The sequence below is a fragment of the Rattus rattus genome, chromosome 15 (assembly GCF_011064425.1).
Source record: "Rattus rattus isolate New Zealand chromosome 15, Rrattus_CSIRO_v1, whole genome shotgun sequence".
Classification (NCBI taxonomy): Eukaryota; Metazoa; Chordata; class Mammalia; order Rodentia; family Muridae; genus Rattus; species Rattus rattus.
Genome location: NC_046168.1, coordinates 65,758,531 through 65,893,897, shown reverse-complemented (window position 1 = coordinate 65,893,897; position 135,367 = coordinate 65,758,531). Strand labels below are relative to the sequence as shown.

The 135,367-nt window shown below is 42.6% G+C and overlaps 1 protein-coding gene across 1 annotated transcript; it reads left to right on the top strand.

The window, feature by feature from the left end:
- The first annotated feature begins 53,322 nt into the window (after window positions 1-53,322).
- Window positions 53,323-105,025, top strand: Malt1 (MALT1 paracaspase). The gene is made up of 17 exons (XM_032885609.1): window positions 53,323-53,734; window positions 60,186-60,352; window positions 66,397-66,518; window positions 71,591-71,750; window positions 72,356-72,534; window positions 72,918-73,014; window positions 73,600-73,632; window positions 76,344-76,370; window positions 78,330-78,359; window positions 83,488-83,691; window positions 87,536-87,713; window positions 88,733-88,807; window positions 89,370-89,497; window positions 98,435-98,584; window positions 101,151-101,308; window positions 103,353-103,478; window positions 104,190-105,025. The coding sequence occupies exons 1-17, from the start codon at window positions 53,508-53,510 to the stop codon at window positions 104,625-104,627; spliced, it is 2,499 nt and encodes an 832-aa protein (XP_032741500.1). The 5' UTR covers window positions 53,323-53,507; the 3' UTR covers window positions 104,628-105,025.
- Window positions 105,026-135,367: the final 30,342 nt, after the last annotated feature.

Sequence of the window (135,367 nt, the reverse complement as noted above, 5' to 3'; positions counted from 1 at the left end):
CCTACAAGGTGGTTCAGTGGGTAAAGACATTTGCCACTAAGCCTGGTGATCTGAGTTCCATCCGTGGGACACACATGATAGAAGGAGGGAATTAACTCCCCAAAATCATCATCCTCTGACCTTACATGTGAGCTGTGGCATGCAAGTGTAAGGATGCACACACACACACACACACACACACACACACACACACACACACGGACAGATGGATGGACATATAAAATGTAATGAAAAGCCGTTATCTATGGTCTATGGGCATTTTCTATAGTGTCTGTGGTCATGCCACCCCAAACATGTTCCGTCTCCTTGGATCTCAGAAGCTAAGTAGAGTTGAGCTCCTTGAATGGGACAAAACCAAAAATGCCATTTTCTTGCTAAATCAGAAGTCTGGAGTATCAATCTTCTAGGCAAGTCTTACGTACGTGTGAATGATATTATCACAAAAACTGACCCACCCACACTTCTTCCCTTAGAAGGGTTCATTCCTCTCTGGTGATCTATTAACAACTGGGTGTGCTCCTCAGGGTCAATGGAGGAATTTAACCCACACAATAGGGATTTTTTCCTTTCCTGCTACTAGGCAAGGAAGCTTCCAGAGTGTCCTGATGAGCTTTCTCGGCATGTCATCAAGAATTATCAAATGAGCTGAGAGAACTGGAACCAAAGCTCAGAATTGGACAACCACACACCGTTCTGAATTTATACAGGAATGGTCTTGGGGTTCATTTCCACCAGAAGAAGAGGCTGTCAGGTTTCATTTCTTTCTGCTCTTCCCTGTCTCATAGCCCCACACTCAGCCAGCTTTCTCCAGCCCCTGCTTAGGAAGCACTGAGTTCCTCCTTTTGTATGTTGGTGGGGCTTTTCCTGGAGAGAGTTCATAAAGTATGTGAGAGCTGGCCCCTGCAACATTTTTGCCTCATGTTCATTCAGCCTAATTAGGGCTGGTTGCTTCCTTTCTGTTTCCAGGTTGCTGCCAGGGTTTCCCCCTGTGCATAGTCTGAGCCTGAACTATCAGCCCAGAATGAGACATGCATAGGGAAGTGGTATCTTGTACCTTGTGGAAGGTTCTCCTTTCTTCTGGAAACCTCACCGAAAACTTTTCCTTCCTCTCTGTTTTCCAATGCTAAGAATGGAACGGGGGGGCGGGGCTTGCTAGGCAAGCAGACCACCACTGAGCCATTCCCCACACACCAGCCTTCCTCCCACTTTGTTTCTGAGACCCTCTGTAAGCCGCTGCCTGATCCATTCAGAATGATCTAAGTACTGTGTGTGACACCAGTGACCAAGTCTTGGATCTGTCTAAACACACCGGGTTCTTTCATAAGACTAAAGATCAGCTTGGGTTTCTAGGAATATCAAAGATCACTGAGAGTGTGGATGGGTACCCCAAACTCCAGATCAAAGGCACACTTTCTCTTGACCTCTGCTCACTAAGGACAGTCATTTCTCTAGCCACCACTCCTCCTTTGAGTTATGAACAGAAGATGGTGGCTGGTGCCTTCATGTTTTCAAGGGTGGATACAATCTAAGGAAGAAGAGAATTGTCTGCATACATAAAATACCACTTCTCTGTCAAATTACTGTTTTTTCTTCTTTATTCCTTCTCTCTCTTCTCTCTCTCTCTCTCTCTCTCTCTCTCTCTCTCTCTCTCTGTGTGTGTGTGTGTGTGTGTGTGTGTGTGTGTGTGTTGAGAATGCCACAGTATGTTTGTGGAAGTCAGAGGACAGCTTTCTTGAGTCAGTTCTCACCTTCAGCTATGGGATTCAGGGATTAAACTCTGTCAGGTTTATACTACAAGTACTTCTACATCTGAGCCATCTCTTCCCCCTTAACTTTTTTTTTTTTTTTTCGGAGCTGGGGACCGAACCCAGGGCCTTGCGCTTGCTAGGCAAGCGCTCTACCGCTGAGCTAAATCCCCAACCCCCTTAACTTTCTTTTAATGAGATCCTTTTACCATTGGATCATTAATGCTCGGTCATCAATTCTGTGTGATCTGTCCTCCAATCCACGGATAGTTCCCACTTTTGACCTTTCCTCCTCTGGATACCTGCTTTAGTTTTAAGCTGTTCATTTGCTAGCATGCTTGAGGATGGTGGCAGTGGGAGACAAATTTAGCCAGCCTGGGAACATACGTTAAAAGCAGACAGAAGAGCTCAATTTTATGAAGTGAAATTATTCAAGCCATTCCAAGAGACCACAGCACATAAAGAGTTAAAGTATCTGAAAATTGACCAGTGGGAGGGTTGCCTAGCAAAGGGCCAGAAGGTGAGGAAAACCATTCAGTATCCAGAACGTCACTTGAAAAACATCACAGAGGATTTGGTTGCTTAATCAATTACTCAGAATGAGTTTCCAAGATAAATTTCCAGAATGTTGCTTTTATTGTCTTTGAGCCAAGAAACTTGGTCTGCAGAGAGGCATGAAGGTGTGTGTAGCTAGTCTAGGCCGGATAGCAGATAGGCTGGGATGAGCTGCAGGTAGTCTGAGTGGACGCTAGTCTAGAGTACGTAGTCTAGGGTTCATTACCGGCTATCATGCATCGAAGCACGACATCAGACTTCTCCGGAACCTTCTGGGAAAGTAACGTTGATAAAAAACATAGTGTGCGCCTCTGGGGGCAGCCTGGATCTGTCATCCTCTCATGCCACGTGATCTGAAACACAAACAAGGCCACCGTCACTGTATGTTCTGTGATTACTCTGACCTCCTTTGGAATCCCAGAAGCTGTGGTGTGCCTCTGCTGCTTAGCCATAGTTGGACCAGGAGGCCATTGGAGGGTACTCAGCAACCTTCCTAGAATAAGAGCTATTGGGATAGTGTATCAAGGGGCCACCTTACCCCTCCTAACACAGTTTGCAGTCTCCCTCATCTTCCCCCATTAGAAGTCTAGCATTCCACATCCTCCTGGGGCAATGTCAAGTGTCCTTCCAGGTACAGTTGGGCATAAGTGCCTGAGAGCCACCAATTGAAGAGTGTTGAGACTATCCCAGAGCTGTGAGAGCATACACTGAGGGAGAATGAGCCCACGAGTCTGCAGTTACAGCTCTCTCTTCTTGCTATGCAGGCTGGTCATGAGGCTCGGTTGAGAGAATGCTCTCCTGGCATGCACAAAGTCCCAAGTTCCATCCCCAGTCTCACATAACCAGTCTGTAATCCCAAAACTCTGGAGGTGTAGACAGGAAAGTCAAGAATTCATGGTTATCCTCGGCTTGCATAGCAAGTTTGAAGCCAGCCTAGGCTAGATAAGACCTTGTCTCAAAAATACAAAATAAACAAACAAACAAAATATTTATATATTATTTATATCAAAATGAATCTTTAGAAGGGAAAGATGTTGAAATTTGGAAACTACTGACCCTTCTGAACACCAATCAGGTACTCAGGGGAGGGCATGGACTTGTGTTTTTGAACACATGTGCCTTCTTTGGTAGTTACACACTTCTTAGCCATCAGATGATGCCAGTTCACTTAATGGATCTCAAATTGGCTAAGCGTAGCTTTGATGCCTCTTATAGTGCATTCATGAGGAATATGAGGCTCAGGGAATTTCCTCAACAAACTGACGATAGCACAGCAAGTGGCTGCTACCCTGAGGCTGCCTGCCTTCAGGACTGTGCAGGCTAACACTGGAATGACGGTGGTCACGGCTTGTATAGATCTGAGGTAGCCCTGAGAATGCAGGTGGGTCTGAACGTAAAGGACTTGTTTTTCCTACTCTACTGACAGACATATGTCAACATCTCCCACCAAAGTCGTCCTTCACAAGGTCCCGAGCTTTGAAATCACAACTAAGTCTATCCAAACAGCAGGAAGCCGCTTCTGCTTTCCACCCTCAAACACCACGGAGCTCAGAAAGGGGGCAAGAACCACAGTAGTGTGGTGAGCAAGAATGGAGAAGAGGGGACCAGAAAATGTAAATGGTCAGTCTAGGGGGCGGTGGGTACCATATGTCAGCCATTAACACCCAGTCCCCGCCAACCCTTATGTGGTCTGGATGCCAGTCCTTTATCCACTAACACCCAGTTCCCACACTTTCCTCTTAGTTTTCCAGAGTGTCTAATACCCAGAAAGATGGCTGCCAAGGAGAGGTTCCCTAGCATTAGTTGAAGATCTTACTGGCATCTACGCAGTCACTGAGGAGCAGGAGTGAGGAAGGAAAGCAAGTACAGAGAGAGAAACCACAGTGTGGAAGGATGCAGGACCCAGCTCTGGAGGACTGAGGGGCTCCCTGTTCAAGTTGAACCAGGACTTAAGATGGCAGCCGAATCTCAAACTAACAAAAAGCCACTTTATTACAAAGAGCTAGATCTATGCTCCTGTGTGGCCCTACCAAGTAGGCACTCCTCCTGGAAAATTCCACTAGCAAGGGCTGGACTTTTCACTACTAGAGAAGGCTATCTAAGGACTCTCTGGCTATCGCTAAGGTCTGAAACATCTCCTTCACTTCACGATGTTCTGTTCAGTTTAGAGTAAGGTGAGTCCTTGACCAAACTGTATCTGCACGGTCGTCACATCCAGAGAAAGGCACTCATTTCAGAGAACTTGCTGCCGCCTTCCCTCCATCGCAGAAAGCAAGACTGTGCGTAAGCCTGGGGCTCCACTGACTCATTGGAGGGGTAGAAAGTTCTGCAGAGCTGCAGGGTGGTACATATTAGCATCAAAAGGCAAGACAAGTCATAAACACTTCGTCTGCAAAAGAGGTTTCACAGGCCCAGTGACTGCTAGGACCTGTGGAGGAAAATGGAAAAGGAAGTTTGAAGGAAGGTTGCTTTCAGAGCATGAGTCCTTTGGGGACTTGGAACTACATTTTCAATGTTTGCTTTTACAGGACTTCTATAAACACAGAGAGAGCCTGTGTGACCCATTATATCTTATTCATATAAGAGTCAGGGGAGCCTGTCTCCAGGTAGATGGCAAATTAGCTGCATGGGACAGGAAGAGAATTTCCCCTGCAACTTCACTCCAGAGTAGCTCCCAAGCGCACTCATTGGCTGAAGGTAATTGGGGGCATGCCCTCCTTGTGCTGCTGCGAGGACCCACCTTTGCAGAAGAGGCGGGAGAAAAACTAGTCTCCAACAGCGCTATAGTTAGCTGCCCCTCGCTAGAGACACGAGGGTGGCCATGGAAGCCAGAGCTGTCTATTTGGTTTGAGGTTTCTTTGTTAAATTTGAACAGGTATTTAAAGTCGCTACTGCTCGGTATTAGTGAGAAGGTAATTTTAGAGTTAGAGGTATGCGGAAGGCAGAAAGAGCAAGTCTAAGTCGCTTTTGGTTTTTCATCTTGTGTTTCCTTGTGAAGTGCTGAAGGTCAAACCCAGTGCCTGGATAGGTTGGGCAAGTCCTCTACTCTTGGCAGACATTCCAAGACCCCAATTTTACAATAGTGTAGCAAATCCCATGTGTGTGGTCCTCCACTCGCCATGACACAGCACAGGGGAGGGGCAAGAGTTGGCCAAACCGATGGACTTGTGGCTTCAAGTTGGAAATGCCACCTCCTGCAACTTGTTGACCAATGTTATATTTAAAGATGCCTGCAATGAGATAATTAACAAACCACACACCTCACCCACTTTCATTGTAACTGGTTTGTGCAACCAGCATCTCCACAATGACTTTTAGAGCATGCCATCACCCAGAAAGCCCCATTCATCTCCTCATTTCATTATCCCCATGCCCAGTCAGTCCCTGCCCACACGGCCTGCCCAGTCAGTCCCTGTCCACACAGCTTCAGTAACCACCAAGCCACTTTCTAGTTCTGTGGATTTGCTTCTTCCGGACTCTCCCACTTAGCATACTGTTGCCAAGTTTGTCTGCATTGCAATGCACGCTGAGGAGAGTCAGCACCTGCAAAACTTGTCGGGAAACACCGTGGGCACGAAAGATGACTGCCTTGGCTCTCCACATTCCTACAGACTTGCTCAATGATTCTGGGGGAAATCCCACAGCTGGAAAATGCTCTCCTGAGCAAGAGACATCCGAGACTTCTGAACCAGACTCAGGCTGCCAGGGACAGATGTGGATGCAGATCTGCCACTTATCTGGGCAAAGTATGAAGCCTATTTCCTCCCCTGTCAGCAGGGCAGTGGTAACAGAATAGGGATTAGAACCTATGTCAGCTGCCTCCTCAGACTCTGTTACATGATTAGTTCGTGTGATGTAACCTGGAGGCTCTCGGGGGGAGGATGGCTCTTCACCAGTTTCCTTTTCTGCTGTGGGTTACCACAGTGCTCTTGTTTTTTTAAGTGATATTCCAACTAAGGGGTAAACAGGTCTCCTAGAGTAACGTTCATTGAGAAAGTGACACACAGAGCAAGCTCCCTCCCACTCCTATTCCTAGGACCACGGCTGTGGGTTGAGTGGAAAGAAAGGGCTCACAAAGCTGGGCTGGTGGCGAGGCCCCTGTGCGTCAACTGCGACTCCTCCATAGGTGACCACTTCCTGTCAGTTCTGTCCCACACGTGAAACTCCTGACATGACAGTGTGGTTGACTCACGAGGTTAGGTTAGTTACTGAGCATCTCAGCCACTAGGCACTGACTGTTCTCTGAAGCAAAAGGACAGTTAAGTCGGGCTGTGGTTCATGTTTCGTGGCTTCTCTGAAGGTGAGAATGACATGTTTATCCTTCTGTGCTAGAGATGACGAATGAATATTGAATGTGCTAGAGGTGACAAGTTGAGGCTAAATTGTTAGCATTGGTGGAGGGAGCCACAGAAGGAGAGCTTCAAAATCAACCTAAGGGGAGGGGGAATGCATTAGCCCAAAAGAACATCAGATTTTCAGTTCCTCCCCGCTTTTCTTTCTTTCTTTTTTCCTGTGTGGTTCAGGGCAAGTTTTTTACTTTAAAAAAAAATGATACAGACTTTTAATTACACAGATCCTACATACATACAGTTATGCCTTTAAAAAGCACATATAATATACATGTTTAGAGATGACCACTTGGGAGATTTTACACACACACACACACACACACACACACACACACACACTCATAAGAGAGAAGTTGCAACTAGGAAGGACAGCAAGGCATAGAAGGAGTTGAAGGGTAAAGGAGGTACAGGAATGATGTAAATACAGTACTATTTACGTTAATATAAAGAGTCTAAAGGTCATCCGAATAGCAAAATAAGCACTGTGTGAGCGTTGTCTAATACCTGTGGCTTGGGCTTAATGTGTGGGATATTATAAAACCATGCCTTTTACACAAATTGGTAGAGAGAAAGTATGAGTCTATAGGCAGGTTCCTAGGAGTATCTCAAACATTTGAAGAAGGCCAAGGTTTGTTTTGGCTCAGCACAGAGAGTCCGGGGTACAGCTGTCATCAGCAAGATCAAGGAAGAGGTCACAGCGCACACACAGAGCACAGGAGTGGCTCTTACGGAGCTGGTGGGACAGCCAGCCCTTTTTGTCATACAGCTCTTTTCACTGTGGGAGAGGCAGGGTTACTTGATTACCAAGGGCAGGTCCAGTCCTGAATTTGCTGAGTTACCGATCTTTTGCACACCACACACATTGCCCCTTAGTACTCAGTCCCATGTTAGGTACCTCCCAAGTGCCCTCCCGAAAGGGGTTCTGGACATTTCAGAAGGGTGTGTTCAAGATAGACTTCCCAGATAATGGTTTCTTGGGGGGTCGGGGGAGGATCTCTGCCTAGTGGTGCATGTCTGTGATCCCAGCACTTGGGAGGCTACAGCAGGAGGATCATGAGAGGTCCTGTTCCCGATGTGTCTAGTCCTGCTGGGACTAGACATCCAGGGTGGGGTGGTACCCGAGGGGAAAAAGGATGTATGGTGGCTACCATGTGCAGTTCCAAGACACGGCCACATTTAATCCTCATAGTGAGATTCTTACATGTATACTTTCCTACTTCACACATATTTGGAAGCATAAATCAATTATCATTTTTGTTTGTTGTGGTATCTACCTGAGACAGCATTTCACTGTATAGCCCAGCGAAATAGACCACAAATTCAATATCCTCCTGCCTTTGCCTTGAAAGTGCTAGGGTCACAGGCCTGTGTGCTACCGTGTCCCAAGATTTGGTACCTTTTAAGAGCTGTATGACAAGCCTCTCTTGTGACCATCGGGGCTTCAGTGTGATACGGTGCGGTCAGTTGGCAGGTCAGTTGGGTATGATGCTAAGGTGACCGAGAAAAATAAAGGTGAGAGCGCGAACGGGAGAAAAGGTGCTCAGCATTCTTGTCATAGGGAAATCAGAGCCGAGGTAAGGTGCCATCACACACCTGCCAGGAGGGCTGCAGGTCAGCGAGAACATGGAAAAGAGCAGCCGCCGCCCTCACGTCTCCCCAGCGGAGGGTAACGATAGTAAAGACAGTTTGGAAAACAATTAAGTTTCTTAAGGAGTTCAACATCAACCCATCTAATGGGCGATCAGTTTCACACCCAGCAGTCATTGCCAAGGGGGAAAAAAAAATCCATCTTCACTAGCACTTTACACAAACATCATTGCAGAATGATTCGGAACAGCCAAAAATTACAACCAGGAGGTCCAACTGGTGAATAGACAAGGTGTGGCAGAGTCGTGCACCTGAGAAATGAGAGGAACAAAGGACTACGCGGTGTGTGACGGGATGAAACTCAAAGCACTCTCAGCATGCTCAGCAAAAGAAGAAAGACCCAAGGCCCCACAGGATGTGATTCTACATGAAACATTCAAAGGAAGATGTGGGACATAGCTTGGTGAGTGGCTGCTGGTGTGAAGAAGACTAATTGACAACATATGTGTATGTATGTATATGTGTATGAGTATGTATATGTATGTATATATGTATATGTATATATATGTTAGGCTATATATATATAAGATATATTAGATATATGTGGAGGATATGTTTTATATATGTGTTAGGATATATAGATCCTAACACACACACATATATATATTATATATATACACATATATGTATATATATATACTAACACACACATATATACCTAATATATATGTATATATACACACATACACACACACATATATGTATATATGTGTGTTAGGATATATAATACATATATTATACATAACATATAGCTAATATATAAGATATATATTCTAACACATATATAAAACATATCCGCCTGCCTTAACTCTAAAGTGCTAGAATCACAGGCAGGGCTGCAATGTGATATGGACCCAGGTGAGTTGTTTTCAGAAATATATGTGTATATACATATTTGCATATATACATATATGCATGTATACATATATATATGCATTTGTACACACATACACGTATATATATATATATATAGGTTAATGAATACATTCACACACAGCTCTATGAAACATGAAAGTAGAAGGGGAGCTATTTGATCAGAGGCAGGGGACCAGCAGGAGAGGAAGAGAAAACGTAGGAAAGGGTGACAGAGGACTGAGTATGAGCAAAATTTGTGATATATATGTTTTAGCATGTCATAACAAAGCCCATCTATTGTATAATGAATATATATTGACAATACTTTTTTAAACACTAACCATGCCCAAGAAATTTTTTGTGACAAAATACATGGTGATAGTTATCTCTTTGATAAGTTTACTGAAACAAAATCATTGCATCAAGACTTAGAGTGAATTATACAGTGTGTAAATGTATCATAACAAAGCGCATGCTAAAAATAGAGAAAGGAGACAAATGCTTGGGAGCACCCACTGTTTTCATCAAAGCTCTGCTGTGATAAAAGACTGGAAGCAACACAAGCACCTATCAGTAGGAATCTGACGACAAATGTCTAAACACTAGAATCTTTTCCTTGTTTGTTGCTATTGAGAGAGTATCTTGCAACCCAAGCTGGCTTCAAACTCTCAGTGTAACTGAGGATGACCTTGAACTTTTGACTATTCTTCCACCTCCCAAGTGCTGGGATCATACAGAATGTGGGATTGAATGATGGACTTCTTGCATGCTAGGCAAACACTACCAACTCAGCTAACAGCCCTAGCCCTTGATGGAATCCTTTAACAGTAGTGAATATTGAAAGGGAATAAGGCAGTCCTGTATGACAGATATAAAGTAACCTCCAAAATACATTGATAAGTGAAATGAGGTATAGAAATGTTAAGTATTCTAGCCCTTCTATTTAGAAAAATATCTTGAGGTCGACAAGATGGCTCAACGGATAATGGCACTTGCCACCAAGCCTGACTAATGGAGTTAAATGCCCAGAACTCACATGGTGGAAGTAGAAAACCAACTCCAAAAGCTGTCTTTGGACCTTGACCCACATGGTCTGCACTGCCAAGTGGGTGAGCTCATGCACACACGTGCGTGCGCGCGCGCGCGCACACACACACACACACACACACACACACACACACAGAAAAAGAGTAATAAAATATGATTATGTCCTAATATGTTTATTTGTACATTTAATATGTTTACAAATACACAAAAATCATGAGATGAATGATTATTATCACTCATAAGTTAATGATTATTACTTTGGTTGAAAGGTGAATGCCACAGATTGCAGTGCGCAATCTCCAATCGCATCAAGACCCTTCGGAAAGAATGCTGTAAGAGAAAAGCACTCCCCCTGGATCCCTCTGTCTCCACATTTACCAGACTCCTACTGTATCCCACTGTAACAAACCCCAAAGGAAATGCTGGCCTAGCCCACCACACCTGGTTTATGCAGTCCTGGAGAGCAAACCCTGAATCATGAACACTTCAGAACTTTGCCCATTATTCTTGAAGTATCACTGTCATGGGAAGCAAGCCATGCGGTTAGGGATACAGTATATCACGCCTGAAAAATGTTAAAGAATTCCAGGGGCTGGGGAGATGGCATAGCAGGTCAGAGCCCTTGTTTTTGCAGAGGACCCAAGATCAATTCCCAGCAACCACACGTAACCACAACACGCAACCACAACACGCAACCATATGTAACTCTAGTTTGAGGGAGTCTGATACCTCTCCTGACCTCCACAGGTACCAGGAATACATGAGATGTGCACACATGCATACAAGCAAACATTTATACACATGAAATTAAATAAACAGGTCTTTAAAAAAAATAAGGTCTCAGAGCACAGTGCTACATCCGAGGGCTCAGTCCATTGACAAGTAATGTCACCCTATAAAAATACTTAGATTTGTCTGTGCTATACTTTAAAACAGGCTCATCTTAAACCTTTAATGCAGTGGTTCGCAACCTTCCTACTGTTGCAACCCTTTATTTAATATAGTCCTTTATGGTGACCTCCCCAACATCAAATTACTCTCATTGCTACTTCCTAACTGTAATTTTTTTTCTATTGCTATGAGCTGGTAAGTATCTGATGTGCAAACCCTGGAGGTTGCAAGCCACAGGGAGAAGCACTGTTTTATGGCACGAATGAGACTATTGCTAACTTTACATCAAGGGGAGTAATGGGATAATTTCAGAAGTTTTTCTCCGAACATCATTTCAGGATCCTGCTAATGGCTGTCCTCTGAATCTCCAGTGTCGCTGCCCCCTCAGATGCATTCTGGTGCAGTCTGGTGACTTCATGTGATCAGACTTGCCGTTCCTGCTTTGTAAGCTCTGGCTGGTCTAAATGGGTCATGGTTCTCTCGGTGCTGGTCAGTTCTGAGAGCAAGTCTAAGCCAATTGTGTCTGACATGTTCCGGAAAGCAGTGCGGGAGACAATCCACATGTGTAAGGCTTAGGCCTTTTACTCCGTCCTCAACAGAAAAGAGCAGACAAGGGAGGGGGCTGGGGGTGTCAGAGTGGCTTTCCTGACAGAAAGCTATCTGTCTTGAGACTGTGAGAAAGCTGACTTGAGGTTGAAACCAAAACAGAGAGAAGCTGAGCCTCCAGAAACGCAAACATGAAACAGAACATGAGTCCTGACCTATCTCCTAGACTTTTCTTCCATTGTGTGAGCAATAAATTCCCATGTTATTATGCTAGTCTGTAGGCTAATTTTGTTCTACTTCTCAAAGACATATTGAAGTAGCACATCACCTCCTCCTTCAGTAGCACTGGTTCCTGGAATCCCTACTACTGACTCTCCATTCCAGATCCACATAATGACTAAGTTATAGACCGAAGTAATGGACTTCAGACCAACAAATTATAGACAGAAGCAACAGATTTAAGATTAGAGGGCTGACTCAAAAAACGTTTCCCTAAGAGAGCTCTGGGAGAATGGTGGGAAATGTAGGCAAACTTTTTTATTTCATATTTATTCCTTTTCCAGCCCTCCGTAATTTTGTTTAGCTTTTCCTATTTCTTTTGTGAACCTTCCACATCTACCTGTTCAAATCCCACCCATTTTAAATTATTCGAACACAAGTGCTTCCTTCCTTTAAAAGCTTACCTGATACCCTCGACTGGAAAAAGCCAACCCATTTCCAGATGATGGGCTGCTCTCTTACACATGGCTGGACTGCAAACTGCTTGCCTGCAGAGTACCTGATTAGATTATCTTCTCTGGACTATTTTAAGCACTAACACAAGGTGTCCATAACCTTGGCATCTCCGAGAAAGTAAAATCAAGGAAAAAAAAAACACATATGCAGAAAAAGTTTGTCTTTAGGAATTGTGTGCCAAAGAATGCCTTCTCTTGGGGTGGTTTCTGCATCACAACCACCAGCCTCATCTGAGAATGCGAAAGAAATAGGAATATGTGGGACCCTCTGAACCAGAGGATCATGGGTAAGTCCCGCAACAGGCATTTTACAAGCTGTCTGCAATCTGATGTGCTTGGAATTTGAAGAACAACTAGACTCAAGAATGCCTCAAGCTATAGACCGAGAAGCAGATGAGCCTGGTCATTCTGGAGCAGGTTGAAGATCAAGTGAAGATCAATGAGCTCTGCGCTTTCTGAGGTAAAACCATAGCAGCCATGGAGGATTGGGCTCTGGAGCGGCAAACGTATGGTGTCCAGCCTTGAGCTATCCAGGCCTGAGTGTCCCTTCAGCCTAGCATCCAGTCCAACGACTTGACTCCAGATGGTCCTGGTCAGGTATGCATCTACAGAAACTCCAAGAAGGGTTCTAGATGTGTGGGTGGGTGGTGCACACGTGTGCGTGCACTGGTTTTGGAGGGGTGTGAACGTGTTACACATGTGTGCAGGTCCTAAGACACCCCCAGGGGTTGCTCCGCAGATGCCATCCACCTTGTTTTTAACTTTTTTGTTGTTGTTGTTGTTGTTATTTTTTATATTTGTATGTTTGTGTGCAGATGGTGGGCACTTGTGTGCTCCAACATGGATGTGGAGGTCAGCAGACTCTTACAGGAATCAATTCTCTCCTTCTACTACGTGAGCCCCAGGGATTAAACTCAGATGGACTAGTCAGTGCCTCTACCCAGTGAGCCTTCTTAGTGGCCCTGTTTTCTTGTTTGTTTTGCTTTCAAGACACTATCTTTCGTGAGCCTATAACTCACCTAGCAGGCTAGGCTGGCTGGTGAGCCCCAGAGATCTGCCTGTCTCTATCCTTATAGAGATTACAAGCATTCACCACAACACCTAGCTATTTTGTTTATTTGTTTGTTTGTTTGTTTGTTTAATGTGGGTTCTGGGGATTTGGCTCATTTCCTCATGCTTGGAAGGTAAGCCCCTTATTGACTGACTGAACTACCTCGCCAGCCCTAAACATTCTTTATTGTTCTTTTCTTTCTTTGAAGGGATTTATTCCTTCATTATTGCCAGGTATAAAACACACTTGTTTCTTGCTCCCAAGTTTCTTACATAATCTACATTTCTAGTTTTCCTCTTGGGCAGAATTAAGCTGAGGGCCACAGGGTTGCCTGTGACCTTCCAGTAACTCAGGTAAAGAATTTATCGAGATACCTTTATCTATCTGGGGAAAACCCTGAGAGGGTTCACACAAGGAAGGGACAATACAGATGTCTGCTGTCACAGTTCTTTGGAAATATCCCATGAGCCCTAGGCAAGATTCTTGTCTCTCTACTCATGGGCCTCATTAACTACTACAGATCTCACAGCTCCAGTCTACAGGGTGCTGCTTAGGTGAAAAAAACACACTGCTTCCATGATGGCCCATCAGTGCTGGCTCTGTTCAGCTGCACCGACGACAGACAGACTCCTTAGAGAATTTCTCTCTCTCTCTCTCTCTCTCTCTCTCTCTCTCTCTCTCTCTCTCTCTTTCTCTCCACACTCTACTTGATCTGTCTAATCAATCTGAGGCTGAACTATAATCTCTGAGGAGAGACTAGATTTCTTCCTTACTTTATATAGTTCTCACAATAACCACAGATACTGGCTTATACACGTAGATTTACCCTACTCTCCATTCCTATGGCTCCCCTAACACTCAGACTTAAACATGGTACCAACAGATATGAAAAAACTATTCTGCAGGCTGGAGAGATGGTTCAGTGATTAAAAGCACTGACTGCTCGTCCAGAGGTCCTGAGTTCAATTCCCAGCAAGCTCACAACCATCGGTAATGAGATCCGATGCCCTCTTCTGGTGTGTCTGAGGACAGCTACAGTGTAGTTATATAGAATAAATAAATAAATCTTTTTTTAAAAAGGAGAAAAGAAAAAACTATTCTTCAGTGATGCTGATAAAACTTTAGTTAACCTTGAAGATAATAAACATATCATTTTCAGTACAAAATATCTTCTCTTATTTATCATCTACACGAGCTAAGGTAGAATCCCCTTTTTTATATTGTTTTTGACACATCGTTTTCAAGTACAGAGTTTTCCTCAAAGTGTCTAATTTGTCACTGTGCCACTGACAATAAGAAGTTTTTTTTCCTATTACTTTGTACAGTTGCTATGTCATATCCTGAAGCCTTGCAGGAGAGACTCTTAAGACAAACTTTTGTTGAGAAACTATGGCACCACAGATACTTCCGATGTTTGTGCTCATCCCACCTCCTAGGAATCCTGTTAAAACGGTGCTACCTTTATTTTACAGGAGAGAGACTGAGCCGGAGTTAATGGATTTCACATTGAGCTCCAGACCCTGCCCTTACTTCTTGAAGACCACTCAACATCCCTCATCGCGGTACAGACTAGAGAATCCCCGGGCACGTTCTGTGAAGCAGTGTTAGCAATCTCCCCGCTTATGCTAATAGCTACGCACAAGTATGCATCAGGCTGTTCAAAACTAATGCACTTGGGGTTTTGTGTCTGATAGGAATACAAGCTCCACTCTACTAAAAGTGTCCTCCAAGCAAAGAGGGATATGGGAGGATCTGAAGGGAGAAATGATATGATTATAATATCACAGAGAAAAGGGAAAAGATTGGTGTATACAAAAGAGGGAGGAGGGAACTGATTTCCAGACTGCTCTTGGACCTAAGGGTGTAAAACCAGTTCCTGTCAGAATCTCCAGCCTGGTGGCCAGCCCCTAATAATCATATCACTCAATTCCACAAACTAAATCTATGGAGGTTCAATATCCTACTAGTTTTTTAAGTAATGTTCTCAATAGTTTCGCTTAAATTTACATTTTTGACAGAAAGACAGTTTTTCCACCTTTTATATGTTCTCTGAAAGTAATAAACGGCATGTTTCGAGGTGATAAACTAAGTGGCTACTAAATAAAATGACTGGCTACACTTAAGATGATAAATATATCTTCACCCCCAAAATTTCCTGGTGATCCTAGAACATATTAACATAAATATCATATTAAACTTTACCTACTCTTTTCCAATTATCAATGAAACAGTTTTTCTTTTAAAAACAAATGTCCTCCAATCCCACGTTTGATAAACACTTCAAAAGGGCAGTGTCCTCTGAGATTTAAAATGTGTTTAGAGCCTAATTTTCAATAACTGCACCTGCCCATTGGCCATCAGCACTTTTTAATACAGGCTGTGTCAAGCTGTTGCTATGGAAGCCTGCTCACCTTGGTTTCAGTTCAGAGCTCTGAGAGCACACGAGCTCTGTTTCCCCTTAGCTGGCGTGCTGGTATAACCGAATTGCGTGCCTTTAGAACAGCGCTCTGGCTAATGAAGCTTAACCATTCAACTGAAGGAGGCTTGCCTTTGCATAATGAAAAAGCCGTGAAAGAAAATAATTTGAGCAGAGGCAGGTGAAACGCTGAACTTGCTTTAATCTATTTTTAAATGGTTGTCAGATGTCTGTAAGTGACACCCTTAATGGGACATTCTAAAGTTTTGAGGCATTCATTAAAATTTACTAAGACCTTATTATTATTATTGATTTCCCTTTTTAGCTGTCTTTTTACCTCAAGGTGTCTTTAATCTGTTTCATGACAGCAAATGTCTGCCTAAGCCATTTGTAAACAGCCGGTGGCATTCTGGCAACTCGATCAATTACTGCACCACACACTGCTGCCCATCTAGTAAGCTAACTTTTGAACAAACCATTCTGACAGCCAGGGCTAGCATCCGCTGAATATCTGCCTCAGTTCTTCAAGTTTGCAGTGGATATGATCTTCATTTACAAATCGATCCTGAGGGCCATTTTTTACGTTTGTTGTTTCTGACTGTTAAGACGGATATGATGTGAAAGGAGCAATTTTAACCACTGGCAAACCAAAATAAACAAGCGTTTAAAAATGTTCCTGCATTTCATAGCAGTCAGAGGGGACTTGGCACGAGACCGTGGGCATTCAACCACATTAAAGCCCTATATGCCACAGTATCCCATCCAGCCTTGGTCTGTTTCAGAAAGAAACAGCCTGCTCTATTCTGTTATAGAAAATGTCAATGGTGATCTATTTAAAGCACAGGCAATCCTTGCTAAAAACCGAACTCTCCATACTTACTTTTCAATACTGTTTATCCGAGAGATGTTATTGGAGGGCTGGCTCGTTGTTGGGGTCCCCCGCTGTATGGGAAGCATTGATTGGATGTCCTTATGTCCTTGTCCCCTGACAGGGATTCAAATTCAAGGTCTTGTCCACAAACAGATCAAAGCACAGTTGGGTCTGTTTCAGAAAAACTCATGTCTTCCTAAGAGGGAAAAGTCCCGTGCCCAAGCTCTGGAAGAAGAGCATGTTTTGCCTGCCCTTGAACGAACTAGGTCACTGCTGAAGCTGGAGAATATTTTTTAGCATCACTGTGATGAAACTTGAGGGCCGTTTTCTGCAGTAGGAGCGACACTTGTTGACACTGCCTGCCGGAGAGGCCCTGGCAAAGGGACTTGATGAAACGCAGTCCCAGGGAGCTGAAATCCAGAGGAGTTGTCACTGACTGGGGAAGGACAGCTCCCTGCAAAGCCCGTGCAGGACCTTGACTTAATTGCTCTCCTCTTAGGAAAGCAAACACATTGAGGGAGTCAGCCATTGGAAGTCATGGTAGGAACCCCAGGGAGGGTGGAGGGATAAAAATGAGGGCTTGTGCAGTGTTCATTTGGAAAGGCACTGAGTCTTCCTCTGAAGCTCTCTGAGCAGAAGAAACAGAAGGTCAGATTCCCCCCTCCCCCACTAACCCTTCCTCTCAGTTTGGCCACAGTAGGAAGAAATAAGATAAAAGCTGGATATAGGGGTGCGTGCCTATAATTCCAGCACTCAGTAGGCCAAATTGGGAGTATTGTCATGAGTTCAAGGACAGCCTGGACAACTTAAAAAGACCTATCTCAAAACAAAAATAAAACAGGTCAAATTACAAGTAAAAAAAAAAAAAAAAAAAAAGTAGTACATCTCAGTACTTGGGGAATAGAGGGAGAAAAAAAATCAGGAATTTGAGGCTATTTGGGATTACTTGATGAGTTCCAGGCCAGTCTAGGCCATATGAAACCTCATCTTAAAAACAGTCAGGACTCACAGAAAAGAGCCTAGGATAACTGTCCTCTGAGAGGCTCTACCCAGCAGCTAACTGAAGCAGATGCAGAGACCCATGGCTGAACATTAGACCAAGCTCAGGAAGTCTTTTGGAAGAGTTGGGGGAAGGATTGAGGGGATCTTCAGGGGATAGGGACTCCACAGGAAGACCAAGAGAGTCAAGGAACCTGGACCCTTGGGGGCTCTCAGATCCTGAACCACCAACAAAGAACATACACAGGCTAGACCTAAGCCCCCGCCCCCCGGACATGTGTAACAGATGTGCCTCTTGGTCTTCATGCTGGTTCCCCAACATGAAGCAAAGGCTGTCCCTGACCCTGTTGTCTGCCCATGGATCCTGTTCTCTTAACTGGGCTGCCTTGTCTGGCCTCAGTGGGAGAGGACATACCTAGTCCTGCAGTGACTTGAGGTACCAGGGTGGGTTGTTACCAGGGTTGGGGAGGGAGACTGGGGGTGGGGGTGGACCTTCCCCTTCTCTGAAGTGAAAGGGAGGTATGGGGGTAGAGATCTTGTGAGGAGGGACCTGGGAGGAGGGGGACTTTGATGGGGTTGTAAAGTGAATAAATAAATTAATGGGGGAAAAACCCAGTCAGACATGGGGGTACACACCTTTAATCCCAGCACTTGGGAGGCAGAGATAAACAGATCGTTATGCGGTGGTCAGCCTGGTCTATATAATGAGTTCCAAGCCAGACAGGCCTACATAGAGAGACTCTATCTCTAAATAAAGAAATAAACAAACGAATAATAAAAAATAAATCAGGAGAAATCATAGGAAAAATGCCACAAGACACATCCTTCAGTTTGTCAGCAATTGCTCCTGTTTCGAAGTAGTTTTTAACATGGGCATTTCTTTGAATTTTGTTCAAATCCAAGAAAGGACCTGGAAAATCCAGAGGTGTCCTTCTTAAGTCCCCTTGCCTCACTACAAAAACACTTTAATGCTCGATACCTGGAAACTGACTAGCTAGAAGGAAACCTCTTGTGAGACAAGAGATGGCTAAAATTAGCTCCTCTAACTGGGTGACTTTGAAAGGGACATGACTTCACTCTGTGGTAAGCACCGTGCTCCTCAAAAGCAGTGTGTGTGCTTCAGTGTGTGTGTGCGTGCTTCAGTGTGTGTGTGTGTGCTTCAGTGTGTGTGCACGCTTCAATGTGTGTATGCTTCAGTATGTATGTGCATGCTTCAGTGTGTGTGTGCGTGCTTCAGTGTGTGTGTGCTTCAGTGTTGTGTGCAGTGTGTGTGTGTGCTTCAGTGTGTGTGTGTGTGCTTGAGTGTGTGTGTGTGCGCTGGTGTGTGTGTGTGTGTGTGTGCTTCAGTGTGTGTGTGTGCTTGTGTGTGTGTGCTTCTGTGTGTGTGTGTGTGCGTGCTTGAGTGTGTGTGTGTGCTTGAGTGTGTGTGCATGCTTCAGTGTGTGTGTGTGCTTCAGTGTGTGTGTGTATGTGTGTGCTTCAGTGTGTGTGTGCTTCATTCTTCAGTGTGTGTGTGTGCTTCAGTGTGTGTGTGTGTGTGTGCTTCAGTGTGTGTGTGCATGCTTGTGTGTGTTCTTCGGTGTGTGTGTGTGCATGCCCAGTGTGTGTGTGCATGTGTGCTTCAGTGTGTGTGTGTGTGCTTCAGTGTGTGTTTCAGTGTGTGTTCTTCAGTGTGTGTGTGTGTTTCAGTGTGTGTGTGTGTGTGTGTGTGTGTGTGTGTGTGTGTGAGTGTGTGTGTGTGTGTTTTTGTGTGTGTGTGCGTGCTTCAGTGTGTGTGTGCATGCTTCAGTGTGTGTGTGCTTCAGTGTGTGTGTGTGTTTGTGTGTGTGTGTGCGTGTCAGTGTGTGTGTGCTTCAGTGTGTGTGTGCTTCAGTGTGTGTGTGTATGCTTCAGTGTGTGTGTGTGCTTCAGTATGTGTGTGCATGCTTCAGTGTGTGTGTGCTTCAGTGTGTGTGTGTGTGCAGTGTGTGTGTGTGTGTGTGTGTGTTCAGTGAGTGTGTGTGCATGCTTCAGTGTGTGTGTGTGTGTGCTTCAGTGTGTGTGTGCTTCAGTGTGTGTGTGCATGCTTCAGTGTGTGTGCATGCTTCAGTGTGTGTGTGTGTGTGTGTGTGTGCATGCTTCAGTGTGTGAGTGTGTGTGTGCTTCAGTGTGTGTGTGCTTCAGTGTGTGTGCATGCTTTGGTGTGTGTGTGTGTTTTGGTGTGGGCCTCGCTGTTCTTGGCAGGAGATGTTCACAGGGAAAGGAAAAACGTCACTGGGAAGTTAAGTATCAAGACAGTTTGTTCAGCTGTTGGGCTCCGGCTGTCAGTTTTAGCTGCACATGAGAAGAAAGACAGTGAAAACTGAAAGTAACTCTGAAATAGCACCCACAGCCTCAGACACACCCACGAAATGAGGCTGTACAGAAAGGACCAAACCCCGTGACTGTGGATATCAGTTCCTTTCAGGTAGAGCTGGGGGTCTTCTCAGCTTAAAGCCCGTTACAGGGAAGGGGAGAAAAGGGTTTAGGGGTGGGGAGACCCTCTAGAAAGTATGAGAGACCCGGGAGGTGAGAGACTCTAAGGACTTAATGGGGGTGACCCTAGCCAAAATGCCCAACACCGGGGAGAGGGGACTCGAAGTCCACCTCTATTAGATAAACAGGGTCTCAAGCAGAGAGACAGTTACAAACCCACAGTCAAAATTCCTGACCTAGCTCCTGTCTAAAAGAACTGCAGGGACAAAAATGGAGAAGAGACTGAAGGAAAGACAGTCTAATGACTGGCCCAACTTGGGATCCATCTCATGGGAGGGCACCAAGGCCGGACACTATTGCTGACGCAATGGTGTGCTTACAGATGGGAGCATGGCATAGCTGTCCCCTGAGAGGCCCTTCCAGCAGCTGACTGACACAGAAGCAGATATTGACACCTAACCATTGAACTGAAGTCCAGGACCTCTGTGGTTGAATTAGGGGAAGGATTAAAGAGGCTGAAGGGGAGAGCGACCCCATAGGAAGACCAGCAGTCTCAACTTACCCAGACCTCTGGGAGTTCCCAGAGACGGAGCCACCAACCAGGAGCGTACATGGGCTGGTTCGAGGCCCCTGGCACAAATATAGCAGAAGTCTGCCTAGTCAGGCCTCAGTGGGAAAAGGTGTGCTTAATCCTCAAGAGACGAGGCCCCAGGGAAGGGGGAGGTCCGGAGGGGGTTGACTCTCGGAGGCAAGGGAGAGGAGGAATGGGATGAGGACTGGGGGAGGGGGCAATGATGAGAATATAAATAAATAAAATAGTAAAAATTAGGGATGAGAAGAAGATGGGACAAGAAAGAATAAACAAACTGGGCCATTGAGATAGCTCAGTGGGTAAAGTCACCTGTCCTCAAGCACGACAACCTGAGTTCCATCCCCACACTCACTTGCTAGGAGAGGGCCAATCCTGCAGGTTTTCCTCTGACTTCTGTGTATGCTGTGGCACATGCACATACACACACTAAATACATAAGTAAATGAATTTACCAAAAAAAATAAGAATAAACAAATGTCAGGCCAACAGCAAAGGCTCAGTAGTTAAGGGCACACACTGCTCTTCCAGAGGACCCAGGTTCAAATCCCAGTACCCACAGGATAGCTCACAACTGTCTGTCCCTCCAAAACCCAACACCCTCACACAGATATCCAGGCAGGCAAAACACCAATACACATGAAATAAAATTTAAAAAACAAACCCGCAAAGCATAAAAACAAGACCAAGAAGAAGGAGAGGTAGAGGAAGGAGGAGGAAGAGGAGGAGGAGAAAGAGAAGGAGGAGGAGGAGGAGGAGGAGAAGGAGGAGGAGGAGAAGGAGATGGAAAGGAGAAGGAGAGGAGGAAGAGGAGGAGGAGGAGGATGAGAAGAAGAAGAAGAAGAAGAAGAAGAAGAAGAAGAAGAAGAAGAAGAAGAAGAAGAAGAAGAAGAAGAAGAAGAAAACAAATGTTAAACAAACAAACACCTCAGGAGATAAAACCAAAAGGGAACAAATGGCCCAAGACAAGAGATCAATAATAGGATGTGGTTACAAAAGAACACTTGCACAGAGTTCTTATGTGGGACAGTTGAAATTCACCTGGAGGCTTACTTTTGTTTCAAGGCCAACTCCTTGAATTCCTTGTTATCAGTTTCCTAATGAAGTAAATATGTCATACTATAGACATCTGCAAAGCCGTGTTTACTGCCGAGGTATTCACAATGGCCCAGTTATCAAATCAGCCTACATGGTCCTCAGCAGATGAATGGATAAAAGAGACATGGCACGTGCGTGCAACGGACTAGCCATTCACCCACTCAGAGTATAAAGTTATGTTGTTGGCAGGAACATGCATGGAAGTGGAGATCACTGCGCAAGATAAGCGAGTCTCACAAAGACAGGCAGTCTGGTTAATCATTGTCAGCTTGACTGGACTTAGAACTCACCCCTGAAAAACACCTCTGTGCGTGGGTGAGGGTATTTCTAGAACATTCTGCCGAGGCTGGAACACGAACCTGAATGTGGGCAGCACCGCTCTGTGAACTAGGGTTCTGGAATGAACAAATGTGAGAAGGCTCGTCGAGCAGAGTATCATCATTCCCTCTCGGCTTCCTCCCTGCAGATGCCACGTGACCGCCTGCCTCGCGTACCTGCTGCGGTTCCTCCCTCACCATCATGGGCGTATCCTCTCCAAGTGTTCACCAAAACAAATAGTGCCTCACTTAGGTTACTTCTTGCCTAATCGCAGCAACTAGGAAAGTAGCCAACACAAAAGCATTGTGTATTTTTTATTACAGGTGCAATCGGGCATGTTAGATTTTTGTCGACCTGATTCATTGGTAAGGTCATTGGGGAAAGGGAATCCATCTGGTTGGCCTATCGTCTGTCTGTGATGGGGTCTTGATTAATAATTGATCAGAGGGGCCTTGCAGCCCACTCTGAGCAGTGCCATCTCCAGTGAAAAGGGTCTTCTTTTTTTTTTTTTTTTTTACTCGACAGAGTTTCTCTGTGTAGCCCTGGCTGTCCTGGAACTTGCTCTGTAGATCAGGCCAGCCTTGAACTCAGAGATCCACCTGCCTCTGCCTCCCAAGTTCTGGGATTAAAGGCAAGTGCCACCATTCCCAGCCAGTGAAGGTCTTATGCAGTATTTATAAAACAGACTGATCAAGCATTTTGAGCAAACCAGTAAGAATTCCTTATGGCCTCTGCTTCAGTTCCTGCCTTCAGGTTCCTGCCTCACATTCTTGCTCTGGCTTCCCTCCGTGGTAGATTTGTAAACTGTGAGATGAAGCAAACCCTTTCCTCCCAGATTGCTTTTGGCCATGGCGTTTATCACCATGAACTAGAACAGGCAAGCAAGGAAATGGAGGAGGGACTGTTAAGGATATGGAAGGTGGAGGGACAAAAAAGTGTAATAGAACAGATGAACAAGTCAATTTACTTATAAGCGTCTATGGGAATGTTACAGTAAAGCCCATTGCTTTGTGCAATTTCTATACTAATGAAAGCAAAAATTCATGGATGGAGCTAAAGCGTGTGTGTGTGTGTGTGTGTGTGTGTGTGTGTGTACAGGTATACATGTATGTATTAGGTCTGACTACATTTGCTCACCGCATCGACCCACATATACTAGAAGTTTTGTTTTAATTGCAGATTTTTAGAGAGCACAGATACACAAAAGTCAGAAACAGAAATCATGGAATTAAGTTCTATCTGGACAGGACATTTGGTCTGAATTTTCTGTGTTTACTCAATGGAAAATTGGAAGAAGAATTGAAGAGGAAAAAAAAGGCCTCTGTTTTTCATTACATTAAAAACATACAAGTCTGTGATTAAAAATGAAATATAAACTATTCAGCACCATGCCAAGTAAAGCAGAATGGAATGTAAGAAAATGTGTTTAAATGACCTCTTTCTCTGAAGCGATAAGCCAGCAGTTCTCAACCTGCAGGTCATGAGAGAGAGCTAGTCAGTTGCTACCTAACCTGAATACTTAGAGCAAATTCATTGGGTTCTTAGCTGCTCTTGTGCTCATAGCGTGGGTTAGGACTGGTCCGTGGGGAATTTATCTGCTCTGCTCCGATTAGCCTTCCTGGCCTGGCAGATCTGTGAGTACTGGTGTTGGATGGCAGAAGTGATGTCATACCCTCCCCGGCTGAACACATTCCTGGCCGAGGCTTACACCAATCACATGTCTGATCAGAGGTTCTGCCAGCGCCCTCAAGCCGAGGCTGCGAAAGGTCTCTCTTGCTTTAGGGAGCTGACAGTATCTGGGAAGGAGCCCATGGGCTCTATTCAAGAGTTCTTCCCTCTCTGGCATCCCCAGGTTCTTTTCAGGGGACATAACCTGACACAATCATGTACAATCTTCCTAAGTACCTTTATTCAACTAACAAGGCTGCCTTCGAGCAGGGAGGTCCTCTTAGCAGGCTTTTCCCTCCCTCACAGACACCGATGCCAAGTTATCATAAATCTCCCCTTATACTCATGGTGGTATTTTGTTAAGTCCCAGATCCTTTCTATACAATTCTGCACGAGAAGGTGGCATTCATGAATGTTTACACAGTAATAAAGCGCATACAATTTTAATCACAATTGGCCCACCTGCCTTCCCATACATATGAAGGGATTAATCTTCCTCAGTGTCAAATTATAAATGACGGTAAGGATCACAGGACACGAGTATCTAATCTATCATCCTCCGGAAGTATTGCGTCTCAACTACCAAAAGTCAAAATATCAAAACCAAGTTAAAAGTCACCTCAACTAAATATGAGATTCTAAGTAACTGGGGTAAAAAAAACAAAACAAGCAAACAGAACAAAACAAACAAACCACTTCCAAGAGAGTATTATCTCATTTCATCCCAATTCCCAATGTCTTTTTTTTTTTTTTTTTCCGTTTTTTCTTTATTAACTTGAGTAATTAAATTTACATTTGAATGTTATTCCTTTCCCAGTTTCAGGCCAACATCCCCCTAACCCCTCCCCTCCCTTCTATATGGGTGTTCCTTCCCATCCTCCCCCCATTACCGCCTCCCCCAACAATCACTGGGGGTTCAGTCTTAGCAGGACCAAGGGTTTCCCCTTCCACTGGTGCTCTTACTAGGCTATTCATTGCTACCTATGAGGTTGGAGCCCAGGGTCAGTCCATGTATAGTCTTTGGGTAGTGGCTTAGTCCCTGGATCCCAATGTCTTTCTAAGATAGCTACAGTGTTGAGACTCTTAGGAGAGTAGAATTCCATCTCTATAAGTATTTATGTTGAGTCATATCCCCATTTCTTTTTTTTTTTTTCTTTTTTTCGGAGCTGGGGACCGAACCCAGGGCCTTGCGCTTGCTAGGCAAGTGCTCTACCGCTGAGCTAAATCCCCAACCCCTTCATAACCCCATTTCTTAAACACTAAGAAAAATTAACTTGTTGGAGAATTATGGAAATTTAAATTTTGAAAGAAATGCACACGCTATATATATGTATTTGTACATACATATGTTAAATATTGTATCAGTTTCCTTTTACATCTTCCTTTTTAATTATAAGAGCATAATCATTGCTGAAGACGTTCAATATCTTCATTTTAACAACTCGAATCACCTAGAGACGCGTAGAAGGAAGCCCCCTTCCCCTGTGTGAGCATTCGCACACACTTACGCAGACATTTTACACGACGATGGTCATGCAGCTTTCTTCTTTCTTCTTTCTTCTTTTCTTCACTTACATGAGAAGGTCATCAAGGATTCTTCAGAAAAATGTGCACAACAGTCTGTCACGTAAATGCATTATATCTCACTTAACTACTTTTCTAGGTTGTTGACATGATTTTTGCTTTTTAAAATAGTAACCCTATAAGAATAATTATGTGCAAATCTTTTTTAATTTTTTATTATATTGATTTATTCATTTGTAGACACGGGTGGCATGGGCACAGACACCAGGTAACAGCTTTCAGGAATCTGTGCCTTCCCTGTAGCACATGGGTCTCAGGGACCAAGCTCAGGTCATCGGGTTCAGCAGCAAACACGTTTGCCTGCTGAGCAGTCTTGCTGGCCCACGAGTAAATACAATCTCTGGATGCTTCTTCCTTCTGTCAGGATGGGATGTTAGACGTGGCATAAGCCTCCCTTTCTTCCCCCAAGTTGTGTTCAGTGAGTGCTCTTATCACAGCATCAGAGACAAGAACACGGGGTGCAGAGGTGACAACCACAGTTGTGACACTTGGAAAGCTAAGGGAATAGGCTCATAAGTTCCAGGGTAGCCTGGACTAGAGAGGCCATGACAAACGAAAACAAAGGCCTAGGGGACTGCAGATGGGGCTCAGCGGTAGTCACCAGGGACAAAGGCCCTGCATTCAGTGGCTGACACTTCACATCAACAATAAAACAGTACAAGAAAAGTAGGCTGGAGAGATGGCTTGAGCGTGATGAGCACTTCTTGTTCTTGCAGACCTGAGGTTCAGTTTCCAGCACCCATCTCAGGGTAGCTTACATCCACCTGAAACCCCAGGTCTATGGGATCAGAAATCATCTTTTGGCCTCTGTAGGCATCCATACACACACGAGTTCCGGGCACATACAGATACACCAATACAAATAAAATTTTAAAAAATAGTTAAGCAATAACAACATCAATAAAACCAACCACTACTGTGCTATAGAACTTAACCATGGGAACCACCCAGAGGCCTGCAACAGTTTAATTTCCTATACATGATTGAAAACCTTCTCAGCTTTGGACAGTAGCAGTCAATCTCAGTGATGGGCTGCCTGAAGCTGCTTCTATTTCTTTCCCTTGCTTTGAAGTACAACGGTTCTGTCGTGGGCATTTTCACTGTCATGGGCGAAGGAGGCTCATTAGATTTAAAATGTGGAAATGCCTGTACTCCCACAGTGCTCGGGATGGACAGAATCTTGGCAGCAGATGAGTGGAGATGGCTGTCCGCACCACTAGCTTAAGGATGAGACTGACAGTGACCACACACACACACACACACACACACACACACACACACACACACACACACATACACACATACACACACACATACACACAACACACACACACACACACATACACACACATACATGCGGTGCAGATGAGAGAGAACCTCGCTGTTGGCATAGCCTCGGCATGAACAGAGGAATCGAGGCAGGATGTTGCAGAACTAAACATGGGGCAGGCTGGAAATTGACAGAAATTTAAATGCTCTCCTCTCTGTTCTCTCTAATCTATTGGCAGATCATGGGGGATGTAATGTCTGAAGGGACTGGGGAGCAATCTCTGCCCAACCCTTAAATACTATCAGGTTTTTAGATGTAAGAGTCACTGTCGGGAGAAAGTTTTAATGGAGGAAAGATTAATGAAGATAAAGTGCAGTTGCAAACACCCGAGAAGCTGAGGCAGGAGGATCACTTGAGCCAAGGTTTGACAGCATCCTGGATAATTAGTAAGATCCCGCCTCAGAAAACAAAACAAAATCAGGGCTGAAAATGAAAGAAGCAGAAGGGAGAGGTGGATGGAGAGATGGCTCAGTGGTTGAGAGCATTGATTACTCTCCCAAAGGACCTGTGTTTGATTCCCAGCACCCACATGGTAGCTCCCAACCGACTCTACTCCAGGTCCAGGAGATCTGGTGCCCTTTTCTGGCCTCAATGGGCACTAGGCACACATGTGGTACAGAGACATACATGTAGGCAAAGCAACTCACACACATAAAAATAAAAATGAATAACTCCTTCTCCTCCAAAAGAACCAAGAAGGCTAGGGAGTCCGTCAGTGGTTGAGAACTTGCCTAGCAAGCTTAAGGTCCTGGATCAGGTTCTTACTCAACCAACCAACCAATCAATCAACCAATAGTAAATAAATAAATCCGTGTCTATATACGCTAAGAAAGAACAATTTCAGAGTTGGCCCAGACAAGTTACTAAATTAAACAAATAAACCAAAGAATAGCAACAACCTTTGGGAAAGAGGAGTAATTTAGAGTTTCCAAAATATATTCTCTGAAAGTTTATGTTTTCAATAAAAAAAAAAAAAAACATGTAAAAAAAAAAGTAAGAAAGTAAATTCTTAGGGAAAAAAAAAAAAGCAGTTAATGGAAAACATTTTTTCAATCCTACCTTGCCGCTACAGTCAAAGATATTACAATAAAATAAAACTAAAGACCTGAATATTTAAGAAGTATAAATGAAATCAGAAAGCATCAAAATATTGAATCCACATAAGGTTCACCCCCGCCCCCATGCATGACAGAGAGGGACTGATCCCAGGAACACAAGGAATGCTTTCACATCTGATGACTGACACTGTTAATACAATAAAAGGCAAAGCCTCATGCTGAGAGACAGATAAAACATGGCAGAACCCATTAGGCACAATTGCTCGAATCTGCCATGCCTTCTGCTCATCTCAGAAAGCTAAGGCAGAAGGACCGCAGGTCAACCTAGGCGGCATGACCAGGCTCCATTTCAAACCAGAACAATAACAACTGAACAACTCCTGACAAACTAGACGCAGAGGGGAATTTTCTAAACATTGTAAATGACGTCCACAAAAAACAAAAACACATAGTTAACTATTTAATAAGAAAAGACCAAATTGGTCTTCCCTTATCACAGACAACGTGAGGACGTCCAATCTTGCTATTCTGGTTAATAACACATAAATGATTCTTGTCAATTCAATACAGGAGGGAAAAATCCAGATTGGAAAGAAAAGAAGTAAAACGTCTTCAAACGCAGATGACACAATGTTTTTAATAATCAGCCCAAAATGATGGATAAACAGACCTCTAGAACTAACCCACGAGTTTAGCAAAGTCACATTTTGATAAAAGTTGTTATATTTCTACACATAGCTATACAAACATGAAGTTAAGGAAATAACTACATTTTCATTATAACCAACAAGAACAAAATATTTCGGATTAGGGTTACCATAATAACTTGTGCATTGCAAACTAAAATATTGAAAAGAGAATTAAGGATTAAGTAAAGAAAAATTCTATGATTGTGTACTAAAATACAAACAAAAAGCAATTCCCCTCAATTTGATCTTTGTATCCAGTGTAGGATGATGTCATTATGCAGGTGAAGGCAGGTACAGGATAGAACGAGGCCTGTCATTGGCCGAGAAGGAAGGGTGGGCGGGAGAAAAGTTTTAGAGAGGAGGAGACTGGAACCGAAAGGGGAGAGAGAGGCGGCTGAGAGAACATGGAGGCAGATGTTAAGATTCCTCTCTGCACATTTACAGGTTGTTATGAATGTTCTTAAAGGATGGATGTGTATACAGGGCTTTGTATGTCTAGGTGGGCAATTATATCTTATCAATTGGATCAGAGGTTATCATGTGTGTTCTTTCATGTGGGGATTTAAGTTCAAGGAAGTATGTGGTGGCTGGAGACACTAGGTCACCATGGAATTGGGATGTGTATGTCTGGCATGGTAGCAACCTGCTTTGGGAACTAGACGGGTAGAGAGATTGTTGCCAGACTCAGTGTGAGATGGGTTGGAGTGTGATGTGGGTGAGAGGCTTTGCTGACCGAGATGAAGCTATCCACCAGATATCTTGGGCGACTGCGGTGCCAGACCTAGTGCAGGGTAAAAGACAGAGTTTTATTATATTTCTACCGCAACAATCCAGTACATTCTACATAAATGCAGCAAGACTTTTATTCTGATGAATGAATCCTCACAAAAGAGGGGTTTTTTTTTCCAAATCATAGCCTTTGAAGGCCTGATCTACTTTCTACCCTCTAAAGTCTCGCATGTCCTTGAACCCCTAAGTCCTTATCAAACTTCACACTATTAAGTCTAACCTTTTCTTCTATAAAATACTCATGTGACTGAGTCGCGAGCTCAGCTTTCCAACCCAGTAAACCTGCTGACATTCTTTCTCCAAAGAGAAAAGGTATAGACCTTCGCAAACATAGCCCCCTGTGTTCTATTGCCCTCTATCTCAGAAGCTGCTCGATTCTGGACTCCTAAAGGCATAAGGAGAAGTTCGTGCTAGAATGGAAGGCCCACAAAGGAGGCTGCTGCACGGTACAAACTCCAGCTCTCGGTGCATTACAACATACTCGTCTAAATGTGTTTGCTTTGCCGGTGTTCAGTTTTGAGCCAGTTTTCCCCCTATCCAGATCCCACAGCAAGTGAGAGGCCACAACATTAACTTCCTAACTTCTCTTCCCACATCCATCACTACCACACTGTTCCAGCACCACAACCATCATGGAAGCTGAGGCTGCTTCCTGGTAAACAGTGGTCAGAGCAGTATCCATATCTCTTTCTTTTATGAATCTTCTGGTGTTCAGGATGAGGCCATCCTGGGGTCGCTATTGCTCTATGAAGAAGCCCACCTGAAACGGAATCCTAGGGAAAATATGAATCCTTGCGCTTACTAGGATTCCCCATAAAAATGTGGAACGAATAGGAAAGAAGTGTATTATGGGGAATAGACTCACTGTTACGGAGGCTGAGGATACCCAGCCTTCTGTCTTCTGCAAGGGCGGAGACACAGGGAAGCCAGTGGTGTGATGCCAGCCCAATGTCCCCTGAGTCTTAAAGGGGACGATACAGATGTCCAGCTTAGAGCTCAGCAGTGACCATTCACTCCCAGCACTTTGACCAGTCACAGTCACTGCTGGTCACTGTAAGAAGCAGCTTCTCTGACTAACTTGACTAATTAGTGACCGGGAGCACTAATTTCTAGTTATAATATAAATTTACAATTATTTAAAAAGGGACTCAATGGGTATGCCATATCCTTTTCACTAAACAATATCAATGGCTTTCCAACTGGGGCCTGTGACTTCCCCTGGCCCCTGACTAGGTTCATAGTACCAGACATGATCTCCTTCCTGTGGAGCAGGCCTCAGATGCAATCGAAATCAGCTGGTGATTTTCAGAACAAACTTGCCACCAGGAAGCCAGTGGGCATGTATTGAACAGTAGTGTGGGTTGATGTCATTATTCAGGTGAAGGCAGACAAGATAAAACAAGGCCTGTCATTGGATGAGAAGGAAGGAAGGGAGAAGGAGAGAGAGAGAGAGAAAGAGAGAGAGAGAGAGAGAGAGAGAGAGAGAAACAGAGACAGAGACAGAGAGACAGAGAGAGACAGAGACACAGAGAGACAGAGACAGAGACAGAGAGACAGAGAGACAGAGACAAACAGACAGAGACAGAGACTGAGAGAGAGCCGGAGCGAGAAGGAGCTGGGAGAACATGGCAGCAGATGGTAAGATTCTTCTCTGCGCGTATATACAGGTTGTTATGACTAGTTTTAAGGGATGGGTGTGTACAGGATTTTGTGCTGTTTAGATGGGCAAATTATATCTTATCAATTGGATCAGAGGTCATTATGCAATACTTAATTGAGTTCAAGAGAGCGTAGTTGTTGGTGGGATCATGAATTGGGAAAACCAGGAACTGTGAACAGCTTTCCCAGAGGGGCCGGGGAAAAAGGGTTTAAAACTTTGGGTACTTTTTTTATTTTTACCAGCAAATAGCTAAAATATACCATAGCTAAATAAGATTGTTGATAACATACCTGTTTTCAGTCAGTTCCATACAATTCTATATTTATTTATTTTATGTATATAAGTATACTGGTCTTTAGACACACCAGAAGGGCATCAGATTTGCAGATGGTTGTGAGCCACCATGTGGTTGCTGGGATTTGAACTCAGGACCTCTAAGGAGCCTTTGCTCTTAACCCTGTTTCAGCCCCTCTCTTGTTCTTCTTTTTTTTCAGTTTTTTATAGTTTTGATGGGCTTGTGGGGTGAAAACAGCCTATCTCTGTTTTGGGAGCTTGAGGGACCTCCCTGACCAGCAATTTGGAGAGGAGTAGTCACCCCTGGTGCTTTAGTTAGGGGTTCTATTGTTGTGATGACACAGGGTGAGCGAAGCAACTTGGGGAGGAAAGGGTTAATTCAGCTTCTGCTTCCACATTGCAGTTTATCATCAAAGAAAGTCAGACAGGAACTCAGGCAGGGCAGGAACCTGGAGGCAGGAGCTGACTCAGGCCACGGAGGGGTGCTGCTTACTGGCTTGCTCCCCGAGGTTTGTTCAGCCTGCTTTCTTATAGAACCCAGGACCCCCATCATGGATGGCACCACCCACAAGGGACCGGGCCCTTCCCAATCAATCACTAATTAAGAAAATGCCCTGCAGGCTTTCATACAGCCCCCATGTTATGGAAGAATTTTCTTTATTGAGGCTCTCTCCTCTCGGATGATTTTCGTTTGTGTGACACAAAAGTATCCAGCATACCTGGTACTACTGTCCACACAATATTTTTTGGGCTGGAGTAACAGCCTGTGGTAACAGGATGTTGTGGTAGATACCTATCACCCCTGTATTTAGGAGACTGAGGCAGAAGGATGGTGAATCCGTAGCTTGGACTGTACAGGAAGATTGTCTCATCAGTGAAGGAGAAGCAGGAGGTGAAGTACTGAACTCATAGACGTCTGGAGTTAGGAACTTAATGGCTTAAATGTTTGGTTAACATTTGCATTTTAAAAATGCTAACAAATAAGTAAGTAAATAAATGAATGAACAAAGGGTTTTCTTAATATCAAAAGGAGCAAATGTTTTCTCAAAGAGTTAGTTTTGAGAAGTCATTTTTTAATGGAAATCAGGACAATGTGAAGGTACATTAAGAAGATGTCCTCTTCTTCAAATCATGGTGCACACCTTTAATCCCAGTACTTGGGAGGCAGAGACAGGTACATGAATCACTGAGTTCAAGACCAGCCTGGTCTACAGAGCAACATCCAGGACAGCCAGGACTGTACAGAAAAGCCCTACTCGAAAAACCAAAAGAAAAAGAAGAGGAGGAGGAGGAAGAGGAAGAAGCAACCCTCTTCAATATTAATGCAATTTAAACAATGGAGGTATTAGTTTGGGTAGGAGTCCATTTCCTTAGGTTTGATTATATAGCATTATTTCAAGCAGAAGCATGGTTTGTTATCATGCCTTACCCCATTAGTGAAAATAACATCAGACAAAGAAAATCTGGAAATGTAACTGTTATGTCAAGCAGTAAATACATTCGCACTTTGACAGATTCTATTACACTGTTCTTTGAAGAATAATAACAGATTTATGAGTTGGGACATTTCTCAGTGGTATAGGCTCCTGGGTTGGATTTAAATTCTCTCTAATAATTGAGATGCTATATTTAAAGTAGTTTTGTCAAAGGCAGTGTCAATATTTTTATCTGCCAATCTGATAGATGGTATTAATATTGCTGGATTATTTGATTGAATTTCTGTTATTAAAAATGGAGCATGTGTCTTTTCACAGTTTTGAAAGCCATTTGAATGCCTTTGCCTGTGAATCGCCTGTCATGTCTCTGCCCATCACCCTGCTCAGCTTTTTTATTGACTTGTAAGAATGCCGTCTACAGTAAGGATAGCACCCTCTGCCTTACAGTATTTGCAATTCATCGGTAGTAATTTTGCCTGACCTGTGTCATTCTCCACAAAGAAAAAAGTGTTAACTTTTATGTAAATAACATGCTATTTACCTGAAGGCTTTTGGAATTTTTCAATTCTCAGAAAACTCTTGCGTGTAATAACATTTTTCCCGAATTCTTTTCTTGTGTTTCCATGGTTTCTGTTTTGAAAAACATCATGTGAATCTTTCGTACACTTGAAATTTTGGAGGGTGTGATTTATGACTTAAGAAAATACTTTTCTTAGTCATCGCAATACCCAGTTGTTTAAAATAAAAATTTCCCTGATAAATTTAAAATTTACCATAAATTGTCATGTTTGAGTCTGTGTATATTTAGAGCCATTGACTGGTATTTAAGGCTTTTGCAGTCTGTTTTGATACTTTATGGGGCCTTTAGTTTCTTTCTTTTTTTTTTTTTTTTTTCTTAACACTATCTACTATGTAGACTCATTGGCCTGGAATTCACATGATCTGCCTACCTCTGCCTCCACAGTGCTGGGATTAAAGACATACACTACCTCACTAAGACAATACTCTTTTTATCTTTTTAATAAAAACCTTCCTGGGTTGGGGATTTAGCTCAGTGGTAGAGTGCTTGCCTAGCAAAAGGCCCTTTCGGGTCCCCAGCTCAAAAAAAAAAAAAAAAAAACCTTCCTAAACATTACATGTTTGCTTCCCATATAAATTTTATAATTACCTTTGTTGGTACCCCACCACTCTCCCACATTTTGTTGGTGAATTGATTAGATCTGCATTTCAAAAACATCATTGTGAAGAACAAGTGTGTTTGTAGGAAGCCCTGAAGCCCTGTTTCTGAGCTTGAAGGTGATCGTACATGCCTTTGATCCCAGCACTCGGGATGCAGAGATAGGTGGATCTCTGCATTCAAGACCAGTCTAGTCTACAGATCAAGTTCCATGACAGCCAGGACTACACAAAGAAATCCTGTCTCAAAAACAAACAAACAAAGGTGTGTTATGGTATGGGGCTGGAGAGATGGCCCTATGGTTGTCTTAGTTAGGGTTTTATTGCTTTGAACAGACACCATGACCAAAGCAACTCTTATAAGGACAACATTTAATTGGGGCTGGCTTACAGGTTCAGAGGTTCAGTCCATTACTGTCATGGCAGGAAACATGGGAGAGAATAAGTAAGCCTGGTGCTGGAGAAGGAGCTAGAGTTCTACATCCTGATGTGAAGGCAGCAGGAGACTGTGTGTCACGCAAAGCATAGCTTGAGCATGTATCACCTCAAAGCCCACCTCCACAGAGACATGCTTCCTTCAACAAGGCTACACCTCCTAATAGTACCACTTCCTATGGCCAAGCATTTAAACACATGAATCTATGGGGGCCATACCTATTCAAACCACCACAATGTACAAACTGGACTGCTTTTACACAGCATGCTCTGGGCCAAGTTAGAAGGAAGGTGAATTGTACCTGTTCCTGTGCCTGATGGAAGTCAAGGCTGGAACTCACCACAGGAAACTTGAAGGAGCAGCACAGAGGAATGTTGTGTTCGGGATTGCTTACTGCTTCATGCTCAGCTAGCTTTCTTATACAGCCCAGGACCACCTGCCTAGGAACGGTGCCACCCACAGTGGGATGGGTCTTTTCACGTCAACCATGAGTTAAGACAATCTCTACACAGATGTACCCACTGGCCAATCTGATTAAAGTAATTATTCAATCTAGGTTTCCATTCCTAGATGACCCTAGGTTACGTCACATTTACAATAAGAACTCATGGTGATCCTCCTGCCTTAGCCTTCTGGATACTGGGATTATATACGTGTGCCATCACAACCAACCTTAAAAGATTTTTATTTTAAGACGAGGTCTCAATAGGAAGCCCTAAGCTGCCTGAAATTCACAGTCCTCCTTCATCTACCTGCCTCTCCTTACCTTGGGCCACCCATACCTGGCAAGAAAAACATTCAGACGCAGGCTGGGAAATGGTCGAACCTTTAAGGCATCCTGCTTATCGAATTTGCCAGACACAAAAGGACAAATTGTAAGTCTTAGTTACATGAACTACCTGGAGTGTCGGATACATAGAAATAGAAAACAGAAAACTCAATGGTGAGGGGTGACCAGTTATTAGTGAGGAAAAACTGGTAGATCGGTTCAGTTTCTAGCAAGCATAATGAAAACACTCTGGGGATGGATAGAGGTAATGGTTACCTCACATTGTAAACTTAATGCCACTGACGACTCATTTCAAATGGCTGTGGTGAGTGGTAAATTTTACTTTATTTACATTTTACCACATATCTCCTTGATAAACGTGCCCGCCCTCACCACTATAACACACTGTGATGATAGGGCTGTGTTTATACAGTATACTAGCTCTCTGAGACCTAGGTATCACGAGGTAGGAAACACACTCACGCAAAACAATGCAAAATATTTTGGGAAACAAACTGAAGAGCATGCACCCGGAAAGCCCCGCCCAAGCACTAACCACAACGGGAGGAAACATGCGAGGGTGAAAACCAGAAGCTTACAGCCAAAGCTCAGAGTCTACACTATCGCATGGTGTACAGACAGACGCAGTATGGATATGATTCAGGAGTGCTAGGATCAGCTAAGCTTTCTCAGCTTTGGACTGTGCTTCCTGTTCGAGGGATAGCCTCGTTCCCTAACAGTTTTGAAGCAAAGAGCGTTAAAGTGCTTGACTAAATAAAAGCGCTTAAAAATCCGCTTCCATCACCAGAACTAGGCAGCCTTCACTGAAGAACTTGGAGGAAGCTACAATGACACTGAGTTACTATTGGTTACGCTGAGCTGATGCGGGGATAACCAGCCGAAGGCCGCTGAACACTCAGTACTAATTCCAAAAATCACTTCCTTTTCAGATTAAGAGTCTTGTCCCAGAGGACAACCTAGTGGAATCTGCCGTAAAAGGTAGGGGCAAACTAAGTGCATAAAGAATTCAGAACATGATTTGTAAAACGATAGCCAGAAAAGGGAAAGCAGGGTTGGATTGGTATGATACTGTATATACTAAGGATATCACTTCTAGTGATAAAAAACTCTTTGGAAATTTTCTGCATAGAGAAAACATGTTTTTTTCTAAAAATAAAGTCATCGTAGCCTTAAAGAATGTACAAAGATGGGTCTGGAGAGGTGGTTGAATGTTTTAGAGTACATGCCGCTCCTTCAGAGGACCAAAGTTCAGTTCCCAGCACCCACATTAGGTAGCCCACAAGCACCCGTTACTCCTGAGGATCTGTCAAGCTTTTTCTGTCCTCTGCAGACACACACACACATACACGGACATCACACACACACACACTCACACACATACACACATACACACACTCACACACACACACACGGACATCACACACACACACACACGGACATCTCACACACACACACACACGGACATCCACACACACACACACACAAACATCTCACACACACACACACACACACACCCACACACACACACACACACACACACACACACACGGACATCTCACACACACACACACACACTCACACACACACACACACACTGACACATACAACACACAGACACACACAGACACACACACACACACACACAGACAGTGACACATACAACACATAGAAATAAGAATGTGCAGAGATGCTGGCATTGGCTTGATGGCAGGAAATGAAAGTTCAGTCAAGAAGGAGATGCTTTCCTGAGAGGAAGGTGATAATCATTGCTACACAAGTGTGATTGGTGTGGGAGCTTTAGGATTTACTGTTTGTGAACATTAATGAGCTTGGATAAAAGCCAAGGTAAGGTAGATGAAAGCAACAGGATGCTAAAAGGACATCGTTGAGTCCTCTGAAATAAACATCGAATTCTAAATCACTGCCATCTTTTTATTCCTTATTTGTTCTCAGTTCCTGGAGGTCTGCACACTTAGCTTGCTCCTTACTTTTTCAGGAAATTTCTGGGCAAATGTTGGCCAATAAGCAAGACTCTTGGCATCTCCACTATACATTGTCCCCAACTCCTTAGACTCATGCTGCTAACTAACCTTTGAAACTCAACCATGGCAGATGGTGCTTGCTCCTGTTTTGAATGGGTCTTGGAGTAGCCAGCTGTTAAATAATGGTCAAGGGGAGGAGGGCAAAGATCAGCCGTGGTTTGTCCTTCTCAGTGCCAGCTGTGTCTTCATCGCTTCCTTGGTTCCCCTTCTGCTGAGACCCACCCTGGGCTGTTACCCACAAAGGCATGTAAGAGCAGTATCTTACACTTTTGAAGACTGCGGGCTCCACCCTTCAAAGCTTTAAGGAGATAAATTTAGACATGAAACAGGAAGTAATCTCTCTGTGACTGAGAGGGATCATAGAGAAATTATTGCCCCAAAATATCCTAAAGCTGAAGTGAGGAGGAGCCATTCTCAGTCGTTAGCATGAACAAGACTCCCCGGTGGAGTTTGTGAAGCTACATGGTGTTGGGGTTCCCACCTCCATTTCCTGATTCAGGCTGTCTGTGCTGGAACCTGAAATTTTGCATTTCTAAAAAGCTCCCCATGAGGCCCACAACACAAAGGTTAGGACCATCCTTTGAGAAGCACTGTACCAGAGGTTAAAAGAGAGAAAAACCTCTCTAGGCTCCAAGGTCTCGTCCAAATTTAAATGGAGACAATAGTGAACCAGATCAGCTAAGGAGAGCATGGATGTGACAGAAAGGCCACAAATACATGGAAGCTGAACAATGCTCTACTCGATGATAACTTGATCAAGGAAGAAATAAAGAAAGAAATTAAAGACTTTTTTAGAATTTAATGAAAATGAAGGCACAGCATACCCAAACTTATGGGACACAATGAAAACAGTGCTAAGAGGAAAACTCATAGCTCTGAGGGCCTGCAAAAAGAAACTGGAGAGAGCATACACTAGCAGCTTGACAGCACACCTAAAAGCTCTAGAACAAAAAGAAGCAAATACACCGAGGAGGAGTAGAAGGCAGGAAATAATCAAACTCAGGGCCAAAATCAACCAAGTAGAAACAAAAAGAACTATACAAAGAATCAACAAAACCAGGAGCTGGTTTTTGAAAAAAAAAAAATCAATAAGATAGATAAACCCTTAGCCAGACTAATCAGAGGGCACAGAGAGTAGCATCCAAATTAAGAAAATCATAAATTAAAAGGGAGACATAGGAACAGAATCTGATGAAATTCAAAAAATCATCAGATCCTACTATGAAAGCCTATATTCAACAAAACTGGAAAATGTGGATGAAGTGGTCAATTTTCTAGACAGAACCAGGTACCAAAGTTAAATCAGGATCAGATAAACCATCTAAACAGTCCCAAAACCCCAAACAGAAGCATTCATTGAATGTCTTCCAACCAAAAAAAAAAAAAAAAAAAAGCCCAGGACCAGATGGGTTTAGTGCAGAATTCTGTCAGACCTTCAAAGAAGACCTAATACCAATACTATCCAAACTATTCTACACAATTGAAATAGATGGAGCACTACCGAATTCCTTCTATGAAGCCACAATTACACTTATACCTAAACCACACAAAGACCCAACAGAGAAAGAGAACTTCAGACCAATCTCCCTTATGAACATCGACTTGCTTAGTTTGGAACAGGTAAGTCTGTAGTCATTTTCTTAATCACTTTTTTTTTTTCACTGCCTTGAGGAAAAACCTGTCAGAGCAACTTAAGGAAGGAAGGAAGGAAGGAAGGACTTTTTCCAGCTCTTTGTCTGAGGGGATACAATCCATCATGGTGGAGAAAGCACGGCAGCGCAGCAAGAACCATTACTTCTCCAGAGACATGCACAAACATCTACTTGATATGAATAGAACACCAATGAAAGACCAAGCCAATGTAGTCATCCACATCTAGCTTGTTGAACCAATGAGTTTATGGATTTGTTTACGGGAATATGGGGGGTCACTTATGAATGACCCTCACCCTTGCCACCAGATAGCTGTGTCACTATACAACTCCACCCTAGCATGGACGAAGACCTCCTAAAATCTGCATAGGTGCACTCTCTTCCGTAACCTCCTACCTACATATGCTCTAGCATTCCCCAGCCCACAAGCAACCGATGCAGAGCTGTATATAGCCTAAGGGTGGAAACAGGAGTGAGTAGGTGCAGTTTCGTGTTAGGGTCTAAAGGCCTTCTCACCGCCCCCATCCTGAGGAGCTCAAAGACCCCATCTGGGAGGGCTTTTTATGGGTAAGTGCAGCTGCAGATGCTTTGACTTCGTGATAGTTAATGGCAATCTTACGCCCAGAGGACAGAGTTTCACAAACAGGTAATTTGTAAGTGACAGATGTTTGTGTGTGGCTTATAATTTTGGAGTCTGCAAAACCTACGACAGAGAAGTTGCCTCCTGAGTGCTGGGACTAAAGGTGTAATCCACCACACCCAGGCTTCCTAAATGATTCCTATGTAGACTCCCGGATGAGCACCACTGTCCTGCAGGCTAGTCACTTCTTCTTAGGCCTCATTACACGTAAGATTTGTTAAGGAACTTTAAAAATCACCCCAACCCGGGTTGGGGATTTAGCTCAGTGGTAGAGCGCTTGCCTACCAAGCGCAAGGCCCTGGGTTCGGTCCCCAGCTCCAAAAAAAAAAAAAAGAAAAGAAAAAAAAATCACCCCAACCCAAACCAACTGAAATCCAAGTCTATGGGATTTGGGAAGTAGATATCAGTGAGCCCTTATGGTTTTTCAAATGAATCTTGAGGATATAAATTATGCCTAACATTAGACTTACCATTTTAACTTATGGGAGTGGTTGCTTTGTTTCGGTTTTTAGCTTTCGGTGTTTTTATTTTAAATATAAAACAAATTTTATATGTACGGGTATTTTGCTTTTATGTATGTCTGTGCACTACATGCATGCCTGATGCTTCCTGAGGTCAGAAGAGGGTGTCAGATTTCCTGGAACCAGAACTATATATAAATGGCATGAGCCACCATGTGGGTGCTGAGAGCCAAGCCCGGGTCCTCTGGAAAAGCACCAAGTGCTCTCGCTTAGCCCCTGAGCCATCTGCACAGCCTTAGGTTTTTTTGTTTGTTTGGTTGTTTGGTTGGTTGGTTGGTTTGGTTTGGTTTTTTAGTTTTGCTTGTTTATTTTGAGATAGAGGCTCATGTAGCTGAGGCTGGCCTCAAATTCTTGTGTTATCTGAGGATGCCTCATGATGTGGAAGCCCACATTACATAGGCAAAGTGTATGAAACCATCATCCTCCTTCCCGCACGTCCCAGGTTCTAAGATTGGCTTCACAGCAACCACTTGAAGTAACCACGTCAGTGGTGTGACATCCATTCACAAGCACAGTATAACCACTGTACTCTCTCAGAACTTCTCGTCACCCCAGATGATCGCTATTCACTAAACAACTGACTTTTACTTCCCTGGCTGCCCAGCCCCTGGGAGCCACCACTCTATTTTCTGTCTCTATGACTTACTTATTCTACGATCTTCTGGATGACTCACTGTGCAGTGTTCTCCAAGTCCATCCATGCTAAGACGTGTGTTAGTCCTTGTATATTTTGGGAGTTAGAGATTGACTTTAGGGCTTTATTCATACTATGCATATACTCTATCACTGAGCTACAACCCCAACTCCTGTAGCAGGGATCAGAAATGTCGTTTCTTTTTGATATCTGAACAATATTCTCTTGTATTTATGTACTGCATTTAACATTTGAATTTTGCTATTATAATTAGTGTTGCTATGAACATTAGTACATGAACATTTGAGCCCTTTGAATTCTTTGGGGTATACATGTACCGAAAGAATTGGTTGCAGTGACCTCCCTTTGAGGATCTACAGCAACATCAGATGATTCTCACATGCACCCCAGCGTGAGAAACACTAGTATGTCAGCATCCATCTTAAGAGCCACGAGAGTACAGAGAAATGAATGAGTTCACTACTAAATAAATGTCTTTATATGTTTCACTGCAACCAATGGAACTATTATTGCTACAAACGGAAAGCCTGTTGTAAGGATCAATGAGGTGATGACCCTGCTGAAAATCCCAACACTGTCTCATTTTTATTAGAAACAATACCTCAATTGTAATTTCTACCTGCAACTGAAATTTGTCTTCCAAAGTAAACATCAGATAAATCTGATGCAAGATTTTCCTATCACAATACCACTTGTATCAGAATGTCTAATTTTATTCTCATCATATTATCTTTGCTCAGAGTTTTTTAATAAGAAGGATTAGACGAATATCATTGGTAGCAGCATATATGAATGTTTTTTTGTTTATTTCTTAAAGCTTGCTAAACTATTCTGTCTCAAGGATAGTTTCAAGTCTGAAAATCTTGGCTCGAAAATTAACTACAAGAACATTTCATGATGCTATAATATCCTCTTCCTCCCCAGGGGATATCTACTCTGAGATGCCGACCATCTTTTTTTAAAAAAAATATTCTGTTATCTTTCTGGAGATTAGATTGTGTAAATGTTGCTTTTCTTATTCTGACCACATACTTGGCACAAAGTAACTCCAGAAGGACTCGTTTTGGCACACAGATTGAGAAGGGCTATAGTCCACCATATTGGGAAAGGCGTAGTGGGAGAAGCATGAGGTGGCTGGTCACATCCACGGGCAGGAAGTAGAGCAATGAATGCTGGTGCTTAGCTGCCTTTCTCCTGTCTGATCAGTCAGGACTCCAGCCCACAGGCCGGTGCCATATTCATTCCTCAGTTAAAGCTCTCTGGAAGCAGTCTCATTGACATGCCCAGGATGTGCTTCTATAGAGATTCTAAACCCAATCAAACTGACAGAGAAGATTCACAGTCTAGACTGTTGTTTGATTTTTCAACAGTTTCCACGCAGGCATCAACTGGGATTCTGTCTATGGAGCTGGGGGAGGAGAGAGACGAAAATAAATGTGGTGTCTTTGCAGGAGTTCTTCAGCTCTACATTCAACACATCATGTCTGTGATAAAGCATAATCCTGGGGAGAGGAGGGACAAGAAAAAGTTGATCCTGGGTCTAAGGAACGAGGATTAACACCTCAAGATTTGCCAAATAACTTAACCTCTTCCTTTTCTCTTGATACTTTATAGTTTAAAAAAAAAATGTGTCTGTGTCTGTGTGTGGTGGCTTACTCCTATAATCCTAGCATGTAGGGGTAGGAGTGTGGCTGCAACAGTCCATGAGTTCAAAGCCAGTCTTGGCAAAATTACAAGCCTGTCTCAAAAACTAACGTGAAAAGTAGCTGAGTACTTGAGTAAGGAAGAAAATCCTGTGCTTGGAGGATCTGTGCTCACCAGTGAGATTGGCAGAAAGAGCAGCGTGAGTCAGTGCTGCCTGGATAGGCTGGAGACATGGCAGCAAGGTCTAGACTTGAGAAAGATGCTGTATTAGTTAGGGTTTTACTAATGGTAGGGTGAACAGACACCATGACCAAGGCAAGTCTTACAAAGGACAACATTTGATTGGGGCTGGCTTACAGGTTCAGAGGTTCAGTCCATTATCATCAAAGTAGGAACACGGCAGCCTCCAGGCAGGCATGGTGCAGGAGGAGCTGAGAGTTCTACATCTCCATCTGAAGGCTGCTAGTGGAAGACTGACTTCCAGGCAGCTAGGATGAGGGTCTTAAGCCCACACCCATAGTGACACACCTACTCCAACAAGGCCACACCTACTAGTAGTGCCACTCCCTGGGCCATGCATATACAAACCATGACAGATGCTCTAAAAATTACATTTACTTCTGTGTTCATTCTGTTTATGTGTATGTGAGTGTGTTAGGGTTCAATCTCTGGAACACACATTGTGAAGGAAGGAATCTGACCACAATACACACTCTGGTGCGCACACACACACACACACACACACACACACACACACACACACACACCTGGGGCCATCCGTCCTTAGCAATACACACACAATCAGAACTGCATTGTTTCCTCCCAAACCAAACAACCCATAAATTGATACCTTAGGATTTTTCAATCATAATGATTCCTCCAGCCTGGCAGCACTTAGGCCAGATCTCTGACAAGAAACAACTGGAGAGGAAAAGCTAATGTGGGCTCATGGTTTATAAGGATATAAACCATCATGACAATCAAGCTCTGGTAACTGAGGACCTGCTTTCTCCAGCTATGGTCCACCTCTTAAAGGTCTACAACCTTCCAGAACACCACCAGTTGAAGGTTAGGCTATCAAACACATAATAATCCAAATTTTGACATGGGTTCTCATAGGCTTATGCTCTCATTATGCTGTATACGTTCAGTCCAATCTTAAAACCTCCTAGAGTCAAGCCGCCAAGATAGCTCATCAGATAAAGGTGTGTACCACCATGCACTCCTAAGATACATGTGGCGGAAGGCAAAAACAGACTCCTACCAGTTGTCTTTGGGCCTCCTAAGACACACATCATTGCACAGTATGCCCTCAACACCTGCAACACATGCAAGAAAAATAAATGAAATGGAAAAAAATACTTTTTAAAAGGCTTACAGCTCCAATATTGTTCAGAAGGCAAAAGTGTCTTCTAGACTCAAGGGACTCAGTATAAACCCCAGCAAAGCAAAGCATTAGGTTGCTTCATTTCAATATGCTGTGGCAAAGACTAAGCATTCCTACTCCAAAAGTGAATAATGGAATGCTAGCAAGAAAATACCAGACAAGAGCAAGGCCAAAACCTAGCCCAGCAAACACAGAACAGTAAGGAAGCCCCCAATTAAATGCTTCCTTTTAAATGAGTTGCCTTGGTCATGGTCTATCTTCACAGCCAGAGAAAAGTAACTAAGACACCCTGTAATCTCTCACCGCTTTGTCTGTTATTGTACTTGCTAGTTTTGTCCATTTGATACAATCTAGACTCACCTGCGAAGGGAGTCTCAATGAGACTGTCTAGATTAGGTTGGTCTGTGTGCATGCCTGTGGGGGGAACTATCTTAATTACAGTAAATGAGGTAGGAAGACACGGCCACTATAGGTGGCACCATTCCCTAGGCAGAGGATTCTGAACCACGTAAGAATAAAGCACTAGAGAGCATGCATTCAGTGCTCTCTGCTCCTGACTAGGGATAGGACATGTCTAGCTCCCTCAAACCCCTGCCACCTTGAACTTCCCTTTACCTTAGAACTGTGAGCTTACAGCATACTGAGGCTTTGCAAGGTCATGGCTCTAAATTCTTTCCATATTTCTCCTGTGTTCTACTTCCAAACACATACAAACCATTTGGTCAGGGTTATCACAGCAATAGCTTTACTTCTCAGTTTTTGTTTTGTTTTTTAAAAACCTGGTGCTTCCAGCATACTTTTTTATTTTGGGGATTTTTTAATTGGATATTTTTTATTTACATTTCAAATGTTATCCCCTTTCCTGATTTTCTGTCCAGAAATCCCCTATCTCATCCCCCTCCCCCTTCTTCTATGAGGGTGTTCCCCTACCCATCCACCCACTCCTTCCCACCTCCCCACCCTGACATTCCCTTATACTGTGGGGATCCAGCCTTGGCAGAACCAAGGGCTTCTCCTACCATTGGTGCCCAATAAGGCCATCCTCTGCTATATATGCAGCTGGAGCGATGGGTCTGTCCATGTGTGCTCTTTGGATGGTGGTTTAGACCCTGGGAGCTCTGGTTGATTGGTATTGTTGTTCTTAAGGAGTTGCAAACCCCTTCAGTTCCTTCAATCCCTTCTCTAACTCCTCCTGTTCTCTGTTCAATGGTTAGCTGCAAGCATCTGCAGCTCTGGCTGAGCCTCTCAGGAGACAGCTATATCAGGCTCCTGTCAGCATGAACTTCTTGGCATCAGCAATATTGTCTGGGTTTGGTGGCTGTATGTATTTGGGCTTGATCCCTAGGTGGGGCAGTCTCTGGATAGCCTTTCCTTCAGTATCTGCTCCAAACTTTATCTCCATATTTCCTCCTATGAATATTTGTGTTCCCCCTTGTAGGAAGGACTGAATCATCTACACTTTGGTAGTCCTTCTTCTTGAGCTTCATGTGGTCTGTGGATTATATCATTGGGTAATCTGAGCTTTTGGGCTAACATCAATTTATCAGTGAGTAGATACCTTGTATGTTGTGTGTGTGTGTGTGTGTGTGTGTGTGTGTGTGTGTGTGTGTGTGTTAGAGAGAGAGAGAGAGAGAGAGAGAGAGAGAGAGAGAGAGATTGGGTTACCTCACTCAGGATGATATTTTCTAGTTCCATGCCTTTGCCTATGAATTTCTTAAAGTCATTGTTTTTAATAGCAAAGTAGTACTCCGTTGTGTAGATGTACCATATTTTTCACATCCATTCCTCTGTTGAAGGACATCTGGGTTCTTTCCAGCTTCTGGCTATTATAAATAAGGCTGCTATGAACATAGTGGAGCATGTGTCCTTGTTATATGTTGGGGCATCTTTTGGGTATATGCCCAGAAGTGGTATAGCTGGGTCTTCATGTAGTACTATGTCCAATTTTCTGAGGAACCGCCAGACTGACTTCCAGAATGGTTGTATCAGCCTGCAATCCCACCAACAATGGAGGAGTGTTCTCCTTTCTCCATATCCTCACCAGCATCTGCTGTCACCTGAGTTTTTGATCTTAGCCATTCTCACTGGTGTGAGGTGGAATCTCAGGGTTGTGTTGATTTACATTTCCCTGACTACTAAGGATGTTGAATATTTCTTTAGGTGCTTCTCAGCCATTCAATACTCAATAAAGTTGAGAATTCTTTGTTTAGTTCTGTTCCTCATTTTTTACACTTGATCTTAGCCAAAAGACCAAGAAGCAATGTTCCCCATTTTTTAATAGGGCTATTTGATTCTCTGGAATCTAACTTCTTGAGCTCTTTGTATATATTGGCTATTAGCACTCTATCAGATGTAGGATTGGTAAAGATCTTTTCCCAACCTGTTGGTTGCCATTTTGTCCTAATGACAGTGTCCTTTGCCTTATAGAAGCTTTGTAATTTTATGAAGTCACATTTGTCAATTCTTGATCTTAGAGCATAAGCCACTGGTGTTTTGGTCAGGAAATTTTCCCCAGTGCCTATGTGTCCAAGGCTCTTCCCCACTTTTTCTTCTATTAGTTTGAGTGTATCTGGTTTTATGTGGAGGTCCTTGATCCACTTGGACTTGAGCTTTGTACAGGCCAATAAGAATGGATCGATTTGCATTCTTCTACATGCTGACTGCCAGTTGAACCAGCACCATTTGTTGAAAATGCTATCTTTTTCTTTTTTTTTTTTTTTTTTTTTCAGAGCTGGGGACCAACCCAGGGCCTTGCGCTTCCTAGGCAAGCGCTCTACCACTGAGCTAAATCCCCAACCCCTATCTTTTTTTTCTACTGGATGGTTTTTAGCTCCTTTGTCAAAGATCAAGTGACCATAGGTGTGTTGGTTCATTTCTGGGTCTTCAATTCTGTTCCACTGATCTGTCTGCCTGTCTCTGTACCAATAACATACAGTTTTTATCACTATTGCTCTGTAATACAGCTTGAGGTCAGGGATGGTAATTCCCCCAGATGTTCTTTTATTGTTGAAGATAGTTTTCTCTATCCTGGGTTTTTTGTTATTCCAAATGAACTTGCAAATTGCTCTTTTTAACTCTATGAAGAATTTGAGTTGGAATTTTGATGGGGATTGCATTGAACCTGTAGATTGCTTTTGGTAAGGTGGCCATTTTTACTATGTTAATCCTGCCAATCCTTGAGCATGGGAGATCTTTCCATCTTCTGAGATCTTCTTCAATTTCTTTCGTCAGAGACTTGATGTTCTTATCATACAGATCTTTCACTTGCTTGGTTAGAGTCACACCGAGGTATTTTACATTGTGACTATTGTGAAGGGTGTCACTTGCTAATTTCTTTCCCAGCCTGTTTATCCTTTGAGTAGAGGAAGGCTACTGATTTGAGTTAATTTTATATCCAGTCACTTTGCTGAAGTAGTTTATCAGGTTTAGGAATTCTCTGATGGAATTTTTGGGGTTACTTAAATATATTATAATATCATCTGCAAATAATAATATTTTGACTTCTTCCTTTCCAATTAGTATTCCTTTGACCTCCATTTGTTGTCTGATTGCTCTGGCTAGGACTTCGAGTACTATATTAAATAAATAGGGAAAGAGTAGGCAGCCTTGTCTAGTCCTTGATTTTAGTGGGATTGCTTCAAGTTTCTCTCCATTTAGTTTGATGTTGGCTACTGGTTTGCTATATATTGCTTTTACTATGTTTAGGTATGGGCCTTGAATTACTGATCTTTCCAAGACTTTTAACATGAAGCGGTGTTGAATTTTGTCAAATGCTTTCTCAGCATCTAATGAGATGCTCATGTGTTTTTTATTTCTTTGAGTTTGTTTATATAGTGGATTACATTGATAGATTTCCATATATTGAACCATCCCTGCATCATGGGATGAAGCCTATTTGATCATGATGGATAATGTTTTGATGTGTTCTTGGATTCGGTTTCTGAGAATTACTTCTCAGTTTTAATTTCCTGCATTCCTTTTTTCATACTGACCAAATGCAACTTAAAGGAAGAAGAATTTACTTTGACTCACTGTTTGAAAGGGAAATGCATGGCACCTGACGTAGCTGGGACTATGGCAGGAGCATGAGGCTGCTCACTCACATCTCGGTGGCTGAGGAGGAAGTAGAGAGATGGGACCAGCAGAGGGGCTAGGCTAGAACCTCAAGACCCAGCCCAAAGCAAACCACCGTCTAGACCTAGGGCTGAAATCCTTAAGCTTCCAGACCTTCCCAAATCATACCAGCAGCTGGAATCAGGTGTTCAAATACATGAGCCTGTGGGAGACAATGGATACTCAAATCTAAAAACAACCAAGACAGGTTAAAAGCAACCCTGTGTCTTTCCTCAATCTAAGTGTTTTGTTTTGTGTTGCTTTCCATTTTTAGAATCATGGCTCTTGGCAAAAACCACTATTTTTGCAACTATCCTTTATTGTAATGTTCTTTCTGCTGTCCTTGCTTTTGACTTTGCTTTTCCAGAGTCTCACTGGGTAGCCCAGGTTGATCTTAAACTTTCCGTTCTCCCATCGCTGCCTCCTGAGTACTCTCTTTTCAGGCCTACACCACCAAAGCCAGCTATAAGACTTCTTGAACTTCCAGTCTTCTCTCTAGCACAGCCTGGGTTCTCCAAAATCCAAAAGTGAAGGAACTGTCATGATTGCAGCGTTTCAAACGTCCCCTGTCCCTCGCTGACATCAGAATTTCTCACACTTCAAAGTTCTGCCAACTTCAAGATCCTCACATGCCACTTGTGGTCTTGGTATTTTAATAGATTCCCTTTAGAGAAAATCATATTTTAACTTCAATAAATTTGTCTTGACCCTAATTAAACTACTGGAAAGACAGTAACTCAGACAGACTTTTCCTTTTAAATACTATGAAGTTAAATATAGATACACATATATATACACACATATATACACATATATATATATATCTTGTATAACCCACTGATCCTCTCTAACAGGCACAAACCTATGATGACTTAGTCCTTTGGTGTGACATATTGTGATTTGACTCTTTCCTACATCCTGTTCTCTGCCCTTTGTCTGAACCAAGCACAGCTCAACAACTTTCCTGTGGTAATTCGCTTTCTTGTGCTTTTGACTTGGTTTTCTTCCTACTTAACTTCACAGAGCACTTTTTTCTCCATCCACGTGGCTTGCAAGTGCTTGTCTCTGTCTTTCATTGTCTTTGACTAGACCATCTCACAACACGGAGAAGCAGAAGGTAACTTGGAAACCTGGCAGCCATGTAAGCAATTCGTGCTTGTTAGTAAATTCTGTAAAGTGGCAGACACACTGATTCCCTCTTTCTCTGTGGAGGAAAAACAAAGTCAGTTTTGTTTCTGTGAAACATCATCTTTGGAATATCTCCCCTCACTAGAAAATGACTTAAATTGATTCCCTCACTAGATAATGAGTTGAATTGAAATCTTTGTTATAATTTCATTGTTGGGATTTGTTGGGATTCATGAATTCAACTTAAAACAAAACTATCCTCCAACAGTATTTGGCCCAGGGTCTGACTCAATGTAGGCACCCGGAGAATATTAGATGATACTTGAATGGATGCATTTAGACAAGTGCAGCCTTCGACATAAATAGAAACATTTAGGTCTAGATGGTTTGTTATGTAAGTAGGGTGTGCAACTCTAGAGTGGAACACTTAGCCACTATGTCTAAATCACAATCAAAATAAGATCATTTCCTCAGCTCTTTAGGAAACATCACGCCAGAATGGGCCGCAAGGGATATGACTAGTAATGTGTCTGAGTGTGGCCTTCATGGCCTCACCTCAGGGGTGAGTCAGAGAGGTCACTAAAGGTTGTAGACATGGAGCAAGGGATGGGGACAATGAATGTCATGTAACTTACATTATTTTGATTTTCCCTTATAATTTCAGTATATACAGATCCAACAGCCTGTAGGTGTTCTCCCATACCAAGTAGGACCAGTTCACTTATGAACTATACCATCTGTTCTTTTCGGTTGCCATCTACAGTCAAATTATGTTTCAAAAAACCTATGAGTCAGTGTCTACATCCATGAGTCTTAAAAGATTACATCATCAGACATTTATAGAATGCAACCATGAGCTTCCGGCAAATTGTCTGGAGACACAAAGACTCTTATCCCTTTCAGCTAATAAGAAAAACTCCCAAGGATATTTATTATCTGTCCACATGCATGATCTTTCAGGAACATTTCAAAGGCAGTGAGAAGGCTCAGTCAATAAAGGCGCTTGTTGCCACACCTGACAACCTGAGTTCAATTCAAGGAACCTTCACAGTGGAAGAGGGAAACCGACTCTTGGAAGTTGTCTTCTGACTCTGCATGTTTGCTCTCTGTGAACACACGGGCGTAATAAGTAAAAAGGATTTTTAATTAAAGATTTAAAAAATCAAAAATCAAAGCCACATCTCCACTCACAAATTTTCTCCTGTCTTTACTTGAATATAATTGTTGATGGGGAAAAAGAAGCTAAGTTGTTAAATTGTTCCTAAAATTAATGTGTCAAATTTTGAAGGTAATAAAACAGATATACACTACCTAACATTGTGGTCAACAACTAAGCTGATTTGTTTGTTTGTTCATTTGTTTTCGTCAGTTTAAGAAAAGCTAGGGTCATCTGAGAGGATGGAATCTCAGTTGAGAAAAACCTCTATCAGAATACCTGTAGGCAAGTCTGAGGGACATATTCTTGATTGGTAGGAGGGACAAGCTCACTGTGGGCAGTGCCATCTCTGAGAAACTGTATAAAAATGCAATCTGAGCAAGCCATGGAGGCAAACCAGTAAGCCACATTCCCTATATGGTCTCTGCATGGGTTCCTGCCCTGACCTCCCTTAATGATGGTAAGATGAAATCAACCCGTTCTTCCCTAAATTGTTTCTGGTGGTGGCGTTCACCACGGCAACAGAAATCAGACTAGAATAACAGCAGACTGCACCTGTTGTCCCATGAGACTTGGTTCACACAGCAAAAATCACCTCATGATACATTTCTCAGAATGTATTCCCATCCTTAAGTAATGCACATATGCTGTGCTTACTTCTCCTAGTCATTATCTTGATAGGTACCAGTATCTTCCACCTTTTAAGGACATAGAAATGAAAGCTCAGACAGGTTCAATAACTCGCCCGCATGGATACCAGTAATAAGTGGTGGCATCAAACTATGAACTCACACATATGCCTCAGAAGTGAAATTTGGGTGGTAGAAATATGAGGACTTTTTATTAAGAGGAGAAATAGATCAATCATAAAAATGCAGTGTCTGTCAAAGTACTGAGTGGAGAGTAGTGGGAAAGGTGACTGTGTAGATTAGGAGGTGGGTGACGTGAGAGGTATGTGGAAAGCAGGGGAATGGGAAGGGAGTCAACATGGTACGTAGCTGAGCTATGCTGAGTAAACATGGGCTGACAACAGAAAGGATAACAGGGTAAGTAGTGTAAGCATGCATTCAGGACCCTTTCGCATAGAAGAAGCTGCATACGCAACAATTTATGCCAGTTTGGAAGGGGAAATAAGTCTATGGAATTTAAACTAAAATGTAGAATGCCAATAGACTAGAAAATTTAGGGCTTGGAATATAACACAGCTGAAAGAGTGCTGGTCTAGCATATGATAGGTCTTGGGCTCCATACCCAGGTCTGCATAGAACTGTGCATGGTGGTGAATACCTATAATCCCAGCTATCAGGAGGTGATCAGGGAAGAAGTTTAAGGGCACTCTGGACTACATAAAATTCTATCCTCAAAACACACACACACACACACACACATATCTAGAGGGTATTTAATGCCCATAATGCACACATAGATAATAGGAAATTATTGTCCAAATAATTGAGAAAAATATAAATACTAGAAAAGATGGGGAGAGTTTTCCAATTCAGATTAAATGTGAAATGGGCCTCTGTACTGGGAAGGAAAACTGTGAGTCTCTGATTCTGTGCCAGTCATTGAATTGAGCAAACACAAATATCAAATGTTTTCATCCTGGCAATAATTCTATATAATATAATCCAGTTCCATTTTAACAGGTAAGGGACAGAAATCAACTTCCTAAGGTCATAAAATCAGAACGTAGAAGCTCTTTCTAAATCCACAGCCATACTTAGTCACTACACCCTTGAACTCTGAACTTAAACTGACTTTAAAAAACAAACAAAAAACCCACAGTGACTGGCCATACTAGAATGTGGTGGAACATGTATGGAAAACTCCTACCCTTCCAACAACTGTGAGAATCTAGTCACTCAAAATACTACTGCAGAAAACCCCTGCTGTCTGGGCTGATGGAAAGCTAAAGTAAAGGCAAGATAAACTGGGCGGAAACGTCTTGTATCTCAGGACTACCCGACTGGCCACCAGTTGTTTGTTCCTGTGTCAAACAAGCCTATAGTTTCTAAAGGGATAACAAACAGCCTTTGCTATGGATGAGGTGAGACGAGAGTTTGAGAGTAAGAGGTCCAGTCAAGTTTAGTCTAGATTGTTCTCAGCCTTCCTAATGCTTTAATACAGCTCCTCATGCTGTGGTGACCCCCAACCATAATTTTTTTTTCTTTTTTCTTTTTTTCGGAGCTGGGGACCGAACCCAGGGCCTTGCGCTTGCTAGGCAAGTACTCTACCGCTGAGCTAAATCCCCAACCCCCCATAATTTTTTTTGTTGCTACTTCATAGCTGTAATTTTGCTACTGTTATGAACTGGAATGTAAAAATCTATGGTTTCCAATGGTCTTAGGCGACCCCTGTGAAAGGGTCATTTGATGCCTCCTTCAGGGGGTCTTGACACACGGGTTGAGAACTGTTGGTCTAGATCATCCAGGGGAAACTGCTTGGAATATGAACACTATGTGTGGCGGTCTTATCCGAGGACACCACACCACCACTGCTAAGATAAATTATTTCCAGGATCTAATTAGTTAAAGTACACCAGAAGTATTTGGGTTTTGCTGCTTGCTGTTGTAGAGCTGAGGACGGACCCAGAGCTGTAGACATGCTAGACTATAGCCCCCCACCACCGAACTGCACCGCCTGAATCCTCCGATAAGAAACTCAATCTTTAAAAACTCTCGAAAAGATTTCAGTCAATTCCCTTACGAGTATTTGAATCTCCAGATCCATAACTTCCCTCTGGTAAACACCCTCCACTTGCAGAGGAAGCGTTTGAGATTGCCCAATGTGGACAGCTGGTGCCCTCCTGGAGGACTCCGCACATACGCAAGCCCCGGGGTCTGCTGAGAGCGGACGCGCGTGGGGGCGCCTCCGGGAAGCGCGTGCTACCCTCTCCGGTGTGCGGTAAGCATCCTCCCACGGTCCCGAGAAGCTCCTACGCCGCAGGCTTCCTAGCTGTGGTAGTCCCTCCACCGCTTCCTCCAAAAGCAATACCCACCCATCCCTTCCTGCTCCGCCCACTCCGAAGCCGTAGGGGAGGTTGCGGCCACACGCCCCGCCCATACTATGCCCCGCCCCCAAGGCTAACTTTCCCCAGTGGCTAAGGCAGCCGCCCACAGTCCAAAGTTAAGCCCCGCCCCGGTCACTACAGGTGAAACTGCTTGCTCTAATGAACGGGCCCAACCCTATGCTCCGCCCCCGAACTCATCCCTCCATGCCACTGGAGAAGAGCCACCCAAGCCCCGCCCATACACGCGCAGGCAGGCCCCGCCCCCGGAGCCCGCCCCTCTCTTTGGCTGGCTCTCGGCTGGGCTTCTCAAGGGAACCTGTCTCGCGGCCCGGGAGCGGTGCTTCTTCCTGTGAGGGCCTCGCTGTGCGGCTGACTTCTCCTTCCGCTCCTGCGACTCCCAGGACAGCGAGAGGCAAGCGGAAGGTGCGCGGACGCCGAAGCCCGAGGGAACTGGGCAGTCGGGGCCACCACCGGCGTAACCATGTCGCTCTGGGGGCAGCCGCTGCAGGCCTCGCCGCCTCCGGCGGTGCAGCAGCCCCTGACCGCGTCTTCGGGACCTTCGACCGCCCCTCCAGCCGGCTCAACTCTCAACCGCCTGCCCGAGCCGCTGCTGCGGAGGCTCAGCGAGAGCTTGGACCGCGCGCCGGAGGGCCGGGGCTGGCGGCAGCTGGCCGAGCTGGCGGGCAGTCGGGGACGCCTTCGGCTCAGGTGAGGGGGACCCTCAGGCGGGCGGAGGGGTGTGCTCGGTAGTAAGGAGTCACGGGAAACCTACGTGGGCTCCGGAGTCGGGAAGGGACTGACCCTGATGGCCCAGTGGCCCCTTCACACCTTCCCGACCCTCTACTCCTGAAGCTGGAAAGCGATCTCCACAAGTTGACACGGGTAGTGTAGGAACGCTCATCTGCAGGGTGGTAATCCAGTGGGTTTTAAAGCAAAGGACAGGGATGTGGACACATCCCTCGGTACCTGAAAGGTAGAGAGACCCGGGGAGGTAGAGGGGTGAAGCTTGCAAGAGTTCCTGGAGGTTAAGGAGAGAGAGAGGGGAGAGGGGAGGAGAGATTGGATTTAAACTTCTTCACCCTGAACATTAGACTCTTAAAAAATTAAACGACTTTTCCTGCTGAGAAAAGGGCCCACCGATGTGACTTGGTGCCACAGTCAGCGATTCTTAAAATTTGGGGTCTCAAGACTTCTCGCCTCCTGAGAATTATTGAAGACCACAAAATAGCTTTTGTGTGCATTCTATATATTTTGCAGGTGTGTGCGGATATCCTATTTGAAAGTAAAACTAATAACTCTTAAAATATTTATCATAAAAGTAGTTCTTACATGGTCGTAGAAATGATGTCGGGTTTTTTCTTCAGAAAAAGTTTGTTCAAAAACAAATAGAGCGTTGGTTAACATTTTTTTAAATCTGTAGCTTAAGGGTTTTTGGTTGGTTGGTTTATTGCTTTGGTTTGGTTTGGGTTTTTGTTTTTGTTTTTTAAACAAGATCTTGCTGTGTAGTTTAACCTGTCCTCAGATTTCTCTGCCCTCCTGTTTCAATCTCTCTAATGCTGGGATCTCAAACTGGCATCATCATATGTTGAGGTATTTTTTTTTTCTTGGTTTTCGAGACAGGATCTCACTGTAGCCTGAGGTGGTCTGAAACGCTATTATCAACCAGTCAGATCTGGATCTTGCAGCAGCAGCCTTGTTGCCTCAGACTGCGAATGCCTTGAACATCTTTATGGTGCCTCAGTTAAATTGCATGTTCTTTTCTGTATTTGATTCATTCCATTGCAGTATCATAAGTATTAGAACTCTAGGAACTTTTCCTTTAAGAATAAATAGAAAATAGGGTCTTAGTACTATTGTGAAAAAAAATGCTTTAACCCTATAAATAACCTGAAAGTAGTCCTAGGAACCCCACTAGGTTCTCACACAGAACTTTGGACCACTACTGTTGTCAAGATTTCAGCCTCCATTTTCTTGTCAGGTAACTAAGCTTTGACTTTTACTGTAATTATTTGTATACTTCTTTATAAGTTTAGGAATAGAAGTCATTTCTTAATTTATACTGTACATAGACCTTCTCTTAGGCAAATACTTAAGTAGAGAGAGAAGGCCTTTCCTCAAAATTATATTTGTTGAGTGCTTCTTATTAGCTGGAAATTCTAATCAACCAGTATTTGGGAACAATCACAGTAACATACGGAATGCTAAGTCGGGTATAAATAGTATCATTTATTGAACACGTAGTATACACAATGCTCTGTTTGAGAACATTAGCTACTTTAACCTTCCCAACAACTGCGAGCTTCAGAGTTTCAGATTGAGGTAAAGATTAATGTTGCTATGGGATTATTGCTCAAGTAGAAAAGGCTTATGTTGCCTGATTTAAAAAAAAAAAATCAGAAGATGACAAACTAAGCTGGACACAGTAACATATACCTATAATCCTGGCACTTGGGAGGTAGAGGCAGGAGGATGGAGGAGTTCCAGACCAGCGTCAGTTTTCCCTGTCTCAGAGAAGAAGTGAGACCAACAATGAACTAGCAAAGGTGAGGAGACGGACATGAGTTGTGTTCTAGGAAAAATACCTGGAGCTTTGGGTTATACAAAGAAGGTCCAAACTTATCATCCAAGCTTCATGAATTTCTCAACCTCTAGACTTACAGGATACAAGAAATTGTTTCCTTTGTGGGTGGATCCTCAGAGTGTTATAATGTTAATTGTGAATCCAGTTACGGAAGGCCCTAGACTTCCTGGAGAGAGCCTACCTACATGATGATGAAGACATAAAAGTCAATCTACCAAGCCCTGCCTAAAAGAATCATGGCTGCTGGGCTATAAAAGGAGTGGGTACTTAATGCTGGGTGTTAGGTTTTCCTTCCTAAGCCTTCAGTACAATTTTGCTAAGTCAACTACAATGCTAGCCAATGGGGGTGGGGGGAAACGTAGGGAAAAGTTTGAAGCCAGTTTAGGAGTAGTAGTATAGAAAGAAGGCCAGTTACTTATTGTTCATTTTTAGAACTTAGAATTCAAGGTAGAGCGTCTGATACGGTGTTTTAAATAGTTTATATAAAACTATGTTTTATAGTTTCATGAGTCTTCCAAGGTGGTAGTTAGATAGCCCTGTGTGGGTTAATTAGGGTTAGGAGAATCTGGAACTACTAAACTCATACCAATTGAGATCAGAAGAATCAGTTGCCATTAAAAGTTAGTACTGAGGGGTTGGGGATTTAGCTCAGTGGTAGAGCGCTTGCCTAGGAAACGCAAGGCCCTGGGTTCGGTCCCCAGCTCCGAAAAATAGAAGCAAAAGAAAAAAAAAAAAGTTAGTACTGAAAATCAGACATGGTGGTGCACACTGATTCCAGCATTGAGGAAGCAGAGGTAGGCAGATCAGTGTGAGTCCTCTGCTAGTCAGTGCCCCATAGTAAGATGCTGTCTCAGAAACAATAACACAAGTTGTTAGCACTGAAAACTTAGGGCTGGAGTGTATGAACCAAAGGGATACACAGGGTCAGCTGGTAATTCTTAGTATGTTTAATGTTTTTTACAAAGTCCAAATGACTTCATACCAATGAAAGGAAAGCATCTGATGATAGAAAGTCATCAAGGCCTTTCCCTCTGATTGCAGTGTGAGCGTCTGGTTGAGGGTATATAATAAGTCATGGGAGAATGTAAAGTGCTTTTCTCAGTCGTTGAATTCACAACCCGAATCTCAAATTTTTGCCTTTTTGGCTTCTCTCTCTCTCTCTCTCTCTCTCTCTCTCTCTCTCTCTCTCTCTCTCTTATTGGTTAGAGGCCAGGGCTTACTGTATAGACCAGGCTAGTCTCAAAATTGTCCGTGACTTTTCCCTCAGTCTTTATTTTCACATCTCTCTTTAAATTGCATGGGACTTGAATAATATAAATCATAGGAAGAGTCCGTTCACTGTCCCCAGAGATTAGGAATATCGTAAATGTTTTGTTTGGTTATTGATGTGATTATTGGTGTGATTATGATGATTCAGATTGAATCTTTGCATGTAGTCTAGTTTCCAATAACTACTGACCCTGATCTGTTCAAACTGATCCGATAGCAGGTACCTTTGAGACAGGATCTTTATAGCCCTGTCTAACATGCAGCTTGTTGTGTAAACCTAGCTAGCTGTGAACACAGAGATCTTACTCTGCCCCTCAGTGCAGTAACCAGAGGTCTGTTCCACTCTGCTTGGTTAGAATTGGATTCTGCTTTCTGCCAGTTTGGACGTACTCTTAGTGTGCCAACACATGTCAGTTGGTGGTGAGTGGAGCAGCTAAACTACAAGGGTTGGCAGAACTTTGAGAAAGCTTGAAAGTATCTAAATCTTCTGAGCAGAGTGCTTGAAAGTGAAGCTGTGAAACATGAACCCAGGCGAAGCCATCCGTGGCTGCTTGGCTGCAGTGTGGAAGATGCTCTTTAGCTGCAGAAGTCCTACCCTCAAGCAGACGGTGATAAGAATGGGAACACTGAAAAGATGAAAGTGTCCCCGTTCTCTGTCTCCTCGGTCTCGATTCTGAAGTGTGCAAGAACTCCTGCCTTTATCTCTAAGTGCTTTTCTACCTAATTTCCTCCTAATACCACCCTTCACTCAGGGCTTTGAACACAGTCGAGCTGATTACACCCAGAATACCTGCTTTCCCCAGGTCTATGTATGTTAAGTGGCTATTGCCATCTCCTTGAGTGATAATACATCTTAAATGGGACACGTCCTAAACTCAGTAGGTACTCCCCTGTAAAGCTCTTTCCCTTAGGTTTCTGTATCCAAGTGACTACTACATCTCTCCAGTTAGTCAGACCAGAAAATCCAGTGATTCCTGATTTTACTTCATTTTTGATTCATTTACATCATTTTTGTCAGTAATTCCTGATTGCTCTGTTTAATGTATATTTAGAATGTGGCATCCACTGCAATACAAGGTTAAGGTTAAGCCTACATATCTCACCCAATTTCGTCTAAAAGTTTCTTGATTTCTCTCTTCTTTACTTCCCATTCCAACCTGTCCTAAACACAACAGTAGCAATGCCTCTTTCTGAGTATTCATAGGCAAGTTGGGACTGTAGCTCAGTATATAGACTGTTTGCCTGGTGTGCGTGGGTTCCCTTCCCAGCACCGCATAAACCACATATGTCTGTATTTGGCATTTGGAAGGTAGAGGCAGGAAAACTAGAAGTTAAAGGTCCTTTCCACAGGGACCGTGAGACACGCCTAGGCTACATAAACCCTGTCTCAAAGAACAGGTGAGGTGTGGTCAGTACAAGCGTAATTCTAGCACTGGGGAGACTGAGGCACAAAACATTTTAAGCCTGAAGCCACCCTGAACCTAAAACAGTAAAATAAAAAACCTTAAGTTAGGCTTGTTCCTCTACTTAAAACCCTCCGACTGCTTGCTGTTTGAAGTGAAAAAAATTCTCTGCTGCTAGAGTTGCAGTGGATGTGAGCTCTGTAATATGGATGCCAGGAACTGAACTTGACTCTAGAGGAGCACTGACTTCTCTTTACCACTTTACCACTGAGCCATTTCTCTAGCACCCAAAAATAAATTTTAAAAGCAAACTTCACCTGTTCTGGTGATAAAGGAATTCTTTAAATTCCAAATTCAAGTTCTTAGAAACCACATCAAAGGACAGTCTTACGAGAACATAACTAAAAAAGGAAAGATAAAAGTCGGATATGTTTACACATCACCTTAGCCCAAAGCCAGGAGTGCCCATGCAGAAAATCAGTAAAACAAAATGGTACAAAATCGTACTCTTATCTTTATACCTTGTTCTGTAACAGAAGTCTTTAACTTTAAGTTGAGCTTTGCCCCTTGCTGGGAAGGAAAACCCTGGCTATTTAGCTTTTTCTCAGTTAAGACATCCCTTGATTATATCTGGTGAGATGGCATACTAATTTCATGTGTCAGTGCCTGGTAAACTTCTGAATTCTAAAATGTATATTTTGTATGCCGCACTCATGTATTTATGAATCTCATATTCATTTGAAAGCTTAGTAACTTATTTCTAATATATGATCTTTGACAAGGGCTTTTTAATGCCTTTTTCAGTTGCTGACTTTATAGCATTGATTTTCCTATTCAGTGTCTTTTTGAGATATTAGTGTCTATGTTCTCAATACTTCTCACATTGTTCATATCTGTTCATGCTATTTGGCCTCATGAGATGAGGGGCTTATTCTTTTCAGACTACAGCAGCACCTAGCCTGCTAGTTAGTGCCTTCATTTTGGATCATGTTCTACTTCATCTTTAGAGGAAAACATAAGGGAATGGTAACTCTGTTGCCTGAACACATATCGTGCTTAAGACTCAGCTGGAAGTATATCAGAAATGCTCTCTAAAATAATCAAGGGAGGTTGGATCCAATGATTATCATCTATAGCTTTTCAAACCTTTTGTGCCTTGATGGTGACAGCACCTGCTAACTGTAGAGTCTGTGATACACAAATAAAAATACTTTCTGTGTTAAAAAAAAATGGTTGGGCAGTGGTGGCGCACACTTTTAATCCCAGCACTTAGGAAGCAGAGGCTGGTGGATCTCTGAGCTCCAGGCCAGCCTGGTCTACAGAGTGAGTTCTGGGACAGCCAGGGCTACACGGAAAAACCCTGTCACAAAAAAACAACAAGAAACTAGAGGAGGAAGAGGAAGGGAATGGAGAGAGGGAGGGAGAGAGAGAGGAGGAGGAGGAAGAAGCAGCAACAGCAACAGCAGCAGCCACCTGGTGTGGTGACTTAGCACTCAGCAGTTGAGAGACAGAGATAGACAGATAGCTCTCTGAATGCAAGGTCAGCCTGGTCTATATTTCGAGTTCCAGGCCAGTTAGAGCTACATAGTAAGACCCTGTCTCTAAGTAAATAATAGGAAAGAAGGAGGAAGTAAAGCAAACTTCTGGCCTTTTCCTTACTCTGAATTGAAGTTTGGTCTGTATCAAGAGTAAATTTTTCTCACATCCTTCAGACTTAATAATTATAGGAGCTGACGAGGGAAAGAGCCTGGAGAGAGAAAGGAATGCTGGGGGAGGGAGAGGAGGGAAGGGCCCTCCTCTTTCATAACATAGTTCCCTACCACCCAAGGCCTTTTTCTGTACAGCACCTACAATGAATGGTCCAGCTACGTAGTAGACATATCATGAATTAAACCTGTTGTTTCAGTTGCCTGGACCTGGAACAGTGTTCTCTTAAAGTATTGGAGCCAGAGGGAAGCCCAAGTTTGTGTTTACTGAAACTGATGGGTGAGAAAGGATGTACAGTCCCAGAACTGAGCGACTTCCTCCAGGCTTTGGAGCACACCGAGGTTCTGCAGCTTCTCAACCCCCCAGGTAGGTCCCTCCCCCCCACTTCAGGACTATTCTTCAGAAATGCATGGAGTCAACTTTAGAAATACCTTTTTTTGACCAGGTAAATTATGTTCTTTATTTTCGGAAAATATGAATGCACAGAAGAGCCTCATTCCCTTTCCCCTATGTTGAGACATCAAAAGTATTGGATTATATAGTTCAAGAAACAAGCTATACAAAACATTTTTAAGCCGTTATTTAAAAAAATTCAGTGTAACTGGCATAATTTGATATTAGAGAATTATGCCATAATATTGTAGTCCAGAAGATGCCTGTATTCTAGGAAGATGTATGCTAAAGTATTTACATGTTAGATTTCTGTAACATACGCTGAAATAGTGTGGCCCAAAACACAGCATACATTCTTACGTATGTGTAGATAAGGATGAGGTAAAGTGAGGTCAGATGGTCACTATTTCTCATCATTACAATGATAAAGTATTACAATACTTTTGAAATGTTAGCTGTGTGAATCTTTCTTACTATACCTGTATTGAGTGAGGCTTTTCATATGTGAGGTCTCATGAAGAATAAGGAACAAGGAGCTAGAAAGACAGCAGCTCATCAGTTAAGAGCACTTGCTGGTCTTCCCTAGGACCAGAGCATGGTTCCCTGTACCCACATTGGACAATTCACAATTGCCTGTAACCCCAGATCCAGGGGATCCAATGCCTTCTTCTGACCTCTGACCTCACCTACACTCACCTGCATATACACCAAACACAGACACACAAACAAAAATAAAATGCAAAATTAAACGGTCTGGAGAAATGGATACTTAAATTAGAATACAGTCTGTTCTCCATGTAGCTGTGGGCTGAATTGATCAGCTACAGTTGAATTGATCAAGAAAGGAAGGACATGTCATCTAAGTTGCTTGATTGGATCAGGTATGGTAGTCTGTGTCTGTATTCCCAGGAAGACCAAGAGTTCAAGGCCAGCCTGGACTACATAGTAAGATCCTGTTTGAGATAAGCAAACAGTGCCTGATGGTAGCAGCAGGGCAGGCCTCCTTGCCAGGATTCCATTTGGCCATGTGTCCCCATTAGGAGCAAAGAATCTGGTCAAGGCCAAGCCTAGAAGGGCTGTAAACTATGGACTTGATGGTCTCTATTTTACATAATTTTGGTGTACTAATGTTTCTTTACATAACCAAATTGACTGTGATTTTTTAAATTATTATGTGTATTGTTATGTTTATGTGTATGCACCTGCATAAGAGTATATTCACCACATGTATACAGGTCCTCTTAGAGGCCAGAGGGCATAGGAACCCAGGAACTGGAGTTGTACATGGGTATAAATTACCCAACAGTGAGATCTGGGAACTCAATGTACATCCTTAGAGAAAATGCTAAACAGTGTTAACCACTGAGTCATCTTTCCAGCCCTGTGATATATGTTTAATATGAAAAATTAGGGACATAAGATATAGTAGTGAATTGTCACTTACACCTATGAGAAACCCAAACTCAAATTGATGTCTTGAAGGTAATACATTACTTCTGCCTGAAGCGCCCAGAAGTAGATAAGGCTTCCTAAGAGTAGAGAAGAGCTGTAAATTTAATGTTTTTCCTTGTCTTCCTTGATATTGACTTCCTTCTAAGACTGACACTCACCTAGTCTAGAATGTCTACTAGATGTTCTTAGTTTCATTTGTCATTGTCCCAGAATTCTAAGCAAAAAGCAGGTTTATTCTAGTTAACTGCTTCTGTTCACTTGCTTGTCCCTAATACTGTCACTGTAGCCAAGGACACGGAATGTGCTGATGTGCCTGGCTTAAAGCTCAGAGTGAAGTTAGGCTGAGTCAGCTTTCCAGGAACCACATGGATCACCAAACAAAAATAGACCGGTTGGATAAGACAAAGAGCCAGCAGACCCTGGAGATGTAACCAGACTGTGGACCACAAATACAAAGGGTCCTAGATTATGGGGGGCGGGAACATGGATCCCAGCCATTCTCTGCTTTGCCATATATCTTTGCATGCCTTATTCGGAGTGTGCTATATTGAGTGTTCAGCTTCCTCAACTGCGCCTGTAGGCTGGGAACGATGAGCTGCTAGTGCAGATGCCCACGTGCAGTTGTTGCCCATCTCAATTGCCCATCTCTGAACAATGAGCCTTCTAAAGTGAAGGACTGCACTCCACCAGCCTAATGCAGATCACCATTGCTCCGTTCCCATGCTCAGTCAGTGGGGTATCCTCCACCTCACAGAGGTACAGGAGTCACAGAATGGTAGCTCATGCCTGTACCCAGCACTCAGGGAAGCTGAAGTAAAAGGGTTCCCGTGACAAGCTTTAGCTGTGGGTAATATTCTTTCTCAAACAAGCAAAAAACAATTTTAGAAAATATTTTTTATGTTTTAATAGCAAATCCAAAAATAAGACTATCTTAAGGAAAATATAAGCTCTAACAAAAATCCACTTAATTTATGACTTTGCTCAGAATTATTCTTTGAACACTTTTTGTATTCTATTATCTTCATGGTCTCAGGCATTAAGTATTGAATCCAGAGATGAACAAGGCAATTAATTTTGCCTATTAAAAGGTCTTTGTTTAGTAGAGCAGACAAATATCAAATCTAGAACAACTATAAAAAACAATTATAAGCCAGGCTTAGTGGAGCACACCTGTAATCCCAAAATTTAGGAGGCAGAGTCAGGCAGATCTCTGAGTTTGAAGCCAGCTTGGTCTACATAGTAAATTCCAGGACAGTCAGAACTATGTAGTGAGACCCTGTCTTGGAAAAAAAAATGTGTCTGTGTGTATGCGTGCCTGTCTGTCTGTCTGTATAAGTTTATCTAATCTCCAGTTTTCCATTTTAGCACTTTGCATTCTCTTTTTGTATGTTTTTCTGTGGTTGGTTGGTTGGTTGGTTGGTTGGTTTGTTTGTTTGTTTTGAGACAGGGCTTCTCTGTATATAATCACCCTGGCTGTCCTAGACCTCACTCTGTAGACCAGGCAGGCCTCAAACTCACAGAGATCCGCCTGCCTCTGCCTCCTGAGTGCTAGGCTTAAAGGCATTCACCACCACAACTGGCTTAGTGCATTGCAGTCTTAAATTTTAATGAAGATGCAAAGCGTGCTAGTGTTCTCTGTCTTGTACTTAGCCATTTTACTGGAAGCGTTAGTTCTTACTCCACAGGAAGAATGTGTTGGGGTGTTTGTTTTGATAGTCCTTGCAGAGAGGCGTGGTTAGATAGATTCTGCAGATGATACTGTGAGCATCCTATCAGACCTTTCAGGTCCAAGTGCAAGAAGGGGAAACTAGATTCATTTTGACTAAAGGAAGAACTTTAGTCTGATTTTGCCATATTTTGTTCCAGTTGTTATGGAACTGTAGCCAGAGATAACTCTTAAGAGATAACTGTAGGGGTTGGGGATTTAGCTCAGTGGTAGAACGCTTGCCTAAGAAGCGCAAGGCCCTGGTTCGGTCCCCAGCTCCGAAAAAAAAAAAAAAAAAAAAAAAAAAAGAGAGAGATAACTGTAGCATAGAGGTCCCTGACCTTTGAGAAGCTAGCTTAGATTTCTGTTTATTTGTTCCGAAAGCTAAAAGTAGCTTAGGCAGAGCTGGGAGTCACTTGTAGTGGTCACACACAGAAGGGCTTCAACTAGCGTGAAGTTGAAGATATGCAGGCTCATTCTGAACTTGTGCTTGCACCTATTCAGTCTCTAAAGAAGCCCCTGGATGAGGTGTCTCTACTTCTGCTAGCTCCCCCATTGGCTTTTCCACAGCACAGGGGTTGACTACTTTGCTCTAGGTCTGGCTTCCTTTTTTTTTTAAAGATTTATTTATTTATTTTATATATGTGAATACACTGAAACTGTCTTCAGACACACCAGAAGAGGGCAACAGATCTTATTACAGATGGTTGTGAGCCACCATGTGGTTGCTGGGATTTGAACTCAGGACCTCTGAGAGAGCAGTCAGTGCTATTAACCACTGAGCCATCTCTCCAGCCCCTAGGTCTGGCTTCCTTGAATTATTTGTTAAACTGCTTCTAGTTTTGATGTGCCTGGTAGTCATCACAAGTACATACACCTGCTAATACACTCATGTACCATACACACATGCATCGAATTTACATACAAGTAATAATAATAATAATATTAAAGTAAATAGATTTTTCTTTAACATTTTTCATACAATCCATTTTGATATTTCCCTCTCCCTCAACTCCTCAGATCCCCTTACCTCCCTACCCACCCAACTTTGTTTTCTATCTAACAACAAACACCAAAGCAAATGAGAAAAAACAACAATAAAATGAAGCAAACCCCCCCACAAAAAACAACAACAAAACAAACAAACAAACAACAAAAAACAAAAAACCTGGCCAACTACTCCTGGACATGGGGGCTTGCCCTGGACTGTGGTTGATATATCCAATCCATTGTAGAAAACTGATTTTCCCTTTGCCAGCTGGCACCAATTACAAATAGCTTCTTGATTAGGAGTGGAACTCTGCACCGGTCTTGCACATGCTGTCACAGTGTCTTGGAATTCATGTGTGCACAGCCCTTCTGTTTGTGGAAGACATTGCTTCCTTGGAGCTATCCACCATCTCTGGCTCTTACAGTCTTTCCCCCTCCTCTGTGCACACAGCCAAACATCAGGGGGTGCTTGCTCGGGGAGTCCTGGAGAGGAGTGGGGGTAAGGATGGGAGTAACTAAGGGGATCAGGGACTTCACAAGAACACTGCCCACAGAATCAACTGACCTGGACTCATGGGGCTCACAGAGATCAGGGAGCCTGTGAGGGTCTGGCCTAGGTCTCTGCATATATGTTATGGCTTGGTGTTGTTGTGGGACTCCTAACAGTGGGAACAGGGGCTGGCTTAACTCTTGCCTGCTTGGGGAACCCCTCTTTTCCTACTGTGTTAGCTCATCCAGCCTTGACCTGATGGTATGTGCCTGGTCTTATTGTGGCTTGCTATGCCATGTTTGGTTGATGTACCTAGGAGGCCTGTTCTTTTCTGAAGGGAGGCAGGGACTGGGATAGTGTGAGTCTGGGGGAGAGGGAAAAGGAGGAGCTAGGGACTAGGGGAGGGAAGGGAGGAGAAACTGTAGTAGGGATGTGATATATGAAAGAAGAATAAACAACCTGAGTGCTCCAAAGTGTCTCCCTCTGCACACTGTCCCCTTGCGGGTCTCTGTCGTTTCTGTCTACTGTAAGGAGCAGCTTCTCCGATGAGGGTTGAGCAGTATTCTGATCTGTGAGCATAGCAGTCTGGCATTGGGGACATTGCACTGCTATTTTCTTTTTGCAGAATAATAGTACTATGCTGTGACCCATGACTTATCTAGTCTTAGGTGCTTGGTCATTTTAGCAATGTCAACAGTGGGTTTCATTTCATGGAGTGAACCTTAAATGTAATCAGAAATGGTTGGTTACCCTCATGACATTTGTGCTGCCGTTGCACCATTGTGTCTTGCAGACAGGTCACTGATGTAGGGCCGTGGTTCGTAGCCGGGAGATGTTGATATTGTCTTTCTCCAGTGCTAGTGTGCAGAGCACCATGAACACCCGTCAGTGGGGTGAGCTTCTAGTTAGATACGGCTCAGTTCTCAGATGGCTCTAGTTCATGGCAAGTTAGGAAAACCACTAACCTTTGCACTACTTAGGCATTTAATTCAGTCGAAGTGCTGGTGTGTGAATATTTATGACCAGGTGTTTGTATGCTTTGGCACTGAGACTTATATTATGTCTGCCGGGCAAGTGTCTTAAAAGGTGCATCCTAATCTCAGAAATGTTAGAGTATAGCAGGAAAAGTATTTCTCAAAATTGGAGAAATATGACAAATAATTTTCTTTCCCAACCATGGAGAAGTAGAGTATATCAAAGTCTTTTGCAGTTAAGTTTTTTTCTTGTCTTACAAAGTTTTTAGCTGAAGATACATACTGACAGAGAAAAAGAAATAAATTAGTTATGATAGAGATGAGTTTCTAAAATATCTTTGTTGTTTTCTATGTATAAGCAAGAAAAAGAAACCCTCTTTTGTGACTTTACTTTTTCTTTTTCCAGGCTTAAAGATCACTGTAAACCCAGAATCCAAGGCAGTTTTGGCTGGACAGTTTGTAAAACTGTGCTGCCGGGCAACTGGACATCCTTTTGTACAATATCAATGGTTCAAGATGAATAAAGAGGTAATTTTTAAGTGTCTTTTTATTCTACTTAGGTTGGTTAGTTGGCTGACTGATTGGTTGGTTTGTTGGTTGGTCAGTCGGTCGGTCTGTCGGTCGATTGGTTGACTGGCTGGCTGACTGGCTGGCTGGCTGACTGGTTGGTTAGTTGGTTGGCTGACTGGTTGGTTGGTTGGTTGGTTGGTTGACTGGCTGCCTGGCTCGTTGGTTGGTTAGTTAGTTGGTTGGCTGGCTGACTGGCCGGCCAGCCAGTTGGTTGGTTGGTTGGTTGGTTGATTGGTTGATTGGTTGGTTGGTTGGTTGGTTGGTTGGTTGGTTGGTTGGTTGGGTTGGTTGATTGGTTGGTTGATTGGTTGGCTGGTTGGTTGGTTGGTTGGTTGGCTGGCTGGTTGGTTGGTTGGTTGGTTGGTTGGTTGGTTGGTCGGAGGCAAGATCTTATTCTATAGCCCAACCTGGACTGGAACTCATGGTGGAACTCAGACTGACCTTGAATTTGTGGTAATAGCCCTGTTTAACTTCCTGAGTGCTGTGATTAGACTGTGAGCCATCATACCTGGTTATATCACTAGTGTAAGTGGATAAAGCCACTCCCAGAAGGAATAATGTTATTAAATGAAAATTCTAGTGTCCCCTCCACTCCACGTTGCTGGTAGGGGATTAGAAGGTCATAGATTCCCAGATAGCTTTTTCATGCAGCCTTCATTTCGGTTAGGCCTTCTACCACCCTCATTTCCTCATCCCTTACCCCTCTTTGTGCTTGCTTAGCGTATTTATTCCCTGTGGCCCTTGACTATGTTAATCTTTCTCCTCAGGCCAAAGTTACTCCGTCTAGTAGCCTCTGTAGAACTGGCTTGGTAGTTATAAATTCATTTTATCTGTCTTTATTGAAAAAAGTTTCAATTCTCTTGTAATTTTAATAGATAGTTTTGTTGAATATTCTAGTTTGGGTTGACAGTTGAGGTCTTTCAGAATTTGGAATATATCTTTCCAGGTATTTCTGACTATAAAAGTTTCTATTGAACAATCCTAGGTATTGTTCTTATGGGCCTGCCTTTTCAAGTGACTGACCCTTCTGCCTTTTTTTTTTTTTTTTTTTTAATTACCCTTTTTTTATTCTGTGTGTTTAGTATTTTAACTACAATTATGTCATGGGGATTTTCTTTCCTGGTCTTCTGTATTTGGTGTTCTGTAGGCCTTTTATGTCTTTTTAAGTTTATCATTGACCTTCACTGAGTAATACAATATAAGTCTTCCTCCCTGGTACTCTCTTTCTCCATGATCCATTCTATTGGTGAAGCGTTCCACAAGGTTTTTATTGGGCTTACCGAGTTTTTCATTTTCAGTCCTGTTTCAGTTTGGGTTTTCTTCAGCATGTCTACCTTTTTCTCCAATTGACTTTCTCGTTTCACTCAACTTTTTGCTTTTCTTTTGAACCATGAATCTTCTCTGAGTTGTTTGAACATAATTATAATCCTTTGAATTCTTCATCTGGTGGTTCTTCGGGGTCATTCATTTAGGAGGTGACATGTTGTTGTAGTCTTTGTATGTGGGCTACTTTTGTTTCTGGCCTAGGACACATCTCAAATAGTTTGTTGATTTAGTCTTTTTTTTTTTTTTCAAATCACTTTTCTTGTCTCAATGGAGGTTTGTGCAGTGTTCAGAAGAGGATATTATAAGCTGTAAGTGAGTTTGAGATATTTTCCTCTGTCGGATTAGCATTGAAAGCAGCAAGAATGGGGTCTTACCTAGTGGCACCAGGAAACATGTTTCCAGGGGAGCAGGAAGCATTGTGAGGGAAGGAATGAGCCTAGCTAGAGGCGCAAGGGCATGAGGTGAGTAGTAGCAGTCAGACAGCCTGGAAGGGAAGGGAGGGGAAACTGGGGGAGTGGGTGTGATGTCAGCCAACATGGCAGTTCAGGAACCAGGAAGCCTGGCAGCACAGAACTCCTTGAGGAGGCCTGCAGTCTGTGGGGTGGGACAGAGTGGGGTCTGCCTCACAGTGTTGAGAGGTCAGATCTGGGAGGCCTATCGTAGCTCTAATAGTTGTTTGCAACAGATTATGTTATCTCATAGAAGAATTTATGGTTTCATACATTTTTCTCCTACACGAAAATAAATCTGTATTTGTCCCTTGTTTACAGTTTCCCGTTGTGTGAATTCCTGCCATTGAGGTTATAAGATTTATGCATGTTTCAAGCCTTTAAGGAATAGTAACTGAATGTATTCTATGTTTTTTCTAGTTGATATTTTAATTAAACCCTTTTGTAGAAGCTAAGAGGAAACTTATACACGAAATATGTAATTATAAAATACATCATGACTGGAAGAAGATAGGAACATAAGGAATGTGAAATACTTCTTGAATCTAAAGAGTAGTAACGGAGTTGGTGGTCTGTGTTAGGAGAACATTGCAGGCCCCTGTTTTGTGCTGAGCCATGATATAACGAAGCAGTGACACATAGTGTCTCTTTCCTCAGAGAATCTACATCTATGGGAGAGACAGATAGCAGCCACTTTTGTGAGTTCAGAGCTAGGAAGAACATAAGCAGCAAGGTAACAGGATATTAAGAACCAGCAGAGTTTTTAAACAAAGAATTTTTCTTTCTCCAAGACAAGGTTTTCTCTGTGTGTAGCCCTCGGGTGGTCCTAGAACTCACTCTGTAGACCAGGCTGGCCGTAAACTCACAGAGACCAGCCTATCTCTGCCTCCTGAGTGCTGGGGTTAAAGGCACGTACCTGTCATCGCTGCCTAGCTTAAAGGATTTATGTTCTAGGGTAGAGTGTTTGTTGTTTTTACATAAAACTTGTTACTTGAAGAAGGCAGAGAACAGTAAACGACCAGGTTATCTATTAGCTGGGCTGCTGAGAAACCTGTAGTGTGGTCTCGATGCGTTAGTGAAGGGGAGTCACAGGGCACAGCTCAGCATGTGTCTTGAGGATGTGGTTAGCCAGACTGGCAGATCAGATGAAGAGCACGAGGAAGCAAAAGGAAAAATTAAGGAGACTCCCTATGCTTTTCCACTCGAGTATCTTGGGCCATGTTTATTCTATTTTTTGTTTGTTTTGGGGTTTTCTGTTTGTTTGAGAAGACTGGAGAGGTCTTTGTCTAGGTAGAAAATAAGACTGTGACTTCAGACTACGCTTATTATACAGGTAAGTTTTGGATATCTAAAGAGACAACAGTGACAGTGTACAGTGAAAGAAATGAAAAGATGGAGCAGTTAAAAGAGAGAAGAATAAAAAGCAAAGTATTTCAAGAAGAAAGGTGTGACTAACTTCTTCAGTGCTGCTGAGGGGGCATGACAAAGTGTTTGCTGGCTAATTTGTGAAAGAAAGGATTTAGAGAATGTCTTTAAAAATTATTTGTTAAAGGGAAGGAGCACATGCTAAAACGCAGAAAAAAATACAGGAACAATTTCAGAGAAGATGGGATTATTGAGAAAGAAAAACTTTTTCCCTCTTAGATTCTGAGCTCGGGCCCTGCAAATAGTAGGTAAGATGGATGGATTGGTGGGGTCTGCAGAAGTGGCTCTGCAGTTAGGAGCACTTCCTGAGGACCTAGGTATGATTCCTGTCACTAACGTGGCAGATGCAGAAGACCTTAGCCATTCTGGCCTCCGCAGGTGCTGCATGCACATGGTGCACACACACACATACTGGCAAACACATATATAGTGAAATAAATAAAATATCTTAAAAAAGATGGGGGCCAGGCGTAGTGGTGCACACCTTTAATCCCAGCTCTCCAGAAACAGAGGCAGCTGGAGCCACCCTGGTCTATGTAGTGAATTCCAGGATTGCCAGGGCTATGTAGAAAGAGCCTGGACAAAAAAAAAGTTTCATCCCTAAGACTCACATGATCAAAAAAGAGAACTGATTCCCAAAAGTTGTTCTCTGATCATCACACATACATCATGGTACATGTGCATGTGTGCATCCTGACACACATAAATACAATAAATAAATAAGCACAAAATTTTTAAAAACCATTCATATGCATGGAAGAACTTACAAATTAAGCAGTTTGCTAAATTAGTTATGTTAAAGACTTACATATCTAAGTTATGAGAAAATCAAGTGTGCTTCTTCATGAAGGATGAGGTTCTGGGCGGATCACACACCCCTTTAATGCTAGTTCTTGTGAGGCAGAGAGGCAGAATTCAAGGCTGGCCAGGGCTGTATTGTAAGACCCTATCTCAACAAAAAACAAACCAATATACCAAAACAGCAAAGGTGCTCTAAGAGCAAGGGTAGGCCAGGGAAGTCTTATGGTTTGTTCTTTGTGAAAGTCTTCCTTCTTTTTGAAGATAAAGCAGAGAAGTTGTGATAAATTTACTCTAATCTGAGATTACCATGAAGAGAACACAAACCAACCATTACTTCAAGTTCTGACCAAAATGAAAGAAACCTTACTATGGCTGTTCCTTCCTATCACTTCTGTGCTTTCCATGAAACCAAACACTTCAGAGAAGCTGGATAGACTTTTGTTAAACAGCCTGTCTTCCTAAGTATTTTGTAGATGAGAAAGTGAAGTCCCAAGATAAAATAGTTTATCCATGTAGTCATAGTTAATTTGTCCAGAAAGGAAAATGATAGCTAGTTTGTTTTCTTCATTCCACTGTAGTGTTTACTGTATGCTACTTATACAACTTGCATTCTATAAATAAGTGGGCTATTTTAATGACCAAACAGATGGGTTCCTACTAGTGAGCTCCTGCAAAATCTGGGGAACAGTTAACCTCTCTGATGAATGAATTTGTTAAAAACTATGGATTTGGGGTTGGGGATTTAGCTCAGTGGTAGAGCGCTTGCCTAGCAAGCGCAAGGCCCTGGGTTCGGTCCCCAGCTCTGAAAAAAAAAAAAAAAAAAAAAAAAAAACTATGGATTTACTTCTGTCCTCAAAATCTTACTTTTTACTTTGTTACTAGCAAATACTTTAGAATTTGAAGAAAAAAGGAACATACTTTTCAAAGGTCTGTAATCAAATCATAGATTTTATACAGCATACATACTTTATTATAAGCTGGGTTTTCGATGAATTCTTCACACATGCCCTCTCACTGATTCTTTCACAGATCCCATATGGAAATTCGTCAGAACTTATTTTTAACACAGTGCATGTAAAAGACGCAGGCTTTTATGTCTGCCGAGTTAACAACAACTCCACCTTTGAATTTAGCCAGTGGTCACAGCTAGATGTGTGTGATGTGACAGAAGTATCAGACAGCTTCCAGGGTGAGTGACAAGTGACGTCGCATGTTTGTTTAAATGTTTATTAAAAAATAACTCCGGGGTTGGGGATTTAGCTCAGCGGTAGAGCGCTTGCCTAGGAAGCACAAGGCCCTGGGTTCGGTCCCCAGCTCCGAAAAAAAGAACCAAAAAAATAAAAAAATAAAAAAAAAAATAACTCCAGAGCGTAAATGCCACGCACGAGTCATTAAGAGTTGACTCCGCGTGGTTTGTCATTCTCTAAGTGTCTGTTCCTTAAGGTGACATGGGCCCTTCTTGTTCTTGTGCCTTATCCTCAGCTTGAACCTGCTGATGTTCGTGGCCCTGTCCATTTAAGTATGGTGTCCATAATCGAAGCTTTGTTTTTCCCCTTCCTTCAACATTCTTGGGTATGCCCAGTATTTCTAAACTGTCTTTGTTCACCACAGTAATCTTTTTCTCTTTAGAACATCTCTTAACACTTGTGGGCATTTTATGAAAAAAAAAATCACTTTTATGGTTTTAAAGATTATAAAAACTAAAGGATAGACCTAGACATATCTCTGTTTAAATTATATGGAATTTTTGGTTTTAAGTTTAACCAAGAGGTTTTATTTTCCTTTTAATCTAAGGAAGTCTGGATGGCGTCTCAGAATCCAAGTTGCGAATCTGTGTTGAACCACAGTCCCAAAAGCTGGCGCCAGGCAGCGCGTTGCTGTTACAGTGCGTCGCCATTGGAAGCCCTGTGCCCCACTACCAGTGGTTTAAAGACAAATCACCATTAGCACACGAGACAAAAAAGCATTACACGGTAAGCAGTTGAATTGGGGGTGTTAATTTACAAAATAAATGGTACAGTTAGGATGTAAAAGAACTCAAATCCATTCTCTTTGGAATATTTTCGGTACTTTTAGTTCAAGTTCTCCCCTAATTAATTAATTTGTTTCTTGTATTTGCAACAGGACAGGATTTCAACCAAGGCTTCAATATAAAATGTCAAATACCAAACTTTATACTATTAGAATAATGTTATCATTTGCTTGTTAATATTTAGCTTAATGATGATAATCTCAGGGTGTATAATTTATTTTGAAATACCATATTTGAGAAATTTTTAAAATATAATGACTTTTACCTTATGCAATTTTTAAGTTAATGTTGAAGAGAAAAATATATGTTCTGATATTGATACAGGTTCCATATGTGGACCTAGAGCATGAAGGAACCTACTGGTGTCATGTATATAACGACCGGGACAGTCAAGATAGTAAGAAGGTAGAAATCATCATAGGTAAGCCATATTAGCGTTCTGAAGTATAAGATATAAGCTGTATACACTAGAGTTTGTGAGCAAAACAAACCCTACTCCTTTTTGCCCCATGCCATTTAATAACACCACATATAAGGAGTTATATTGTTTTATACAGGATTTTTAGAAAATTCATACTAAATTAATTCTCTAAGTTGTGTACAAAGAGCAAAATAAAACACCTGAAAAATGATTTTACTTAACCTATTTTAGTTATTTTTTTAATATTCCAGTGTATCATACATAGTTGTATCAAATATATTTCTTGTAGTTCTTCTATATTAGAAAAAGATTGGTGAAAATTATTTTCAATAAAACATAAGAAGTCAGAGACACGTAAATGAAAAATAATTACTGATCAGTATTCCCTATTGTGAATTATGTGATTTTGGAGTTTGTTCTGTTACACTGAATACTTTTACAGAGACTTTGTCAAGAGTAGTAAATATTAATGCATGTGTTACTCAGACAGCGTGATTCTGTGGTGTTTATCTTGTTTACTTAATGACTGCCCTTTCCTGAGATTCTGAGTTTCAATATGTTCAAATTTGTTTTCTCTGACATAAGGAAGAACAGATGAGGCAGTGGAGTGCACTGAAGGTAGTGTAATCCTTTGGTTCGAGAGGAAATCTCCTGCATGCTGGTTACTCCGGGGAGCGGTGGAATGTCCTAGCTCACTAAGTGCAGTGATAGAAAAAATACTGGCTCTAATAAGTCATTTTTTTTGAAAGACACCGTGTCTTCCTCCTTAAAGTTTTGTACATTTTCACAATTGAACAGACACTTCTAAAGTAGTCGTTGTCAGCTTATGTACATCCCCTGCTGTGCATAGGACCCAGAGCTCTCCATAGTTATTGAAATAGTGGACATTTGCAATTCTTAATGTTAATTTTTAATCATAATAAAATGTATTTAAAATATTAAATAAGTATTTGTTAAGATTGTTTTATTTCACAAGATGCCCTTTAATGGCAAACATAGTTTCTATAAAAATTTCAGAATGGATATATTATTTGATAAATTTTATCAATTATTAAATGTTCTGAAAATAATTTGATAAGGATTTTCAAAACTACAATGTCTTAGATTAATTTACATGCCACTTTCACCGTGAAAGAGAACTGAAAATCCATTTTGGCATAAACTGCTAACTTATTTTAACCAAAACATTGTACTTAAATTGTAACAAATAAATATTAAATCTTAGACTATTTCCCTTTAGTGTACTATGACATTGATTTCAAAAATTAGGGTTGTGGATAGCAAAGTATTTTTTCAATTGCTGCTTCCTTGAACTGTTACATTGTCTTTCTTAGGTCTCCTTGGGTACAGTAAGATGAGCAATGTTAAATCATATGTCTGCTGATTCTCCTATCATTCATCTCCATGGTAGCATGTAAACTACTAATGATTACTGTTTTGATTCTGAGACGTAGTTTGAACCAGAATTCTCTTATAAGTCCTAATCCCACGTCTGTTAATCTTACAGAAGGGAAGCCATGTGCAGAAATCCTAACCAAACTCCTTTTCTCTCATATTTTTTGCCTAATTGCACGTGTGATTGTTTCTTTAAACTTTCTAACCTAAGAGACCTTCCAAAATTAATAAAAAAGAGCACTGCCGTTTGGCTTCAGAGTGAGCTTGTGATTGCTACCCTGATGTTTCTATAATTGTACAATTCACTACGCAGTTGTTTTTTCAATGATAAAAATAATCAACAACTGGTCGGTGGTGGCACATACCTTTAATCTCAGGACTTGAAAGGCAGAGGCAGGCTGATCTCTGTGAGTTCAAGTCCAGTCTGGTCTACAGAGAGAGTTCTGGGATAGCTAGGACTACAGTCCTGTCTCGAAAAACAAAACTAACAAGTAAAGCACAGTCAAACAAAAATTTTCAAATGACTATTTGCAATGTAGAGACGACATGGTAGCTATAGAGTTTCTCCAATATTTTCAAATGGAAAGCATCATATCCCAAAAGCCTGCAAAACTAAGACATTTTATAGTTGATGGGTTGATAAATACTGTGAACAGTATCCTTACTGTATCTTATTTTAATGTCTCCAATTCCATTTTGTTATTTTCATTAGAATATTATTAGGACAAGGGGTATGGTTGAAAACAGGAGGCTCAGCTGTAATTTAGGGTAGTGAGACTATTCAAATTTTAAATAGCCGTTTAGGAAGCCAAAAGAATAGACACCCAAGATGGAATGCAGACTATGACAAAAACATCTAACTGTGTCACAAATGTTTGAAATATACTTACTGAGAAGAGATGGAGCAAGGTGCTGACCTCCCTATCTAGAAACTAATCTATAAGATAAAAGGCATCAACAAGTGTACATACCCTGAGCACTGGTTGATACCACTCTTAGGCTAATCTTAATGCGGTCTGACAAGACCATTCTTGCCAGGGTTGGTGGGATGACTGAAATCTAGCACATGAAAACTAAGACTGGAAGATAGAGGGCTTAAGGACAGCCTGGGCTATATACTGAGACCTCATCTAAAGCAAGCAAACCAAAGATATATTTCCCATACATTAGTTTATTAAGCCTGTATCACTTGTAATTTATTTTATGTTTATTTTTGTCTTCATAGAATTTAATAAGTAAAAAAATCGATGATGACTTGTCTCATGGGCTTGTGCTGTTCTGTATGAAAAGTGTATAGAAGATGCAAGTTAATTCTGAAACTGTTCTGCCTCCCCCAAAAGCACACCATACCTTGATATAGCCGTAAGAAAAACAGACAAATCCCAACTGGGGAACATTCTACTGCTCAAAACCGAAATGGCCATTAAAAACAAGGCATGTCTGAGCCACTGTCACAACCAAGCACGTCTAAGGAGACAAGTAAATGCTTCTTCCAGCTTAAATAGAGCTTGGGGAGAAGACAAATGTTATGATAAAAGTAATATACTAATGTAGGATGTTAATAATAGGGAAGCCAGCCTTATTATACACAGGAACCTTCCTCTGCAATAGTCCACAACAGTTCATCAAATGTCCTGTGGTTTAGAGTTAAAGGTTTATTAATTTTTGAAAGATCACTCATGAATAAGTATCTAAAACTTTGAACAAACGATGAATGAGTTTATTTAGGTTTTGTAACTTAGTTAAAGTGGAACAGTTTAGAAGTCCTAAGTGTTCTTACCGTTCAGTGTTTGAGTGGCTTCATTTAACTCTGAAAACTAATAGAGAACTGTGACTGGCATCATTACACCACTGCTTCTCACAGACATACTGCTTGTGCTGAGTTGGCAACCAGATTATTTAAAATTAATCTGTTTTCTCTTACTCTATTTTAGATGAATTAAATAATTTGGGGCATCCTGGTAAGTATTATAACAGTTTTCCTTTAGACTGCTGTTTGATACAGTAAAGGTGCTAGAGACATTCTTGCCTACATTCTTAGACCTCTATTTACATGAGGTTCAGTTTAAAGCATGTCAAATGTAAAAATATTATTGATTACAGTTAGACCATAAAGGTTGAAAACGAATGTTGGATAACAATAAAGTGTCAATGCTTGAGCCAATAATATAGCCAAGTGAGTAAAAGTACCGACTGCCATACGTGGTTACCTACCAGAGTTTGCACATTTTCCTCTAACCTCTGCATGTACACCATGCCCCCAACACACAAACAAAACAGATAACTGTAAAGAATTAGAGTTTTGTTTTTGTTCCTGTGTGTTCGTGGGGATCAAACCCAGGGTGTTGCCATGCTGTGCCAAGTGTTTGACTGCTTAGCTGCCCTGCAGCTTGTAGAAGGGAGGCCGTTGTTTTTAACGTGAAGGCTGGTCCGTAATGATGGGGTGGCATGTTCCATTTCTAACCTCAGACATAGAGCATCCCTGAAATGGTTGGGTAGGTGCTGTCACCAGACTGAAGGGCGGTTAATGAGGAGAGTTGGCAGTAGAAAGATGCATTGGTGTGTAACTATTGAGACTGACAGTGGCAGTCTCTAGTAAGCTTTGATCAGAACAGATTTCTGAACAAGCGGAGGTAAAGAGAAAGCCATACTTGGGATAAAGGATGTTTCAGTGATGAAGATGATGTAAAGACAGAGGATGTCTACGTAAGCTGTGGGTGTTCTGAAAGACAGACAGACCCTGCGAATAGATTTAATCAACTCCTACAGTTTGCTTGATTTTGTCTGTTTCATGAGGCTGGGGGTTGTGCTGGGAGAGAGGGGCTGGGGTGTACTGGCTACTCACTGTGCCTCTGAGCGACTTCTCCAGCACTGTTTGCTTAGTTTTGTATTTCACTCAAAGACATCTGTTACTGTACTTCTGTCTGGACTCTTCTGACTCTATGTGAGCAAATTAGGCAGAACAAAAAGCCTCATGACCATTAGGTTATTTTTGCTGTCCTATCTTCAAGTTCATGTGAAGCTCAATAAGAATTGCTTCAAATTTCCTGAACTAACCACTACTTGAAAATATCCTGGTAATTGTTTCTTTGGTGTTGATAGATTTGCCCTTTAAAAGAGTCATGAAATTACTTCATAAAACTTTAGTATATACCCACCACTAAGTTTTTAACATTTTTCAGGCCTGCTTTTCCTTATTCCTTAAGATTCAAAGAAACCAAACCTTTAAGTTTAAAGAAAATGACGTATGGTGAGGCTTGTAAGAAGCTCCCACAGCATCTGTATTATTAAATGTGCACATAAACTACCCCTCCATACAAGTATTGGGCACACAGGGAATTGAACTTCATCTTTCCCTGGGTTACTTCCTAGTGGTACTGGAGAGTAAATACGATTTCATTCTATATATGATAATATAAACCCATATATTTTTTGTCAAAAATCTTTTAACTATAAATTAGCTATTAGTAATTTTATTCTACATTTTTCCTTTTAAGTTATTACACTTATTTATGAAGTACCATTTTGTGGTCTGATACATACATATATACATATATTTATATATATGTGTATATATATAAAATGATCCAGTCCAAGTAATTAGCATTTTATCTGCTTAGATATTATTAATCTATGGGTTAGAGGCCTTCAGGAGCTTCCCCTTTAATTATTCTTAAATTCATAAGTTGGAGACATAGTTGCCCTATTATGCTACACAACATTAAATCCACCTTCCCTCTGTTTTAGTACCTGGTTCACCCTCTGACTGTCTCCCCTTCTCTTTCTAGCCTCTGTGACCTCTACTATTTATAGCAGTTTAATGATACCACTGCTGTCTGCATTCATTGCTTTTCTTATCTCATTAGCTCTGAAGATATACCATGAATAATACATCTCTTTGTTCTTTTATCCTTGTCCAGATAATAAAGAACAAACTGGCCAGCCTTTGGGTGAGTTAAGTTTAAAATACAGGATCAAATGTAATTACAGTATTTAAATTTTTATTTTCATGAAGGAATTTACAATATTTAACTTGATTGATTTATGAGTATTTGGGAGATAATGGACCACATTTTTATTTTTGATAAAAGAAATTATGGAAAAGCCTTTAAAAAGAGTGTTGGTTTTTTGGAGGGTTGTATGGTTTTTGGTTTCTGGTTTTTTGTTGTTTGGTTTTGGTTTTGGTTTTTTGTTTTGTGGGTGGTAGGTTTGACTTCAAGTCAGCATCTAAGAAGTGATTTCTGTTTCTGGCAACATAGAAACATGCATGCTACATAGAGGAGGCGTGGCCATTGCTGTTTCCGGATGAGGTAGAAACTAAGAAACTACCACGTAGAAGCAGTGAGTCCTGGTTTGCTTTCCCACCTACTGTTGGAAGAGGGAGTCAGATAAGATTGGGTGGACAGTGACGTTTAAGTGTGCTTTGAGGACAGGACACAGGGATATCCAGGAGAGCCAGGCAAAGGCTCGCAGTACTTAAAGAGGAGAAGGAGTGAGCACACTGCTGAACTGAACTGAGGTTAAAATGATGTCTAACTGGCTTCAATCAGGATTTTGAACACCTTTTCATCTTTTGTTTTGTTTTTGTGTTTTGAAATAGTAGCTTAACATTGCTCAGGCTTCAAACTCACTATCCAAGGACGACTTTGGATTTCTGGAACTTCCTCCCTCTGTGGCCCAAGTGCTGGGATAAAAATTCAGTGCCCAGCCTGAAACCATTTTTATGTTTCAGATTAGAAAGAAGAGGATGTTAATGAAGATAAAGAAAGATTTTTTTTAGGGAATTAAAATTTTTAAGTTGACCATTTCCTTGTCTAGGTAATTCTGCTTTAGCAGATTGAGGAGAAAATAGAGTGACCTGCAGAGCCTGAGTGGAAGCCGAGGTCTGTAACTAACAGAGCAGGAGTGACCGCCTGGAGTGGGAACTACTGAGGGAGTCATACTAAGATGTAGAAATTAGGAATAGGGGCTGGAAAGATGGCTTAGCTAATAAAGGCTAAGGCTCACAACCGAAAGGACAATATTAAGATTACAGATCAGCTATGTGGCTCTTCTGTAGCAGAATTTAGCTTTAAAATGAAGGCAGATGTAGCTGGAGAGATGGCTCAGTGGTTCAGAGCACTGACTGCTCTTCCAGAGGTCCTGGGCTCAGTTCCCAGCACCCACATGGTGGCTCACAGCCATCTGTAATTGGATCCTTTTATGGTGTGTCTGAAGACAGCAACAGTGAGCTCATATACGTTAAATAAATAAATAAATATTTTTTTTTAAATGAAGACAAGTAGACAAGCTAGTCCATCTGCCCATTTCTGTGTACCAAGCACTGTAGTAATGAGAGGTTCCACAGTGCACATCCAGAGGACTCAAGAGTTGGGATTTGGGGAACTTAACCAAGGAATAAAAACTGCATAAGGAAAGAAAGCCTTTTGAAAGTTAATAAATAAAAAAACCTTAGGAGCCAGGACATAGGCCTTACTGAGTTGGAGGGAAAGTGCAGCAGGATCAGACATGTTAAAGAATAGGGGTAATACACAAATACAGTATATTATTACTTTAAGATTTGAGACCACAGCAGTTTAGCAAGGCCCAGGGTTAATCACAGGACTGGGCAACAGTGAAGGTGAAGCCCCTTGATATTGAAGAAGACAGGACTACAAATTCCTGCCTTTTAAAAAACAAACAAAAGAACCTGCTACAGTTCATTCATGATGATAAAATTTCACATAGTCCAGTCTATTCTTTCCTTAGACTCCCACCCCAGCCCTCACTTGGTAAGAAGGACCAGCTGTAATAGCATCTGAGCAAAGCCATAGCTACTATATTCTGTAGTGGGAAGCACATGTGGTAATTCTGCATACAGGTAACAGGCTCAGAGCATAAGCAGATACCGAGAGTTCAGCAGGAGTGACTACTTACTGTATCTTATGAAAGGTAGAACTTACTCCTCAGACGTACGTGGGCTCTGTCTGCATTTTTTGTAGATGAAAGCTTGGCTAGGTGTAATGCCACACAGCTTTATTCCCAGCACTTGGGAGAGGCAGACTGTGAGTGCAAGACCAGCCTGTCTACGTAATTAAGTTCCAGGACAACCAAACCTACATAGTGAGACCCTGTCTCAGGACAAAAAACAAAACAAAACAGCTTAGCTCTAAAACTTGCTCAGAGTCAATGTAATTGGTAGCTGTTTGGGGGTTGCTGTCTGGGGCCAGTGGTTCTGTAGTTCCTAGTTGGTTCATCTTGTCACGTGTCATTTCACGGACATTGATGCTACAAGAACAAGATAAACTACGTGTCAGGTTAACTTTCATCAGGGAGCTCACCAAACATCAAATATCTCATTCTGTGCTACCCTTTAGAAAGTAGGAGGATGTGGTATGTGCCATAGTAGAAATGGATAAATAATCTTAACATATTCTTAGAATATGGTGATCAGGGGAGTCAGGGAAGGCTTTGTGAGGAAAGATTCAAGTGAGAATTTTCAAGGACAAATTAGATCTCATGTAGATAAAACTAGTGTTCTCTAAGGCAGACTTGGTGAGTGTAGAATTGTAAAGTGTGGGAAGAGAACAAATTTGTCAGTACTGTTGGAGGGTGGAGTCTTAGGGTAGGACTGCTAGCCATTAGGCTGGTGATACAGTTATCTTTTAAGTCGTAATGTTAGTCCAGAATTCTCCAGATTTAAAAAAACCAAACCAGCATCAGCTGGACATGCTGGAGCACACCTTTAACTCCAGCACTTGAAAGGCAGAGGCAGGAGGATAGCTGTGTGTTTGAGGCCAACCTGACCACATAGTGAGTTCCGGGACGGCCAAGACTACATAGAGGGACCCTGTCCCATAAATAGATCAGTTTCATTTTATCTCGTTCTGTGAGGTTTACATGATGAGTCTCTCATGTAGCTATAGTCTGTCAGTGACCAATGCTACAGATACAAGAAGGCTTCACTTCCACACAGAGCACCTGTGTGAGGACTGATGAGACACTCTTCCTCTGTCCCTGCCTGTGCTGATGCTGCTTTTTAACACTGTGCTTCTATCACAAAACTGAAGGCTCTCAGGACCTCTTTGTACACAGCTCAGAACTGGCAGTGTCACCCATATCGTACGTGGGCTGCCTGGAGAAAGCTGGAGGCTGACTGCACCACACCAGGACAAAGATGCCATGGGTTCTCATGGCCCGACTATATGCAGCAAGAACATAAATGGCTCTATGTGCCAAACTGAGGAGTTCAGACATTATTTTGAAGGAAATAGTCATTGGAAGATTGGACACACCAGAGTAACAGGAAGTCAGATTGAATTGCACTAGTCAGATTTTATGCTATATCTGCATTCTTTGCAAAACTTCAGAGACTTAACAAATACCTAATAGCACTTAGAATTACTAAACCCTTTTCTAGGTGCTTGGGAATATGAACTCTTTTTGGATAGTAGCTTAGATCTATTAAACATGTAATTAATAATATAGCACTGTGCTAGTTTTTGAAGAATACACTCACTAACTTTAAATTCTGAAAAAATGTCTAAGATCTTCTAGTAAGTGTATTTCTAAAGTTATTTTTTATTTTTTTTGTATAATCAAGTAGCATTTTTTATTTCTTTGTTTTCTTTTTCTTGGTGCTAGGGATTGAACCCAGAGCATCATACATGCTAAGCATGCACTTAACCACTGAGCTACATTCCCAGGCCCACGTTCCCTTTCCCAATAGATGATTTGTATTCAAGAACTTGTGGGTTGCTCTCACAGTAAAACTTTTACAGGAAATTTCTTGAATTTATCATCTAAAACCCATCATGACTTGCCTGCATACTTGCCGTTTTGAAATTTTCTTTATTCTTCTTATTTCTTCAAATTCAAATTTTACTATTTCTTTCTCTGTCTGATTTCTGCCACAACCATTTTCTAGAATGGGGCCTTGTCATCTTATTTCAGCCTACCTCTGCTTCTCTCTTAGTCTAAGTCCACTCCAGTTCTTCTTCTAACCAGCAACTGCTTCACAAGTACAGTTGTCAAGGTAAGACCCATCACTTCCATACCATGACGTTTTAAAACATTACATGATCTACTTTTAAAAATTATCATTGACAAAAAAATTTACAAGAATTTTGGACAATTATTGATATTTTCACATTCTCACATTCTTGGACTCTTAAATTTTAAAAATCATTCTTTTCCAAATACAATTGATTACGCACTGCTCAATGATAGCGGTATGTCTAAGAATGCATCTTTAGACTGTGTAAGTCAGTTTTTCAGTATTGTCCCAATACATTCAAGAAATGCAATAAAAACGGAGATATATAAGGCCGCTGCTGGCATACTGCGATATGCTGTTAAGAAATAACCTTTTTTTCATGAGTAGAAGTCATATACTCTACAATAATGATGAAATGTATTATTTTTAAAATAAAATTTAACAGTGAGAAGCATTATATAATAAATATGTAAACCAGTTGTGCAGTTTTAATGGTAACTATCAGTAGTGTGTGCTATTGTAATTTCCTGTGCTCTGATTTTATGCAGCTGTCAATACAGAGGTCTCTGACAGCTTACCTCCACCAGCCCCACCCCAGACCAACACAAAAAGAGACAGTGTTGGAATCTCATAAGCTCTAAGCGTTGTCCAGCCTTCAACTGTTCAGACCAGGCCGTGCCCATAAAGACTGGCTGACACTTGTCAAGGCATAGGTACATAGTCTTGCCTGCCCCCCACCAAAAGATTTAAGTTCAAAAAAAATTCCTCAAGTAGCTTGATCCCAGGAAAGTTTAAGAAAGCGCTGGCAAGATGGAAGTTGCCCTCTGAACTCCACACACGCACCATCATACATGCGTGCCTATGTTCACATGTACTATAATAATGATGACGATAATATTAAGAATATTTTTAAAGTTAGAGCTATGAGGAGATAGTGCATCCACACAACTACTGAAGGAACAAAAGTCCTTGTGAAGTACCTTCTTTTCTCTTTGGTCTCTCCCCTCCCAGCTCTGTGAATTCTCCCACCTCCCTCTAGGTGTTTGCTTTGTTAGTCTCCTATATCCTTCTCTAACCCTCCCCACCCCCTTTTTTTCTTACAGCAAAGGACAAAGTTGCTCTTTTGATAGGAAATATGAATTACTGGGAGCACCCCAAGCTTAAAGCTCCATTGGTGGATGTGTATGAATTGACCAACTTATTAAGGCAACTAGATTTCAAAGTTGTTTCATTGTTGGATCTTACTGAATACGAGATGTGTAATGCTGTGGATGAATTCTTACTACTTTTAGACAAAGGAGTGTATGGTAAGATAATTCTAATACTCATTTTTATAATTATATGCCATTCCTATTATAGACATTAAGAGTTGGAAGTCGGGGTTGGGGATTTAGCCCAGCGGTAGAGCGCCTGCCTAGCAAGCACAAGGCCCTGGGTTCGGTCCCCAGCTCCCAAAAAAAAAAAAAAAAAAAGAGTTGGAAGTCATGGGCTGGAGAGATGACTTATCAGTTTAGAGTACTTACTTCTCTTTGACAGGACCTGAATTCTATTTCTAGCATCTATATGGTGGCCCATAACCATCTGTAATCAATCATAACCAGATTTCTTGGCATACAGTGGTACCCAGACAAAATATGAATATGTATATACGTGTGTGCATGTATATGTATAATGTATATGTGTATATATATGCATATATACATAATACAATGTGTTTTATATATATATGCATATATATAAAATAAAAAGAAAGTTGGAAATCACTTAAAGGTAGGTAAACATACTTTTGAATTGACATATTTTAAATTTTATCTTTATTCCATGTGAATAATTAATTAGCTAGTATCTTATTTCTATGGTTATTTTATCATATTAAGACATTGTTCTTAAGAGAACTCTTACCTGTCTTTTCTTTTTTATTGAGTGTAAAAGTTACCATACAGTATTTAGTCATTTAGTAAGTTTAGAAATTTTACTTTATAGATAATCAGGTTACAAAACATTCATATATGTTTGGTATTATATAGATTCTTTTAAATATAAAAGGTTGTGATAAAATATACATTGTGTTTATGAAAATGTGTTTTTTAAGGACTTACCTTGTATGAGTCTTCACTAAATGAAAGTTTTTTTAAAAAAGGAAGTAGACTTCTTGAGTATGTTATATGATTTATCTGTTTTTAAGATGCCTGTGTGATTTATGCCTAAAACTTTACTAGAAACAGTGAGCTATAAGAAAAAAAGTAGTAAGTATTGATTTATGATAAGTTTAAAGAATGAGGATTATGTGTATAGTTACATATGCTGTGACTCTTATTTTTACTGCAGTTGTTATTGTAACGTCCCCAGTGTTTAAGTCTGAACTTTTAATTGCCCTCATTATTAAGCAGAGAGCCAGAACTACAAAAGGATGGGTTAAGGGACAAGACTGGAGTTTGGCTGACACTGTACACACTTTACACATAACCCCCACTGTCACAGTTTCAGTTTGGGGTCTAGAATAAAGACTGATAAATAATTGGACAAAGGGCAGCTTAAGAAAGCTAGAAAACTTAAAATCCTGATTCATGTCTTTAACAGGGTGGCTGCATTATATTTTGAAGTATTGTGACTATCCAAAACCTCAGACACATCTACATTAAATGTAAGTGTGGTAAAGGCTTCACGGTGTAGGGCTGGCCACAGGGAGACTTTTTATGTCTCTTTTGGAGCATCCCTTTACCTCTCCTGATATCCCCAAGTCCTTTAGGGATGGGGAGAAGGAAAAGGAGTGTCCGCTTGAAGAACTTTAAATACAGAAAAGTGTAGACACAAATTGTTATTCTCTTATTGCCCACTCATTGAAAAAGAAGGAAAATTTATAGTAGAACAGAAAAATGAGTAATTCAGTTTGTTACATGTAAACAAGCAAAAACCAAAGATAGAAATAGTTTACTTATAAATGCATAGTTATAGAGATAAATAGGAGAACAGTAACTGTGTGGTTGTCCATCTCACCAAATGTTTTTGTAAACTCATCACTGCCCATGGCTTTCCTGTGCCTTCTGTGGAAGAGAATATTAAATAAACTTGGTCAGAATATGACAGCCCTAGAGCCAGTCATTTAGTTCAATGTAATTCCACAGATAGCATTGGACCTTAAAATAAATTGACCCATGTCTAAGCTTTGGATTTTGTGGTTAGGTAATTTACAGGAAAAGATAATAATTATCCTCATGCCTGACACACTCAGGCGGCCTAAGTTGTTGTACCCAGTGTTAGAATTTCTGTTACTGTTCTCGGGTAGTCATTAAATGGGCTAGAGAGTTGGCTCAGTGGAGAAAGTGTTTGCTGCACAAGGCCTCAGCACCCGTATAAATGCCTGCCCGTAATCTCTAGCTCTCAAAAGACAGAAATGGGATCCCCAGAACAAGCTGGCCAGCTGACTAAGCAAACTGGTAATCTCTGAGTTTGAGTAAGAGACCCTGCCTCAATCTATAAGGTAGAGAGGGATCAAGGAAGACATCAGCATCGACTTCTGGCCTCCATATTTATACGCACACTCATGCATGCACACCTCTACACAAGTGTGCACACAAACGCATAGACATGAGTCTACTCACCACACATGCATACACACATACTCAAAAAAATCTATGAACAGCCTTCAGACTGTCCTGTATCTTTAGATTAGAGATTTGGACTCAGCAGCACTTTGGACTTGACTAGAGAATCCAGCTCATCTTGGTCATCGTGCTGCTGTGTGTACTGCTAATGAGAGTGCTGATTTTCACTGTGTAGACTCCATTAGAGTATACTCCTGCCCTCTACACACACACACACACAGTCTTAGTTTACTTGCAATTGCCATGATAGCACACCATAACCAAAAGCAGCTTGAGGAAGGAAAGGTTTGTCTGATTTACATGTTCTGACCACAGTACACCATAAAAGGAAGTCAAGTAACAAACTCCTGGTAGGAGCCTGGGGGTAAGAACTACAGCAGAAGCCACGGAGGAGCACTGCTTCTGACTTGTTTCCCACGGCTTGCTCAGTTTGCATTTTAGATAACTCAGGACTAGGGTTCTTAGGGGTGGCACCACTCACAGTGGACTGGGCCCACCCACATCAATCATTAATTTTTTAAAAATGCCCTACAGATTGCCTGAAGTCCAATCATATGGTAAAAGTATTTTCTAAATTAAGATTCCCTCTTTCTAGATAACCCTAGTTTCTGTGTCAAATTGACAAAAACAAAAAAACCCTATACATTTAGACACATATAAACTTAATTTAAAATCTTTTTTTTTTTTTTGATGGAACGATTCTATGGAACCAAGGTTACACTTTTATTTGAGTATGTGCCTGGTTTTATCCATGTTACAGCATGTTATCAGAAGTTTTTATTTTTTAAATTGGATAATATTTAATTACGTGAATATGGCACAGTTTGCTTTTCTCATCCCATTGTTATATAAATTATTTTCACTTTGAGGGTAACATGAGTACTATTTCTATAAGCGCTTGTGAACAATTTTGTATGGACACAGTTTTAGTTTCTTACATGTATACCCAGCAGTAGAATTACTGAACATACAGTAACACTGTATTTAATTTTCTGAGGAACTTGTAGACTCTTTGCAAAGTTTTCATACCATATTAAGTCACTGCTAGAAACAAAAGAGAATTCCAGTTCCACCTCACCTTTGTCACTGCCTGTCTTTAGGTCACAGCTACCCTAATGAGAGTGAAATGGCATCTTACCCCGGGTTTGATTTGTCAGTGGTAAAGTGTGTGAAGCACCTTGAATCGTGTTTGCTTGTTAACCTGCCAAGTGTTTACTAATGTTCTTTCCTGCACTCTGGCCTCGTGGAGGGCAACTTAGGAGAGAAGTCCTCACTACCTTTTTCTACTCCATAAAACACTGTTAACTCGGTCTTCTCAAAATTAGAGTGTATTTCAGACAGTATCTTGGAGCTATTTTAAATTTAAATGGTGACCATTTCCAAAATAACTTAAAGTTCAGATCAATTTGATTATTGACCATGTCTATAATTGTGTGTCTCTTAGATAAGCCTCCATCAGCCAGAAGAAAAGAGGTCGTATTTACAGTGTGTGTCTGTACATGTTGAAAGTGCGTTTAGAGCTGACACTTTCCTCTCCCCACCCCAGGGTTGTTATATTATGCCGGGCATGGTTATGAAAACTTTGGGAACAGTTTTATGGTCCCTGTTGATGCTCCAAATCCGTATAGGTCTGAAAATTGCCTCTGTGTACAAAACATACTGAAATTAATGCAAGAAAAGGAGACGGGACTGAATGTGTTCCTGTTGGATATGTGTCGGAAAAGGTAAAATGTCTAATCTCTATCTTGACAAATTCAGTGTAAGGCAATTCACTAGGAATTGTGAGTTTCTGAAAGCAGACTTGTTGAAAATATATTTTCAGTATGGATATCTAATTATTTTAACTTTTTTTCTGTTTTCTGTAAAAGGAGCTAAAAGGTACAAGTTACACTCTCTCTAGAATTGCATATACATGTGGCTACAGTCACTGCAGTTGCTCTCCAGGCATTAACAAACCATGCCTGAGGATCTAAAGCATGTAGTCACCAGTCTGTCTTATCTTACAAGTGGGAAGTATTGTTGACAGAGATTTGGAAGTCTTGGATCTGTTCGTCTGCCTTTGTGTTCCCAAGGATCAGAGCAGTGATTAGTCCGCCCAGATTTACTATTTTTCGCTTGCTTTACCAGTCAGAATTCAATGAGGGGAGTTCAGCTACAACTTCATTTTAAAAACTAGCAAAAAAGCCAACTGCGAACTGGCTTTAATCCTAGCACTCGGGAAGCAGAAGCAGGCAGATTTCTGTGAGTTCAAAACCAGTCTGAGCTACATAGTGAGTTCCAGGCCAACAGGGATGCATAGTGAGACCCTGTCTGGAAAAACACCAAAGCCAGGTAGAACAGTATCTTAGTATTCAGGAGGCTTAGAGCGGGAGGACCAGGAGTTCGAGGCTAACCTACACCACACAGCAAGATCCTACCTTTAGATACATTAAGGCAAGATGTGATGACTACTTACTGTCTTAAGAACACAGGAGCCTGGATTGCTTTTAGTAAGTATGTATCTGTCTAAGTGAAAGAGTTTGAATCATGGGGTGGTGGCACTGTTAGTCCAGAGCAAGTCTTCTTGGTCTACAAGTACCAGGACAGCCAGGGCTGCACAAAGAAACCCTGTGAGGGTGGGGTGGGGGCAGATTTGAGTCTGTCATTTTATATATACCGAAAGCAGAAGTGTATTTTTCATTGAAGAATACTGTTATTTCTCATACTTGTATCTGCCCTTTTTCCTTCCCACACATACAAATAGAAATGACTACGATGATACCATTCCAATCTTGGACGCACTGAAAGTCACTGCCAATATCGTGTTTGGATATGCCACGTAAGAATGGTTTTATTCAGTGTTCTTTATGTTTTTGTTTTAATTGGAGATGGGAGACAGAAGCATGCAGGGGCTTCCTTCTTGGTGTCTTGATAGAGAGCTTTAGCCGTGCACTCCCATCTTGGTGTCTAGAACCTTTCCCTTCTGCCTCTAGCTGAGTTCCAGTTGGGAGCCCTGAAGGGCAGGTGACAGAGAAGCTGTGTGGGCGTGGGTGCTCCACTGGCAAGCGCTGGCGTTTCTTTTCGTTGGTTTCTTTTCTATTGGAGTGACAAATTAGAAGCATATGTATTTGTCAGGTGTAGGACCTTACAGAGTATACAGCATAGATTGATTGTATGAAGCCCGTCAGTGTTCCGTTTACCTTACACCCATTTACTTAGCCTCGCTAAGAGAAAGAAGCATTCTGCCCTTTGCCTAGAATGTCCCTCCCACCCCCACTTCCCAGCCTTGGATGCCATCATTCTGCCTTTGCTTCTGTTGTGTGTTCAGTTTTGTCAGTAAACACGTGGTTTTATTGTTCCATGCCTGCCTTATTTCACCTTTTTCTCTTGGTGTTTTTAAGGTGCCAAGGAGCAGAAGCCTTTGAAATCCAGCATTCTGGATTGGCAAATGGGATTTTTATGAAATTTTTGAAAGATAGATTATTAGAAGACAAGAAAATTACTGTGTTACTGGATGAAGTTGCAGAAGGTAAAATTCTTAAAAGGTCAATCCACTCAGAAAAGCCCAGCAGTTGAGAGAAACCCAATTGGTGGTTAGTTTATTCCTGTGCGTACTGTGTGGGTTCGGAATCACCAGCACTGCTGCTCCTCTTCTCTTCCTTGCTGTCATAGCTGAATGTCATGGGCAGTGGTGAGATGAGATTCAGTCCTCAGAGCTCTACCTATGTCAGCCTGGTGCCTTGCTGCTGCCCAGTCTAGTGGGGAGGAGGGGGGTTTCCAGTGAGCATCTCTACCTGCTTTAAATGCATGACCTCATATATAATATCTTCCGTCTCCTCTTGTCCTCCTCCCCATCTGTTCACTAGTGCCATTGCCCATGACAAGACCAAATCTGTACCTGTTAAATATGTACCTTACAGTGTGGTTGAATTTGTTTTGTTTTGTTGGCTTGTGGATTTGTTGGGTTTGTTTCTGTTCTTTGAGACAGGGTCTCACCGTGTAGCACAGGCTGGCTTCTACTTCACAGTCCTGGTCTTTTTCATTTATTTATCCTTTTTTTTTTAAGATTTATTTATTATATATGAGCACACTGTAGCTGTCCTCAGACACACCAGAAGAGGGCATCAGATCTCATTACAGATGGTTGTGAGCCACCATGTGGTTGCTGGGATTTGAACTCAGGACCTCTGGAAGAGCAGTCAGTGCTCTTAACCTCTGAGCCATCTCTCTATCCCAATTTATTTATTCTTAATTAATTGTGTTTATTTCTGTAGCTATTTAGTCTGCATGTCCACCTATGCACCACATGCAAACCTTGAGCCTGAGAAGGCTACAGGAGGGCACTGGAGTGACAGATGGTGTGAGTTCTCGGAGTTGAACCTGGGTTCTCTGCAGGGCAGCCAACTGCTGAGCCACCCCTCCAGTCCTAGTCTCAGCCTTTTAAGGAGTGTGCTTTGCAGTGTATGTTTTGAAATGACCTTTTATAAACCACATCAAAAAGGTGATACAAACTTTGTAAACCCTAAAGAATGGAGTTCTACAGATCTTACACAGTTGACAGGTTATGTTTGGGGTTTTTTGAGTCTTTGATTTTTGAGATAATGTCTCACACTGTAGACCAGGCTGATCTCAAATGTTCAGCCGTCCCCTTACCTTAGACTCCTGAGTACAGGTATTGGAGGCCTGAGTTATCACACACAGTTCAGATATAATGCATTGAGAATTTGAGAGAGAGAGAGAGAGAGAGAGAGAGAGAGAGAGAGAGAGAGAGAGAGAGGAGATATATAGAGAGAGATGATACATATTTTTTGACATATACATTGAGATTTTTATGTATCTTTATATATAAATCTTTTTAATCTAGAAAATATATTTTAGTTAGTTAGTTAGTTAGTTAGTTTAGTTAGCTAGTTTTCAAGACATGCTGTTTCTATATAGCCCTGACTGTGTTCTCTCTCTCTCTCTCTCTCTCTCTAACACACACACACACACACACACACACACACACACACACACACACACACACACACACAGAGGTAAAACTTAACACTGAATACAGCCTGCCAGGTCTTTAGACTTCCTCCTGCCTACTTCAGCCAGAAAAGTTCTGCTTTTGTCTCTTTTACATACTGAGTTTCCTCTTTTTTAAGCTTTTATCTAAAAACATTCTGCTTCTTCAGACTCTAAGCCCTTGGATTATTTCAGTTATCTTCAAACTGAGGGCTGTGACGGTGCTCCAGACTCTTTGGGTGTTTTAACTTTCTTTATGGGAGGCAGTAGCCTAAGCCATCCTGGACCAGCAGTTGTACTGATGTTCCACAACCTCCCAAGTGTTATGAGAGCCAGGAGCCACCATGATCTGGCTAGTTGCAGCTTTGAAGTATATTTTAAAGCTGGAGGTAGAACCCAAAGTATATTTCAACTATGTAAAACTTAATAAAAGCCACCTACTTACTTACCTGTGATGTCTACCAAGTGGCCATATGCTGTGAGTATATTTGAACTTCTCACCAACTTCTCAAGGTTTACTGTTCTTTCAGACCGGGCCTGCCTCCATAATCAAAATTGCCCAGACAAGAATAGATTACACTAGAGTATAACATAGAATTCGATGCTAGACAAATTGTTCATGTCATGGGTAATAGCCAACTGTACACAACTAGTAGATTTTAATAAAATCATAATAATTAAATGTAACACAAAATATCCCAACAAAGGCAATTTAAGGAAGGCCTTATCTGATTCACAATTCCAGGTTACAGTTCACCATTACCAGGAGGTCAGGTGGTGAGAACCTGACGCAGCCACTCAGAGTTCATCCACAATCAAAAAGGAAGAGCAGGGTATTAACTAATGTGTGCATTCTGCTGCTTGCTGCCTCCACTCTGAGACAGTCAGGGATCCCTGCCCAGAGAATGATGTCACCCACAGCTAGGTGGGTCTTGTTGCCTCAGTTAACATAATCATTATAACCCCCAAAAGACCAGCCTAACCCCTAACCCTTCACGGAGACTCCCTTCTCTAGGTCATTCTAGAATAGTCAAACTAACTCTAGAATAGCTATAACTAATTATCTCAGTAGTGAAGAACAGAAATAATTATAATAAATTATTCAAAAATCAACTTTGAAATACAGCTTTCTGCTCTTCCCATCTTACCTTCTGATTAATTAATTAAAAAATATTTATGGTGGGAATTGTTTGAAGATCATACATTATTAAAGGGGAAAAACGCTTTGTCAATTTCAACTGTATACTATGTACAAATGGAACAAAATATTAAATAAATTGCCTCCTTTTATAGGGCTGCATGCAGCCTTTAGTCTATAGTCTAGTCCTGTATTTTTTAACTTTTCAGAACACCCCTATTATCAATGAATAGTCATTGTTCAGTTAAAAAAGATAACAAGGGGTTGGGGATTTAGCTCAGTGGTAGAGCGCTTGCCTAGCGAGCGCAAGGCTCTGGGTTTGGTCCCCAGCTCCGGGAAAAAAAAAAAAAAAAGATAACAAAATGTTTTGTAAACCGTGTATCTGTACCCACTTCCCACCAGCACTGTGCAAGAGACAGTGAATCCGTGCTTTCTCCATCACTTGATAGACTCTTTTGGCTTTACTTATCAAATGATGTTATAAATAATATTTCAAGTGGTCTTGGGTTTTTTTCCCTGCTTATTAGTGATGTGGAATATCTGTCCATATTTTAATTACCATATAAATCCACTTAAGGAAAATATATTCATTTGTTTTCCCCATAGGTTTTTTAACTTATTTTATATATATGACCGCTTTGTTCAAATCTATGTCTGTGCACCACATGTGTGTCTGGTGCACATGGACATAGAGTTACCAAGTTGTGAGTTGCCATGTAGGCGCTGGGGACTGAACCTGGGTCCAAGAGCAAGTGTTCCTCTCTCCGACCCTCTGTCATGTTTTGATTGTGTTGCTTTTGCTTTGTTCATTGGTTGACAAGAACATTTGTATGATTCTGTGGTACTCAGGTACAACTCTGAGACATCACTGAATACAAATGGTAGTTTTTGAAGGTATTGTCTTGTTTCTGATTTAAAGAACGTGCACATGTAGGATAATGCAAGTTTTTAATATTCTTTTTCAGGTTAAGAAAGCTCTTTTCTTTGCTGATATATTTTTGGAGAATTAATGTTGAACATATTTAATGCTTTTTCTTCGGCCATGAAGAAGATAGTATGATGCTTCAAAGTCCTTCCGATCTAGCATGATTCATTATGTTAAACTTAGACAAATGAATTTTATTGGCACATTTTTAATACAACCTGATTTACTATGCCAACATTTTACGTAGAAATTTGACATCTTGTTGCAAATATTAAGTATGGTTTTAAACGTTCAATAAAAAATGTTCAGTAGAGGGCTGGAGAGATGGCTCAGCGGTTAAGAGCACTGACTGCTCTTCTAGAGGTCTTGAGTTCAATTCCCAGCAACCGCATGGTGGCTCACAACCATGTGTAATGGGATCCAATGCCCTCTTCTGATGTGTCTGAAGACAGCGACAGTGTACTCACATACATGAAATAAATAAATCTTTTTTTAAAATGTTTAGTAGAAAACATTTCATGTCTGTATGAATGTGAGATGTGCCTGTATTTTTATTTTCTCACATTATTAGTTTTGATTTTTTGGTATCAATGTTCTGTTGGCTTTTTAATGAATTGGAGCTTATGGTGTTTGATTTTATGTTAACTGAGCAGACCTCAGCGCCAAGACATTTAATCAAACATTATTCAGGATGTTTCTAGATGGTTGATACATTATTGTAGGTGAGGTTTAGATTGATGGACGTGTGTTAAAGCAAGTCAGACTGTGATGTGAGGGGGCCTCATCTATTGGCGGAAGGCCTAACAGAATAAAGATGTCACCCAAATAAGGATTTCTGTCAGAAATGAGACCGTAACTCTTTGCAGTGTCCACCCTGGCCTGTCTGCTAGTGCTGCAGGTTTTAACATCCACCTTCACAGGTCTCTAAGCCAATTCCCCCACCCTCATTCTCCCCACAGGCATGTCCTGTTTCACTGTTTCACTGAAGAACCCTAGTTGAGAGCATTCCTGATTGACTGAGGAGTTTCTATAACTGGGATAGTACTTGGCTTGAAACAGTGTAGAATTTTAACTGCTACAGTCAACCTCTAGTATGTTACATTTTCCCAGGAGTTGGACAGTTTTCAGAATTGATGGGATTCAGTTGCAGATTGTTCTCTCTAGTGGTCTCCTTTACTTTCTGCATTATCTGTAGTTTCTGACCCTTTTCGTCAAAATTCCTTTTTTGTACCTACTTCTTATTTTCTTTTCCTTGATATCTGCTTCAGATTTTGTCAGTCTTATATTTGGCTTGCTGATTTCCTCTAATTCCTCATTAGCTGGTGTGCCATTCATTTCTGCTTCATTTATTGTACTTCACCTTGCTTTGAAAGTGCTCTGTTCTTCTGTTTCTAACATCAGAAGATTAACACACACTTGTTTCTTTTCTTTCTTTTTTTTTTTTATTAACTTGAGTATTTCTTATTTACATTTCGAATGTTATTCCCTTTCCCGGGCCAACATCCCCCTAACCCCTTCCCCTAACCCCTTCTTTATGGGTGTTCCCTCCCCATCCTCCCCCATTGCCGCCTCCCCAACAATCACGTTCACTGGGGTTCAGTCTTAGCAGGACCAAGGGCTTCCCCTTCCACTGGTGCTCTTACTAGGCTATTCATTGCTACCTATGAGGTCAGAGTCCAGGGTCAGTCCATGTATAGTCTTTGGGTAGTGGCTTAGTCCCTGGAAGCTCTGGTTGCTTGGCATTGTTGTTCATATAGGGGTCTCGAGTCCCTTCAAGCTCTTCCAGTCCTTTCTCTGATTCCTTCAACAGGGGTCCTGTTCTCAGTTCAGTGGTTTGCTACTGGCATTTGCCTATGTATTTGCTGTATTCTGGCTGTGTCTCTCAGGAGAGAGCTACATCCGGTTCCTGTCGGCCTGCACTTCTTTGCTTCATCCATCTTGTCTAATTGGGTGGCTGTATATGTATGGGCCACATGTGGGGCAGGCTCTGAATGAGTGTTCCTTCTGTCTCTGTTTTAATCTTTGCCTCTCTATTCCCTGCCAAGGGTATTCTTGTTCCCCTTTTAAAGAAGGAGTGAAGCATTCACATTTTGATCATCCGTCTTGAGTTTCATGTGTTCTGTGCATCTAGGGTAATTCAAGCATTTGGGCTAATAGCCACTTATCAATGAGTGCATACCATGTGTGTTTTTCTGTGATTGGGTTAGCTCACTCAGGATGATATTTTCCAGTTCCAACCATTTGCCTATGAATTTTTTTTTTTTTTTTTTTTTTTTTTGGTTCTTTTTTTCGGAGCTGGGGACTGAACCCAGGGCCTTGCGCTTCCTAGGCAAGCGCTCTACCATTGAGCTAAATCCCCAACCCCTATGAATTTCATAAAGTCATTGTTTTTGATGGCTGAGTAATATTCCATTGTGTAGATGTACCACATTTTCTGTATCCATTCCTCTGTTGAAGGGCATCTGGGTTCTTTCCAGCTTCTGGCTATTATAAATAAGGCTGCCATGAACATAGTGGAGCATGTGTCTTTGTTATATGTTGGGGCATCTTTTGGGTATATGCCCAAGAGAGATATAGCTGGGTCCTCAGGTAGTTCAATGTCCAATTTTCTGAGGAACCTCCAGACTGATTTCCAGAATGGTTTTACCAGTCTGCAATCCCACCAACAATGGAGGAGTATTCCTCTTTCTCCACATCCTCACCAGCATTTGCTGTCACCTGAGTTTTTGATCTTAGCCATTCTCACTGGTGTGAGGTGAAATCTCAGGGTTGTTTTGATTTGCATTTCCCTGATGACTAAAGATGTTGAACATTTCTTTAGGTGTTTCTCAGCCATTCGGCATTCCTCTACTGTGAATTCTTTGTTTAGCTCTGAACCCCATTTTTTTCCCCACCCCGGTCCCCCCTGAACCCCATTTTTTTAATAGGGTTATTTGTCTCCCTGCGGTCTAACTTCTTGAGTTCTTTGTATATTTTGGATATCAACCCTCTATCTGTTGTAGGATTGGTAAAGATCTTTTCCCAATCTGTTGGTTGTCGTTTTGTCCTAACAACAGTGTCCTTTGCCTTACAGAAGCTTTGCAGTTTTATGAGATCCCATTTGTCGATTCTTGATCTTAGAGCATAAGCCATTGGTGTTTTGCTCAGGAAATTTTCTCCAGTGCCCATGTGTTCGAGATGCTTCCCATGGGCTGGAGAGATGGATCAGTGGCTAAGAGCACTGACTGTTCTTCCAGAGGTCCTGAGTTCAAATCCCAGCAACCACATGGTGGCTCACAACCATCTGTAATGGGGTTGGGGATTTGGCTCAATGGTAGAGCGCTTGCCTAGCAACTGCAAGGCCCTGGTTCGGTCCCCAGCTCCAAAAAAAAAAAAAAAAAAAAAAAAAAAGAGATGCTTCCCCACTTTTTCTTCTATTAGTTTGAGTGTATCTGGTTTGATGTGGAGGTCCTTGATCCACTTGGACTTAAGCTTTGTACAGGGTGATAAGCATGGATCAATCTGCATTCTTCTACATGTTGACCTCCAATTGAACCAGCACCATTTGCTGAAAATGCTATCTTTTTTCCATTGGATGGTTTTGGCTCCTTTGTCAAAAATCAAGTGCCCATAGGTGTGTGGGTTCATTTCTGGGTCTTCAATTCTATTCCATTGGTCTATCTGTCTGTCTCTGTACCAATACCATGCAGTTTTTATCACTATTGCTCTGTAATACTGCTTGAGTTCAGGGATAGTGATTCCCCCTGAAGTCCTTTTATTGTTGAGGATAGTTTTAGCTATCCTGGGTTTTTTGTTATTCCAGATGAATTTGCAAATTGTTCTGTCTAACTCTTTGAAGAATTGGATTGGTATTTTGATGGGGATTGCATTGAATCTGTAGATCGCTTTTGGTAAAATGGCCATTTTTACTATATTAATCCTGCCAATCCATGAGCATGGGAGATCTTTCCATCTTCTGAGGTCTTCTTCAATTTCTTTCTTCAGAGGCTTGAAGTTCTTATCATACAGATCTTTCACTTGCTTGGTGAAAGTCACACCAAGGTATTTTATATTATTTGGGACTATTATGAAGGGTGCACACACTTGTTTCTTAAGAACACTTTCCACCATGTTAATAGGGCCACATGAGCTTCCTTTTGACTGAGTGTATGCTGTTTCTTAAACATTTACTTCCAAACATTTCATCTTACTCTACTTTGGCTCTAACTTTTAGAGGTAGCAAGTAACAGACCTCTAAATGCAAAGGTGGTGATCTTTTCTTGAAACTAAAAATTTTAGTTCATTTTTACCTTTGTTGTTGTTGTTGTTGTTGGTGGTGGTGGTGGTGGTGGTTAATTGGATGGTTTTGTTTTGCTTACGCATTCTCCCCTACATAGTCCATGCTGGCCTGGAACTCACAATCCTCCTGTCTCTCCCTTCCTAATGCTATGACTACAGGAATGTACCACCTTACCTAAATTTTTAACTTTTTCAGCCATCCAGTTTTTTTATTTGGTTAAGTCTTCCTGTTTCTTTGTCTTCTTCTTTAACTTCTTTTTGTATCTTTCCTTTTTAACCAATAACAATCTTTAACATAATCTTTGTTCTCCCTACATATACTGATTGAAGATTACAAATACACACTATCTCTCCTAATTTTACTACTTATTAATAATTCATAGCATAATATACAGAAGTAGGCTGGGAAGTCATAGTGCACACCTTTAGTCCCAGCACTCATGAGGCAGAGGCAGGTGAATCCCTGAGTTTGTGGCCAGCCTGGTTGACAGAGCAAGCTCCAGGTCAACCAGGACTATGCAGAGAAACCCTGCCTCAGAAAACAAAAAGAACTTCCCCAGCTCCCCCCCTTAAAAATAAACAGAAGTAGAATCAGTAAATTATCATTTACTCATACCAAAAATATAATAAATTTTAAGTTTAATAAAGCAAGTCTTTTTTTTTTAAGATTTATTTATTTTATGTATATAAGTATACTGTAGCTATCTTCAGACACATCAGAAGAGGGCATCGGATCCCATTACAGATGGTTCCGAGCCACCACATGGTGGCTAGGGGTGAACTCAGGACCACTAGAAGAGCAGTCAGTGCTCTTAACTGCTGAGCCATCTCGCCAGACCCCCAAATTTTAAGTTTAAATTGGTGCATACAGGTATACAAAAATCTTCCCAGGTATAAAAAACATACTAAAAAATACTGAGAGCATAGCTTCCTTGCTTTGTTTCAATTTGGTTTTGTTCTGTTTTTTTTTGAGACATGACTTCTATCTGTGATCTGGCTGTCCTGGAGCTTGCTCTGTAGATCAGGCTAGCCTTGAATATTTAGCCTTGGCCTAAATATTTTAGATATAACAGAAGAATCAGTCTCTAAAACATGTCCACCTTCTTGTCTTTCAGATATGGGTAAATGCCACCTTACCAAAGGCAGACAAGCTCTAGAGATTCGCAGCAGCTTATCTGAAAAGAGAGCACTGACCGATCCAATCCAGGGAGCTCCTTGCTCTGCAGAGGCTCTGGTGCGCAATCTACAGTGGGCCAAGGCTCACGGTAAGCCAGAGTCTGCTTCTTGTGAGGATGTTCTTTTCACTCTGTTTCTTGTTTGTTTGTTTATTTTGCTTTGGTTGTTGAGGCAGTGTCTCTGTGTAGCCCTGCCTGGCCTGATTATAGACCAGGCTGGCCCCAATTCACAGTATACTTACCTCTGATTCCTGGGTGCTGAGCTTCAAGATAATTCCATGCTCAGCTAGCTGTAAGCTTATCTTTTTAATCCTAAATCTTTTTATTCTAAGTAAACAGTTTTCTCCTAAATTTCACAGTGAGATTGGGGTGAGTGGGGACCAGGTATAGTGGTGTGGGCCTGTAATCCCAGGTATAGTGGTGTGGGCCTGTAATCCCAGCACTTGGAAGGCTAAGACAGGAAGATCATGAGTTCACAGCTAGTCTGGACACATGGCAAGATGTTCCCTCAAGTGTTCATCTAGTAGGCAAGTCCAAAACTAATGTTTCAGTTATACATATGACATTGATTCATGCTAGAAATACCTGATTGTTTCATTTACTATTTAACTATTAGTGAAAACTGATTTTATTTTTTGATGTTTTTGTTTTTGTCTTTTGAAAAAGGTAGCCCAGGCTGGCCTAGAACTCTAAAACTTATGTAATTGTGTTTAATTCTTCTGTTCTGAAAGTGAGCTTAAATTTTTATTTTTGTGGGATGCAGGCAAGCCTTTGACTTCTCCACACTGTCACTGTTAAATATGCAACGGTCAGGAGTCAGGCAGGTCTCAAGTCTACCATATGCTCAGCTTGTCTAAGAAGCAGTCCTTGTCGCATACGGTCGTTGATGGCTGCAAGTTCTCCTGTGGAGCCAACACACTCATAACTACTATTATCATGCTATCTATGACACTTAAGTGGTGGATGGAGTGGCAAAGACAAGAAAAAAATGAAGAGAAAATCGTATCTGTAGCTTAATGACCCTTCTGGTGGTTTTTCTTCGGTGTAGAATAATAAGCTTGAGTTACTGCCTGAAGGATGGACTTGGGATTTTCCGTAAAATTCCCCAGGTATCTACTCTGAATCTCTTATGTAGAGAAGGTTGAAAAGTAATGTGTTCCTTGAACTTCTGTTCTTAAAATCTTTATAATACTTTGTTCTCATAATTTTTGGCAAATTAACAATGTTAGAGCACACTGTAAGGTAAAGTGCTATAAATATATCACCATTAGAGAATTGCACAGTTAAAATTGTCTTTTCCACAAATATATATATATACATATATGTGTGTGTGTATATATACATACATTTATCTGAACAACACAAACAAAATTACAGTGGTGAGGATAGACATTAAGGTGTCGCTAGGGCATACCTCAGTAGCTGAAGTGTTAACCTGTCACACATGCAGTCTGAGGTGGAGGTCTCAGCACCACACCACAAAATTAAAATTAAATAAACTCAGCAATAAACAAAGCCTTTCATAAGACAAACCAAATGGGTGTGATGGTACACACCGCAATCCCAGCCCTTGAGACCCTGAGGCAGGGCATTGAAAGTTAAAAGCTATCCTGGTCTCGTTAGGGAGTTCCAGGTCAGTCTAGGCTACACAGACCCTATCACCCCATCTCAAAAACCAGAGGGAGATATACTTAAATCATTTATTTCATATTTTAATCCTACACAGACTTTAAAAAACCTAACCCTGTTTTAGAAATGTTTTAGTAAGCTGGGTGGTGATGGTACACACCTTTAATCCCAGCACTCAGGAGGCAGAGGCAGGGGGATATCTGTAAACTCAAAGCCAGCCTGGTCAACAGAGCAAGTTCTAGGACAGGTAGGCCTACAAAGAGAAACCTTGTCTCAAGAAAAAAAAAGAAAAAAAATGTTTTAGTGAAACAAGTATATTTATATTTCCTGCCGATTAAAAACAGTATGGCATATGTAAGAACCATCAAAGAGCAATCCCCAACAAGTCTGAACCATTAAATCTATGAAATATTGGCTAATAGAAAAATATCAAAATTCCAAAATTCTGAAGCTGTTCAGGAGTAGCAGAATGACTAGTTAACAAATTATCATAGTCGGTTTGTAACATACACTTCATAACAATTCTTGTCAGTGTGTGAGGTTTTACCTTAATCGTAGATTGCTTACCTAGAATGTGCAAGACCCTGGACTTTATCCCCAGCATCATCACACCACACACACACACACACACACACACACACACACACACACACACACGTTCTTGTCACAAAGATCAAGTCATTAATAAAAGTCTACGTATATTTTATTACTACTAGGAAAACCATATATGCAGATGGCAAAGAATTATAGTAAATAAAAAGTTTTAGTCTATTTGTGTGTGTGTATATGTTTCCATAGTAACATTATGTAATATTTTTAAGCAAAGAATCTAACCTGTTCTGCCCCATACAGATATTTATGACCTATCTGCAAATTTACCAGCTACTCCTTAAGTGATGTTTTTTATAATATTTTTTCTCCATCTTTATTAAATTGGGTATTTCTTATTTACATTTCAATTGTTATTCCCTTTCCCGGTTTCCAGGAAGTGATATTTTTATAAGTTGTTTCTACTGTTCTTTTCCAGAACTGCCAGAGAGTATGTGCCTTAAGTTTCAGTGTGGTGTTCATATTCAGTTAGGATTCGCTGCTGAGTTCTCCAATGTCATGATAATCTACACAAGTATAGTCCACAAGCCACCTGAGATAATAATGTGCGACGCCTATGTTACTGACTTCCCTCTTGTAAGTCTCTTGCTTCTTATGTCTAAAATACTGTAGTAACTTTTCGCTCATTAAAGACTAAATTTTGAAATGAAGTTATAGCTTGGAGATACAGTGCTTGCCTGGCAGGGTTAAGGCCCTGTGTTCTATCCCCAGCATCAAAGGAAAAATCACTTAAGTAATAAACTTTTAAAAACATAAAAGTTGGGGCTGGAGAGATGGCTCAGTGGTTAAGAGCACTGACTGCTCTTCCAGAGGTCCTGAGTTCAAACCCCAGCAACCACATGGTGGCTCATAACCATCTGTAATGAGATCTGATGCCCTCTTCTGATGTGTCTGAAGACAGCTACAGTATACTTATATATAAAACAAAGAAATAAATCTTTAAAAAAAAAACCATAAAAGTCCAGCTCAGCGGTGATGGTGCACTCCTTTAATTGCAGTGCTTGGGAGGCAGAGGCATGTGTATTTCTGTGAGTTTGAGGCCAGCCTGGTCTACAAAGTGAATTCCAGGATAGCCAGGGCTACAAAAAGAAACTCTGTCCCAGGGGAAAAAAAAAAGCCAAAGGAATCAGAAAACAAACCCCATAAAAGTCAGTGATAAGTGTGAACGAAGTTTACGTGCTCATATGAAGCTATCCCGTGTAACACTGACCTACTTAGTGTTTAGTAGCTGCCACAACACCTTAGGTTTGTCCAATTAGAAGTGTCTAAACTTGATTTCTAATTCACTCAGAAAAGATGTCTTTAGTATATTCTCTAAATAGAATTTCAAATGTGAGAAAAGTGTAATATATATGCAAGGGGCGTGTGGGTGTGGATGTGTGTATAAACAAACATCCTAGGTGACATTATTAGAACATACAACTCACCATTAGAGCTGCAGAGGTGTCTCAGAGGTAAGGATACTTCCTGCTCGAGCGGAGGAATGGCATTCAGCACCCACATCAGCCTGGTCACAACACCTGTAAGTCTAGTTCCAGGACATCCAGCATCCTTTGGCCTCCAGATGTACCCATATCAATGTGATAACATGCACTCACCTGGGCACACGTACATATACGTATACATATATATATACATGTACATGTACATATACATATACATATGTTAAAAACAAATAAAAGACTTGTCAAGCTATGGTAGCCATAGGAAGAACAGAAATCTGTCCTTTCCAAACATTTAATTCTGATATCGCTTTGGACTAGTTTAAAGGAACCAATAAATAGTTATTTATTCCCCTGTGTATGAGTGACAAATTAAGAAGTAAGCAAGGACTAAGAGAAAAAGAAATCTCAGGGGTTGGGGATTTAGCTCAGTGGGAGAGCACTTGCCTAGCAAGTGCAAGGCCCTGGGTTCGGTCCCCAGCTCTGAAAAAAAAAAAAAAAAAAAAAAAAAAAAAAAAAAAAAGAAATCACAAATATCACTTATATTACTTATAAAGGCTTCATGAAGGGCATAGCTTCATGTGAGTGCAAATTATGTAACATGGAACCCCCAAATTAGACAGGTCCACCTTGCCTGCTGTCATAGCTACAGTGTGTAGGGTAGACCTCCCTTGAGTGCTGGGCCAGAGATGACCACAGGCTTCCTCTGGAGGAGCAGAGCACCCCTTGCTTTTCACTAGTGGGTTAGCTCTAAAAAGAAGAAAGGAGGTAATTTTTATCTTGCTCATTTATTCTAAGTATCCTATGGGTATGAATCTCCCTGCAACTTCTCAAAATGATAGTAAAGAGAGAGAATCCAAGACTGAAAAGGGAACTGGAACAGGTTACGAAGTGTTTCAAAGAATAGTTTAAAAGGCAACTGTCCTTTTAGAAATAACTTGAGTATTTTTAATGTAACTACTTAAAAAAGGTATAGAATCTAGAATTCCTTTGGCAATATATGACCTTAGAAAATGATTTTCATGTTTCTTTAGTACTAGATAAGGGATTCCCTATTCAAGCCCGTGCTCAGGAGAGAACAGCATCTCTGAAGACATTTTATCTAATGGACAATGTTATAACTTCCATTGATTGCATCATTGAGAGCCACTGACTTGTTCTTGTTTTTGTTTTTATAGGACCTAGATATTGATCCAAAACATGCCAATAAGGGGACTCCGGAAGAAACTGGCAGCTACTTAGTGTCCAAAGAGCTCCCCAAACACTGCCTCTATACGAGACTCAGCTCCCTACAAAAACTAAAGGTCACTACTGCCTCTCCGTTCATAGCAGCTGACAAAAGCTGATTGTGGTTCATCCAGGGATTAAACTGGAGCAGCAGTGACTAAGCCACAGTGGGTCTTCCCAGTGGTATTTGGCCACTCTGCCTCTGATGCTGGCCTGGGGACTCTGTCTTCCATGCTGTTGAGAAGTTGAGCACAGAGTGGATAGTCCACTTTTGAATGAGATACCTTTGTTTTAGCATCTACAAAACATAGAGCAAGCTAAAATAGGAATTGCTCTGTCTTCTAGTTCTTGCCGACTAACAAATGAGAAACGTTCTGTTTCACCTCTCCTCCATTATCTCGCTGAGTTACTGTCTAGTAGTGTGTTCCAGCAGCTTAGGCTTAAATGTGCATGGAAAGCAGAGGATTTTCACATTGAAGGAGCCTGTCTCTAGTTATGGGAAGGATGAGATCCCAGTGCCTCAAATGCTGGAAAACGCCTTTCACAGTGCATCAGAAATGGGAAGAAATCTCGGGGTTTGCAACTTACTTTAGCAAGAACTAGAATTGGATTAGACAGATAAGAATTGAATGATACAGCCTGCCTCTTTGCTTTGGGGGAGTTGGAAAGGATGCCTCCCGGATTTGGAACCTCAGAGAGGGAGCTGAATGGGGCTTTGGGGTAGGGCGGGGGTGATCCGTTACGGTTTCCACAGTTAATAAACGTAATACACCTCTTTTCATTTTTAGGAACATCTGATCTTCACAGTCTGTTTATCCTACCAGTATTCAGGACTAGAAGACACTGTGGAAGAGAAGCAGGAAGTGAGTGTCGGGAAACCTCTTATCGCCAAGTTAGACATGCATCGAGGACTGGGCAGGAAGACTTGCCTCCAAGCCTGTCGCATGCCTGATGAGCCTTGCCACAGCTCCACCTCTACCTCAGCGGGAGCAGGGCACTTCCATTCCTCCCAGGACTCCTTCCACGATGTGTACCATTCTCAGCTCGGCAACTCAGACAGTGCTATGCCACCAGACAGGTGCCATTGCAGCCGGACTCCACATGCCTTCATTTCCAACTATCCCCCCCACCACTACTGCCAGTTTGGTAGAAGTAATGTGCCTGTGGAGACGACTGATGAAATGCCGTTCAGTTTTTCTGACAGGCTTATGATTTCTGAAAACTGACCTTCATGTTTTTGAAAATTAGAATAGTTAGAGTAAACTCACATAATTTAACACTTATAAATAAGGTGTGGTGAAAAGGTAAATGTGTACGTATGGAGAGAAAACTAGCGACTGTTTTTATAGCAAATTCTCAGGAATATGAGACTTTAGAATTACATTATTTAAGCTGGGCAGTGGTGGCACACATCTTTAATCTCAGCACTCAGAAGGCAGAGGAAGGGGCAGATCTCTGAGTTCGAGACCAGCCTGGTATACATAGTGAGTTCCAGGGCAGCCAGAAATACAGAGAAATCCTGCCTAACAAAAACAAAAGCAAAAAAAGATTACATTATTTAACCAGACTCTCTTGCTTTTGTCCTGTTTTAAGACTTTGTGAATTAATTTGTTCTGTAAAAATGAAGTATGGGGCCTGTAAATAGTGCTCAATGGTGCAGTGCTCAGCTAACATGTGGAAGGCCCTGGGCCTGCTCATCGTTACTGGAGGGGAAAATGTGTTATTAGAGTAAATATGTATGTGTATCAGATGGTTTCATTTTGACCACTCAGAAGAGCCGTGAGATGGTGTTGTTATAGATTGAGTTATGTTGCTAGCACCAAAAGAGAACCCTTTCTCTTTTTCAGAGTTATTTTATTTATGTGTATATGTGGGAGTCTCAGTGTGTATGTGTACTAATGGAGACCAGAAGAGGGCATCAGGTCCTGGAACTGGAATTACAGGCAGGTGTAAGCCACTCAGTGTGAGTGTTAGGAGCTGAACCTATTTCCCCTCCAAGTGCTCTCAACATCTCTCATCCCCAGAGAGAACCTTTCAGTCATTGGGCTTAATAACTTCATTTTATCAAGGGGAAAACCAGCTAGAGGCTAGCTGTCTTACTGGAGCACAACTGAAGTCTCAGTTCTAGTCTCAAGTTTCTCTTCCAGTGCTTTCTGCTCTACAAGTGGTTTTGCCAGACTGTGATGGTGCATGCCTTTAATCCCAGCACTCAGGAAACAGAGGCAAGTAGACCTCTGTGAGTTCGAGGCCATCCTGGTCTACAAAGAAAGTCCAGGACAGCCAGGGCTACACTAAGAAACCTGTCTCAAAAACAAAAACAAAAACAAAACAGTCTTAGAGCTAGGGTAATGGCTCAATTAATAGAGTGCAAAGGGTGAAGACCAGAGATTGGATCCCCAGCACCTGCATAAAAGGTTGAGGGCGTAGACAGGCAATTCCCTGAGCTGTTCGGCTAGCCAAATCAAGGCTGTCTAAATAAGGTAGGAAGCAGCTGAGGAAGACAGCCACTGTCGACTTTAGTGTCCAGTTGTGTGTATGCATATGCACTCACACAACATACGTACATACACACAAAGGTCTTGGGAGAATGCTAGCATGGAGAGTAGGCATTTGGACTGTCGTGGGGTTTCTGTTACTATGGTAAACACTATGACCAAACACAAGTGGGGAAGAAAAGATTTATTTCAGCTTACAATTCAGGTGATACTCCATCACTAAGGAAAGTCACTGATGCAGAGGCCATGGACGAGTGCTGCTTATTGGCTTGCTCTCCAGGGCTTGCTCAGCCTGCTTCCTTACAGCATGTAGGACTAACAACCCACAGTGTGATTGATTACTCATCAATCAAGGAAATGCACCACAGACCCTACAAGCCAACCTGATGAAGGCATTTTCTCAGTTGAGGTTCCTCTTCCAAAAGGACTAGTTTGTGTCAAACTAACAGAAAAGGCCAGCATAGGGACCTTTCCCTCAACATCTTTAAAGTGTGTGACCTTTCAAGTCTCTGGCTTGAGCATAAAAGCCAGGTAACCTTGTCAGTAAGTCACAAATCCTTGTCAAATCCCATAGCCAGAGCTTAGGTCCGTGCCGTGTACATGAGGACAAGTTTAACATGACTGTTGTTTTACTTTCGTGGGTTCTCTTAACAAACAGCCTGGTATTTGTGTATTGTCTCCTGTTGTCTGAGACAATCCATAGATAAGTTACGGAGGCTGGAGAGATAGCTCAGAGGTTACGAGCACTGGCTGCTCTTCCAGAGGTCCTGAGAACCACATGGTGGCTCACAACTGTCTATAATGATGTCTGGTGCCCTTTTCTGACCTGCAGGCATATATGCAGGCAGGACACTGTATACATAACAAGTCTTTAAAAGAAAAAGATAAGTTATAATTGAATTGTATTCACTCCAGAATTACTTTGTAAAAACAAAAATGCATATTTAACATGACCAGTTTTTAATGTATAAAATATTCTGTGTAGCAACCCAGAACAGCATAACAGTTTATCTGCATTGGGACTATATTCTTGTTTGCTTAGCTGTGTTTTCCTAATTGTATATACTGAACAACTGTTGTGTAACTTAAAATACAGATGTATGCAATTATTATAAAGATGCCCAGTTTTGATAACTTTCTCCTGAGGACACATGTTTATCTTTCTATAAACACACTCTTATGTATGAGTACTGGTGCGGCATGCATGTTCTATGTCATGATTCTAAAGGTGTTTGTTTCTAATTCATGTTAGCTGTGGATATAGCTCAGTCAGGGTGCCTGCTAGCACAGCCAAAGTCTTGGGTTTGATCCACAGCACTGCAGAAACAAAGTCTGCTCTTGCCTACACACTTTTTTTTCATGAGGTTTGACATGTTGGATCGACCTCATCATAAGTAGTGAAACGAGTACGTGAGTATTTCCCATTAAGTGGCGAGGCTTGAGAGCAGTGGACAGCACCACTTTCTGTATGCCGAGACCAACCTCTTCTAACCAGTCTCATTTAACCGTCATCAAGCTTGAAACTACAGATGAAGAAACTAATTGTTGAACTAACTGAAGTGTTCGTGGGCCTCGGATGACTCAAATCTAGACCGCAGTGCTGTTGCTGCTGTTACAGAATGATGGGGAGGTAGTGCAATGACTGTAAATCACTGCGGGCACTGCCTGACGCAGGCGCTCTCACTCGGTGGAGGAGAAAATAAAGATTTCTCTGTCTAAGAGACAAAAGAAAAAACTTTGAAGTCTGCAAGAACTGGTTATCTTTTGACAGCAGAAGAAATAATGTCTTAAATTAGGAGACCTCACATGCTAGATCTTGGTTTTCTCTAACCACAACAGGAAAAGGCTTCAGATAACTTTTTGGTTTGGGTTGGGTTTTTTTGTTTTTTTTTTTTTTTAAGAAAGGGGGGTCTCTAGTCCTAGTTGTCCTGGAGCTCTCTACATAAATCAGGGAGGTCTCAAACGCAGAGATCCACTTGACTCTGCTTCCCAAGTGCTGGAATGAAATGCACGTGTCGTCATGCCCGGCTTTCTGAAAACATTTTTACAGTGTCTAAATAGCTCAGTCTTAAGGAGGATATGCCCCACTCTGTGTGTGTGTGTGTGTGTGTCTGGTGTGTGTGTGGGTGTGTGTGGTGTGTCTGATGTGTGTCTGGTGTGTGTGTGTGTACATGAATACGTGTGCCCTCAGACCAGAAGAGAATGTTAGATCCTCTGGAGCTAGCCTTGCACTCATTTTGGAGGCACCAGCAGCACTAGTCCACTGCGAGAACAGTGTGTGCTGTTAATGTTGAGCCATCTCTGTGCCCTGTACCTTTAGACAGTAACTCTCCCTGAAACTAGGGCTCCCCAGTTCAGCAAGGCTCATTGGCCAGTGAGCCCTCGGGTTCCTCCTATCTGCCTACCCAGGCCTGGGATTATACCACACCCGGATCCCCACACAGGTCTGGGGCCTTCACACTCTGGTCCTTAGGCGTATACAGGAAGCACTGTACAAAACAAGCCATTGCCCTAGCCCAGTAAAATACTAAAGTTGAAGTGTTCACAGAAAATGATTTTCATCGGATGAAAACCACGGGTCACATTAAAGCTAACTCTTAAGCTGGATGTAGTGGCGCTCATTTAATCCCAGTACTCAGGAGGCAGACGCAGGCGGGTCCCTGAGTTCAAGACCAGTGTGGTCTACAAAGTGAGTTCCAGAACAGCAGGGCTACACAGAGAAACTCCGTTTAATAAATAGAAGATAGATGATAGATAGATTAGATAGATGATAGATGATAGATAGATAGATAGATAGATAGATAGATAGATAGATAGATAGATAGATAGGTAGATATAGATTGATTAGTTCTCTAAAAGACTTGGCCTAAACTAATGATGTTGATATTGCCTGTTCTGATACATTTTTAAAATATCTTAGTTATTTCTGCTGTGAAGAAACACCATGACCTAAGCAACTTATAGAAGAGTTTACTGGGGGTTCACAGTTTCAGAGGATGAGTCCATGTCATCGTGTCAGGAAGCATGGCAATACGCCAGCACAGTGCTGGAGCAGTAACAGAACTTACGTCTTTATCTGCGAGTCGGAGGCAAAGCGAGGGCTAACTGGGAATGGTGTGGGCTCTTGAAACCTTAAATCCCTAACCCAGTACACACCGCCCAACAGACCTGACCCTCTAATCTTCCCAACAAGCATTGAAATATGTGAGTCTATTTGGACCATTCTCATTCAACCATCTCAGCTTTAAAGTAGATTTACAAGCCTTAGTTTTATTCCAACTTCCAATAGAACGGTCCTTTCTGAATTACAAAGTGTGTCTCTAATTTTGATAATCAATAACAATCTGCAGAATACTATTCTGGCATTGCTATCTGACCTCCTCTTCTCACCTCCACTGTCCTCTCACATTAGGTAAGGGCCTTTTGTTGCTCTTCTCACCTTCTCACCCAGATACACATTGACCTCCCAGTGGAGTCCAGTGGTTTTCAGACTGTTCTAGTAGCTCTCCTTTGAAGGAATAGGGGCTCCCCCTTCTGCTTCATAGAACAAGTCTGCTACTATTATCTCTTCCACTTTCCAGGTAAGCTGTGGTTTGCATGAAGTTTCTCAGACAAGGGGTTTCTAGTCTCAGTAGTCCAGCTTTAGCTTGGCAAGTCTCTCATGGACAGCTACAGTAGCACCAGACCGTACTGCAGAATAGGGAAGGGGAAAAAGATCCCTGGTTAGCAGTGAGGAGTGCAGTCCCGACTCCTCTCAGAGAAGGAGGGCATCTGTGAGTCAGTCATCCTGAGCTCCTGGTGAGCAGTTTTGGTTCCTGGAGCAAATAGCACCAAATTTAGCCCTCAAATCAACTGTAAGGTGTGGCTTGCTGGCAGGTATGGATCAGGAGATCCAAGAGGTAGGTTTCCTAAAGCATGTTTTCCCTCTGTCGGTATCACAGGACTTTTATCCTGAAGGGGTGTTGGTTTTTGTCAAAGATCTTGTCTGCAGCTAGTGAGGTGATCATGTAGTGTTTTGTCTTTCAGTTTGTTTCTGTGGTGGGTCAGGTTTATTGATTTGCATATGCTGAACCACCTCTGCATCTCTGGGTTGAAGACTACCTGAGCTTTCTCTTGCTCTCTTGCTCTTGCTCTCTTGCTCTTGCTCTCTTCTCTTGCTCCTGCCCTTTACCCTCTCTCTCCCCATTCCCCTCCCACTTCTCTCTCCACTTGCTTTGGCTGGCCTCTACCTCTCTACTCTTCCTCCTCCTCCCCTCCTCCTCCTCCTCCCCTCCCCCCCCCCCCCTCCCCCTCCTCCTCTTCCCTCCTCTTTCTCCTCCTAATCTCCCCCTCTCCTCTCTTCCCTCCTCTCTTCTCTCCATGTGCTTATGGCCAGCCCCCCCCCCTCTCTGCCCCTACTACCCTCTTAATTCCCCTCCCCATGCCCTGAATAAACTCTATTCTATACTAAAAAAAAAAAGAAAGAAAGAAAGAAAGAAAGAAAGAAAGAAAGAAAGAAAGACTACTTGATCATGGTGGATGATCTTAGATTCGATTTGCAATTGAGATTTTGGGGGAGGGGGCACCAGTGTCTGTAAGGGAGATTGCTTGTTTGTTTGTTTGTTTGTTTGTTTGTTTGTTTTGGCACCAGTGTCTGTAAGGGAGATTGGTCCATAATTCTTTTTCTTTGTCTTTATGTTGTTTAGGTAACAGGGTGACTGTGGCCTGATGAAAAGAATTGGGCAGTGTTCCTTCTGCTTCTATTTTGAGGAATAATTTAAGGAGTATCATGCCAAGGACCAGCCTGAGCTTGGAGAAGGGTTCTGAGGACTGAGAACAGGGTGTCCGGGAGCAGGGGGAGAACAACTGGAACAAATCGCTGATACAAGCTGATGGCCTGTATTCTGCTTGACACAGCTCTCTCTTGCAGATCAAGACCCCAGTCTTTTATTTACATATCAACTCAATCATTACCACAGGTTCCCTTCTGATTATCTCATGATTCAGTGTCCCCTGACCCCAACCCCCTGTTCTTTTTTCTTCCTTTTTTCCCCTCTAACATTGCAAATAAATTTAGAGATCTACCTGTCTTTGTGAGCACAGACAATAAATTTAGCTGAGTGGGTTCTTGTCCTGAGATTACCGTCCCTACCATGCCCAGGCCTGGATATGAAGTAATATATATATATTACTTCATACAAACAAGCCTCACTCACAGCAACTCGTGGAGGCCCATACTCTGCTCCAGGGACAGTAACCATGTCACTCCAGCCCTTCCATGGTCATGCAAAACTCAGCAGTATCAAAGCTATTCTTTGAAAGTAGAATTCTATGCTAAAACCATCTGGCCCCAGGCTTTTATTGTTTAGTAGATTTTTAATGACTTTATTTCACTAGGGGCTATAGTTTAAATTTCTTATCTGATTTTGATTTAACTTTACTAAGCGGCATATATCAAGAAAATTATTTATTTCTTTTATATTTTCCAACTTGGTGGAGTATGGTTCTTTTTTAAGTATTATCTTTATGATTCTCTAGAATTCCTCTGTGTCTGTTGTTATGTCCCCCTCTTTGCCTCTAATTTAGTTGATTTGTATATTCTATCTGCCATTTAGATAATTTGCATAAGGGTCTGTCATATTGATTTTTTCATTGATTCTTTGTATCGTATTATATTGTTTGTTTTTATGTTATTTATTTCAGTCATCTACTCCTTTTGTGTGTGTGTGTGTGTGTGTGTGTGTGTGTGTGTGTTCTCTAGAGCTTTCAGGCGTGCTCTTAAGTTACTAATATAAGATCTCTCTGACCTTTTTTTTTTTAAGATTTATTTATTATATCTAAGTACACTGTAGCTGTCTTCAGACACACCAGAAGAGGGCATCACATCTCCTTACAGATGGTTGTGAGCCACCATGTGGTTGCTGGGATTTGAACTCAGGACCTCTAGAAGAGCAGTCAGTGCTCTTAACCACTGAGCCATCTCTCCAGCCCCCGCTCCCTGGTTTTTTTATGTAGCCATTTAGCGCTGTGCATTCAGAACTGCCTTCGTTGGGTCCTGTAAGTTTGGTTTAGTTCTTTTTTTATTTTTATTCTATTCTAGAAAGTTTTTAATTTTTTCTTAATTTCTGTCTTGACAGATTTTTTTATTCAGTAGTGAGTTGTTCAGTTTCCATGAGTTTGTGCTTTTTTTCTTTTTGTTTTTTGTTGTTTTGTTTTGTTGGTTGGGTTTTTGTTATTGGTTTGTTTGTTTGTTTGTTTGTTTGTTTGTTTTTGAAATAGAGTTTCTCTTTGTAATCCTGGCTGTCTTAGAACTCACTCTATAGTCCAGGCTGGCCTCAAACTCAGAGATCTGCCTGCCTCTGCCTTCTGAGTGCTGGGAATAAAGGTGTGCGCTACCGCCCAGCCTGTCTATTCTCTCTGTTATTGGTGGTCAGCTTTAATCCATGGTGGTCACACAGGATGTAGGGTGTTATTTTACATTTCTTGTACCTGTTAAGACTTGCTGTGTGATCAATTATGTGATCAGTGTTTGAGGAAAGTTCCTCGAGGTGCAGGGGAGAAGGTATATCCTTTAGTGTTTGGGTGAAATAGTCTATAAATATCTGTTAGATCCATTTGGCTTAGGACATCAGTTTGCACCAGCATTTCTCTGTTTAGTTTTGTCTTGATGACTTGTTTGTTAACAAGAGTGGACTATTGACGTCTCCCACTATCACTGCATGAGGGTCAATAGGTGAATTTTAGCTATAGTAGGTTTTTTTTTTTTGTTTTATGAACTTGAGTGTCCTTGTGTTTAGTTCATAAATCTTTAGAATTTCAATATCCTGTTGGTGGACTTTTCCTTTGATGAGTATATAGTTATTAATTGTTAGGGTCCAAATATTCAAAACAACTCAATCAGGCACAAGAGTCCATGTGAAGCAAGATTACAGATTTAGGAGCTGACTGTGTCCTTGAATGTTCATCTTAGTAAGTATTAGGCAAGTGACATTGTATTGTACTCAGGCCGCTACTGATCAATCAGGGCCACAGAACAGACTCAGGAGGTGAACTATCTCACGCATGCGTGCGCGCGCGCGCGCGCACACACACACACACACACACACACACACACACACACACACACACCAGTCAGAATGTATAGAGCTTTTAAGTTTGAAAAAAACAAATATCTGCACCAACTTACAGTAACAATTTCCCATCAATCAGAATCTTTGTTCTTCTGTGTTTACGAACAACCATTATGTTTTAGGGAACAAAAGAAGAATAGGGGGGAAACTAACTAGCCATCTGGAAAGCTCCCCTAGAGCCAGGGAACTTGAATGAACTTAATTTCACCTTACGATGAAAATGGAGTCTGAAAACAAAATGGCAGCAATTAGGATAAGTCTCATTTCTTTGATCCCAACATGTGTCTGTCGTTATCTCTTCTGATAAGTTCTGGCTTGAAGTCTATTTTGTCAGATACTAAAGTGGCTATGCAGTCTTACCTCTTTGGGTCTATTTACTTGTAGTCTTTTTTTTTTTTCCACACTTTTACCCTGAGATAATGTCTATCCTTGATGTTGTTGATGTCTGCCCCAGTCCCCAGAATAGCTGTAGCCATTTTGTTCCATGCCTGCCAGATATTTCATACTGTTGCTGTAATGTGCTTGCCAGTCATTGACAAAGAAAAATAACCTTACTCAGAGCAGGGTCATGCTGACCACATACTCTGTTGTGCTCTGTATGTTCTGAGGTTTTGTTAATCTTAAGAAATTCCACAACCATAAGCTTTGCTTAGGACTAGAATATCAGTTAAAACTGTTCTGTCTAGCTAGCCGAAATAGTCTGAATCAAAACTAACCATTGGGCAGCACTTCCTGCACCTGCCCATGAGTTCATTATGGTTTTTTTTTTTCTTTTATAAACTGGCCCTGAGAAATGTTCATGGTTGTGGCTTAGCCCCACAATTCTGAGCTATGCCCCTGATCGATCAGCCTTAGGGCATGAGGTCAATAAACCATCCCTATCTGACTGAGATCTGTGTTTGTGTGGTTTGTGGGCAACTCTTGGATCCCAACAATGTTAAGGTGTCTTTCTTAAATGCAGCAGAAGGATGGATCCTATTTTTTAATACCGTCTGTTCATCTTCGTCTTTTTATTGGGGAAGTGAGACCACTGGTGTTGAGAGTTACCAATGAGCAATGTTTGTTGATTCCTGTTATTTTTGTTGTGGTGGTAGTGGTGGTAGTGTGGGGTTTCCCCTGTCTTTTGATTTGCTAGTCTAAGATTACTTATTTCTTGTGCTTTCTTGGGGTGGTTAACCTCTTTAGGTTGAAATTTTCCTTCTAGCTCCTTCTATAGCGCTAGATTTGTAGTAGATCCTTCTTCAAATTTCTTTATCTATCTATGCAGTTGAAAGTTTTGCTGGGTATAGAAGTCTAGGCAGGCATCCACAGTCCCTTGGGGCCTATGGAACATCTGTCTAGGCCCTTCTGGCTTTTAGAGTCTCCATTGAACATGCAAGTGTTATTCTAATTGGTCTTTTATATGTTACTTGGTCTTTTCCCCTGCAACCTTTAATATTCTTTCATTGTTCTGTATGTTTGGTGTTTTGATTTTTGTGTGTCATGGGGAGTTTCTTTTTTGGCCCAGTGTATTTAGCATTCAGTATATTTCTTACACCTTGATAGACCTCCCTTTCTTTAGGTTAGGGGAGTTTTCTTCTATGATTTATTTTCTGTGCCTTTAATCTGTTTTTTTTTTCCTCCTTCCTCTGTTCCTATCATTTGTACATTTGGTTTTTTCATAGTGTCCCAGATTTCCTAGATGTTTTATGCCTGGATTTTTTTTTTAGACTTAACATTTTCTTTGACTGAGATATCTGAGGAATCCATTTCTTCTCTTGTTTTCAGTGCATGGGAGTATCTCTTTCATCTCCTGTCTCTGTTGATGAGGTTTGCCTCTAGGGTTCTTGTTCACATTACTAAATTTTTTATTTCCAGTTTTCCCTCTGTTTGCGTTTTCTTTACTAGTTTCGTTTCTACTTCCTTGTCTTGAATTACTTTCTCATTCATTCCGCTATATGTTGATGTTTTCATTAATAGAATGTTGATGTTGATTTTCTCTTTAAGGTCCTTGACTATATTCATAATACTGTTTTGAAGTCCTTGCCTTGTGATTCAGCCATATTGCATTTCTCAGGCCCTACTGTGGTATGGATACTGGATTTTGGTAGAAGCATACTGTCTTGTTTGTTGTTGATAGTGTTTTGCACTGGCATCTAGACATCTGGTTTTGGGATGACTGTGAGTCTAGGTGTTGATATTTGGTCTTGACTTTTTGGGGGGTGATCCATTCCTCGGTTTCTCTTGCCCACTCTGAGTCTTGGGAGCTTGTATTGGCTGTGGGTTGCCTGGTAGGGAGTACTTCTGAGTCTTTGCCAAGTTTAACCACTAATGGTCCAAGATAGAATATATTTCTAGGTAATAGAAACTGAGACAAAGGAATGGGGAAAGGATAGGTGGAAACTCAAAGGGTTTACAGGACAGAGGAAACCACGAGGCTTAGTAGAGTCCCCAGGAAGTGGAATCAGAGGAGGAGAATGGTCTGCTACAGGGCTGGGAATGAGGCTGGGAAATTGGAGGACAGAAGGACAGTGAAAATCTCCTATCTCATTCCCAGGCCAGAGGAGGGGAGGCTGGGCCCAACAGGAGGATCTGCAGGGACCTAGGGAGTGGAGGCAGAGGGTGGGAAGGCTCCAGGCAGTGGTCTGCTACAGGCTGGGAATGAGACTTCGGAGCCGGATACAGAGGACAGAAAGGAGAGTGAAGGTGCATGACTGATCTCCAGGTGCCATAACCATCGGGTTCCAGACACAGAGTGTGGTACCTCCCGATGTGGGCAGCTGGATAAAGGGATGGGATGAGGGAGGAAGGATGAAGGGCAGAATTTGTGAGTCCTCTGGGAATGGGGCAGAGGGGAAGGCAAGGTCCCAGCAGGTAGGCTGCTACCCATAACTTTTTTTAATTAAAGATTCTTAAAAACTCCAAAATTTTTAGACTTTCAGCAAAGTAGCAGGAGACAAAATTAACACACAGAACTCAGTAGCTTTTGTATGTATCAATAGTAAACTTTCTGAGAAAGAAGTCAGATAAAAAAAAATTCCTTTTACAGATGGGTTGTCTTAGTCAGGGTTTCTATTCCTGCACAAACATCATGACCATGAAGCAAGTTGGGGAGGAAAGGGTTCATTCAGCTTACACTTCCACATTGCTGTTCATCACCAAAGGAAGTCAGGACAGGAACTCACACAGGTCAGGAAGCAGGAGCTGATGCAGAGGCCATGGAGGGGTGGGTATTGCTTACTGGCTTGCTTCCCCTGGCTTGCTCAGCCTGCTTTCTTACAGAACCCAGGACCACAAGCCCAGGGATGGCACCACCCACAATGGGCCCTCCCACCCTTGATCACTAATTGAGAAAATATCTTTCAGCTGTATGTCATGGAGGCATTTCCTCAAGGGAGGCTCCTTGCTCTGTGATAACTCCAGCTGTGTCCAATTGACACACAAAACCAGCCAGTACATGGGTGGTGGTAGCACATATCTTTAATCCCAGTACTCCAGAGGCAGAGGTAGGCAGATGTCTGGGAATTCAAGGTCATCCTAGTCTACAGAGCAAGTTTCAGGACAGCCTGGGCTACACAGAGAAACCTTGTCTCACAAAAACAAACAAAAAAAAAATCCCATTTACATTAGCAAAACATGAAAACAACTAGTAAAAAAAAAACATAACCTAGGAAGTGAAAGCCTTCTACAATAAAAATTTATTTATTTATAAACGCAGAAACACAAGCTTAAAGAAGACTGTAGATAACCTAGAATGACCTCACATGCTAATGAATTGACGGAATTAATATAGTAGAAATGACTATTACCAAAAACAATTGCAGATGCAACGTAATCTCAATCAAAATACCAATGGCATTCCTCATAAAGCTATAGAGAGGGAAGAATTGCAGAACTGTAACAAGATAAATTTCTGTTGGACTGGAGAGATGGCTCAGAGGTTAAGAGCACTGACTTCCAGTGGTCCTGAGTTCAATTCCCAGCAACCACATGGTGGCTCCCAACAGTCTGTAAAGGGATCCGATGCCCTCTTCTGGTGTCTGAACAGTGACAGTATACTCACATACATAAAATTAAAGAAAAAAAAAAAAGATAAGCTTTTGTTGTTTTGAACCAAGAGGCCAGTGGCAATTTTACCACAGCTTCGAGAATAAGACTGTGTGCTCTTTTATATTTTAGATTAGATTAGATTAGATTTTTGATACGTAGTCCTGGATGAGTTCTGGAACTCCATATGTAGACCAGAACTCAACTCACAGAAATCTTCCTGCCCCTGCTTCCCAAGTACTGGGATTAAATGTGTGTGCCACCACACCCAGCCAACGTTTTAAATTTTTTAATTATAATTTTATTTATTTTGGCTAGGGCATGCCACCATATGCATGTGAAGATCGGGGGACAGATGTAGGAGTCGGTTCTCTTGCCGCAGGTGATGGGCTTTGAGATGGAATTCAAGTCGCCAGGCTTTAACTGTTGAGCAGTTCAGTCAGGACTTTATAGTGCAGTCTCTTGCGCCCCCTGCTGGCACACATGAAGTAATGTAAGCTATTTGTAGTGGATGGAAAAGAACGAATCCCAAAACATTCACAGAAACATGGTACATAACAGTGTGTGTGTGTGTGTGTGTGTGTGTGTGTGTGTGTGTGTGTGTGTGTGTGTGTGTGTGTGTGTGTGTGTGCCGTCCTCTCTCTGTGGCACCATCCTTGGGAAATTCAACCTCCTAGTGATGGTCCATCCAAATTTTCTCTCTGACTTCCTCACCGACAGAGACCTCTTCTCCTAAACCCAACCATCCCCAAAGAAACCCTGACTTCATCTTCATAGACCTCTCATGTAACCAAAATCATGAACTTAATCATCCTGTCTGATCATCTGAGTGAAAGCTATGAGCTCACTGAGCCTTCTAATCTCTGTCTCTCCTGACCTAATCTCTAGTCTAACCTGGCTCGTCTCTCTTAATTTGGCTTGTCTCATTACTACTCACAAATGCCAGAACTCCTCTCAACCCCTCCGTCTCCATCTCCAACTCATCCATCGATGGTTTCCATTTTCTTTAAATGATGAAACTCCAACCGTGGTCATCTTTCCTACACGCCTCTCAAACCCCTCATTCCCCCTCCTTTCTTCCTCTCATTCTCTGCTCCTCCCTTTTTTTTTTTTTTAACCGAGAGCCTCTCTTTGCTTTTCCTTGAGAAACTGGAAGTCATTTAAGCCCCATTCCTATCCCCGTACATCTGCTGTGCGGCATTCTTTCCTGGCACTACACATCCACCCACCTTACTCCATCATCTTTCCCCTACCCAACTTTTTCCTCATTGTGTATCCTGTCTTCTCTCTAGCTTTCTCTTTAATAGATTAGCTTCACTTAGATATAGCTTCATGGGCACGACATCTGCTGTCACACTGGGCCCTTGATTTAATTAAGTTTTAAACAAGAAGCCTGTCCTCCCATTATAGAATGCTCTATTGCTCTCCCTGGGCAGTGGTGGCACATACCTTTAATCCCAGTACTGGGGAAATAGGGGCAGGCAGATCTCTAGAGTTCAAGGCCAGACTGGTCTATAGAGAGTTCCAGAACAGCCAGGGTTACACAGAAACCCTGTCCGAAAACAAAACAAAATGAAAGAAGAATCTTCTACCATTCTCTGCTTCCTGTCTACTCTTTCCATCTCACTTAGCTGACTCAGTTTACCCCCTCTGCTCCAGAAGGATTCCTATCCCAACGCTTTTCTCTGAAAACCACCTTCCAGGTTTCCATCGTCCTTCCTCGTGTGGCATATCCACCAGAGAAGACTACTCCAACACAGGCTGAAACTAAACCTAAGAAAAAGTCTTTATCAGCCAACCAGCATCTACACTGTGTGTTTGGGATCCCGACGTAGCACCGAACCTTTCTCAGGTGAGCTTTTAAGCACAAAAACCATGTTCTAGGTTTGACGTACCGCAGTTAACCAGAACAGTGAGCCCAAAGTGCAACTACAGAAGCCGAAAGACAAGGTTGGTAGCACATTCAGAGACTTTCCAGAAGTGTGGCTCAGATGGATTAGGTCTGTTTTTGTTTTGGCATGTGGTGCCTGCTGCGTTTCATGGCCTAAGTAGAACTTCCACTGTGGAGACAGTTGTGCTGAGGTCTAGACACCCACTAAAATCTGGGGTCTGTGACATGTCCCATGGTGGAATTCAAGGGACGCTGGCCTTTTCTTGTTCCTGAAGGCTCTCCTCTGCATATATTTTCATTTGTGTCCTGTGGTTTTTTTGGAAGGAGGTGGTATTTGTTTTTCTCAGAAATCCTGAGGAACAAACTCAGGGCCTTCAGCCTACTACATAAATTGTCTACCTCTGAGCTATATGTATATATATGTATATAGCCCGGTCCCTTCTGAAGGCTCCCATCTTTATTCTTCACCCCAGTACCAGGTTGACTGCTTTTCCAGCACTATTCTCAATTATTAACTGTATGATTATTCGTGTATTCTGTTCTTTTCCTTTTATTGGACCCTATGGTCTTTGGTCAGAGATCAAGTACTTAATATAGTGTCTTGCATGTAGAAGCAGCCCACTGACATTTACTGGGCGAATGAATAGATGGATGGGCAAGAAAATTAAAGATCTTGATAAGAATTTGAAATGTCAGTAACAGGGCTGGAGAAATGGCCCAGCGGTTAAGAGTTCCGACTGCTCTTCCAGAGGTCCTGAGTTCAATTCCCAGCAACCACATGGTGGCTCACAACCATCTGTAATGAGGTCTGGTGTGTCTGAAGACAGCTACAGTGTACTCGTATACATTAAATAAATAAATAAATAAATCTTTGAAATGTCATATAAATTCAGTTGTGAGAAATTTTAAAGCTAGAATATATATATATATATATATATATCTCAAGATGCAAGGAGAGACTATAAAACACTGCACACAGAGATCTGAAGGGATAGATGGTTTCTGCCAAAGTCAACGCTGAAATGTAAGATTTTTAAGACTGTGCTGGTAGTTCTCAGTGATGACTAGGTTGTGGGTGGTCCTGGTATATTTGAACAAGGTTTACTGAAAGCCAGGGTCGATGTTAGAGAGATGGTGAAGTGCATGGGAACACTAGGGCCTCTTCCAGAGGACCCGCAAGGCGGCTTAAGTCTGAAGGTAACTCCAGTTCCAGGGGATTGAACTTCCTTTTCTGGCCTCCTCAAAGCAGGTGCATAAATATACATGTAGGCAAAACATCCATACACATAAGATTAAAAATATATTTAAAAGAAGAAAGTCTGATGTCGCTGGAATTGAAGGCACCGAGCAGCTCTGAGCTTGCAGAGCAGACCGTTCGTGGATATTCAAGGAACCAGACAGACACGGAAGTTGGAGTGAAAGAGAAGCCAGGGCGAACGCTTTCAATGAGCCGTAAGATTAACACTTCTATGTGTACTGCCTGCTTTGTGCCTGGGCTGAGAAACCCCAAGAGACCCTGCCTCCTATAATCCGCATCGGAGATTAAAACATTGAGGCGGTAGAGGTCGCCCCTCTCAGGTCTCACAATTAGCAAAGAGAACTGCAGCAGAAACCCAGGCTGTTTGAAGGGAGAGCAATCCGCCTCTTGGGATGTTTGACTGGGAGGGAGGGTAATGATGCCATTAAACATGGATCAGATGGGAACCAGACATCAAGGACTTTGGACTTCATGCTGAGCTTGTACCAGTCCTGCCAACAGGCTAACTTTGAAGGAGAGCAGACTGAACGTAAAGAAAGGTTCTAGGCAGATCAGTCAGACCACAGAGACAGCTAGCTAGTCTCTAATGGCCCAAGAAGCAGGCAGACCCTTCAGAAACTCTGATACCACGATCAAGAGCAAAGTTGAGTAGCCTTATTTTGGAAAGAAACAGGGCGTGGCGGTACAGGAGGCCGGCGGGAGTCAGGGCGCTGCAGGGAGTTGCCACATGATGCGGCTGAAGCTCGCCTAGCTGGCAGTAGGGCAGCCATCCTGATGGCCTTTCGTGTGGCTGGACGTGGGGCCAGCCTGTACCCACATGGGGAGGGCACCGCGGGGGCAGACTGGCAAAGAACTTTCGTGAGGGTCTTCAAAGGATTCTGGGCGACACTTTCAAAACTGCAGCTCTCATTCCGCTCCTCATCCTTGCTCCTCTTGGGAAACCAGCTAGGTCTGATTGGAGAGAGGTCGCAGAGACTTCCGGCAGGGGGCAGCGCAGGCTTGTAATAGTCCTTGGCTGGCCCGCTCTGTATCTCCTTGGTATTTTCTCAGTGTCTTGCTTCAGCCTGCTGAGGACAATGCTCAGGGACTTCATTTTTATGACTAGGAGACTCGGGTCAATGCTGTAGGGGGCGAACCGGGTGGAAAGGGCAGGGGAAGCGCGAAGAGGGAACCTTCCGGCGATCACATCACAGGAAGCTGCCCTGGCAGATGGGGGCACTTGAGCCAGCTTTGCAGGACACTGCTCCATGTGCCTCTTCTTTTCTCTCCCACCCGATTCCACTGGCTCCAAAAGAGCAAAGAAATGTCAGGAGGGGCCACCCCTAGGTAAGGCATGGTGCCTTCTAAGGGAGGTTCCTCCTTTTGAGATCCATCTTGGGAAGAGACAGGCATACACAAAAGAATCGAGAATTGCAGCCATGTCGTTAAACCTACTGGTCAGCTAGAAAGGAAGAGGCTTAGAATGATTGTTGAGAACTCCCCCAGCCATAGCCCGACTTGAGTCTGTTCCAACCGGGTGTCAAACCATGACAAAAGGCCCCTTGGTCCTTCACAGTCTGTTTCAGTGTATTTCCTTACTGTGTTTCTCTTTTATTTATTATTACTGTGTGTTCGTGAGTGATGGGGCCCTGCATCCGTGGCGGTCAGAAGACAGCTTTGTGCAGTCGATTTCTGCCTTCCATGTTTATAGTTTCCAGGAATGGAACTGGAGTCACCAGACTTGTAAGCAAGAACTTTTACCCACTAAGCTATCTGTTTGGCCCTCTATTTTCTTTTCTTTTCATGTATGTATGTATGTATGTATGTATGTATGTATGTATGTATGTATGTATGTATGTAAGTATACTGTAGCTGTCTTCAGACACACCAGAAGAGGGCCTCAGATCTCATTACAGATGGTTGTGAGCTACCATGTGGTTGCTGGGAATTGAACTCAGGACCTCTGGAAGAGCAGTCAGTGCTCTTAACCGCTGAGCCATCTCTCCAGCCCAGCCCACTATTTTCTTAACTGTAGTAAAATGCACAAGTAACCATTTTTTTAAGCGCTCAATTCCATGGTGATGATGCTGTTGTGTTAGATTACTGTGGTTTCCACAAATGTGAGTGAAGCATAAGGCTAGGAAGATGGCTCTGCACGGGCCAAGTACCTTCCACTCAAACATGAGGTCCTGGGTCAGATCATCGACAACACACACACACTCACACACTCATACACACACACACACACACACTTTCACACACTCACACACACTCACACACACTCTCTCACACAAAACACACACACACACATACACTCACACACACTCACATACTCACACTCACACACATACACACACACACACACACTCACACACACACACACACTCTCACACTCACACACACTCACACATACTCTCACACTCACACACACATACCCACACACACACACACACACACATACCCACACATACACACACACACACACACACACACACACACACAGAAGTGTGGTAAGCCTAAAGGCACCGACCTGAAGGGTGACCTTGCTGAGAAGAAACTCAGAAGGAATTACAAGGTGGATGCAAGGTTCTGCAGGTTGCTGTGCACCTCAACTGAGTGCCTGAACTTCCCAGATGCCTCGACACCCCGGTATCTCAGTCACATCTTCCTGCTGCCTTCCCCACCACACAAAGACTCATGCTCAACTAGAAGTCTTCAAAAATGAACCCATGGAAAAGAACCTGTATAATCGGGCGGAGTAGCGCATGCTTTTAATCTCAGCCCTCGGGAGGCAGAGACAGTGGAATCCTGTAAGTTTTTAGGCCAACTTGCTCTATCAAACCACAGGCCAACCAAGGCTACACTGAGATCCTGTATCAAAAACACAAAAGAAAAAGAAAAAAAAAAAAGAAGAGAGGAAAAAGAAAGAAGAAAGAAGTCGCCCATTCAGAGAGTGGTTGGGAAGCTGTAATTACTCATGACCAGATCCAGATTTTTTTCTTTTCTTTTTCTTTTTTCTTTTATTTCTTCCTGTTTCTTCTTTTTCTTTTTCTTCTTCCTCCTCCTCCTTTCCCTCCTCCTCTTCCTTATCCTCTTCCTCCTTCTTCAAGTTAAGACAGTTCCACCATGTAGTTCAGACTGGCTTTGAGCTCGAGTGGACTGGTATCCACTGCTAGAGAGATGGGAAAGGGCTCTACCTGCAGTGAATTAATTCACTCTAGACCACCAAAAAAAAAAAAAAATGATTTGTTGAATACAACAAGAAGCCATAGGGCTGGGAAGTAACCAGAATGCTGACTGAAGTGTTCGATAGGTGAGTTGGGGGAAGGTAGGCTGTGCAGTTTCCAAGCATACAACTCATACAGGGTGAAGAGTAGTCTTGATTGGCCAGTATACAGTTTTGGGAATTCAACGCAAGCTATGGAGAAGGGAAACTTCTGGAAAGAAGCTGTGTCTGCAGAGACTGGCCAGTTGATGAGAATGTCAACACTGTGGAGAAATTAGAATATTGCAGGTCCACAGGCTAATTGTCTTGTCTGGGGCAGCCATTCCTTGTTCATTCTGCGTCTGAACTAATCCTATCTTGTGACTAATAGAAACCTTTTGGAGCCGGCCATGGTGGCGCACACTTGCACACTTTAATCCCAGCACTGAGGCAGGGGGATCTCTGCATTTTAGGACAGCCTGGTACAAAAATGACAACAGGGTCAACAGGGACAACCAGGGCTGTTATATAGAGAAAACTTGTCTCCAAATAACCAAAAAAGAGAAATGGAGAGAGAGAAAGGGACCGGGGGGGGGGGTGCACAGAGAGACAGAGACAGAGACAGAGAGAGAGGAAAAAGGAAAAGGAGACAGAGAGAGAGGGAGGGAGGGAGGGAAGGAAGGAAGGAAGGAAGGAAGGAAGGAAGGAAGGAAGGAAGGAAGGAATAAAGCATTTGAAATCTATTAACTTAAGAGAGCAATCCCTTCCCCCAGTCCAATAGCCAAGACCCTAAGAATGCCATCTGCTAGCATCTGGACCCATTGCAAAGGTTTCCCCCATCCTGCTCTAGCAGGTGGTGTATCTATCTCTCTGACGCATCAACCAATTCATTTTAACTTGCCTTGATAGCAGGGCAGTGGTTGCGCATGTCTTTAACCTCAGCACTTTGTGGGCAGAGACAAGTGGATCTCTGTGAATTCCAGGACATAATGGGCTACAGATCAAGCTCCAGAACAGTCAGGGCTGCAGAGTGAGCCCCTGTCTAAAAGAATAAAACAACAACAACAACAAAAAAAAAAAAAAAAAAAACCTTGCCTTTGAAGGCTGGAGAGATGGCTCAGCGGTTAAGAGCGCTGGCTGCTCTTCCTGAGGACCTGAGTTCAATTCCCAGCAACCACATGGTGGCTCACAGTCATCTGTAATGGGATCTGATGCCCTCTTCTGGTGCGTCTGAAGACAGCTACAGTGTATGTATATATAATAAATAAATCTTTTTTTTAAAAACGTGCTTTGATTTGTGATTCTTGTTTTGTAAAACTATAAAGCTTTATGAAATTGCTTCCACATTGGAACATGGAATCTGGGGTGACCCAAATCCATATTCCCGGCCCTGATCACTCAGAATGGCTCTAGTATAAACCACCTCTTTTTTTTTAATCATTTATTTACTTTATTTATATGAGTACATTGTCATTGTCTTCAGACACACCAGAAGAGGGCATCAGATCCCATTACAGATGGTTGTGAGCCACCATGTGGTTGCTGGGAATTGAACTCAGGACCTCTGGAAGAGCAGTCAGTGCTCTTAACCACTGAGCCATCTCTCCAGCCCCATAAACCACCTCTTATTTCCTTTAAAGATGAGAACGGTGGGTTTTGTGCCAACTCTTCTGTACACATAATTTCTGGTTGTCAGCGTCTGCCATAGAAACCTGGGCCCTGTGGAACAGGGTCATAGAAATAAAGGTTATCCTGGTCAGAGGCCCTCAGGACGCTGGGCTGCAGACCTTGGTGTCAAGTTACAGTATTCTGCAGCTAGCAGTTAGTGAAGACACCCTCGGGGTGCACTGGCCCCATTTTCTGGTCTCTAATGAAAGGCCTTCTCTTCACACATCCCTGTCTGGCCTCAATCACACTTAACTCCTGAATTTTACTTTCAAGTGCGTATGGTGTGTGTGTGTGTGTGTACATATGTTGAACAGTTTTATGGAAACAGTTCTTTCTCTCCACCTTCTCATGAGTATCCAGAATGGAAGTCCCCTTTCCTCAGCGGTTGCCAACGTGCTTGATCCTGCTCCTTCTGCAGGGCCTCAAGCCACGATCGAGTGGGGTGCTCACTCCATCTGCCGACTAGCATTCCGGGAGCTGAGCTCTCCCGCAGCTACTACGTCCTGCAGGACTAACCAGGTGATGGTGAAGGCAGATAAGATCAATGCTCTCAGTAAAGCAGCTGCCGTCCATGTTGACCTGAACCTTTCTGGCCTGGCTGGTTTGCAAAGACCCTAACTGACCAAAGTCAACACAGGACGTGTCATCTGCAATGTAGAGGCTGGTGGGCCTGCCCCAGCAGCTGAAGTCATACCAACAAGCTGTCCCGTCCCCTCCACCACTGCTACCCTAACTGAAAGGATACAAGAAAGGAAGAATCCAAGATTCTTTGATGATGACATGGGCTTTGGCTTTTTGGGATCAAACTGCTTTTGTCAACAGATTCAATAGAAAACAAATCGTGGAGAGGAACAACAACAAAAAAATAAAGGCAGATGGAAGTCAAGTCATCAGACTTTCACAGCAAATGCTTTTAGCCAAGCCAGCACCCCGGCCCTTAAGCAATCAAATGGGTTAGGTGTGTGAGCCTTACTGATAACAATGGGTAAGAAAGAAGTTGATTCCTATGCCTGGCCCCAGGCTGTTTAGTTACTCCTGCCTGTGCTCTGCAAATGCTTCCCCTAATCCCTGTCACAGAGCAGGAGACTGGACTTGAGGACGTGCAGGTCCCCTCATGTCACAAGGGAAATAATATATGTCGGAGCCCGGACTTTAGCAAGCAAACAGCTCTGGGTGCCTCACTGATGATCCTGGGCCATAGCCTGGGTTCAGCCATGAGCTAGGAGCGCAGACGCTGCTAAAAGGACAAATCACATCACAGGCAAGAGTCTTAGTGGGCCAGAAATGCTCTAAATTTGACCACGTGGACTGGGAAATCTTCGTCTAACTGTTCTACTGGGTCACTGGGGTAATCAGAGGCGCAAGCACACACGGCTGTTACCGAAGGGCATCTGGTGGTTCTTCTGGGCGTGGCGTCTGGGTTCTTTGTGTCTTGGACAAAGAACGGAATAATGCACAAGCTACAGATTTGCTAGGAGTGATAGTAAAAGCAGACAGTATGCTCCACAAAGCGGGACAGAGCCAGAGCAAGCATGGGGTTCAAGCAACCCAAATTCTCTTTCAAGGTTCTATTTTATGAGTCGTCCGTACTGTTTTAAGTGTTTAAGTGGGCCTTGTTTATCTCTCCTTCTCCCTGAGGGCTTGACCTCAGAGGAGGGGAGGTACTGGGTGTTACCCCACTGGGACAGGGGAGACACACTTTTCCAAGGGTAGGTAACGGCTGAGCCATCTCTTCAGCCCTTGTTTTATTTATTTATTTGTTTGTTTGTTTGTTTGTTTATTTTCTGGAGCTGAGGACCGAACCTAGGGCCTTGCGCTTGCTAGGCAAGTGCTCTACCACTGAGCTAAATCCCCCAACCTCTTATTTATTTTTTTAATTGTGTTTGAGCACACTATATTTCAAGCTAGTGGGGGGGGGAGCTAGAAAAGAATAGGGGGTTATATGTGGTGATACGTCCGAGTCACCAGGTAGTAATGCACAGCACAGCTTTAATTAACCTCCTCCTCTCCTTTAGATCTGTTTCTGACCTTCCTCAGTAACCTGTGCCCACTGCCTTGTGAATGGGAAGCATTGTGAGGGGGGAACCTGCAGCCATCTAATGAGAGACTCAAACGTCTGCTTATCGACGCCGGGCTGCACTTACCATGAAACCAAACAGAGCCTCTCAGGCCTGGGGCCTGATGGATTTGTAGCGTAGGGATTCATGCTAGGCATTTTCTTTCTCCTGTTGTTATCTAGTCCCGTTTTTTTTTTGTTTTTGTTTTTGTTTTTTTGTTGTTTTTTTTTTTTTTAAAGATCTATTTTATTTATATGAGTACACTGTAGCTGTCTTCGGACACACCAGAAGAGGGCATTGGATCCCATCACAGATGGTTGTGAGCCACCATGTGGTTGCTGGGAATTGAACTCAGGACCTCTGGAAGAGCAGTCAGTGCTCTTAACCGCTGAGCCATCTCTCCAGCCCCCCTTTTTTTGTTTTTTTTTTCCGGAGCTGAGGTCGAACCCAGGGCCTAGCAAGCGCTCTACCACTGAGCTAAATCCCCAACCCCTAGTCCGGGTTTTTGTGATAAGCATCTGTTTTCATTTGTCTGCCCAAGGGAGCAGGGTCAGAGTGGACAGACGTGCTTCCACAGGTGCTGGGTACTTGTGGGTCCAGGGGACTGACTGCCTGTGATCTCATCTGCCTTTAGTTCCAGCTTTCAGCACTTTGAACGTTTAAGTCCCTCCTTCATGAGTAACCCGTGTGCCAGCCAGCCCTACCCTACCTGTGTTCCCCTTAAAAGGAAGTATGGTATGCTCTCTAGCTTCTGGCCAAGAAGTCTCCCTGGTGGGGAATTGTCCTGAGAATCATCAGGTAAGAAGTCTTTCTGTCCTCATCCATGAGGAACCATGAAAGAATTCTGCCTTTGGGGAATGTTGTTCTCTTGGAACTTTCTCTTCACATCTTGCTGGATCAACTTAAATATTCAGTCTTCATTTGTTCTTTTTTTTTTTTTTTTTTTTTTTTTTTTTCTTTTTTTTGAAGCTGGGGACCGAACCCAGGGCCTTGCGCTTCCTAGGCAAGCGCTCTACCACTGAGCTAAATCCCCAACCCCAAATATTCAGTCTTTAGAGCAGTGGTTCTGAACCTATAGGTTGAAACCCCTATGGGGGGAGGCGGGGTCACATATCAGATATCCCGCATATCAGATATTGACATGAAGTAGCAATGAAACAATTTTATGGTTGGGGTGGTCACCACACCTTGAGGAACTAACTGTATTAAAGGGTCACAGTGTTAGGAAGACTGAGAAACACTGCTTTAGACTGAGGCTTTTCAACCTCCACACTCCTGGCATTCAGGAGTCCTTTGCTGTTGGCGCCTCTGGTCAACTGTGAGTTATGTTAGTAGCCTCTCCAATCTCTGCCCACCAGAGACTAGTAGCACTCACAACTACCATGAACACATGCACGCATATGCACGTACACACACACACACACACACACACACACACACAGACACATACACACACACAGAGAGACACATACACATACACACACACACACACACACACACACACAGAGTTGTGGCAAGCATGGTTAACTTTCCCCTAGAGGCCTTACTGGCAAGATCAGGAGATAGGAACTACCTGCGTGTTTTTAGAAGCAGGAATCACAACCTAACTTTTCTTGCCCAGAAGCTGGAAGTGTCCTTGGATCTGTCCCAGCAGAAGGCTAGGAAATGCAAGAAGGGAGTTCTGTTCTTTCCTAATTTCTCTCTCCTTAAGTGAGCTGCTTTGCCTGAGAGGTGTGGCCGCCATTCCAGGCCAGACACCAGTCCCGCTGGCTAGTAGCTTTGGAATTGGATCTCTTGATTTTAGCGGTGAAAACAGATTCTGTTTTTCCCCAATTTCAGCCCATCTCTCAAATGACTTGAGAATCTCAGCCTTGTAGGGGGATTAGATAGCCAGACAGCAAGAAGCCTTGGAGGGAGTTAATAGGACCCCACCCTCATCTTTGAACCCTACCTCCCTTTTCCCTGGTAATACTAGAATGGAAAAATATCTGACTGCCCCTCCTTAGGCCTTCCGGTCCAAAGAATGGAATACTTCTTAACCCTGGGTGGAGTTACAGCATGCTGATCTGCTTGAAAGATTAGAACATTGTCTACCATTGTCTCCTCCCTTAAGAGCTAATCCAGCTGTGCCTGCCCATCCCTGGCCAAGATCACCCTACGGGAGACCTGATTCTCTTGATTGACTTGCTAAGGCAATAAGGAGTGATTGCCGCTTTAATTGGATAGTGAGGCTCCTAGCTCAGAGGAACCCCCTTCACACCTCCCTTACTGAACCTTCATTTTCATTCTTTTCCTTCTTTCTGTCTTTTCCCTTCAGATTCTGCCCAAAGCCTAAGTATTCTATCTCCCTCCACCACCTCCCGCCCCCCTCTGAGTTTTCCACTCTCTCTGGAGCCCCCACACCCTTCTCCTGCCATCTAGTCACTTACGGTGACTGATCTCTGTTGCTAGACACACCCTCTTTCTCAGAACTGAATGCAAAAGGCATGGTTTTCTCTTTTCCTTTTCCCCATCTCCCACCCCAGCTGCCAAGATCCACAGCTTACCTGCCTTGTTCATTTTTCTCTCAAAGGCTAATAACATTATCCTCTAGCTTCCTTTTGAATCTGTGGCTAAATTCTTTCATTAATAAGACTTGGGACTCCCAACTTCCTTGGTAATGACACCACCAGGCTGGGTATTGCCATGGGCACAAAGCACCTTGTAACACATGGAATTGTGCCTCCTGACTAAAGAATATCAGGGCCTTTTGATTGAATTAAATCTAAGGATTTAGTTCTGTCCAGTGTTTGGAAAGGCAGCTGAGGGGTGGGGAGGTGGCTCAACAGTTAAGAGCACTGAATGCTCTTCCAGAGGTCCTGAGTTCAATTCCCGGCAACCACATGGTGGCTCACAACCATCAGTAAGGGGATCCAATGTCCTTTTCTGGTGTGTCTGAAGACAGTTACAGTGTACTCAATCACATACATTAAATAAATAAATCTTTAAAAACTCATTTAAGAAAAGAAAAGGCAGCTGGGGGATGACTTTCTTGGAAATGCTTTGTGCTGCAGTGAAGGGGAGGAAGAGAGAAGAGTCCTGGGTCGGGGTTGTCCCTTCCTTTCCTTTATTTCTGAGTCTATAGGGTGGGCATGTCCAGTGTAACAGCAGGAAGCAGCTAATGTGGTCTAGTCTGTCCTGGGGAGAAACAGAACTAAGTAGTGGGGCTCCTGCCCCTTACCCACAGTTCATCCCTGCACATCTCCCAGGCTCCTCTGTTGGAGATAGGCCTTGCTCTGTCCTAGCCTCCAGTGATCTAGTGATGAGTCACAGAGCTGGAAACAGAGCCGGATGCCGGAAGGAGGTGGGTGGGAGGTCCCAACCCATTGATATACTCAGGGAAGCCCTGGAGCCAAGATTTATCTTCCTCGTTCTGGGACCCATACAATTCAGAATTTGACCTTCCAATTCAGAAATTCTTATCATTTTCAAAAATCAGCCGACTTTAGAATTCTCTCAGGAGGAAGGAACCGGGGCAACATTCCAAGCAAAAACAAATCAGTCTGACGTGTGGGACTCACTCAATGATCTTCTGGGCTCCACAGCACCTGGGAAGTTCCTCTTCTCTGGCTCTGCCCTCCACAGCAAATGTAGCTTATCCTTGGTGGTCCTGACATTTCCTGAAATTGTTTTTTTCCCCTGATAGAACCATGCGGGAGACTCTTCCATATTGACAAGTTTGACACGAGATGCAGCCTTCCCTCCTGTGTGCTGAAGGTAACTATTTCCCAGAAGATACACCTCAGTGACACAGGTCTTAATTATCACAGCTGATTCATCAGTCCCGGCTAACCAGTATATATATATATTATATACTGGTTAAATATATATGTGTGTGTGTATACACACACACACACACACACACACACACACACACACATATATATATATCATCCAGTAAAGCAAAGGTTTCATTCCAGTGGTTCTTGTCTCTTTTTAATCCCAGATAATTCTGTAGCTCCATTTGGAGCCAGAAGTGCAGGTCACATAACAGCATCTTTTAAGGGACTCTTAATTTTCCCTTTGAGGGTTGGGGATTTAACTCAGTGGTAGAGCGCTTGCCTAGCAAGCGCAAGGCCCTGGGTTCGGTCAGTCCCCAGCTCCGAGAAAAAGAAAAGAAAAGAAAAGAAAGAAAGAAAGAAAAAAGAAAAAAAAAAATTTCCCTTTGAGCCTTGCAGCCCACTCTCAGCCACAGCTGACAACCTGTGGGTATTAGTCTTCACCCTCACAAGTTTGCCACTGATCCTGTCTGGTCCCCAGACAAGCAGGCTGGAGGCCTTTTGGAAGACAATTCCTGGCATGCCTAACTAAGGCCTGTCCCTGAGGCTAGTGTCACCCAGATGAAAAGGGTTCTTGAGTTGTAGAACTAGAGTTTCATAAAGGTTGCTCATTGTCAGAGTCCGGATGTGCAGGGCCGGACGTGCCTGAGGGAGAGCCAGAGATAAAACTTGCCAAACCAGCTATCAGCCCCAAGGACATTGATCATCTGTAGCCACCCCCTCCCCTTCCTTCACCCCCCTGAGTGAGATGAGCCACCCTACCTGCCTGCCGAGCTGCTAGAGAGCACGTACTCCTTGCTGATGTAATTTCGCGCCGAAAGTAACTGTGCACCATTTGAATTGACCAATCATGTGTAACCGCGCGAATGCCCCTTACCTCCCCTATATAAATCCCCGAGATTGGAAGCTCGGGGTCGATTCCTCTGTCTCCTGTGTGAGATACGTGTCGACCCGGGATCCCGCTAAGACCCGGGATCTTGTTAATAAAGCTACCTCGTGCTTTTACATCAAGAATGGCTACTCGTGATTCCTGGGGGCACCCCACCCCGCGATCGGAGCAAGAGACGCAGCTCCCCGTTTTGGGGTTCGCTCTTTCAGAGTTCTTCAGACTGGGCCAGCAAGGCCTCAGACACATGCCGCCGCCGCCGGGGCCTTACAGTCAGGCCACTGCGCTTGCCAACTGCTCTGCTCAGTTTTAAACCTCGCCTTCCTTATTCCACCTCACAACCAGGAAGCCAAGGTTTGCGGCTCCAACAAGTAGCACCTGTTGCATAAAAAAGTAGGCGAGAGGAGATGGAGCCTCACGGGGAGAGATCTAAAAGCCATTTCTTGGTGGTACGGGGGTGGGGATGGGGCATCCAATTGAGAGCAAAAATGGTCACAGTCCCAAAGATCGTCAGGATAGAAGAGTCTATGGCTGCAACCACTGGACACCTGCAAGGACATCCCCAAGAACCCGTAGGATAATGTCCTCTGACCTCCAAAATGTTCCCTAGAAGAGACCCGTCCAAGAGGAGACTGAGGCGATGGTATCTGAGGTGGAAGAGCAGGAAAACCAGACAATAAAACCCTTTAACCACGGGAGGCCAGAACCTAGGAAGGAGACTTCCAGCAGGTGCTCAGAACAGGGCCGTCTGACTCCAGACTCCTGAGCCCCCGAGCTTAACTCCTTCTTTTTGACGCGAACCAACGGTAGTGAATACTTTCTGCTTGCTGCACAAATGAAGGCTCCCCCAAAATAAATGCTTTCTTTATTGACCACACTCGGCAGAGACTGTGAAACGCTTAGGAAACACAGGGACCTGAACCAGCCTGTGGAGACGAGAAACCGTCCATCTAACTCCCCACCCACGCCAGGGTCTGGGCACAGCTGTGGAGACGGTCTCCCCCGCTGGCTATTCGTTAAGTAGTCACACACTCTGAGTGAGGTTTCCCACTAGAGGCCATTTTTTTTAAGGCCCGTGGATGGTAGGGATCTAATGGATAAGGATAGGAACTTTTACTGACAGCTGCCAATTTGTCAGACAAAAGAAGGGATGTCGGGAAATCTTCCTGATCTTCCTCATCTTCTGTCTCCCTGGAGATTTCACAGACAAGAGCCCGGATACCTTGTCTCCTGTCCTTCCGGCCACCCTAGCTCCTGCCTCCTACCTCAGAGTTTACCCACAGTGCCTGAACTAGCAGCGTTTATGGTGGGCACGGGTGGCACTCAGGTTTTCATGAACCTCATCCCACTTATTACAAGGTATTATTGCTTCCAGTATATAAAAACCAAGACTCGCACAGGCTCAGATAACCTCAGGGCCTGCCTACCGCTAATTAGAATTAAAGTCCAGATCACATTCGTCCTGGGACACAGGCTTCATGAAACTTAAGAAAAGCTGGGAATGTGGCCTGCCATGGGCAAAGCTGGCCATCTGTCGTCTATGCCCTGCCTGCTTTCTGCCCTTTCTGACTGAGAAGCAATCTTTCCTCAAAACGTGGAACACGTGAGCTGTTCACTACAGACACAGTCACGCCTGGGGGCTCGGGAGGAGTCGACTCATGGAATTCTGGAATTCGAGCTGAGCTGTAGAGCAGATTCTCCTTGTAGACTTTAAGTTCTTTCCCCTCCTCCTCCCATCCCTCCTCCTTTCCCTCCTCCCTTCCCTCCTCCCCTCCCTTCTAACCTTCCCTCCCCTCCTCCCCTCTCCCCACTCCCTTCTCTCCTATCTACAGCGGACTGCCTGTGGCCTGCCCATAGGCTACAGATCCATCACAGCCTTCAAGGGCTCTGAGCAGCTTCCAGACACTTTTTTTTTTTTTTGCCTGCAACTCTTTCCAGATGGTTCTGTACACTCGGCAACAAGAAAGTGGTGAAGAGTCCACAGCAGCCTGCTCCCTCCCGATGAGTAGCCTGTGGTAGATAGTGCCTGAATCCCTCTGCTTCTATTCCAGATGAACAGCTGTGTGCTGCCTGTTGGTCGTTTGCCTTTGCAGTGCTGAGGGCGGATGCTAGGCAAGTGTTCCACGGCTGGGCTGCCTCTCCAGCCACTGGTTTTGGTTTTGGTTTTAAAGACAGGATTTCGGAATGTATGTAGCCTAGCTGGCCTCTGCTTCCTGCGTGCTGGGGTTGAGGTCCGTTTGTTTTCTATCCTTTCCTGGCTTTCCCGTGGGATTAGACGGTGCTCTGCCACTGTGGGGATCAGCTTGTTAAGACAGCACCTTTTGTTAAGGTTTCTTCCTTTGTCTCAGTCACCCTGCTTCTAAACAGCACCTTCCCGAATCAAAGGCCTGTGTCAAAGCTTCAGCGTCAGGCTCTGCTTTTGAAGAAACACAAGCCAAGCAAATTCTCTGCTCAGACAGTGATTTGCCCTCTCCTGGTCCCGGAACTGGTTCCTTCTAAACTTCTGTGCTTGTAGAGGTGCCAACCAGGACTCGGAAGCATATGCTAGTTTGGGGCATGCAAGAATTCTTCCAAATCCTTCCGGAAATCTCGCAGTCAACCTTACACTACAATATCAGAAACGTGAACAGACTCAGAACAGCCGCAGGTCCTACCTCCCTCTCTGAGACGTGTGGGGGAAACCAGCACAGACCAGGATTAGAAGACCCCACATTAGTCTCCTGATCAAAGAACATTACCAGTCACGGGGCCTGTCAGCACCACATCCTCCTGATCCAGCCTGCTGACAGTTTGTCCAACATAACTCCCATGGCATTCCTGTCAGACATATCACCTTCATCTAACCATGTGAAACATCAAACCAGCGTGAGCAGGAGAACTGTCGGTAACGTGGCCATCAACGGGATAAAAGGCAAGGAAAGTTCTCTCGTGGTGGGGAGGAGCCTAAGGAGCCTAGACAGTCAGATGGAAAGCAGGATTTTTGACAGGAAGACACAAAGGTGGCATTCCTGGGGGGGGGAGTTAAAAGCCACCTAGAACCCACAGTGTAATATGTGGTGTTGTACCCTTGTAAATTTTCTTGTCTGGATCACTGTCTACAGTTATGTAGGATGTTAACACGAGGGAGAAGCTTTGAGAAAGCTATGTGGGAACTCTTGTACTACTGTTCTGTACTATTTCAGAATAAAAATTGGAGCCAGGCACAGCGGCACAGGCCTGCAAAACCAGCATTTGAGAGGCAGAAGGAGGAAGGGGCATCCTCAGTTATGGATCGAATTTCAACCATCAGGGACCCTAACTGACAGAGACAGAAAAAAAAAAAGAGAAAAAAAATTTTTTTTAGCCAGAGAGAGAGAGAGAGAGAGAGAGAGAGAGAATAATTTTTTTAAAACTGCCTTTTTTTTTTTTTTTAAAGGAAAAACCAAAAGGCACCTAACCTGAAGGCATCGGGTCCTGAACTCGAGACTTTTCGTGGTTTCTTGACCAAGGAGCAAAGTACTCTGTGTGCTGAGATTTGAACACAGTTCTGTCAGGAAGACGTTCTGAACCCTTCACCCAGTGCCTCCAGGAACCC

What these genes read in the sequence shown, in the direction of transcription:
- Malt1 (XM_032885609.1), top strand. Translation starts at nt 53,508, where the DNA reads ATGTCGCTCTGGGGGCAGCCGCTGCAGGCCTCGCCGCCTCCGGCGGTG. An exon ending in TTTAGACAAAGGAGTGTATG is followed by an intron (nt 83,692 to 87,535) that starts GTAAGATAATTC and finishes TCCCCACCCCAG; the next exon opens with GGTTGTTATATTATGCCGGG. An exon ending in GCTCCCTACAAAAACTAAAG is followed by an intron (nt 103,479 to 104,189) that starts GTCACTACTGCC and finishes TTTCATTTTTAG; the next exon opens with GAACATCTGATCTTCACAGT.